The 144,179-nt window shown below is 39.9% G+C and overlaps 1 protein-coding gene across 5 annotated transcripts; it reads left to right on the top strand.

The window, feature by feature from the left end:
• The first annotated feature begins 35,589 nt into the window (after window positions 1-35,589).
• casz1 (castor zinc finger 1) lies at window positions 35,590-133,581 on the top strand. Of its 5 annotated transcripts, none has more exons than XM_047367965.1 (19): window positions 35,590-35,947; window positions 89,127-89,687; window positions 96,434-97,334; window positions 99,706-99,771; window positions 105,377-105,473; window positions 107,871-108,035; window positions 111,096-111,268; window positions 112,656-113,521; window positions 117,741-117,873; window positions 119,071-119,134; window positions 120,123-120,280; window positions 121,273-121,395; window positions 121,486-121,806; window positions 122,202-122,400; window positions 123,611-123,782; window positions 126,408-126,556; window positions 127,044-127,293; window positions 127,940-128,302; window positions 130,113-133,581. In XM_047367965.1, exons 1-19 carry the CDS (start codon window positions 35,899-35,901, stop codon window positions 131,363-131,365), a joined length of 6,063 nt encoding a protein of 2,020 aa, XP_047223921.1. In that variant the 5' UTR covers window positions 35,590-35,898; the 3' UTR covers window positions 131,366-133,581. The 5 variants fall into 5 exon arrangements, with proteins under 5 accessions (XP_047223921.1, XP_047223916.1, XP_047223906.1 ...); XM_047367960.1 differs by lacking the exon at window positions 35,590-35,947 and adding an exon at window positions 70,691-70,818 and having other exon boundaries at window positions 105,377-105,467; XM_047367950.1 differs by lacking the exon at window positions 35,590-35,947 and adding an exon at window positions 70,691-70,818.
• The last annotated feature ends 10,598 nt before the right edge of the window (window positions 133,582-144,179 follow it).

Below are 144,179 nucleotides of genomic sequence, written 5' to 3'. Positions count from 1 at the left end.
AGCTGGGCACGTGTTGGAGGGTGTATGCCACTATAAACGCAGCCAACAAGAATATTTTTTGGTGGTACTAATAAACATTCAGGAGTTTTCGTATAGTAAATGTGGCTGCATATCCCCTTGATACTGCATCAACAGCTTATTGTGGTGAAATTTCAAAATATATGGATGAGTGGAGGTACACGTTCATGTTCATCTATTCGAGGTTCTCTGCAATGTGCTGCCAGCCTGTTTAAAAGGTTAAAGCAGTTGGGATATGTTTCTTGATGGGATTTTATCATGCCAGGCATGCTCTGTTTCCTGATGAATATATTAAAATTATTACTGTGCAAACAGAGTTTCTAATTACTGACCTGCTTGCTATTGTACTGTGCGTTCTGTGTGCACCCCCCCCCCCTTCTTCTCCATGCCTTGTTTATTTATCTGCACCAGTGAATACAGAATAGTCTATGCAATGTCATTTCCATCCACATGAAAATGATTTTGAAAATGCCAATCTTGCCTATTATACAGTGTAATTACTTGTCTGCTTTTTGATTTTATCATATCTTCAGCCAGTGGGAAAATACTTGGTGAGGCTAAACATCTTAGCGGTGCGTTTCAGCAGATGATTTGCCTCAGGGAAAAAAAAGGAAAGAAAAGAGAATCTTCACTTTGTGTACGAGTAAAGTGCTCTCAGACATAAAACACAAGACGGTGTGTCAATTCAGGGGTCGACCTGTTGTACGTTTTTGGGTTTCTACTGAGAGGTGTGTATTTTGTTAGTAAGAAAATTTGTTTCTTGGTTTGGTTAGAACCATCTGACATTTTTATTCCAAAGGTATTTTAGAGAATATATGGGATTTACAATACTCAATCCCATAATAAGAATATTAGATTATAAAGTGCTTTGCAATAGTATGCATACTCACATTTTGTTAAGTCACAACAACAAATTTCATTGTTTTAAACAAAACCAAGTGCACAACTATGAAGTGGTAAGAAAATGACACATTGTTTGCAAAATTGTGTACAAAAAATAATTTGAAAAGTGCGGTGTGCATTTGTATTCAACCACATCTACTTTACATCCCTAAATTAAATGCAGTGCTAGCGGTTGTCTTTAGGAGTGTCCTAATTAGTAAAAAGAGTCCAGCTGTATGTAATTTAAGCTCAGTTTAAATCCAGCTGTTCTGTGGAGGCTTCAGGGAGAACATTAATGAACAAACAGCATCATGAAGACCAATTAACACAGCACACAGTATCACAAGCATTGAAAATCACACAGACAAATGTTCAATCCACCTTCCAAAAACGGAAAGAGTGTGGTACAACTGCAAAGCTACCATATACAGGACATAGGAAACATGTCGAAGAAGGTGGTTTGGTCAGATGGGTCCAAATTCTAACTTTTTGACCCACAAATGCAATGTGTACTGGAAAACTAACACTACACACCTCCTGGACACACCGTCCTCTTAGTAAAACATGTAATATGTTCACCCTGAGCATTGACTGAGGAGCTGAACATATATGCACACTACTCATTTAGACTTTGTATTAAAAACTCGCATTACTTTGTGTTGGTCTATCATGTTAAATCCAAATAGAATAGATCAAAGTTTGTGGTTGTAGTGTTAAAATACAATTTGACAAAGTTGAAAGGTTATGAATACTTTTGCAAAGGCACTGTAAATAAATTTTCGTGGCACATTTAGTCTTCCTCAGCAGGTTTTTCAACTTATGCAGCCCAAATCGTTACTTTTGAAGTTTTAACTGTCATGGCCTCACATCTTTCATGCCACTCAACATTCCTCATGAGTAGTCACCAAGAATTTGCCTCCATATAGGTGGTTCAGTGGGTAGCTGTGTCACACGTTTCCTTAGGATTTGTTGTACATTATGGAAAAAAGGGCAACTCTGTTGTTTACTTGTCTGCCTATAATGTTGCACAGGGGGTTGATCATGAGAGTTGATAGGAGCTGCAATTTAAAAAGAGGACACTGCATCTCTGAACAAAAACAATTAAAGGAAAATGAAAGACGCCCCCCAAGGGTTAAAAATAGAAAATTATCAACATGCATTCTGGATTCCACAAACCCACCCACCCACCTACACACACACACACACACACACACACACACACACACACACACACACACACACTACCCTCAAACTTACTGGGCCTGCATTGTTATGTATGATCAGATCTGCCAGTTCTTCCTCTAAGCTCCTTGTCACATTTTGACTTAATGAAGTGCAACTTAGAAGGGAATTGGGTTCATCATGCTAGTCGCACGATGCTCCCTTGTTGTAGCAAACAGGAGTGGCATGGGACCGGAGAGCTACAGCGCGAGTCGTTATCATTCCGGTCAGTCTGTTTAACACAAAATTAAACAAAGAACTAATTAGTGCCTCATGAATTAATAACTCCACTGTTGCCGAGGAGAAGTTGGGTTGCTGAGGGGAGATATAAAATAAGTAGGAAGATCAGGTTAGAATTATTATTACTTTTTTCTAGGGTGCATGTGCTCTCAAGGTTAGGAAACTTTGGAGAGGATTTAAGACGGAGTGTGTCCTGGTATAATGTTGAAACTTTGTCTGGATTTCTGTGGATGTACAGTATCTGCAAAAAGTATTCAGCCCCCTGACATTTTTCATGTTTTGTTGCCTCACAACCTGGAATTATTTGAAAATTTCATTTACAGAACATGCATACAACTTTGAATATGTATTATTTCTTACTGTGAAGCAAACAACCAGCAGGACAAAATAATAGAAAACTTCTGTGAAAAACTGTTCACATTCCTAGAGTAAGTACTTTGTAGAGCCACCTTTTGCGGTCTGTGAGCTTGCCACATCTTGCCACTGGTAGTTATGCTCATTCCTCAAGGCAAAACTGCTCCAGCTCCTTTATGTTGACTGGTTTTTGCTTGTGAACAGCAATTTTCAAGTCTAACCACAGATTGAGCTCTAAACTTTGACTAGACCATTCCAACACATTTAAATGTCTCCCCGTAAATCACTAGTGAATGACAGTATTTAGAACCATCCATCTTTCCCTCGACTCAGACCAGTTTCCCAGTCCTGGCTGCTGAAAAACATCCCCACAGCCTGATGTTGCCACCACGATATTTTACTGCGTGGTGTTCTTGAGTGTGCGACAGACATAAAATCTGTTTTCTTTGGTGGCCGAAAAGTTTTAATTTTAGTCTCATCTGACCAGAGCACCTTTCACCATGCATTTAAAGATTCTCGAACAGGCCTTTTGGCAAACAAAAAAATTGCCTTCTTATTTTTAACACTAAGTAATGTCTTTTTCTGGTCACATCACCGACCCCCTCCTGGACCCCCTGCAGTTTGCCTACAGAGCCAACAGGTCTGTAGATGATGCAGTCAACCTAGCCCTTCACTTCATCTTCCGGCACCTGGACTCCACAGGAACCTACGCCAGGATCCTGTTTGTGGATTTCAGCTCTGCCTTCAACACCATCATCCCAGCTCTGTGCCCGACTCCACCTGCAGGTGGATCACTGACTTCCTGTCTGACAGGAAGCAGCGCGTGAGGCTGGGGAAGCACGTCTCTGACTCCCTGACCATCAGCACCGGTTCCCCCCAAGGCTGTGTTCTCTCTCCTCTGCTCTTCTCCCTGTACACCAACAGCTGCACCTCCAGTCACCAGTGTGTCAAGCTTCTGAGGTTTGCGGACGACACCACCCTGATCGGATTCAACCTGCCAAAGACTATGATGGTGCACTTCTACACAGCCATCATTGAGTCCATCCTCACCTCCTCCATCACCATCTGGTACGCCGCTGCTACAGCCAAGGATAAGGGCAGGCTGCAGCATGTCATTCGGTCTCCTGAGAAGGTGATTGGCTGCAGTCTACTGTCGCTCCAGTAACTGTACACCTCCAGGACCCTGAAGCGGTCAGGGAAGATTCTGTCTGATCCCTCCCACCCCGGTCACAGACTCTTTGAGACTCTCCCCTCTGGCAGGAGGCTGCGGTCCATCCGGACCAAAACCTCACGCCACAAGGACAGTTTTTTCCCATCTGCCATCAGCCTTGTTAACAAAGCCCGGAAACCACCCTGACATTCTCCCTTTCCCCCACACCCCCCCTTTTTTGCTGACAGGACACCTGTAACCTGCAACTCTATGCGTTACATTAACGCTCAGCTTGGACTTCTGCTTTACTTGCACTGCCATACTTGCACACTGATCATCTGCACTGTTGTATTGCTCTCGCACCCAATACTGCTCTATATTTACTCTCATTCACTTAAAACTGTGCACATATATTTATATTATATTGTAGATATGTTTATACTGTTTAATTTGTATTGTATTGCACCGACTACGCCAAAACAAATTCCTTGTGTGTCCAAAAATGTACTTGGCAATAAAGCTTTTCTGATTCTGATTCTGATTGTGTTTCCATAAAGCCCAGCTCTATGGAGTGTATGGCTTATTGTGGTCCTATGGACAGATACTCCAGTCTCTGCTGTGGAACTCTGTAACTCCTTCAGGGATATCTTTGGTGTCTGATATTTCTCTTTATTTAATGCCCTCCTTGCCCAGTCTGTAAGTTTTGGTGGGCAGCCCTCTCTTGGCAGGTTCGATGTGGCACCATTTGCTTTTCATTTGAAGATTGCTTGTTGCTTCAGGGGAACATCAAAGATTTGAATATTTTTTATTTCTCAACAACTTTGTCCCTGACTTGTTTAGAGAGCTCCTTGGTCCTCATGGTAGGATGCTACTTGCTTTGTGGTGTTGCAGCCTCTGGGGTATTTCAGAAAAGGTGTGTTTATACTGACAGATGATGTGACACTGAGATTGCACACTGGTGGACTTTATTTCATTATATGACTTTTAAAGTGAATTGGTTGCACCAGGACATTTAAGGGGCTTCATAGCAAAAGGGGGTATATGCACATGCCAATTTTTAATTAATTACTTTTTTTAATTTTTGTCTTTATATATATTTTTCTCATTTCACTTCACCAACAACTCTTTTGTGGAGATCCATACAGGATTTAAAAAACATTTAAATTACAGGCGGGAATGTAACAGAATAGGTAAAAAGCCAAGGGAGGTTGAATACTTTTGCAAGGCAATGTACTAAAAATAAAAGAACATAGATGAAGTACTCAACATTTTAGCTGGGTTTATCACTATATATTTCCTCCCCACAGGGTTAACTGTACCCTCTTCAGTAGCCCCCCTGTCAATCTAAGGGCTTTACAAACCGTTCAGCCATTATCCCCTTGTTCCAGCTCAGACAAGGGGCCTGTTTTAATCAAAAGGACAGGACAGGGTTAGACAAAAGCATCATCTTTAGAGTTACATTATTCTATCAACCACGCTCTGCAGCCTGAAGGAACTTTGTAAATGCAGGAGCATATTTGTACACTATGTTCATATACAGGGGTTGGACGATGAAACTGAAACACCTGTCATTTTAGTGTGGGAGGTTTCAAGGCTAAATTGGACCAGCCTGGTAGCCAGTCTTCATTGATTGCACATTGCACCAGTAAGAGCAGAGTGTGAAGGTTCAATTAGCAGGGTAAGATCACAGTTTTGCTCAAAATATTGAAATGGAACAACATTATGGGTGACATACCAGAGTTCAAAAGAGTACAAATTGTTGGTGCACGTCTTGCTGGCGCATCTGTGACCAAGACAGCAAGTCTTTGTGATGTATCAAGAGCCACGGTATCCAGGGTAATGTCAGCATACCACCAAGAAGGATGAACCACATCCAACAGGATTAACTGTGGACGCAAGAGGAAGCTGTCTGAAAGGGATGTTTGGGTGCAAACCTGGATTGTATCCAAAAAACATAAAACCACGGCTGTCCAAATCACGGCAAAATTAAATGTGCACCTCAACTCTCCTGTTTCCACCAGAACTGTCCGTCGGGAGCTCCACAGGATCAATATTCACGGCCGGGCTGCTATAGCCAAACCTTTGGTCACTCATGCCAATGCCAGACGTCGGTTTCAATGGTGCAAGGAGCGCAAATCTTGGGCTGTGGACAATGTGAAACATGTATTGTTCTCTGATGAGTCCACCTTTACTGTTTTTCCCACATCCGGGAGAGTTACGGTGTGGAGAAGCCCCAAAGAAGCGTACCACCCAGACTGTTGCATGCCCAGAGTGAAGCATGGGGGTGGATCAGTGATGGTTTGGGCTGCCATATCATGGCATTCGCTTGGCCCAATACTTGTGCTAGATGGGCACGTCACTGCCAAGGACTACCGAACCATTCTTGAGGACCATGTGCATCCAATGGTTCAAACATTGTATCCTGAAGGCGGTGCCGTGTATCAGGATGACAATGCACCAATACACACAGCAAGACTGGTGAAAGATTGGTTTGATGAACATGAAAGTGAAGTTGAACATCTCCCATGGCCTGCACAGTCACCAGATCTAAATATTATTGAGCCACTTTGGGGTGTTTTGGAGGAGCGAGTTAGGAAACGTTTTCCTCCACCAGTATCACGTAGTGACCTGGCCACTATCCTGCAAGAAGAATGGCTTAAAATCGCTCTGACCACTGTGCAGGACTTGTTTATGTCATTCCCAAGACGAATTGATGCTGTATTGGCCGCAAAAGGAGGCCCTACACCATACTAATAAATTATTGTGGTCTAAAATCAGGTGTTTCAGTTTCATTGTCCAACCCCTGTACAGTGCCTTGAGAAAGTAGTCATGTCACAACCACAATCCTCAGTGTATTTTATTTTGATTTTATGAGATAAACTAACAAAGTAGAGCCAAATTGTGAAGTCAAAGGAAAATAATAAATGGGTTTTAAAATTATTTAAAACATTTTAATCTTAAAGTTTGGCATGGATTTGTACTCATTTGTACAATTTTCAAGTCATGCAACCAAATATCAATGGTATTTATGTCTTGATTTTGACTGGGTCATGCTACTACATGAATATACCTTGATCTAAACCATTCCATTGTAGCCCTGTCGATATGTTGAATAAAGAAATCTTTAGTAGGTATGGCCATGTGTTTAGCTCCATTCATCTTCACATGAACGCTGTTCTTCATGGGCCTCACTGTCTATGCTACCTGTCCCAAAGCATGATACTGCCACTGTCATATTTCACAGAGGGAATGATGTGTTTAGGGCAGTGTTAGTTTTTCCCTTTCTTCCACATTTGCTGTATACTCAATCGCTTGTGAAAAACTGCAAACAGGACTTCTAAAAGCTTCAATGACTTTCATGTGATACTAATTAATAACAGTCACTTCTAAGGAAGTCTGCTGCACTGATTTTTATTTAAGGGTATTAAGAGTTAAAAAGGCTATACTATAAATGCATACTTTTGAGGTTTTTACTTGTGAAAAAACTAGGCATTCCTTTTCCAACCAGTTTTTAATTATGCCCTAAAATACATTGTTTCAAGTTGTTACAAGATGTGGTTTAAAGTTCAAAGTATAAGATCACTTGCAAGGCTCTGCATATTTCAGAAAATGATTAACCCGAAGAATGTTCCTGTCTGGAGCTGAAGATTAGAATTTGGTGTTAATTATTTGTCTTTATTAAAAACCTTTTAAAAATAAGTATCTTTTCCAATTTATTGGATACCATAAGGAACACAAACACTAGCTGGAAAATAAACAAAACAAATCAGGGATGAATCAAAAACTCATATAGTCTACACTTGAACTAGACCTGTTGAAGATATGGGCAAGATCTAAACCAGGCTTTAAGCCGGGTTTGGAAGCTGTCTTTAAATAGAACACAGCGGGTTTTTGTTGTTTGTTCACTAACAAATGTCTGAGGCCTTCACAGAGAAGTTGCATTTATACTGAGATTATTTCACACATAGATGAACTCCACTTACTGAAAAGAGGACAATTGCTTACGCTGGATTTTAGTTAGGGGTGTTAAAAAGCGGCAAAATTTAAATACACATGACATTTAAAACACTGTAATCTTTAGGGTCCACTTTACAATTATGTTGTATATGCTTTACCACATAACATCCAAATAGCATATATTTGGGTTTGTAGTTTTTTCCAAAGCACTGTACACAGTACACAGAGGTATTGTCCAGACTTTGAATGCTTTCCCCCCCCTTTGCTTTCTTCCTCAGATGAGGCGAGCACCCCCCCCCCCCCCCCCCCCCCCCCCCCCACTGCACGGACTGACTCCCCAGGAAGAGAGAAACGAGGTAGGGCAAATCCCTAACATGACTGATTACTGTCCCCACCATCTCCCTGTTCATATCTCCAACAATATCAGGCATCTTCATTAATCCCTGCGGATCAATGTGTCTGGGGGTTGTAAAAATTGACAAATGACTTATTAGAATCCCACCGTTTTATTTTCCAACTGATTAACTCACAGCAATGTTGTACACTATACAGGCTCACTGATGTATCTGTTTTCCAAAGAGGACCCCCTCCCCTCTTCCCCTTCTCCTCCTCTTCTTCTCCATCTCCCTCTCTCTATCTCTCTGTCTTAGTGTGACGGATCTATACTGTATAAAATGTACAACGGAGTGCGTTGGAAGCCCTGCCAGGCTCCAGCGACTCAAAACTACAGGAACAATAAGGCAGTTCTGACACATTAGAACCACCAGTTATGTTTCCTGACATAAACAGCCATGGGGGCAGCTGGTAGGGGTTTTTGCCAAAGTTACAATGCCAAAAACACATGAATAGACACTTAACTGTCTCTTGGAGAACTGGAATTGCTTAAGGTGGGAGTAATAAATTGCATTTTAGCAACATACTGTCTGGGTTTTTACAAGCGTTTTTGCCAACTTCTTATCTAGGTTACGCTGTTCTGTATATTGTGTCTTGTTGTTCTTTGATCCTTGTTTTATGTCTGGATGCTGTTGTAACTCCATCCCACATTCTCATCTTGACAAAATAATGTAATTTTTCCACTGTGTGGCATTTATTACTGTAAGAGACATTAGACACAGACATCTAAGTACAGGTGACATCCACCAAATTAACAGGAGTATTAAAAACCTTTTGTTGCTGATAAAAAAATCTGCCTCTGTACAATTTGACTCTCGAAAGAACACTAATGACTTGTGACTTGAAGAAACTGGGTTGCTTTTTTTTCATCCTCCCTCTCCCTCCGTGAGATGAAACCTTCTGTGCTAATGATGTTAGCCAGTATGAGCACAATGCTGATGTGGGAGTCTGTCATAAGGGTGCACACAACAGCCCTTGCCCCTGGCCTCCTAGTCAAGAGGGATCTAAACATTCAGAAGTGACAGTCTGGGCTGTCTCATGTCAAACCAGAGACCCTCGCTATCACCGGGGGGCTGGCGTGGTTGTGAATTGAGGTGGAATGCTACACCGCGCTCTTTTGTTTCTGCTGGTGTCACTCACGCACGAGAAAGAAGACACACTCCTCGCATCAATCAGAGCCCGGTGTACCTCCCTGCATCCACAGATTCACACATACAGAGTCCTGCACCATTATTGTCATCCCTGGTGATGATGTGTACAAAAACCTTCAAATAAATTGATATTTTATTGCAGGTCCTTGGAATCATTTTGCTTTGGGGATATATGCTGCATACATATATATATATTTTACCTCTCTCCTCTTGTGGCAAGAAATGCTTGTTTCTCATCCAGCCTTATTTATCACAGTTCACTTGTTTTAAACTTTTTAGTTATTGTTTAGAAAATTAACTATTTTCTTATTGCTACTTATCATATACACACTACCAGCTAAACGATTGGTCATTCAATTGCTTTTCTTTATTTTTATTACTTTCCACACCGTCGATACATAGGGAAGAGTTCAAAACTATGAGGCAGAAGCATATAGAATTATGTAGCAAACAAAAAATTGTGAAATCACTCAAAAGATCTTTGATATTCTTCAAAATACAGGTCCTTCTCAAAATATTAGCATATTGTGATAAAGTTCATTATTTTCCATAATGTCATGATGAAAATGTAACATTCATATATTTTAGATTCATTGCACACTAACTGAAATATTTCAGGTCTTTTATTGTCTTAATACAGATGATTGTGGCATACAGCTCATGAAAACCCAAAATTCCTATCTCACAAAATTAGCATATTTCATCCGACCAATAAAAGAAAAGTGTTTTTAATACAAAAAACGTCAACCTTCAAATAATCATGTACAGTTATGCACTCAATACTTGGTCGGGAATCCTTTTGCAGAAATGACTGCTTCAATGCGGCGTGGCATGGAGGCAATCAGCCTGTGGCACTGCTGAGGTCTTATGGAGGCCCAGGATGCTTCGATAGCGGCCTTTAGCTCATCCAGAGTGTTGGGTCTTGAGTCTCTCAACGTTCTCTTCACAATATCCCACAGATTCTCTATGGGGTTCAGGTCAGGAGAGTTGGCAGGCCAATTGAGCACAGTGATACCATGGTCAGTAAACCATTTACCAGTGGTTTTGGCACTGTGAGCAGGTGCCAGGTCGTGCTGAAAAATGAAATCTTCATCTCCATAAAGCTTTTCAGCAGATGGAAGCATGAAGTGCTCCAAAATCTCCTGATAGCTAGCTGCATTGACCCTGCCCTTGATAAAACACAGTGGACCAACACCAGCAGCTGACACGGCACCCCAGACCATCACTGACTGTGGGTACTTGACACTGGACTTCTGGCATTTTGGCATTTCCTTCTCCCCAGTCTTCCTCCAGACTCTGGCACCTTGATTTCCAAATGACATGCAGAATTTGCTTTCATCCGAAAAAAGTACTTTGGACCACTGAGCAACAGTCCAGTGCTGCTTCTCTGTAGCCCAGGTCTGGGGAATGCGGCACCTGTAGCCCATTTCCTGCACACGCCTGTGCACGATGGCTCTGGATGTTTCTACTCCAGACTCAGTCCACTGCTTCCGCAGGTCCCCCAAGGTCTGGAATCGGCCCTTCTCCACAATCTTCCTCAGGGTCCGGTCACCTCTTCTCGTTGTGCAGCGTTTTCTGCCACACTTTTTCCTTCCCACAGACTTCCCACTGAGGTGCCTTGATACAGCACTCTGGGAACAGCCTATTCGTTCAGAAATTTCTTTCTGTGTCTTACCCTCTTGCTTGAGGGTGTCAATAGTGGCCTTCTGGACAGCAGTCAGGTCGGCAGTCTTACCCATGATTGGGGTTTTGAGTGATGAACCAGGCTGGGAGTTTTAAAGGCCTCAGGAATCTTTTGCAGGTGTTTAGAGTTAACTCGTTGATTCAGATGATTAGGTTCATAGCTTGTTTAGAGACCCTTTTAATGATATGCTAATTTTGTGAGATAGGAATTTTGGGTTTTCATGAGCTGTATGCCAAAATCATCTGTATTAAGACAATAAAAGACCTGAAATATTTCAGTTAGTGTGCAATGAATCTAAAATATATGAATGTTAAATTTTCATCATGACATTATGGAAAATAATGAACTTTATCACAATATGCTAATATTTTGAGAAGGACCTGTATCCCCTCTTTGCTTTGAATACTGCTTTACACTCTCTTGGCATTCTCTCTGTGATCTTCATGAGGTTGTCACCTGAAATGGCTATCCAACAGTCTTAAAGGAGTGCCCAGAGGTCATAATCAAAAAGGAAGACAACCCATTTAATGCGAAGGCTTGTCTAAACTTTTGACTGCTAGTGTTTTTATATATATGTATATAAAAGATGTCTTTGAGCGGGTTGCTTGTAGAACCATGAAACAAAGTTAACTGAGATTCAACAGTAGTTCAGAGTAATACTGCTTGTCTAACCACAAAACAACAACATAACTGAGCACAGTTAGCTTAATTGGCTTTTGTTGTATGTTAATGAAACTAATCATAAAGGCCAACTGGCTCTAACATGAGGCCTTGACACCCCCTCTGCTCTCTCTCCACTTCCCGCGGCTCCCACGGACTTTTCGAAAAGATGGAGTTCCTCTCCTAGACAGTCTGAAGAAAATTAAACCACCAAAATTGTTTTCATTGGTTAGCGGGGATAATCTCAGGGGACTCGAGGCTTTTAATTGAACTCACAGAGAAGACATTTGTATGACTGTTTGCCAACAACATTTAGGTGTCTGCTCTCCACTTCTGCCCATTCTCAAAGAAAGATGTGGCAGCTCAGGTACAAGTATTACATAAAGCAAAGGTAATCTCAATAACCATATGTGCATTCTTACGTACTTTGTAAGAGTGTAACGTAAAAATAAAAGGACACCATACTATTTGTCATGGGCTACTTAGTTACTGTTTTTATTGTAAGCTATAACTACTGGCCCTTGATGTAAAGTTGACTGGTTTAAACTAACACTAAGTGTCTATATTTGTAACTCTTATTTTGAAGTAAAAAATGAAGTATTTCTTGAGTTGTTGTGTTTTTGTATGAAAAGTAAGACATCTCGTCGGGCCGACCGACAACACGTAGTTACAAAAATATTGAAGAACCCCCAAGTATTGTACTTTCTGTGACATACGAGATTCAGACTATTTACACCGCAAGAATACTGCTACTGGCTAACCATTAGCAGCTAACAGCACCAACGTTAGCATGTGTTTCAAATTAAATAAAGGGCTATTTTACAGTTTTTAAGGAATCTGGACTGTAGTTTTAGACTTCCAGCCTACACAGAACATGATCTGTTTTTTTAAACTAGTTGAGATTTATGAGACATTTTTTTTTATTTGTGAAAACACAGAATTTGAGTACTTTCAAAGATTTTTGTCTTTTTAGCATTAAAGCCATTTGAGAATTAGCCAAACAAACAAAAACACTAACAAAGAAACTGGCTTTAGAATTACGAAACTCTTACTCTGCTTGTGAAAACTTAAAAAGAGGAGCATTTTTTGTTTTTTTGCATTGGATCTGTCTCCAAATTAAACAAGCAAACAACAAAAAAACACACTGGAAGATTACTGCAACTGGCTAAACATCGGCTGATAACAATCTTAATGGTCGCTGCTAAACTAAAGGAATAATTCAGTTTTTTATAATGAAGCTAGACTGCATTTGATCATCTCGAGTTCAACATCTAAAATACTTTGATTAAAACCTCTGTGGCTGGCTAACCTTTAGCCGCTGACGGCAATGAAGTCAACATATGCTTCAGAGGCTTCCTATTGGCGCAAAACTAAAAGGCCATTTCACAGATTTTCTTGAGTCGAGACTGCATTTGATCATGTCTAGTTCAGAATTTTGACAAATCAAACAGGCACTGGATATTTGCACACTAAACACAGATTCTTTATGACACAGTTTGATATTTATGCGACTTTCTGTTTCTATGGCATGTTCTCCTCCCCTTCCTATTTTGATGAGTGGCTTTTTTGTGTTTGCAAAATGACAAAAAGGGAGTATTTTCTATGCTTGATTGGCAGTTAGACAATAGAAAAGCTTAATGACCTGCAATATATGGACTGGTCAAACCTAGACTGAATTATTCTACACTGATTACAGGTGCTTTGAAGTGTGTGTGTAATCTGTGAAACCTCTACCCTCTTTGTGAAAACAAAAGGAGTGTACTCCTAATTTCCCCACCTATAGTAATAAAATCTTGCATTGTCTTGAACCAATAATGTCTCATGAGCTGGATGTTTCATCACATTGCTATTTTATTTTCCATTCATAGATCTTAATCACAATGGAAAATAAATTAGATTAAGTTGGTAATTCATAGTCAAACTCTACATTTTTAGTATTTTGGTATTCAGTATTTGTTCAACGAGGTCCAGTGATTCTCTGACAATCAGCGGTTTTATTCAGTCATGCATAAAAGTAAATAAAGCTCGCAGTCTGCTGTGGAAAAGATCATTTGTCTCACAGAGAAAAACACCAACATATTAGAATTAATGTATTACTGACTGTTGCGCACGCACAAAAATATGCATTTGGCTGTTTTTCTGCACTTTTTATCCTGCTGCACGTATTTTGGTCCTTTGGATTTTTCCAGCATGTCAAAGCAAAGGCTTTTACATGGAAACGGCAGCCCTGTGTAAATATTTATGATGTAACATCTCCATGTGAATAGACTTTCTTCCCAATCCATCCATCATTACCGGCATATTGTGAAAGCCCACCTCCCGGTGGTGGCTCAGGGCCTTAGGAAGCTCAGACAGGAGCGACGTGTCCCCCTCTAAGTCGAAGGATTTGTTTTTCTTTTGACTGGGGGCAGCCCAGCTGTGAGGGCATTTCATATGTCAGCCGCTCCACTTTCTTTCGAAGTTGACTTCAAAGCCTGATTCGGCCCATTGTTTCTGCGACGTGGCCGCTGGACCTGAAAATGCCCAAACAGAAAAATGTGATGTAGGTCAAATTACAGAGTTGTGCCCCTGAAAAAAAGAAAAAAAACAAATTCTTAGTTTGGAGACATTAAGTCCTGGTTACCGCCTAACCATTGCTTGTGTGCATGTTGTCCACATATTATCTGGTCATAATGGAGCTGACGTGTGGAATGAAAAAGCGCCTGTCTGTATTTTCTCAACTTCATGAAGCACAACTCAGGAACAAAACAACAAGTATATCAGTTGCAATTCTGTATTTCTGAAATATTTGCTCCTGCTGGGGTAAATCAGGCTCACAGACAGGCAGACAGAGTATCTGTTAGGGCTTGTGCCTGGACTGTTTTTTTTTTTTTTTTACTTGTGCAACATGTCTTCATTGGTACAAACAAAGTGAGTTGACGGATTCCACCTCTTATTTATGGTCTTTTAAGAATGCAAAGGTGCAGCAGATTTATGAGGTTGTCTGTGTGCAGAGGTTGGTAAATCTGCTGCCTTACCTAAGTGGATTACGAGGTTTTAGGCTTTTCTCCTTGCACAACGTATCGGCAGAAAATAGGCGTTGCAAGACGTTAGAGAAATATTGCCTCCCTGACTCCTCATAACATCACCATTAGCCATGGAGGATTGCAGAAATGTGATTAATACATCAGCATTTTGACAGAGTGTGGCTGAAAAGGTAATATGGATTATTACAATGCCTGTAGAGCTCAATACCACCAACCAAGTTTATCCATTTATCTGCAATGATGAGACTCCTTTGTGTAGTATGGCATTGTAACATCTATCTAAATAACAAAAGATAGCATTCCTATATACTGTTGTTGTGCTGTTAATATTCAGCCAATGCAACAATGCATGTGGGAATTGAGTACGGAAACAAACTTGACTCAGAACGGAGAGAAAAGTCCATAGAACATTATGAGCTTTATGAATCGATGTTCAAGCCTCTGTTACTGGCCATTTCTTCCTTGGCTCAGGTATCTGATTACCTTCAAACAAAAATATTGCTCCTGTACTGTTCAATTACCACTGGCCAAGTGCTGAATGATGCAATTCACTATCTAAGAGGTATTTTTTTCTTCCTTTTTGTGCTCACTTTGTGTGTGTCCTATTTACTCGGCCTTGGATGATACGTGCTGAATAAATGCCATTTTTCTGTCGTTTCAAGTGCCTCTTTTCTCTCTGCATTCATTCAAGCTTTCAATACCTTTTCTCCCCCTCTCTTCTCCTGTCTCTTTTTTTCCACAAGCAGGAGGGTTTTACTTTACTCCTTTGTCATCCTAATTGATTGCATTAACCTTTTGAGTATTGAATTTCCTGTGCATCATGCCGAGCACAATGTGGAATATTATCATAATCCCTCCAAGTAATGGACACAGGGCAATCAACAATGCTTTAGGAAAAGTACATCTTTGAAAGATGGAGCGCCATGTTATTTTCCGTCCAAAGATCTAGATAGGGGGAGATTGTTGAACTTTGAGAAACTTGGTCAATGAACCCAGAATATTTTTTCTTTTTTTATCATTTCTATCATTTCAAGAGGTTATAATTGTTTTCTTTAATGTTGGCAATGATGGAAGATTACCTAAATGTTTGTGTAATGCTCTAAACCCCAAATAATTTTCTTTTTAACAAAGACTCCCAAGTTAATTCTAGTGACTTCAGTTTTCTTGGGATTTTAAAAATCTGCTAAAAGTCAGTGTTGCACACATATATTACTAGGTGAGTTAAACAAAGATTTGATTGGTTTTGTTTTCTGCCTTGTGGCTAAACTTCTGTTAAAATGAGCTGGCCAAGCACATAGAAACATGTTAGAACATTGAAAAATCTGCCTTTTACTTGTTGTGGTTTTCTTTTGTGCGACTATTTGCTGGGTTCTTGCACATTTTTCATTACTTATATTTAAAAATGTTAACTTTTCCTATCAGTTTAATGCCATTTTTGGACAAAATATGCAACTTGTTGTCATATTTGTTGTTTAATATGTTTATCTTTCTCTACTCATGAAAAACATGATGCTTAGGTTGGCTCATGAATCTGGAGTGAGGTACAGCACATCTGAACTTATATTAGCTCTATTTTAACATCAGTAACACTGGATGATCTTATACTAAATACACATTCTTTAAAGCATGGTTGGTGATCTTTGAGGCCTATGCTTTGTCCAAAAGCTTGAAAAGTATGGCTCCTTCTATGAGCAAGACTTTGAGATGGGAGTCATGACTGAAGGAGGCAGATGAACCGAGTTCCAGGACTAGTAAGTTTGGACAATAAAAATGGTTTTAAGGTGGCATCAATTAAGCCTGTGTGTTGACTAATTTAAATGGTTCTCAGAGAAAAACTCTTAACTTTAACAGACCTTTGTCAAAATGTTGAATGAGGTCGATTGTCTTTCTCTCTGTTCTTTCCACTGGTGGGCTCAGAGTCAGAGGGAAAAGTTTTAGTTCCCTTTCAATAAGTTCTTAAGTAAGAACCACCAAAATATCACATTAAAGGTTGCCGTCTCAAGTAAAATAGTTGCCTTTTCTACATTGAATGAAATGAAATGAAATTTCATTCAAATCTGAATGAAATTATCTGGTAAATGGTACATGTTCTGAGTATTATCGGTTATGGGGTGCAAAGAAAAGTCCTTCTTTACCAGTTTGTCCAGTTTAAAATGATTAGGTTAAATTTAATCAGCTGTTTTATTTTTTTAGGCACGAGAGCAGAAGACAGGGCCCCCTCGGCTTTTCAAGGATATCCGCTTGTCATGTAAGTGTGTTTCAAATGAACGTTTGTGCAAGTGAGAAATTTAAAACAGTAAAAATAATTTAAACCATTCACACCAATTTAACCTTAACCACCGTGAGCGACAATTGTAAACTTGACACATGAACCTATTGTGATATAAAATATTTTTACACAAACGAAATGTGAACAATAGTTAACACAATCTGATTTTGTAGCAGTCCCTTCATGTCGCAGTGAATAACTTATTTATTAGGTGTGTCAAAGACAACATGGAGGAAAACATAAGCATTACGTTAAAGTGGGATATGATTTAAAGCTCATTTTATTTATTTATCACAGATAGTTTTGAGGGGTCAGCATAAATAAGCTTTAGTAAGAAGGTAAGCCTGTGATTTAGCATGACATGGACCTTAATCTCTTTACCCGCTTTACTATACTCTGTTTTGGTTTAAGGGGGTGTATTAGTTTGATTTTCTCTGTGATTTTTCCTTGGAATAATAAGAGCGAGTCTGCTCATATTGGTTTATTATTATGAGTTCTCCTGGCCCAGAATGATATGAATGAGGACGGACTTTGAAATAGATTCCAACAGACATTACTAGTATATTCCACTGTTACACTGCACCTTAGCTGCTTCAATAATATTAAGGCCCCCGAGCTTAAAACCTACAGAAGACACTCCAAGGATAACAATGCAATAATAGCCTGTTAACAAGGTTGGAGGTAGCCTATTGACTTTAATCTGTTGCTGTAGCTGTTATATTTAAACACAATAGTAAAGGAATAAAAAGTAGTTTATGTAGCAAGACCAATGTAATACCCATAACTGTCTTATAAAGGCTTAATGTCAGAAGGCTTTAGGGGCAGTGTCAGTTGAATAACACTGATCAGCCTTGAGCTTGGGAATTAGAGACAGCAAATCTTTTCACATAACCTGGCAACTGGGAGAGTTTAAAGAGATGCAGGTGGGCTGCAACTGTTGCAAAGCAATTTTTTTATGTGTTTTATGTGTCTTATTATAGTAATTTAAGGTGGTGATAGTTTTGCAGAATAAAAACATGGAGGCAACCTGCATTTAGACAACAACAACAACAAGTATTATCTAGCATGCAGCTACACATTAGTGGCGAGGCAAGATGTAATTTATTCGAAATGGAATGAAACGTTGTTGGTCATCTGCAAACAATTTCAGATACACATATGTTTACGCCATAAACTGCCTAGTTGCTTTGTTGGTAGCCTCTGCCGGCTGGTTCTGCGTAAATCCTTTAAATGTATTAAAGTGATCAATTGCTGCTAAACAGACAAAAAACTCTTATGCTGTTTCTGTGGAAACGGCTGGCGTTATCTGGTTTGTGTTCATGAACTGAGGCAAAATACCCTGTAATTCATATCAACTCTATTATAGTTTTTTTTTTGGCACAAATAGGAAAAATCAATGGAAACAAGCTCTCATGCATGGATAGATGCTGGGTTTTGATCAATACTGTTTTCACAGGGATGGTGCCTTTGAGTTTGATTGAGGCCAGGTTGCACAGAACTAGTTTGGGGAGCTGTTCGGAAGCTGTATAGAAATGCAGATGTTTGGGAGGAGATGCACCCACCATTTGGGTAAGATCTTTTGCTACCTGAGTTTTATTGATCAGAGCAGAATCGTGTGATTGACTGAAGGTGAGGGTCATAAAATATGTCAAGGTCAGTCAGCAGCACCAAGCCAAAACCGGTCCATCTTTTGTATTCAATCAAGCGTCACTGGTATTCCACTGGGATCCTCTGTGCCCTCAGCATATAGAAACTAAGGGCCTCTTAGCTCAATTATAGAAGCACATCGAGCTTCAGAATATTGACATATTTCTGTATTCTGAAAATGTCATGGATAACGATCAACTCGTTCACCAGAAAACGCTTTCATAACCCAAGATTTGGAGGCAAAATGGATGATGTATCGAATTTGTGGACTTGCTATAAGGTCACGATACTACCTAATAGTACAAAGTTTTTTGTTTTTTTTTCCCTTTGTTTCACACTTAGTGTTGGAAAAAATGCCTATCACATTTTGAAGCAGGTGTTTTGCACAGTTAGTGATAAGTGGGTTGAGTGGTTGCACAACAAATCTAGTTATGCTCAGTGATCACCATTAATTTCATTTATCATCAGCTGGGTGCACAGAGATAGACTTTACCCACAGATTAAATAAATTGTGACACTTAAGGAATATATTTCAGTTCATTGGCTATACAGGTGCTTAATTATTGACTAATGCTGACGAGGAGAAGGTTACTTCCATTAAGACTTTTCAAACTTAAAGATAAGACTAGAAAAAGCAGGTTTATCTTTGCTGCATCTGTACGTAGGTGTTTTATTGATTATTAACAAACAAATCTAAGATGTGTCTAAAACAGCCTTCGGAAATGACAGTGCATTGCCAAAAGTAATCATACTGCTGGAACGTATCTACATTTTTGTCACATTCCAAACGCAACCTTCCAGGGGCTTTATTTAGAGTTTTAGTGAACGGCTAGCAGAAGATGTCCATAATGCTAAAGTGGAAAGAAAATGAACAATTTTCCAGATTGCTTGCAAATAAAAAGTATGTCATGCATTTGAATTCAGTCCCTTGTTCATCTGATTCCCATACATAAAATCCAGTACAACCATCTACCTTTTGTGTTAGATGTGAAGATGTTTACATTAAGGTTAGGTTATAAAACAACATCTCAAGTTTTATACATCTTACAAAGCTCTGTTCAATCTATCACCTGAAAATGCAAAGAGTATGGCTCAAATACAACTCTACCAAGACATGGATGTCCACTTCAACTTACAGGTTGGGGTAGGAGAGAATAAATCTGGGAAGCAGCAAGGAGGCCAAATAAAAAAGCTATTATAAAAAAAAAAAAAAGCAATTACACATTTAGTCATTTAGGGCACACAAAGCAACATGGAGCAGAATGTGCTCTGGTCAGATGAAACCATAACATACACTGCTTGGTCAAAAAAAAGTCGGCACCTGTATTTAACTAAGCAAATAGGTACGAGCCTCCCGTTGGATAATTATTGCATGGGCGATTATGTTTCAGCTGGCAACAAGTTATTTAATCCCAACTGGTGCAATGAGTTGCTTCTCATTTCTTAAATAACCATGTTGAAAGACACATCCGGGGTCGTGGAAAAGATGTCAGTCTGTTTCAGAAGGGTCAAATCATTGGCATGCATCAAGCAGAAAAAACATCTGAGGAGATTGCAGAAAATACCAAAATTGGGTTAAGAATTGCCCAACGCATTATTAAAAACTGTAAGGATAGTGGGGACCCATCATCTTCGAGGAAGAAATGTGGCCGGAAAAAAATCCTGAATGATCGTGATTGGCAATCACGCTGAAACGGTGAAATCAAATCAAAGAGAAACAACAGTAGAACTGCAGGCTATGTTTAATAGTGAAAGTAAGAGCATTTCCACACGCACAATGCGAACGGAACTCAAAGAATTGGGACTGAACAGCTGTGTAGCCTCAAGAAAACCACTAATCAGTGAGGCTGACTGGTAAAAAAGAAGGCTTCAATTTGCTAGGGAGCATAAAGATTGTACTCTGGAGCAATGGAAGAAGGTCATATGGTCTGATGAGTCCAGATTTACCCTGTTCCAGAGTGATGGGCGCATCAGGGTAAGAAGAGAGGCAGGTGAAGTGATGCACCCATCATGCCTAGTGCCTACTATACGAGCCTGTGGGGGTAGTGCTATAATCAGGGGTTGCTGCAGGTGGTCAGGTCTGGGTTCAGCAACAGTATGTGTTCAAAGAATGAGGTCAGCTGACTACCTGAATATAGTGAATGACCAGGTTATTCCATCAATGGATTTTTTCTTCACTGATGGCACGGGCATATTCCAAGATGACAATGCCAGGATTCATCGGGCTCGAATTGTGAAAGAGTGGTTCAGGGAGCATGAGACATCATTCTCACACATGGATTGACCACCACAGAGTCCAGACCTTAACCCCATTGAGAATCTGTAAATCTAAGAAGGCTTTGCACAACGGTCAGACTCTACCATCATCAATGCAAGATCTTGGTGAAAAATTAATGCAACACTGGGTGGAAATAAATCTTGTGACATTGCAGAAGCTTTTTGAAACAATGCCACAGCGAATGCGTGCCGTAATCAAAGCACATATATATATATACAGGTCCTTCTCAAAAAAGTAGCATATTGTGATAAAGTTCATTATTTTCCATAATGTCATGATGAAAATTTAACATTCATATATTTTAGATTCATTGCACACTAACTGAAATATTTCAGGTCTTTTATTGTCTTAATACGGATGATTTTGGCATACAGCTCATGAAAACCCAAAATTCCTATCTCACAAAATTAGCATATCATTAAAAGGGTCTCTAAACGAGCTATGAACCTAATCATCTGAATCAACGAGTTAACTCTAAACAGCTGCAAAAGATTCCTGAGGCCTTTAAAACTCCCAGCCTGGTTCATCACTCAAAACCCCAATCATGGGTAAGACTGCCGACCTGACTGCTGTCCAGAAGGCCACTATTGACACCGTCAAGCAAGAGGGTAAGACACAGAAAGAAATTTCTGAACAAATAGGCTGTTCCCAGAGTGCTGTATCAAGGTACCTCAGTGGGAAGTCTGTGGGAAGGAAAAAGTGTGGCAGAAAACGCTGCACAATGAGAAGAGGTGACCGGACCCTGAGGAAGATTGTGGACTGAGTCTGGAGTAGAAACATCCAGAGCCACCGTGCACAGGCGTGTGCATGAAATGGGCTACAGGTGCCGCATTCCCCAGACCTGGGCTACAGAGAAGCAGCACTGGACTGTTGCTCAGTGGTCCAAAGTACTTTTTTCGGATGAAAGCAAATTCTGCATGTCATTCGGAAATCAAGGTGCCAGAGTCTGGAGGAAGACTGGGGAGAAGGAAATGCCAAAATGCCAGAAGTCCAGTGTCAAGTACCCACAGTCAGTGATGGTGTGGGGTGCCGTGTCAGCTGCTGGTGTTGGTCCACTGTGTTTTATCAAGGGCAGGGTCAATGCAGCTAGCTATCAGGAGATTTTGGAGCACTTCATGCTTCCATCTACTGAAAAGCTTTATGGAGATGAAGATTTCATTTTTCAGCACGACCTGGCACCTGCTCACAGTGCCAAAAACACTGGTAAATGGTTTACTGACCATGGTATCACTGTGCTCAATTGGCCTGCCAACTCTCCTGACCTGAACCCCATAGAGAATCTGTGGGATATTGTGAAGAGAACGTTGAGAGACTCAAGACCCAACACTCTGGATGAGCTAAAGGCCGCTATCGAAGCATCCTGGGCCTCCATAAGACCTCAGCAGTGCCACAGGCTGATTGCCTCCATGCCACGCCGCATTGAAGCAGTCATTTCTGCAAAAGGATTCCTGACCTAGTATTGAGTGCATAACTGTACCTGATTATTTGAGGGTTGACGATTTTTGTATTAAAAACACGTTTCTTTTATTGGTCGGATGAAATATGCTAATTTTGTGAGATAGGAATTTTGGGTTTTCATGAGCTGTATGCCACAATCATCCGTATTAAGACAATAAAAGACCTGAAATATTTCAGTTATTGTGCAATGAATCTAAAATATATGAATATTAAATTTGCATCATGACATTATAGAAAATAATTAACTTTATCACAATATGCTAATGTTTTGAGAAGGACCTGTATATATGTGTGAATGTTTTTGTAAGGAACTGTACTGAAAGAATTCCCTTCTCTTGAATTTGTTTTTGTACATATGACACATTTATTTCTGTCAGTTGTACATTTCTGTTTTAAAGTTGAAACTTTTCATCTTTCTCCAACCTGCACCATCCGAAGTCAGAATTCTAATTGTTCTAATTGTTCTAATCTAGTTACCGCTTGCTATTTTCAACAGTTCCATTAGAAAACTCCCATCCTCCCAGACTCAGTGCCTCTCCCTCCACCTCCCACTCTCTCTACCCCCCATCTGCCCTGACCTACATGGTAGTCACATGGCCCCAGCTCCCTGGCTTGGCATTTTATGGAAAATCTGCAGGAGATAAAGCCACAGGGTTTAAAGTGTTATCCCTGCCTGTCCTTTGAGAAGGGCTAAACACTGAATGAGGTGTTATTGCATCAATGCTGTTGGACACATACACACACACACTCACAGGAACCAAAGAGGATCTCTTCCTCCCTCCTTCTTCCTCTCCCTCTCTCTCCTCAGTTTGATTGGATTTAGTAGAGTGTCACCACTGTGACTTTGGGGGATTTCTCTTTCCCTGTCACTGTCTTCTGCACGCTCACTTGGGTTATTTACTTTACTTGTCCAGAAAATGGACTCTGATCTGCAGCTTACCAGCAAAGCCAGGGGAGAGACAAGTGCATTGTGGTAGTTAAGATATGCCCAACAGCCACAGCCACCTAGACACTTCGTTTCCCCCTTCCCGCGCTGGGTTGCTCACTCGCTCCCTTGCTGGTGCTGAGGGCTTAGTTTTTTGCATTGTGACCGAGTCCCCTTCACACTGTTGTCTGCCTGTAAATTTTCTGCTGCCCTTGCTATTCAGCCAATTACAGCAAAAGAGCTTTAGCGATTTTTTTCCCTCTCCCCCCTTGTCTTCCTTCTGGTGTATATTTATATATTTATTTTAGAAGCAAATGACAAGCGTCGCTGAAGGTAAAAAAAAAATGCTGAATTTCACAGTGCATATAATGTCATTTTTTTCTACAGCTTGGCTAATCAATAGACGGCAGCTTCATCTTGTGCAAAACAAACACAAGCATACAGCAGGCTGTTACAGCTTTCTTGCCTGTTGCATCAAAATTTTAGAGGGGAAAAATTTCCTATGTTAGGAATTTGTTTTTGTTTGTGTTTGTTTATATTCCTTCTCTTTCCAAAATTGCCCCTAACAATTCTTGGAAAAATAATTCTAACTGAACAACTTTTATATGTATACATTTCTTTTTAAAGCAGAGTGCTTTGATAAGTAATCGTGAAGTGGGGTATAAATTTCACATGGTACACAGACCCAATTCTCCACTATTTACAAATGAGAAAGACAAGAGAATATATAGAAGTAAGGCAATTGTGTGTTGATCTTCATAAATCAGGAAATGGTTAAACCTGACCATGTGCAGAGGCTATAGTCCTCGATGCGGCTGTCCTGGCTTAAGTCCCGGACCCGGCAACTTTTGCCGAATGTCTCCCCCTCTCTTTGCCCTCTTACCTCTCTACATACATTTGGAAAAACAAAAAAAAATAAAGGCCTCTAGTGCTGCAAAAAGAAAATTCAAAACAATCCCTGAACATGAGAAACTGTGATAAACGAGACTAAACCAGAGCCCAAATCAATCTTGAAATTCTCTCTGTATAATAATAAAAATACATTATATACTAATAAATACAGTGTGTGTGTGGTTGTTTGTGTGTTGCCCTGCGATGGACTGGCGACCTGTCCAGGGTGCCCTGCCTCTCGCCCGTAGACTGCTAGAGATAGGCACCAGCTTCCCCGTGACCCTGTACAGAAGAAGCTGTACAGAAAATGACTGACAAATAAATGCTAAACAAAACTGTAGTCTATGATATAATTGCTTTCATTTAAACAAGAAGAGCAACAGTAGTCTAACAAAAAGACATGCACAGGTATACAAATGGTATCTATCACATGTATTTCTTATCCTGATTTTGATACAAAGAGTTAAGCAACACTTTGACATAAACACTTGCTAACCTAAGTCATTTTCCAGTGGCTTCACTGTAAAATGTCTGTCAGCTTTTTATAGAGCAACGCAAGTATAAAAAGCTGTTATCATGCTGTTAGTGAGGCTATCTGCTCAGGTACAGCTTGCAGTGAGCTGTTAAACTGTTAAATTATAAGAGGGAGCGGGGTATCCTTGTGAAGCTTCACAATCCCTTTTGGGGTATCTTAGACTCTACTGTTGGAACAGGAGTCTATGCAACTAGTGTTTGGTGCAAAAGAAGCATAACATAAACAAACAAATGTGTTTTCTGGGTTTTGGGTGCTTAACGTCATGGCAGACAAGTTAGGCAAAAACATGACATCCCTTCTGCTGCTGATTATCTATATAATGAAAACATTCAAAAATGGGACAAAACATTTGTGATTTCAGCCTTTCTTTATTAAATGTCTCTTTCCTTTAAAGCTCTAAAAAACTTTGTCAATTTATCAGTGATTAACAGCTACGTCATATAATTTATTGATTTACCTGAAACTCATAAAACACATCTGTTTGATTATGTGGAGCTTTTACTGCACCAACAACAGAGAATTGACTCCAAGTAAAACTGTAGCTACTACTTTCCCCTGAACTTATCTGTACAGCCAGTGGAAACTGTGGCTGCCCCAAAACCTTCCCTTACATCTCATTCAAAGGACTTTTAAACAGCAAGTCTAAATGTTAAAAATATTGCGACGTATGAGTGCAAAGACTGCAGCTCAATTTATCCAGAGTTTGCAGGTCAGATGGTTTGTACCTCTGCAACGCTGTCAGCGTCTTCACTGTCCTCCTGACATTAATCTACTCTGTCTCATTCTGTCAACCCTGATACTCGTAGTTATATATTCAGTAATAGGTTTAGAAGTACACATCCTTAAGCCCTTCAACCTGATGTTGTATTGCGCGCTGCCTCATTATGTGCATCATATGTTCTTTTCAGGTAAGATTTTGGGGTCATTTAGCTTCTTTTTGAGCTAAATTTAATCTCCATTTATGTTTGACCTTATAGCCAAATAGGGACTATCAATACATTGTCAAATGTAATGCAAAGCCACAAAAGAATGCAGCACAAAGATTTTGCCATGTTGCATTCTGGTGCTTAAATGACCAGAGAACATATCTTTCTTCAAATACTGGATAAGATAAGGCGGTGAGGGCCGCTTTGCATCACTGTGGTGACTGGCTGGAGTAACACTGGAGCTATATTTGACAGGGCAAGTGCAGGCTTACAACAGTCCCTCTGCAACCTCCAAACGGAACATCACATAGATTTTATTGTTCTATCTCTCATAAAAACCAAACCAGAAGTTACACAAGTGATAATTGTGCATAAAAGCAGCGACACCACAAAATGCAGAGTGTTCCAAAACAAGAGAGCAGAAGAATAAAGGGCTCTTTCCGCCAGTGTTGAATTCAGTCACGCCTAGCAGTGGGAACGGAAAGAAAAACTGCTTAATGTGACAAAATAAAGACAGAAACACTGAGGGAAAGTTAGAATTAAGATCCTGAAAGATTTATGCCTGCATTTTATTTATAATTTGTTTTCTTTTCCTTATTGGAATCGAGTTGCAACTGAATATTTGATGAGCACAGCCTTGAAGGATGTTATGTCAGCAAGGAAACAAAAAGTAAAGAGAAACAACCAAGAAATGTATTTAGCAAAGTTTGTGCTTTGGAATAAACTAACATGCCTTTGCTTTCATGAGTGGCTCATTAATTGAATGTGGTGGTGTTGGGGTGGGGAGTTTGCTATCTGCAGGTTGTGCTGAGCCCTGATGAGGCTAACTGTGCCTTTCCATATGCACTGCGCTGAGTGCTGGGTACTCTCCATGCACAGAACACCATCTGCATTTTGCTGTTAACGCGCCTTCATATCCTAGGGAGGATTAGGAGAAAATCCCCAGGTTTTTTTCAACCAGTTGACAAATATCAGATTTGTCTCTAAAAAATTAGCTTCATCTATATCTCCCACCATATGACACACAAAAAAGATTATCTTTAATACCCCACCAGCTTGGGTGGGGAAAAAGCAGATTAAAGTTTCAGTTTGGTCATATTTACATGGCCGCTTCAAGTAGGACACAGTACATGGACCTCTTCACAATGAGCGCTTCCCCTTCACACATATCTACCCCCAAGCTTTCCCCTCTAAAATCGTGATGTCCGCCTTGAAACAATTATATCATGCTTAAATAATTCATCATTTCCCAGTCATTCTCTCTTTCCTACGTGTCCTTTAAATAGATGGATTGAGCTGCCAAAGAGGCTAAAGTGAATAACAGCAGCAGGTGCCTTTTCAGATGAAGCTTTGTAGTCTGCAGAGGGTGCTGAGCTGTATTTTAGTGGCCCACTGGTAAGGAGCAGGGGGTGGCTGGGAAACCAACCTGACAGCTGACCTGAGACCCCGGAGTTGTCCTGTTAGCAGCCTTTTTTTGCTAAACTACTCTACTACTCCACAACAGACTCTCAGTATAGTCAGCAATAGTTCCTAGATCCATTCACATCAAAAAGAGCAAACATCAAGTTCTGGTCCTTGGCAATTTTAATTATTTCAATTCAATGCACCATCACACTATTGCCTACCTGCCTTTTGTGTCAATCACATGGGAAGACTTGGTGCCATAGAAAAATAACAATCCTCTATTGTCTTACTACATATGTAACACTATAGCTTCATCACCAGCTAAGCCAGGCTGCTATGGATTTTTGCAGTGTTCAACGCCATGTAAACTGCATATGTCCACCTCTGCTGCATAATCAACACAGCCTAACTCTAACCTTGCCATGCAGGGTGGTTGAAACTGAAAGTGAAACTGACAGCATGATTTAGTTTCTGATTAAATTGACTAATAAATACCTGATCACTTCGGAGCAATCAAACAGCATGGAAACTTTATTCAGAGATGGTCAGTTGATCAAAGCAGTAATGAAACCCAGTCTGGACGCAGCAGAACACTGTGAATTCCACACCATTGATCCCAGTTCACACCCACTATTCAAACCGGGAGGCTATCAAAAGCGACACACATACTTTAAAGACTTGGAAGGATTCTGATGTTATACAAAATCCTCTTCTACATTGCCTCACATTCAGACTACACATTCAGTGTAGCAGCTATTTGAAAATACTTCAGCACTTATGGAAAGGTAAGCTGATTCAAGCATTAAAAAATCATAAGTATGTTCAAATTTTCATAACACGGCTTAAATTTCATTTACTTTCTTTTTAAATGTCACTGCTCTTCTTCCATCTTTTTTTATAATATGTTGGCAGCATGAAAAAAAATCTGTGTTTTATTGAAGGAATTAGGGTGTTGTGAAAATACTTTAAGACTCATGATGCAGGGCAGCACAGAGTCCATACATTATACCTTTCCCACAAATCCACTAAAAATCTGCTTGTGAAACAGCTTTAGTGTTGTTTTTTTAAGGAATTTCAATCAAAACCTTCTTGTTACCTTGTCCACTACCAGCGCATTCATGATGGTGTGTAGTTAACAATATATGGCTTGAAAAACACAGACCTGTTGCCAGTTGCTATTACATTGACTATTGTGTAAAATATATTAAAGTGAGGTAATTTAAGTATTGATGGAATTGATTAGCCTGCAATAGCCAAATAACACCAACATAAGTTGACGGAGTTATAGTTCACTTACTTAAGTTCCAAGGTAAGTTAAGTACAAGTGATTGAGTAAGGTATTAAGTTAACTTATGTTTCTTGATTCATGCAAGTTGGAAATTGAAATCATAGTTGTCTTAAAGACATTAATCATTTTTATGATTACTTATCTATATTATTTACCGTAATTTCAGAACCACAGAGAAGAAAAAAAGATATGCAATAATTGAAATAAATGGGTACAAATTGCAAGAAATAAAGAGTGCGAATGAAATTGGAGTAGTAAATGGCAAAGGGGAGAATTGACCCAGGGCAAGTTTTTACTTTATCCTCCATTGGAGGATTAAAAAAATTCTCTTCCTAAAAATAAACTTCTGACCCTGAAGGAGGTCATTTATGTCTGCAGTGACAGATTGTCAGGCTGAACATGCATGATTATTGCCTATCAGCATGCATCAGGGGGGATTTAAGCATACGAGTACTGTAAGATGCTTCTTAAGCCTCTGCTAAGTCAGTGTGTTCTTCCTGACCATTTCATTATCAAATACATAATCGTCATCTGCAGACGACAGCCGACAGCCTAAGGCCCTACCTGGTGTCCTGGATGTCGACTTCTCTGCTTCCGCTCAAGACCACTGCCCCACCCAGAGGTTGCTTTATGAACACAGGAGCCCCATAAATGAAATTAAGGTGTCAATTAGTCAATTATGGCATAATAACTCTGAGGGCAGACATTTAGAGACAAAGAGAACCTCAGCTAAGTTCATTTCCTCCAGCCCAGGAGCCTAGTGCTTGGCACACGTCACTCTCCACCCAGACTCGCTGAATAAGGGCCCCAGCGCTCTCCCTAATGTTATTTTCCCCTGGATATCTTTTTTGATCAACAATTTCCTTTCATGGGTTTGTTTTTCAGATGCAGGGATGCACTTTTTCTATCCCCAATTTGGCTAGGGAGAATTCTATAATTTAGTAATTAAAATCTTTGTTAGGCTTTAGAAATTGCAGCTAATTGAATTTAATGGGAAGATGAATTTCAATTTTATTTGATTAGCAGGACCCCTGGCATAGGTATTTATGGAAAAAAAACTCTACAAAAATATGCTGTGTGGGCTAAGATGGCATAATAGAATTACAGATAATCGGATTTTGCCGTCATGAATTTCACTCTAATTTCACTATAATTTTCCATTAGATAGCGGGTTTACAAATATTTGCTCATCTGCGATGGGAAAGGCTATCTGTCTAAAATGATTACTGAGCGAGCCTTCAGAATAACCACCCCCCACCCCCCTCTTTTTTTTTTCCTTCTCCCTTTTAAAACCAGATTGCAAGGGATCAAAATTAGGAAGATTGCATTATGGATGTCTGCATCCGGGAGAGCAATGGGGGAGATATGATGATTACGGCCGGGGGATGAAAGCAGTGTCAAGAAAAATGTATGACTGAAAAACATAGGCCTGTTCTATCTGCCAAAATCTCTGCTCTCAGCAAACTCCTGCAACGTCCTGGATCGTGATTCCTGGAACATCAACACAAAAAAGGAATTAATGTTGACATATAAATATACCTTTTGCTTCATGCAAACTCAATTTTAATTACCCCTGAGCGGGCTTCTGTAGTTTGACTTTGCAAAGGTTTACGCATATGCATACAAACACATCAATGCAGCAGTTAGAAGAATAAAAATGAACTACTAAGGAATCATCATTATATCTATTGCAATTTACAATCCTCGAATCATCAAAATGTGCTGTTTTGTGGTCATTGTTTAGGCTTTGGGTGTGTGTAATTTTAATATTCAGCTCCTAACTCTGCTCCAAAAAAAATAATCAAACCAAAACATAAACAGACGTGACAAGGAATAATATTTCTCATCCCAGACAACCTCGATTGACATTAGGCTGATCTCTTGTTGAGTCGCACTCTAAAAGGCTCTGCTTCAGAATTAAGCTTTTACACGTTCAATTTCCTGCCTGTTTTACACCACATGACTGTGAAGATGACGAATGAACACAAACTCTTTTAATTTGTTGTTTTCGGAGTTAGAGATTCTAGAAGGTTCTGCTTCTCTTGTGTAATTTCCCTTCTCTCACATACACACACAGATACACAACCACCTGTAGATTGTGCTGGTTAAAACGTGACTACCATCCCACACCAGCTCACACCCACTCCCTCCTATTCGTACTCTCAGTTCTTTCCCCAAACTGCCAAAGACAGCAAGAGGGGTTCAAAAACACATTCTGACTTTCTGCAAAGGTCAGATTTCTCACTCGGCATGTCTCTGGGCTTTGGGCACAAAAGCCACTGAATTCACATCTTTCAACTGGGCCACGGCTTTTGTCCCAGGGAATGGAGTACTCGGAGTAGGCCCTGCATATCGACCAGCCCCTCCTGGAGTGCACTGTCAGGGGCATCCGAACGTCTAGCCCAGAGGCCCTTTGACTGATGTACTCCTACCATGTCACGTGCGCGGCAACACATGCACGCACACACGCGCACACACACACTCCACCTTGCCCTCTACATTCTCCCGCATGCACAGCACAATGCCCTCGGACCACATCAAACGAAAATCCCCACGGCTTTCATTTGAAAAGTTATGGTTTCACCCCTGAAGATGGCAGCTCAGGGGCCAGAGGCCTGCATTGCTTGGACAGCAAACTCCCTTTCCTGCAGTGGACATTGTTGTATGAAAACTATTCAAACTGCACACCATGATCTGCAAAATGAAAAAAAGTTGGTAGATAATTAGAAGGACTCCGATGCATCAATCAGAGGCAGTTTTCACTTTAAATAAACCTAAATTTTAAACAACATCCGAGCCCTTGGCTACACCTATCTTGATATTTGTTTCCTCTATATCTACCTAGTCTCTTGGATTCTAATCAGAAATACTGTAATACATTTTTTGACATCAGTAGGTGTTGACAATATTGACCTTAAACATGTCAAAGTCCCAAAGAAGATCCTGACACGGCTAAAGCTGTGTCAGGCTCACGTTGTAGCTGCTGTAGCCCATGTTGTCTTTGATACCTTTTAAGTTTTCCTCTTAGTCATTTATGTCTTCAGCGTAGGTTTGAACTTAAGCAATGTAAGATAGATGAGTAAAATACCACAATTTTTGTAACTTCTAGCTCAGAAAGTGATAGAGAGCATGCAAGAAGCAGGCCTCTTCACATATCCAGTTCACATGAATACACATATGTTTTTAAAAATCTCCACTTTGGAAAGCATTCTTAAAAATTATTTGGGTTTGTCTCCAAAATATCTGTATATGGTCCGGAGTAGCAAAACTAACAGAAAAGCTTTCAGAATACCTGTTAGTGTGAAAAAGATCCTATTACATGTATTTTAGGCTTTACTTTTCATATACTTTCTAAATATGATATTTTTAATTGGGATATGTTAAGGAGGTGTTATGTTTAGAGTGATCAGAGTAATTGCTTATTTATGTCAGTAAGTTGAACTGCAGAGGTTTTTTTTTTTGTTTATTGTAGTTTTCTCTTTTAATTACAAACCGAACTTGCCGCAACTCACAAATAAGTAAATCTGCATGTTCACAGAGCTAAGGCTATAAAATCTATATATAATATATATATATAGCTGCAGTTGCTGGGACAAATGGAGTTCAAACAAAAATTCAGAATGAAAGACTCACCCTCGCTGTCTCCACCGTCCAATGACTTCCCCGTGCGTCTCCCGGCCTTCCAATCAGCATCCTGTCCGCCTGATTCATCATCCAATCACCTTCCGACGCCTTGTTTTTAAAGGACCTTCAGCTGTGTTCCTCCTTGCTTGTCAGTTGAGCTCATCCCTCCTCCACCCCACCTCCACCATCTTCCTTCACATCTACTCCTGGCTTCCTCGCTCCCTGGCCGCCAATCCACCACCAGTGTCGGATCAGGGGGAAGACATCTCTAAATCTAAGCCTTACAAATTATCATCTTAGCTCATTTCATTCACAGCATTCATGTCTTCCTCCCAGGTCTGAACGCCAAAGATATAATAACGTAATTTCACAGCATTAAAACTTTTCTAATTGCCAACCCTCTCATTGTGAGTCTTTTCAGATTGAAATATCGGTGTTCCGTAAATCAGACAACACTGAAAACTGCTCGGTTTAAAGATGACCACACATTTTATGTGGATAGCGACGGACAAAATCCACACATGGTTGACAGGTAAGGTTGGTAGAAAGGACAATTCTATGATATCTGTGCACTAAATAGCTTTCTACCAACCTACTTTTTGCTTTTTATGTCTTTATGAAATGTAAAAAACTGATTGTATTATAAAATATAAAATAAGAGCGGAAATTTAGAAAAATATTTCACTTTGAATCCCAACCTCATTTACATTCCTCCTACAGACCGCAATTAAAAAGAAAACAGAACAAAAATAAATATTTATTCGATGTTTTATGTGTTTGTGCATCCTATAGCTTAACAGCTCATGAAGAAATATTGGTGGTTTTATTGATATATTACTGATGCACAGTGGCATACCTGGTTCCTCGATTGCTTAGAAGGACACTCGGTTTGTACAGATCATCTAGTGGTTCATCCTAGTAAAATCTCTTTTTTCCTTTGACAATGGAGGATTTAATAAGCCACATTGATTTAATAAGCTTGTCTCAAGAGTTTACAAACTGTTTTAGTTCACAAATAATCATTGGGATGCTGTGTCTACAAATAATGGTGACACAGACTGCATGACATCTGCATGTGTTTTCATGTTGCTGCTGCAGACTGGTAGATTTGGGGAGACGGCAGCTTAGACCTGAATAGTGCCATGCCATGCAAGGGTTTCTACTGTTTGATTTACAGTAAGTGAGAGAGATGCATCGCTGTTATAACACCTAAAAAGCTGATTCAGATTCAGATCCATTAGCTTTCCTCTTCATGGGTGTATGCTGTTTGACGGAAGAGATCCTGCTGAGGTGAAGGAACGTTAATTTTCAGATTAGCATGTGGTGCACTGGGTGAGTTACATCAAACCAGCTTAACGGGAAGAAGCATGAGATGAAAGTTTGAAATTTATTTCTAATATTTATTTATAGTTTGTTTGTTAACTGAAACTTGTCTGAGTGCAGGAAGGGATCAGATGTTTTGGGGTCAAAAAGGGGCGGGGAGCAAAAGCTAGGGGTTGTGCCCCCTTGAAACATGAAACTCCTTAATTAGAAGCTTTGTACATTTTAATCTTGATTTTAAGCAATTATTAACATCTGTCAAAATAAACCAAGTTTTTCGGTTAAAGTAAATTCTAGTTCATGGCTATGACTTATTTACTTAAATTTAAACAGGCGTTGAACCCTGTCTTCTGGTCTGCTGTGGGCTTTCGTGGCAAACGTTGGTTCTTGCGTCCTGCTTGCAGAACATGTTTTGCATTTAGGTGATATTGCAGGCTTCAAATCCTGTAACAATAAACAGATTCTGTGAGTCTTTGTGGCTGACAAACAAACAGTCACATTACTGCCCCCTAGAGGACTGGAGTGTGTTCATCAGTGTTGCCAGCGTGCCAGAAATAAGGAAACTGAGAAAGATGTGGTTAAAGGAACAATGTTCTTTACTGCAATTTTTTTTCTGTAATTTAATAATTGCAATTAAGCTGTTAAATCTGAGCCTTAGCAAAAACATAGATTTGCGCCCCGTCTTTTAAAATTGGTGGAGCGGTTGCTGCACTTGCTCCTTTGTTCAGGCACCTCTTTATTCTTGCACACAACTTGTTTCAACTGCTTACAGATACCACTCTGGTTTTCATGCTGTACTTCAATGGAGCAATGGAGCTTTTTTCTGAAAGAGGAGCAGGCTTTTGTGTATTTCTTGCCAGTAGGTCTATCTTAGCATGTTAAATGCTTTGCTCTAGATTTGAAAGCAATCGCAATATTCCAAAAATCTTCAAACAGAAAACTTTTTAGGCAATTTGTGCCAAATGGTTCACAAATGATTTCTTTTAACATTTGCAAGCAAGTGACATAGTTATGCATTAAAGTTTTAATGTGTGTCTGAAAGAGATTTTCAATGTCAGTGGGTGTTTTCTGGTTAAACAGAGGTGAAACAAAAAATATGTTTACCAAATCCTGTCATGTAGAACAAAAACAAAAAACAAAAAAACAAAAGATGAAGTATAGTACAATGTTAGAGCAAGGGTGGAGCTTGACAGAAACTCTTTTAGGGACATTTTTCCTTTATGTGGGTAAAGAAGAAGGTGGAGACAAAAGGTTTTTTTCAGCATTAACCAGCATGAGTCATCATAATTTCAGAATCAGCCAAAACCTGTTTTTATGTACTGTACATACTTTGCACTCCTTTGACAGGAACTGAAGCCATGGCTCTGTATCTCTGTATAATAGTTCACAGCCATAAAGTTGATCATTTCCTCTTTTCTAACCCATAAATGCTACATACACCACACCTTTATTGGGTAAAAAAACAAACCTGCTGAGAAAATATAGAAATTTATAATCACTTTTGGAAGTTTGTTGCTATTTTCTGTCACCCTTAAATGCCACATTCTTGACACAGCACCATGTTTACAGTACATGGAGTTTTATGTACAAATGGTTCAGTCGCTTTGCATGCCACTGCGGAAGAAACTGCCAGGCAAATAAGGGGTTTGTCTTATAAAGTATTCATTGTCACCTGGTAACGGCCATCATTTATCATTTCACCTGAAATTACAATGAAAACTGATAGCTTATCAGAGTTGAGGAAAAGAGAAAGAGCCGCTCTCTCTTTGTAAAGGAGAGGAGCTTTTAAGCACCGAAACAGAGAGGATCCGTGTTTTGGGAGAGAAGCGAAAGAGTTATTTGCTTTGAATGAAGTTATGTTTTTGCAAGAAGTTTGAGAATTAGTTAGAAATATCCTTTCACCTCTTCTTCTCGCAGTTTGTATAATAATAACAACACATTCTTACTTCTGCTTTAACATCATATCGCACCATTTCATTTGCATTGGCACTTTAAAAACTTCAAATTTACAAAAAATAGATGATATGCTTTATTACATTTGTAATTTACCCTCCTCCTCACCCTTTTTTTATTTTACAAAGTGTAGCTCTGCCCTCATTTGAATAGAGGCAGCGGTGGCTCCACCCCAAGAGAGTTAAAAGGCTAGAAGACCACAAAGATGGAAAGGCCAGCCCACTGAGGGAGGGAGAAAAAAACTGCTCTGGTTCCTCTGCCATAATTTCCTATCAGCCTATTCAGGCAACATCACCAACAGCTCGGACTGCGTGTGTGTGATAGGCTCTGTGTGTATGTATGGGAGAGGGGGAGAGAGAGAGCACCAGAGAGAGAGAGTAGGGAAGGGGGAGGCTCCATATTCTTTCACGCCCTCCTCGTCAAACCACGGGAAGGAGGGGCCAGAACCTAAGCTGCCAATCAAATCCGCTCGTGGCACCCGGCATTATCTCAGCAACAAACTATTGACAGATTACATGTCAAGGAGTTTAGTGCTTGATTGAAGGAACCCTTCTTTTTTTTTCATCTAGTTACTTTTCCGCTTTATTTCCCCTCTTCGCCAGCCGCCATCTGAATGACTGTCTAACAAGAGTTTGAGTAATATTATGAAAGTTACATGTCTGAGAGGATTTAACTTCGACTTCCCTGAATATGGTGAGTGCTTTTCTTCGATTCTTTCTTTCTCTATTTTTGTCAGATGTGTTTCATTAGCTGGCTGTTTAAGGTGTGCCTTTTTATTTCTGGTTAAACAGAGTTACAGTGAGAGAGAGAGACAGAGAGAGAGAGGAAGCTGTTCATGATTAAACAATGTGCCAGCACTTTACGTTTACCCAGGTTTCCCAACACCCTTATTTATAGCTCTTTGACAGCACCCAAAGGTGACTGCAATATCAAAAATGGGTGGCCGTTTTTCCAGGACGCAGCTTGTGACGGGGTGAGACATACAGCACACATGTGATGAAAGTTCACAAAGCAAGTTTTATTTTCTCCCGTCAGGGTGCATGTTTATTCTAGGACCCGCATAACTACCTTACAGTGGTGGTTTTTCTTTCTTTCTTTTTATTTTTATTAATAATAATATTAATCTGTTTTTCCCTGCTTATTCTGTCCCTTTAATTTTATTTCAATGATTTAGAAATACAAAATACAAGTATGATTGCTTTGACCCACAGAGACGCTGGCAGTGCCATAAGGGCAGCCTGAATGGCCTGAGGGTTTGTTGCCAAGGGGACGAAAGAAACAAACTGTGGTGCTCCTTATGTTGTCAAACATGTAGAGGAGAGCTCACACCTTTCAGCTACCTCTAATTAGTGTTGTTATATTAACAGTAAATCAAATGCATTACAGTTTAGCTGACATTTTTTTACAGAAACTGTTACTGTTCAAGATTTCTGTGTGGAAAACAGTATGGCAGGTAATTATGATATTAAATGTTGAATTCGCCGGCTGCCAGGTTTCTAAGAGTGCGTACTTTTAGAAAGATGTACTTGTCCCGTTGTAACTGGATTACACTTTGTAAGCGTCATTCCCCTCGCCCCGAGGTACTTGCAGGACCATTTTGGATGAGAGTGTGTGTATGCATGCATGTGTGTGTGTGTTTCAAAATAACAGGCATTTTAAGGCAGCATTAATGTGTGGCGTGTTCTTCACCCTACTTCTCTAAGTTGAACTGAGACATTCTTATATTCACTCTCTTTCTCATCTGTCCTGTTTTTAAAAAGACAAATTTTAAATCATTTTAGTAATTATGATACATATTTTGCTATTATGATAAATGAGAGTGTTTTTGTAAATAGGATTTTAGTGTTTAAAATGGCAAAAAATTTATACATTTGGAATATTTAAAATATTCAACAAAAAAATTGTAATTTATAATTCACAAGCAGCCTTCGCTTCAGGCTTTTATTTATGATTTTTATCATGCTGTTTATATTTTATTTACTTCCCTTCTCTGAATTTTACTTTTACCACATTTTTTTTCATCTTAGACCTCGCTTACACATTGACTTGTACTTGTCAAATTTTGTGTAAAATAAAACCTAAACGTGTGTCGCCTTAAATAAAAGTCAGAGCAGAGACGCTGCACAGCAGATCCCCGTCACCACAGATGGTGCGTTATTTCTGCTATTTAACATGTCCTGCTTGATCTATTGAAATAACAAACAAGTTCAACTGTTATTGAGACACACCTTAATTTCAAACTTTTTGTGGGCTCGGAAAATGTTTTTTCTTCTCTCTTATGAGTCATAATGTTGATTGCTTTTTCCCTCACTGACTTGTCTCATTAACCCCTTTGTGGCACCTCTTCATCGTTTACGGCCCTCCACGAAAAAAAAAAAAAAAAGAATTGGATGAGAAAAAACAAGCCCACGTCTGAAGGGCCTCAATAACCTTTTATCACAATTTAGCAATAACCTGAATCAATTTGATGTCTTAAGCAATAAAATATGCTGTTGCACTCCTCTTTCTGCTGCTCCTTAGATGACAGTAAATTTACATTTTTTAATTAAACTAGCCCGGAATTTTTATTAGGGGGCCGGGCTAGGCTAATGGAAATGTTGTGTACAGCAGATTAACAGAGTTTTGAAATAAATTTAACAGGGAGACGTTTGGAAAAAAGAAGGGGGGAGGTAAAAAATAATGCGAGTCATTGTCTTTAACCTCTTTGGTGCGGATTCCTCCTGGGAGATCCTCGTATTCTAAGGAGCCTTGTCAGGGAAGAGTGCTTCTCAGCAACAAGGTGATTAGTATCGCCTCGTCAACCGAGGAAAAACACTTACGCTTTTACTTATTTAAGACCTAGTTTGAGTAAAACAAATTTTCTTTAAAAATGTTTTTAGGTTATCTACTTAAATATGCCTATTTTAGAAATATATCATCACAAAAAAGTGGCAACTAATATTTTAGTTCTATATTTTAAAATGGAAAAAAGATAGTATTTTAAGAGATTATTTTTAAATTAATAAATACTTTCAACATATTTAAACTAAGCTGCCCTGTTTTGAAAAGTATTAAGATACAGGAGCTAAAGGTAGGGTGCATGTTGATATAGTTTTATGGGCCGCTGTGAGTATTTGATTGATGTTACGCAGGGCTTTGTATGTGTTTGTGTGTGTGTGCCTGGTTTTCCAAGCGATAGGGGTAGACAAGGAGGGGGGCACACACATACTTAGCAGATGAGGACAGGGAGGTGTGTGTATCTTGAATGAACATAAGCTGCATCATCAGACGCAACCCCCCCCCCAACACCATAATTACCATAACCCTCATCTTTTTATACCCAAATCGCTCCAACTGGTCCTTTTTTTTGGGGGGTATGGGTTGTGTGTGTGGGGTGCGGGGAGCAGGAAGAGGAAACATCAGATATCAAATGATCAAATAAACTACAGATGCACGTGGGCTGCCCATGCTTCGTGCCGCCGCAGAAGCCAAAAGTGTTCAGGGGGGTACTTGATATGGGCCAGGAGCGAGGCAAGAGGCATCACCACCCCCTTTCTTCACTCCTGTGCACTCATGCAGTGGCCAGCACCTAATTAAAACCTCAAAGCTCCCCGTCACCAATCTGGAGTAATGGCCTAATTAATACTTGGTGAAGAAATATTCCAAAATGATAAACAGGTTGCACCCGGGGTCTTCGTTGGCTTTATTATCTAAAATACAACCCTCTAAGTTTTTAATATCACAGGTCATGCAAATTTGTTACATTAATCAGTTAAAATATTATGGAATTAAAAAACCCAAAAATAAGTAATTAAAATTTTTTACTACATGGAAAAACATTTTTCTTAATGAACTCTGCTAAGTCACAATGTGTGTAGAGTTAGAAGAAAAGCGTTCTGCAACTTTTTCCCTTTTCCACTCCATATCCCAATCTCACATATGAAATTATAATTTCATGCAAATATCAGGGAGTAGAATAATCTCTAGTAGTTGATATGCTTTATAAGAGAAGGGAGAAAAAAGGGGGAAAATAAAAAGGTAATTAGCAGAGTGGAAGACTTTAAGACATTTGTCTGAAAGCATGGTCTCAACTGGCCATGAATGAATTTGCATGCTTCGCTTATCGAGGCGCACTTATTAGGCCGGCTGAAAGAGACATTAAGCCGGCACAAAATGTGGCGTCTAATCCTTTTAAATGTGGCGGAGGGGTCTTTAAGGTGTGAAAACAGCCCATAAGTGGGCTAAGCGGGAGGTGGGATGAGACTTCCACACGGAAGAAAGCAGGAAGTGATTGGCACTGTTAATAACAGAACTGTTTATCTGCTGACCCGCTTATTTCGGGAATAAATAGGTGGGGTCAGACTGATTGCAGATAACGGCAGAGACACCACTGTGGCCAAAAATCAGCAACTTGTCCTTGTGTTTTGTCTTGTTGGAAAGTTTAGTTAATCATATGCAGGTGACAAAAAACTTAAATGAAAGCATTGAAAGGAGTGGGTGTTGGAGCAAATCTGCCTTCTCACTTCAGTGCCGTAAACATTTCTCAGTTTCACTTCTCTGCCACCTTTTCTTTGACAGGAATTCAAGACTTGCTTGAGAGAAAAACACCATGAGTACATATATATATTTTTTTTACCTTCAACATGTCTGACAAGATATTTGTAACGTTAAGCCACAGAGCTAATACTCCTGTCCTGAACCATAAAAGACTGTGAAGAGTGTTGTGACTATTTGTTTTTAAAATGGGTGATGTGGCTTTTCATCCAGGGCAAAACTACGTCTGGGGGCGACACGAACTGTCAAAAACAAAAGTGGTTTATTGGCATGTATGTTATGCACACTGTAGGCACTGTAAGAAAATACATCCATACGTCACAGTTGGCTGATGATGCTGATGTTCCAGTGCTACTGTAGAGGACTATTTTCACATTTGTTAAAGAATACGGACTGAACTAAATCATCACAGTCCAAAATGTAAAATACTTAAACTGGTAAAACCTAAAGTAGATAATTCTACAGAGAAATAAGAAACAATGTTTAAAATTAATGTATTCTATATTTTTGTGACAATACACAAAAAAAGCACTTTCCATATTTGCTTCTCATTAAGAATACCTTAAAACTGTGCACTTATATTTATATTATATTGTAGATATGTTTGTACTGTTTAACTTGTACTGTATTGCACCAACTACGCCAAAACAAATTCCTTGTATGTCCAAAAACGTACTTGGCAATAAAGCTTTTCTGATTCTGATTCTGATTCTGATTCTGATTGAAACCTTAGAGACAGGCATGAAATAGACTGGTCAAATCTGGACTGATTTATTCTACACTATTGCACAGATTTAATTTTGTAAAACATATGGAAAATGCTAGTTTGATAATAATACAAAAAAAGTTAAATCTCATTGCAGGGTGCAGAAAGAGGGGTTTACCCAGGGTGGCATTTTTGCAAGAACCGCCCCTGGTAATGACGTTTAAAGGCTCCCCGGTCTGCCATTAGTGTCACACATGTTCCCAAGCCGGCACGTCTCAACTTCAGTTCCCCTTTTGCTATATATATATATATATATATATATATATATATATATATATATATATATATATATATATATATATATATATATATATATATATATATGTGTGTGTGTGATTTTTTTCATGTGACATTCTATTCACTTGGGTCGGTAGCAGGCAGCACCAGCAATAATTACTGTCTGTACATGATAAATCTGAAGCCCAGCTGTTCACTTCTGTCACAACAGAAAGAGAACAGAGGAGGAGGTGAGGGGGATAGAGAAAAGAGAAGGGAGGAAGAGTTCAGGAGCGTGCAGTTTGTTGGATTTTTTTCCTTTTTTTCAAACTCTGTAACTTGATAGGATTACATGGCTCTAGAGCCCACACCTGTTAAGAGGCTGTTAGGAGAACAGTTGGCAGTTTCAGAGCTCAGGCTTAACTTTTTTCCTGTCCATTCCGCGCGCCCTTTTGAGGATTTTCACCCCGTGTGTTTGCAGAGCGTTTGTTTCTCCAGGCAAGGAGAGGAAAAAGCTCCTTGCGACACGCGAGCAGTCTGATGTTAGAGTGCATACTCTACGTTTCTCTACATGTGTGTGCGTGTGTTTGGATGAACCCAGTTCGGTTGACAATCTCTTTCTCTGCCTCCCTTTCAACAAGAGTTGTTCTGTGCCAGCAGTTGTCGCTCATCTCTCCATCTTGTCACCATCAACAAATATATGAGAACGTCATCAGCAGAGAATGAAAGAATTCAATTAAATTTGCCTTCCAAAAGGGTGGGGGACAGGTGTTGCCAGGATAAAATGCCCAAATACAGGTTAAACCAGACGATTTGAAAGATTGAGGGTTAGGTTCAGAGGATTTTGTGAATATTTTCAGGAGTGCCAAAGCCTGTGCCGTCAATTGGACATACTTTTGATAGGAGTGGAGTAACGAGTAATGAACAATATTTGCTGCTTGCTTTCTCTTCATCTGTTATTTTTACAAGAAAGTATGAACAGTGTCTTAACTGAAGAGCTTTGTTGCAAAAATCTCTGACACTCATCAGACTCAGAGAATCACATCAGAGTTGGTTGTTTGTGCCTCATCGGTGCAGCGTGCCTCACTGCCTTATTTGGCATTCAGCAGACACCCAGCTCCCCAGCTTCGTCACTTTCTGTGGACCCTCAGCACCTGTTCCACCTATTGTGCCAGAATTTTCTATATTTGGCACGGAGTTAGACTCCCTCAATTTATGTCGAGGTCATGTATAGTCAGAAAGCAACCAACTCTATAATCTTCTAGGTTATTTGTTTCAATTTGTTTTCCTCTGGTGTTCCTCAGTTTTTTTTGTGAGATGACAAAAGCATTAAACATGATTTAACTTTGGAGGACTGTAAAACGTTTCTAACTAGGACTTCTAAATGTCATGTTTTTCCTTGCATTATTGTTGACATGTTGCATTGCAGGAGGTGTAGATTATCTTCCATCTCAAGCACAAGAGGAAAAAAAAAAGAGCAAAGTTGATAGATATCTTGGACCAACTTTTAATTGTTCTGATATGCAATCACAAAATGACAATAAAAACGGAGCAGGGCCACGTTTAAAACTTTATCTCTCCTACTCTGTGCCCAAAGTGTCATGTCCATAACGGCACTACCTGATCTACAGAGTAAAATAACCATTTATTGTTTGGACAATACTGGAGCCCCTTTCCCACCCTACCCCACCCCAACACTCAGCCAGCCCTCCCCACCGCTGCTTCTCCCACCTCTCCCTTGATTCATTTCACCCACTGTCCTCGGCTGCTGGAAAATGGCGTTAATTTTTTTATTACCTGTTTGACTCTCCAGCCTTATTACTGTAGCCCCTTAATGTTCCCAGTAACCGTGGAAACCAGATGAATAAATGTCCGCCAAAGAAAATGAGATGATTAAACAGGTCACCCTTGCAAAACAAATTCGCTTGGTCGAGCGCAATTTGTATACCAAGCGGCTGTCTTAACAGTTTGCTAACAAGGGGATTGTTTGCCAGACTAACTGACAGAGACGGGAGGGAAGGAGGGGGGAGATGAAGATATCTGGGGAAAAAGGATATGATTGAGGAGATAATATTTTACATCACTGTGCTGTTTGCCTCAGCTATTATTTTTCATGATAATGTGATGACTGTAAAGGATTTGAGGTTATCTTTGTTGTATTTTCCTCAAATATTACAGTGAGAAGCAGATATTTAAAGATAGCCTGTTTCAGGGCTTGCAACCAAGTGAGCTTAATGGGATAGTTCAGGATCTTTGAAGTAAGGTTGTGCTAAAAGGTTAGAAACAGTTAATGTTAAGGGTGTGATGATAGATCTGGAATGCAAGATGCCATTGGGTTCACAAGAACAAGATCTGACAAAGGTTTTCTGATTACATAAATAAAAAATTTACGAATCAAACACTGTGTTCTAAAGAATTTGTAATCAGTGTATTCAGTCCAGGTTTGACTGATATATGTTTTTATGCTAGTCTCATTCTGAGATGGAGCCTTTAATGCTCCCATTTTGTGTTTTCACAAGTAGAATAAAGTTTGCATGAATCTCAAGTTGTTTTAAAGAAATACAGTTAAAGTATTTTCAATTTTAAACCCAGAGGAATTAATCAATTACAGCTCATTATCATTACAAACAGTGAAATGGTCCTTTAGTCAAGTGTCAATAAGAAGCTCCGGAGGACCTAAATGTGAGCTAGTGACAGTTTTCTCACACTACTTCCTGTCTTCCGTCACTGCTTCATAATTTCTTTCTGAGTACCCAAAGTGCTTCCAGATAAACAAGTTAAACGAGTTTAAGGCTTCTTTAATGCTTTTGTCATTATTAGCTGACTCTGTCAACACATCAGGGCAACTCAAGAACTACTTCCTTTCTTACTTCACAATAAGAGTGTGAAACAAAGACAGGACTCGGTGCCAGGCTTAAAAAGCCCCCCTACATATTTAGTGTTTAAAGAAATTCTCGTAGACTTCATCTACCAGTCACAGGCTGATAGCAAATGGATATGACTTCCCAAGATAGATTTCACATCATGGTGTTTTAATATTGTGAGATTTTTACCATAAAAAGTTGCGACTTCTCCAGTAGATGCCTCTATTGATATTTTTATTTAGTACAAAACCAGTTTACTTGGTCATGGAGGTTAAGAGAAACATCTAGTTAGCTTTAGCCTCATTACTGTCTTGAAATAACTCCAGTAACAGCATTTTGGAGAAACACTATTTAAAGAAAGTTTAAACAATTTTCATGTTTAAATTTGGAAGTTATTTACATACAAGTTGAAATGAGAGAGAAAAGAACGTTGGAGGTGATCTGCCAGTAATGGTCTTTCTGTGTGAAACGTACTGAAAATGTGAAGAATTTTCCGTTGGAATAGTTATGTAACAGAAAAGTGAGGCAGTGTAAAAAGACGAGAAAATAGTGTTCGCCTAAACTGCTCTAATATTTTCGCCGCATTAGTTTTACAATAAACAGTTCTGGAAATGCTTTACTTGTTTTGTTCTTGGTTTGTGTTTCACAGGGGAAGATAATTGGTGGTGCGCCACCTCCAATCTACTAGTACTGCGCAAATAATTATTCTCTTTGTGTAAATAATAGCCAGATCCAAATGTGACATTGTTTTAAAGATTCATAAATAGAGTTGGTATAATTCACTATGGTGGCTGTGAGATTCAAGTTGCTTCAGGATGCTAGAAGTCTGCCTTGGTCTTTGATTCTCCTAGACAAGTCATTAGTTTCAGCCTCCAAGACCAACTAATCTGGAATTTTACCAAGGGTAGATGCTAAGAGAGTAATCCACTGCATGTAAGATATTAACTGCTTATAACATTTTAACAGAACGTCACTGCAGAAATTTCAAACTATTCCTTTAAAGCAGTCATCCATATTATTATCAGAGACATTTGGTCTGTGATCATCAGCAAGTGCAGCAGCAAATAGAGTTTCTCTCATTTATGTGCCAACCAATCATTACCCCTAATTGTCCTTGAGGCCATCTGTATAGAATGGCTGGTCCTCTATTGGTGCTGGAACGATACTAGTCATGGATTTACTAGTCCAGTAATGATATCTAACTCCTACACACTCAGCGCAACTTCAGTCACAACTGCAGCGATAAATATGGAGGAGGTTTTCTCTCTAAATTAAACAGTAGCCTGAACAGCATCCTGGTTTTGAAGTGTTGCAAAGCTTCTTTCCCATGATGCCCCCGCCCTTTCTCTCCCTGTCTAAGTGTAATGTTCTCATATAACTTGTTTTAGGCAGACCTCTCTAACAGCGATATAAGATGTCTGGTGTTTTCATCTGGAGAAAATAAGAGACTAAGGTTGGGCAGATTTAGCCATGTGAGGGTAGAGCAAACACGCAGACTTGGATTGGAATCAGGCCTGCGTTGCCGATCTGACCACAAATCATAAATGTTGGGGACGCGGCGGTGGTGTTGTTTATGGAAGGATGCTACGCTGTGCTACTCGAGGGTGTTGTCTGTTTGCACTGATGCACCACCGCCACTTACTGCCTGCTGCTTTAAAACAACTTCTGCATCCCACTTGGCCTCAGCCATTTTGTCCCGTCACCAGAGTGGATCCCAAACGGTTGCCACAGCCTGAACAGAGGAGGGGGGAGTGGAGTTGCTGAACAGTTGCTTCGTTAAGTTGTTTGTGGAACAGGAGATGCAAGGGTAGAGTTTTTTTCCACTGGCAGAGGGGGTATTTCATCCCAATCCGAGGACACTATTGCTCAAAACTGAAAAGCACTTATGCATTATTGATGTTTTAATTTGTGCAAATGCCCAAGTCTTTGTTAAGTGATAATAGTGCTGGGGAGATAACAGGGGAGGTACTTCTCTATGAAACAAGAGCTGGCTTTGCAGGTTGTACAGGGAAGCCATTGCACTAAATCCAACAATAGTTAGTTCCTGCACAGTCTTGAAAAGTCTGGAAAAGTATGGAATTTGATTTGATCATTTTTTTAGATCTGGATAGGTTTGAAAAATACAAACCCTCTGGGTTAACTTGGATGCCAAACAAAGCATTAAAATTCCTACATTTTTGAAAATTTTGTGAAATAAAGGAATAACTGATCACAAACTATGATTCAGCTTTGGCAGTGTTTAATTGTGGATAATCCAGTGTTTATCTGATTAAGGCTTGTTCAGATATAAAAAAAAAAAAAACTTCAAATGCTGAATCATCAACCAGTTTTAGTGCTGTATTGTTTTTATGATTTGTGGGAAAAAGCTGAGCAAAACCGATAATAAAACCCAATTTGGCATAAATAGCAACTAGGCATAAAAACCGATGGGAAAAAATGGCAAAGTATTCAATTTAAAAAAATTTAAATTTGTTAAAACCCTGTAACAAGTCAAACTTAGAAGAAATTGGAAAATACAGTATTGCTGGTTGGAGGAAGTAACAAAAGATGACCCAAAAAGTATCAACGTGTTCAAGATAAGAGAAAAAAAAAAAAAATCAGCCGTTGATCTTTTGTCCTTATTTTTGCTGCACCTCTCCTTTTTATGATGTCGGGTTTATAGGTCTTTTACATCCCTTATCAAAAATTATTTGATGTAAATACAATGGAACTGACCTGAAAAAGACCCATGTGTAAGTAGTCTGCATGTGGCCTGACTAGAAATTGACCTTGGGGGAAGAAGAAAGCAAAGTTATAATGCTTGCAAAACAGGACAATAAAATAATGCCCCTCTGAAAGGAGGGAGTTTGGGTGAATATAAAAGAAAAAGAAAGAGAAGCAGTTTTCTTTCGCAGCAATCATTAACCCAGAACAAAGGTTATCAAGTGTGACATTTTTTTAACTCTATAATTTATGTAATCATCTGTTACAGTTACCTTTCTAGACAAACACCGATGGCAGGAAGGGGCTGAAAGCCTCCCTTTGAAGCCAACAGAGGTATATGCAGAGTATGAAGTGAGATGAAAAAAAAAAGATTTTCCTCCATATCCGAGTTGATCCAATCTCCAACTGTGTCTTAGATCATTGTCACCAGTGCATAGAAAGCTATGCTTCACCCTATTGTGCCTTTTTGGTGTGTCTGTGATGCCTGTCCAAACGCAGCCTCCCCACATCTGCAGCTGTTCACACACCGTGCGTTCCTGCAGCACCCACTACGTGTGTAACCTGTAAATTACCCTGTATTCATCCAGTACAAAATGCATGATATGAACTCCATGAATGTCAACTTATGGGATGTGAAGTGTCTTACTTTTTGGCTTTAGTTGCAGCATTAGTCATCCTATTTTGTTTAGTGTCTTTATTCTTTTTGAAAATCTGTTGAGTGTGTGGAAACAGGGCTTTGCCTTCTGCTTTGAGCTCCCTGATGGAGGTAAAACACACGTGCACGCTCGGGCACGCTTTTGCACACCGGCAGGATGGGCTCCCAGGCTTCCCCAAGCATTTACTGCTTTATTAAGCTGTCTCATGAACCCACTAGCAGAACATGAGAATACAGGAAAAAAAATAGAAAAGCCCATATTACTTAGATGATTTGATGCCATTTGTGGACTACAAAATGCTCAGCTTTATTGTGTGAGAAGGGAGAAAGAGCGAGAGCAAGAGCAGGGAGGAAAAAAAAGAAGTTGGCTTAGAAATTCAGAATTTCAATTAGCGTACGTAATCTGAACCTGCTGGCTTTGATAGAGGCTCTTTTTTTTTTTTTTTACCAAGAATACAGCAGCACTTGTAAAACATTAATTAAGCAGACTTGTTTTTTTAAAGGATGGAGATGGAGTAAAGTGTGCTTTATTCAGTCCCTTTTTCACCAAACAAAAGGCAGTTACCTCACACAGAGGGCCGCTTCATCCAAACCATTTGGAGGACCAGAAAAAAATAAAGCAATGAATTCAAGTTGGAGAAGAACACAGCAGACATCGAGAGTGATGTTCTTAAAGTACATGATATCATATGAGAACACTGGACGTCGCAGAAGAAAAGAAATGTATCCGCGGCACAGTGAAACCTAAGCTTGGCACAGGAAAACGAGCCCCTATTTTAATGACTTTCTATCTGACAGATGACTTTAGATCGCCGTTTGGATCACATTGCCCTGACTTTGTTTCTTACATCATCAAATCATTGATTATTAATAGTTTATATGAATTGTTAATTCACTGTAAAATGATGTATTATTACAGGACTCCTCTAATTGTAAGCAATTATGGCAAATTCCTCCTAAAAACTAAAAAGTCTTACATTTATGTGCTGTTTCTTTCATGACTATGGTTTGTAGCAAAGCTTCCAGGATGTCTGTTGAAATTTCTACTCGTTTCTGCAAAGCATGTCCACTGCAAACAGTCGCTTATAGGGGATTACAGCTCATTCACAAGCTTTGGTTTTATTTTCCATTAACATGATAAAAAGAAACTGTCACTAATAGATAATTAGAGATAGGAAGAGTGTTCCCATCGAGCATGTTTTATTGCTTCTTTTCTTTGGAATCTATGTTAAAATAGAAGAGAAAAGGATACAGTCCCTTATATACATGCATTTTTTCCACAGCCTATTGTGAACCTTGTTTTTGCAGTGGGGCGATGAGTACACATACAGATGATACATTAAAACTGCCATAACTCGCACACCCAGCAAAGCTAAAAATCAATTGGAATGGATAGTTAAGCTGGCCCCTAAAAATCAATGAGATATTCATGTCCTTGATCACAAAGTGTCATTCCTCTCAATGTTAGCAGGCTGATGAGGGCTGAACACACACATGCATACTTATACTCAACACAAACATGCAGGATGCACGCTGACTTTGCAGTGATCCATATAGAGTAATATAAATATGAACCTCAAGGACAAATTTGTTTTATTAGACTTGGATCATAAATTTTTATGGTTTTTTTTGTGGATTCATCCTAATTCAGTGCTCATTTCATTATTTTTTAAGAAGCCTAAACCTGGTCCTCTTTTTGGTTTATCAAGCCAGGTTGTGAACACATCTATTACAGGAGATGAGTCACATTTTCAACCTTGTGTTTTAGTTTTTAAACATTGCAAAATACTGCAATCCATCAATGTTACATTAGAGATGACCTTCTATCCATTGCATCATAGTAGGGCACACACACTCGTGCCCACCCCTCCAGCTGTGAAGGCTTTCGTGTTGGAAGAGAATTGGCCAAATGAAGAGGATAAAAATTCAGTTTCAAAATAGCAGTTTTGCCCCTTATTAATGCCATTAGTGTAACAGTCAGAATGAATCAAATCAGTCGGATGACCGAAGCAACTCCCCTGTCTCTGTGTCATGATGGGATCATGTCGGGAACAATTTAGGCATTTTGTGTTGATGAGTGAAGTTTTGAATGCTGCTGTGTCCTGCAGACCACTGATGAATTATAAACGTCTTTATATTTCTTTTTTATTTAGTCCTTTGGAAACATTCTTACATTTTTGAAGTGTAGCTGTTATGTGGAACGGCCTTATATTTAACCCTGATTTAGATATTAGCACAGTGACAACATGGTCTTGCTCCGGCTAGGAATCAAAGTTTTGTCAATTAGCAATATTTAACACAGTAACTAATTTTCAGTTCAAATACATTTTGGTTGACTACTGAATCTATAAATAGATTTTGGTTTGTGCTCCCACCAACAGGTTTTGCACTGAGGTGATACCATAGGTTTGAAGTGCCACCCTACTCAGTTCATCCTGTGCATCTCTTTCACTGCTGGCACATAAACTTAACGGGCATCACTGGCTTCTACCTGGCTGGAGTGTGTACATGAGAAATGAGGAAATGGACAAAGTAAATGAGTTGTTTTTTGTAAACGTTTTATGTTTTTCTGTAATAAAATAATTGAAATTAACCCATTAAAGCCCAAACAAAAATATCAGTTTGGATCTGGGATTTATTTATATTCTTGTGCCCCAGTACTAGTTTATGTCTAGAAATGCCCCTGTGCTCTGGGCGTATTTGCAGCGTAGAGGCCATTATTGTCACTCACTCTTTGTATGACCATCTATGGCCAGACTGACCAGTTCAGTGTGTGTGTGTGTGTGTGTGTGCGTACGTGCGTGCGTGTGTGTGTGTGTGTATGGTGCAGTCTTAATTTACTTTTTCACAAACAAAGTTCTCCTTCTTTTCCCGGTATATTAGATATGAGTTAGCAGTTGCTTGACCTTAACAGGTGGTCCACTTTTATGATTTGTCACTCTGGCAACATTTGAAAGCGTCATTCATCCCTTGAGCTAAATGCCACAGATTTGGGGAGAGGGAGCTTTTGGAAACAGTTGTTGCCTGTCAGGAACAGTGAAGACTCAGAGAGACCAGGGGAACAGTTGCCCGTCTCCTCGTCAAGGTGAGAAACGATCCAGCAGCTGTCACTCGATCTCTTTTCTTTTAGTTTTTTCTAACTCTCATTACCAATAAAGCAGAAACGAGTGTTTGTGGCAACTGTAGGGGGAGGACAAACTCTGGGCGCCCTGTCGTGTCACTCAGAATCTCACTGGTGTGTGTCCCTCTCTACACGTTCCATTATCCACCAATCATGAGATGCATGTGGAACGACCCCAGCTAGGACTCCCCTTTTTCTACGTTTTTTATGTTCTGTATCGAAAAATTCTTTCTGTTCTGTGGTGTTCACAAAGAAACTGTTACATTCATTTGCGTCTGTTGTTTTCTCTATTTTCTTTTCCTGCTTCTGCTGGTCTTCTCCATTCTCCATCTCCCTCGTCTCCCCCTTTCTCCCCCCCACCACCTCAATCCATCTGCATCATGTCGATCTGTCAGACTGCCAGTGTCTGTTCCAATTAGATTCCACTTAATACACGTAACCTCGATTAACACGCAATCAAGCCCAGATAAATCACGTCCTTTAAGTCCCCCCTCTGCCTTCTCCCGTGTTGCTTTGCATCACTCAGTTTTTTTCACTCAACAAGCTCTCTTTGCTACAGTTGTTGGGTTACAATGTATAGAATCAGACTGTTGGAGCTGGTGAACACTTGTGGATGGAGACAAGTGAATTGTACAGGCTCCCTAAGGAGTCTAGAAAAGTCTAGAGTTTGATTCTAGTCTTTTTCAGGTCTGGAAAAATAAAATAAGGAGATGGAAAAATGTTTCCTACCTAGCTTCAGTCCTTCCATCCCTGTGTACTGTCTATCTCCTTTAAGTACTTCCTTTCTTCATTCCTTGTATCCTATCTCCATACATTGTTTCCTTTTTTTCCATCCTTTCTTTTTTGCCTTTGTCCTACTTCTGATCCCTCTGTGTATTCTCCCTTCTTTCTTTCATTGTGTCATTCATTGTTTCCTTCCCTATGTCCTTCCTTCTCTCCTAGCTTAAGTCCATACTTCCTTGTGTATATCCTTCATTCTCAAAAGAACATAAATGACCAAGAAATCTTGAAAAGTCATACATTTTTGTATCACACACATGTAGGAACCCTGATTTCACCTTTAAACAAATGCTTGAATCTGAGTGTAAGTTTCCTATAATGCTCAAGTTTCTCTTTGCATTTCCAGAAGGTGCTACTTGGGTGCCCTTTTCACCCCTGAAGATGAAGGTGTCTTAATTACATCTTTGGTTAAAAAGCTACAAAAAGACACCCTGGGTTTTTTCCCTACATTGTGGGAGGCGGTGTAGTCTATTGTCTCTGTGACCTTTTTAGCTAGCGGACAATTGGTTTGACTAGATTACAAATTAAGACACAGCACCAGGCACTTAGGAGGCAAGTCTGTTAGGGAGCGGCTCTATTACTACCAGCCTGTGAAAAGCCACTGGGCCATACATTTTAAACATTGTTTAAATGGCCGCAGAGCCGAGCATCACATTTGCATCGTTCTCCATCCATAAAATATAAAGTTGCCTTTGCTTTAATGAATCCTATAATACCTCAGCCAGTCTTTGCCAGTGGCAAAAAAGGCAGAAACATGGAGAGCTACTAAGGAGGTTTCACTGAGGATAATAATTCTGCCAACAAAGTTAATAATTAAGAGTGAAAAGAACTGTTAAATTACCAAACAGGAAAAACCAAAAAAAAAAAAGAAAACAACCTGAGGTGGTGAAAAAAAGCAGACGCAGCACTCCAGGGGTCGTCTTTTATTAATCACAACTAAAAGTGCTAACATTGACATGTTGAACAGATTAGCCTCTTTAATAACGGGGCGGGTCAACATCCCCCGCTGCTGATCCATGAGGATATCCTGTCGGGAGGCAGATAACCTGCGTCTTTCATATGCTGACCCTTGCCTCTGAGGGGTTAGCCCCCTGTGCTAAAGATATACTCACTTTACCACATTCAGCCAAGTTAGAAGGGGTTCTTCTGGGCCCTAAAAAGTCCCAAAATGTCTATATTGTCCATAGCAGGTGTTAAATTTAACTGAATTATACTTTCTATTGGTACAACCATTGCCTTTTCCATCAACATTTCTTCATCAACATTTGAGAAATCTTCTGGTAAATAAAAATTCTGGTTTCCTAGATACTTAAGTGTGATTTTGTTTGTTTTATTTTTGCATAACCCTAACCCTTTTAGGATATTTTTCATTTATATTTGTTTTAAGTTAGAGCAATATGTGTTCCTATTGGCATTTTAATGAAACTGACTCCCATCCAAAATGCATTTTTGGATGCATCACCACTTTGATTTGATTTCTGTGATCAAATATGCTCAAAATGTCATGTTTTATTTTTTTTCACTAGGTGTAGATATTTTTTCATGTATGAGATAGAAATCAAAGTTGCTTCAAATATTAAACAAAAATACAACCATCTGCAAAAAACCCTACATAAAATATAATCGTTTATAAATATCTTAATAGAACTCTTATAAAGTGCACTTTTTGTGGCTGAGGTACGCAAGCATAGTGACTTATTTACAAACATCTATATACAAAAATGAAAAACTGATCAGAATAAATGTTGCTGCTAAATTTTTATACAGCCAGGATCGGATAATATCCAACACCAAACATTCCTAAATGCTTATATGGATATGCTTTATTTAAAAAAAACAGACACCTAAGTTGGTGATATGCAATATTTATATGGCAAAAACAGATGGAGCAGAAAATGAACCGACCCACAGAGGGGTCAGGGGTTTTTTTATTTGCTAAAATCAATAATCCTTATGAAGCTTACTGTATACCATGTCAAAGCTGTTAAAAATAATGACTAATGCAAGAGCAGAAAAACACCAACAGATGTTGCCAGTTGTATTTAACTTTCTTGAGTTATTAAGCACGCTGGGTACAACAGGTAAACTATTAAATTAACTCGGGTCTTACACTTAAATCATAGAAAGTCTTATATTAAACTTACTGAAACCCTGGTTTTCAGCTTGAGGTTTCATCCTTTTCTGCCTTCAAAAGTTGAAGCTGAAGCAGTCAGAAGTCTGGCAGCAGCTTGTGTCACTTTGCTGCTGCTGTGCACCAATAATGCTTTGAAGTACCTCGCTACTACTTAAAGCTGACAAGTGTCTCTCAGTGTGCTGTGTTTAAATAAAGCTTGGATTTAAAATAAATGAAGCTATAAGAAAGACTCACATTGATTCATTTCTTATCTCTTCCTCTGCCTTGTCACTGACAAGCTCATTTCACATGTGTAACTATAGTGGACTTGCTTGCCTTTTTGGCTTTGCTGTAAAACCAATAAAAAAGGATGTGCATGTTTTTTTTTAATTAGTATTGGGTGCAAACAAAATGAGTATTGAGTAGATATCTGCTAGCCCCCGTTTGCCTTTCTTTTTCCCCTTCGTCAACTCTTTCTACAGCCACAGCAGTGCCGCTCTGTCGCTTTAAAAAGAGGTGACCGTTTTGACTATAAGTTAAGCTACTTTCCCAGGAAGAGAGAGAGAGAAAAACAAGACAGGAATAACACTGATGAGTTTTAACAGCTTCAGCCAGGCGATGGGCAAATATAATAAGTGTTTTTGTAGACGTCACTGGTGATTATCTCATCTGGGCATTTTGGGCGAACACGGTGGATTTAGAGGGCTCGTCTCCCATTGTGCTGACATCACCCTTTAACAAACTGAATTAAATCATGGCTAAAATCATCCTGATCTCTCCCAGAGTCGGCCACGAATGACAGTCTGGGAACATAAGAAAAAAAAATTGTAAAAGGGGTTCGTGTGTGCATGTGTGGCTTTGAGTGGATTTAGCCCTGAGAGATTTGGATTGGTGTGCCGTAGAAATGGGGGGCAAATTTACCCTCATGCTGAATAATAGGATGAGAGGAGCTAATATTTAACAAATTCTTAGGAGAATTTAAAAGAGACAGAGCACTCATGTTGCGGTAATAATTGTGATAATTTACTTTGACAGCGTCTTTATTAAAAACTTGACTTGAGTTTGATGGTTAGAAAGCAAAGTTAAAACCTAGATTGAAAGAAATTTATGTACAGTTGGACTTCATGGGAAACTGTTTTGAAACTGGCATTACCGTGACAATAACAGAAAATATTACACCTGTATTTAATAAATACATTTATGACATGCTTGCATGTCTGCTGCAGTAAGTAAAACTGGCTCATATAATATTAATTTAAAGCAGTTCTGATGTGATAATTCCTAAAAAACTTAATTTCTAGCTTTTTTTTATATGTATATTCAGTTAAATTTGAAATGTTCTCTGATATTAATGCTGGAACACACAGAGAAACCACCCCACCTCTCCACTCGCAGGCAGTAGCTGGCAGCCTCTGTGACTTTGTGAAATGAACAAAGGTAAGACAGAGAGTGAAAGTGAGTAAGAGGAGTCAGCAAAGGAGTGTGGAGGGGTGGTTGTATCTGTGTATGTGTGTGTGTGTGTGTGAGAGTGTTGCTGCGAAAGACCTCAACTCAGCCAACTTGGCCTGATGTGACAGGATTAGCTAAGCCCCAGTGAACATGGCTGGTACCGCGAGTCTGCGTCTGTGTGTGCGTGTCAGTCAGTGTTTGTGTGCATGGCTGACTGGAAACCCAGAACTGCTGCTTGCCACCAGCCGAGCCAAGACAAGACATGGGAGATCAACAGCCCGTCGGTCCATCACTGCCACCAAGCCTCAACCCAAAACCTCCCTCTACCCCCACTTCTAACCAGACCCGGAAAGATGCCGCCAAAGGAGTCACAGATATAGTGGGAAGGGGAGGTGGAGGGTGGGGGCTGAAAGGGGACACAGTGGGGGACTGGTGGGCGGGCAGCTGGGGCTAAAGTGAACATGAGTTGGAAAATGATCCTATTAAATTGAATTAAAGAGGCAGTCTTCATTTACCCCAAGAATGATGGATTTAGATAATTAACAATCTTAATGGGGACTGGTTAAAGAGGGCAGGGGAAACCGGTGGTTGCAGACATGGAGTAAAGAAACCAGGTCAGATCTGCATTGTAGTCAGTCTACTGGCCTGTAATGATCTCCACTCACGCTCCTCTATTCACTCTTTATTCTTATAAATATTTTTCTCTGGTTGCGGATGTTTTACAGTTCTTTCCATTCTTTTGACAACTCTATAAATAATTATTTTCTAAGAGCGCAACAACTTTAAAATTATTTAAGCGCATAAGATAAAAACATGTGTTTTTTTGTTCTTTCATGGCCTTCTGGGAAACATTTACTAAACAAGGGAAGTATAAAAGTGAAAAGGCCCTAATCAGGACTTTTCTTACTGATACCAATGTTCTTTGAAGTCTGACCTGCTGATTATTTTCCTAAAGACTAAAACATAAAGGATTTTAGAAATGTGCATTAGGGTTGTACCAATCAGGCTTTTCCTGTTTGATAGGATTTCTGATTTTCTATGAGGTCAGATCTTTCAATTGCAATTTGAAGCGATTTATATCCTATCGACTGCAACACAGAAAGGAGAAAACAGTGTCATAGGTTCAGCATATATAGACCAAAAATGTTGTGGTCAGATATTGAGAAATCCGATTTTTTGATACTTGACCTGCCGATCACCGATTAATGCCAATCAAGGGAGAAATTGGGTGATTGGTGTATTTTTGAACCAAAGAATAAAGTGTTGCGAATGCTGCTGATTTAACAGCCTTCCATTTTGTGCCTTTTTAATTTCTGCTTGTACTTGAATTATTTGGCTGTCGGCCTTATGATGTTTTCCACCAACCATGCCTCAATTTACCTTCACAACTGACAAAAGCCGTTTTGTATTTTTCACTATTAGTCTACAGAAGGGAAATGTGGCTTTATTACTCCATTGAAAAAAATCTACCAGCAGGCATTTGCTCAGAGTTGTTTAGGTGTTAGGTTATTCAGGGGTCATAAGTCGTCATAATTAATAAGCCTCAACTTGACAAAAATTTAATCAGACCACAGTAAACAGGAATAGAGTATAATACAAAGTTTTTAGATAATAATATTCACTTGACTCAAATTAAGCCTGAGCTTTGAGCATTTTATGGCCATTTTATTTTTGTAATAAATACTTTACTATGATGTTAAGTAAGTATACGAGTATGAAATGGTTTGTTTAAAGGTGGAAGGTGGAAGTTGGAAGGGACAATGGCGTGTACTGACCAGGATCCATTGTTGTCAAGCATGTACATTTAATGTCGATACATTTTGTAGCAGTGTGCTGCAGCCATGAGTGCATTACATCCGTTTAATGCTCCCATCTCTGGACCTAATTATGCTGCTGGTAGTGTGTGGAAGAATACGTGCACACGCATAGACACGAAGTAGTAGTAGAGTAATTGTGTACTCAGGTTTTCACTTTGGTCAGTGCACAAACCCTATCTGCATGTCCTTAATTCTTGATGATGTGAAGGCCTCAGGCAGTGTGTGCGTGATGGAGACTACGCCTGCGTGCCAAGTAGAAGTGATTGGCCGGCAGTGGACTTGGGCCTTTCGTCACACTGAATAATCCAGTCGTTTTGTCCGGCCAGTTTCCAGCATCTCGTTGGCGTTAGTGACACCTTATTTAAAGACGATCCGGTTTTATGTGAAATAACTGTAAGCATATAAGAAAAGTTAGTTTAATACTTCTGTGTAACCACTATGTGCACCTTGTAATGTGTGGTGCATTGATTGAGGTTGAGGAGTATTCTTCAGACACAGCATTTGTGGATTTGTAATCAGTTTTGAGCATTGCAGCTCACCTGAACTGTGATTAAGCAGAGGATGTCTTAAGTAAGGGGCTCCAATAATTTAATGCTACTTTTTTCCTTTCAAAAAAATGAATCACACAGTCGCATGTATGTGTGTAACTGAGAGAGTGATAGAGTGTGCAGGAAAAAAACAATCTCATCAAGCAGGAGGCCGTTTGCTTAGCAAGAGCTGACAGTCTTTGTGTATGTAAATGAAGAATTTAGACTAATGGAGTTGAACCATTTCTAATTTTGTGATGGCAAGAGGATTTTGATTGAAAGTAATTAAGCAAGCTAGCTGTAAAATTAATTAAAGCAAAAGGAGGGGGGACTTTTATTGGATTGGATAGCGATATAGCTGCTGTCAGGCAGGGGGACAAATGGGGGTGACCTGGATTCTCTGCCCTCCCTCCTCCCACTCGGGACTTTTATGTCACTTTAATCTCCTTAGAGCGGCTGGTGTGCATTTGTTTGAAATAATCAAGGAAATATGGTCAGAAATTGTCAGCTTTCAGATCTAATTTACCTGACACCCTCATGAGTGTGTGTGTATGTGTGTGTGTATGTGTGCACGCGTGAGCTTGCATGTGGCAGTAGTAGCAGGTCCTGTTTTTTCTTTTTTTCTTTTTCTCCTCAGCCCCTCCTCAGCTTGGTGGAAAATGTTTTTGACAGTCTTGAAGCATCTTGGTTGTCGGAGGGCGGGAGGCGGGGAGATGAGGAACTTGGGTGGCTTTAAGATGGACATTTCAATGAGGCGTGTTTGGCCCGGCTAAGCCCCTCTGACACTGCCGTGTGCGTGCACACACACCAACATGCTTAATTGCCTCTGTAACATATTCAGACTCCATTTGGCCACTGTAGCAGCACTTCTCAGCCTCTGTTGACTGGAGGTAGCCTAAACGAGCAGAAGCAGATTACACCCATGGCAAAGGCTGTTACAGCTACTTAACTGCTGACAAATAAGATTGGCCAATCCTGTACAAGTAGAAATGGAACTTATTGATCTCATAGTTTCAAAACAAAATAGGAACAAAGGAACAAAGTTTATCCTTATCTCACCTATTATTAGGTGAAAACTAATGTCTTATGTAATCATCAGTGTCTTTATGTTGTTTTTTTGTGACTGGCCAACACAAAGTAGTGCATAATTACGAAGTGGAAGGGAAATGATACTCGGTGTACTTTTTTACAAATAAAAATATGAAAATTACGTCACACATTTATATCCAGCCCCCCTTCTGTCTGACACATAAATAAAATTGAATGCAACCAATTGCCTTGTGTGTTATTTAACATCAGTATCAATCCAGCGGTTCTGTTAAGGCCTTAGAGGCCTTTGTTGGAGAACTTAAGTGAATTAACAAAATCACAATGGCAAAGGACCACAGTGGACAGGTCAAGAAGAAAGTTGTGGAAAATGTAGCAAAACATTAACTAAACCTTTGAACATCTCAAAATTCCTCAAAAGAAAATAAGGAGTATAGCACAGCGGCAAACCATAACATGGCCATCCACCAAAACTGATAGACCAGACGGGGAGAGCTTTAATAAGAAAGAACCCAACAGGCATATTGCAACTCTGGAGGAGCTGCAGAGATTCCAAGCCCAGGTGGAAGAATATGTTGACAGGACACTGACATGGTTGTGAATTGTGTGAATTTTCTCTTTTTGAAAGAGTAACAGAAACAAAACCATTATTGCAAGAAAGCCATTTGTCAAAAGGCATGTAGGGGTCACGGCAAACACGTGTCCTCAACTAAAACCAAATTTCAACTTTTTGACTGACATACAACACACTGTGTTTGCTAGTAAACTAACAGTGAATATCACCCTAAACACACCACTCCCACTGTGAAACATAGTGGTGGTAGAATAATGCTTTGGGGTTTAATCACAAGTTGGTCACAGTTGATGTTGGAAGTTGCTGCAATAGACCTGAGACTAGGCATCATTAACTACCAAATAGGTGACTTCTGAAATTTATTGATTGTTCTGTTATCCTTTTCCTTCCACTTTACAATTATGCACTACTTTGGGTTGGTCTTTCACGTGAAATTCAATGAAGTTTGTGTTGACAAAATGTGAAAATGGTAAAAGGATATAAACAGTTTTGATGTTTTCCTTGTCATTATTAGCATCACACAAATATCTCCCCAGGCTAATAATAGCTGTAAAGTAAGACAACTAATGTTCTGTGATATGTAAGTGGTTTAGAGTCTTGTGTGGTTTATATAAAGGTTCCTTAGAATTTCAGTGAGATGCCACTTCCTCTTAGAGGTCATGATTGCACGGCAATGTTTATGACATACAGTTATTTGCCACTGTGGCCCTCACTGTTACCTGAAGATACAATTAACCAGACAACACTTGCCGCACCTGCAACACAGTCTTACCCTCAGTCCCAGAGTTGCAGAAGCAAAACAGCGCCTAACAGGATTAGGGCGTCCTGTTGAATAAAAGACCTGAGTTCCAGAATAATCTCAAGCACCTTCATCTGCCCCATAAGATCAAACCTTCAGCTCTTCCCCCTCCTTCCCCTCATAAGAAGGCTCCACCCTGGCTCTGTTTTATCAATTAACATTAAAAAAGGTAGAACAAAGAGCTGTCTTTCTCCCACTCTGTAATTAGAGGGGGAGACCTCCTGAGGACCGGCAATACTAGGACCTGAAAGGCATGATTCTCACCCCTCCCCTCACCTCCCACCCCACAGCCCATCACTCTGCCGCTACCACTCAAGCGGAACGTTGCTCCTCGATGTATAAGGGCGATAATGCAAATGTAGCGTAGTCTGCTCAGCACACCCTGCACAGCCTATTTGGTGGTAGCTTTATCTAAGTGTGAACAAATGAATGCAACATTTGGAAGAGTGATATATTATTAACTCTAATTGACTCCTTTACAACACTATACGTTCGCTGTCACCTTTGGTTTGGCTCTTGAGCACCTGCTCCCCAGAATCACTCTTGTCGCTGTCCCTACTCTAACACGTTATGTGTCACCACACACTGTTAACAAATGTGATAAAACCACCTCAATCGAGAGAATCAGGTAGAACGTTTGCCTATGTGTTTTTTTTGTCTGTTAAGGTGAGACAGTGTAGATTGTGTGTGTGTCTCTTACTCTCCTGTGCTTAACTATGTCTATGCGGGTGTGAAAGTAGAAGAGAGAGAGAAAGAACGCCTTCTTTCACAGGCACTGGAGCTTTCAATTGGAATTAGTTTTACAACATATGCAAATGTCCTCCCCTTCTTTGGAAAAAAAAAGCTAATCTTTCAATGACAGGTTGATATGTGATTAAACGACAATTAGAGTGCTGAAAATAAGCATCGGCAGCGGGTCAAGCACCGGGTTGATCAGCTAAAAGGTAGCAGACTATTGAGCCAAAAAAAAAAAAAAAAGGGCAGAGGCCAGAAACAAGACCCCAAACAAATTAGAGATGTGAAAGGGGGAACAAGGTTTTGCACTGTGTTCCAATAAAGCCACAACATAAACAACTTGTATGTTATGCCTGAATGACAAAAGGCATACTGTGCTCCATTAGAGTATGTTTTCAGGAAGAATCAAGACAAGAAAAGATTTATTAATCTTTGATTAACTGGTTTTTGATTTTTATGCTTGTTTAATTCTAACATGGTCCTAATGCCAAAAAAATGTAAATCCTCCCATTTTATGGTTTTATGAATCTCAGACTATATTTTACGGAACCTCTGTCCAGTATGCAATTATCCAGTTCAAGTTTGATTACTCCAAATATTTTAGAGGTGGTAAAATGCAGTATTAAAAACTGAAAAGCCCTACATGTTAATGTCATTAGGAATCTTTAGCATTGTTAGAACATAAGTGTTACCTAGTTGCTGTTTTCGCACAATATTTTAGATGCGGAGCAACAATATTTTAGATTTTAAAATAGATTTTAAACTAGAAAAAAGTTAAATGACTCTTAAAAATTGTGAATGTGCCCTATAGTCTTACACCAATAGGAAGATGCTTCTTTAGCAGCCAGTCATGGTATTCTCAAAAGAGTTTGACCAATGTTAGCATGTTCGATGTAAACGATCAAATGCAGTCCAGACTCATTAGAAACTGTAAATTGGCCCTGTAGTTTAGTGCATACAGGAAGTGTTGAAGAAGATTCTAACTTTAGTATTGTTAGCAGCTAATGCTTAGCCAGTCAACGTATTCTAACAGTGTTCAATCAACCTAAGGATTTTACCCATTAGACTACAGATGATGAAATGTAGAGCTGGCTCGTTTTAAAAACAGTTAAACAGCCATTTATTTTAGGTCTGACAAGAAGCCTTGAAGTAGATGCTAACTTTATGTTGTGAACAGCCAGTTCCAACATTCAGGTTTCTACCAGGTACCCAAGGGGCTATCTCACAAATGATTTTTAAATGGTGGTTGGTTTCTTAAGTTGTTTTGTAACCAGGTTTTTCTCAGCTAGTCGACTAATTAGTCAACAATGTCAGTGCAACAGGGCGACTCAAGGACAGCTTCCTTTCTAATTTCAGAATAAGAGTCTGAAACATAAACACAAAAGACTGGTAAGCACAAAATGTTTGATCTGTGGTTTATAATACCAGTTTAAACTTCCTTCAGCAAAAAAGTCAGAAGCTTACTGGATAGGTCTTTGTAAGACAGACATTACTTTGACGAGACGTTTTGGGCTGTTTCAAAATTGCGAGGTTCTCGTTACATCCCTAATTGTTGAGGAGATAGCTGAAGAAGTAATAAGTTCAATGCTAGATTCAAAGTGTCACATTTAAATGGTATGATGCTAACCTTTAATGCCCCCCAGCCTGGGTTTAAATATACTGTCGCCCCCGTACTCACTCCACCCCACTCCACCTCTGCTGCCCTTTTAAGTTAAAAGTACACTGTCTCTGTCTCGCTGTCTTTAGTTCGCTAAACACACACACAAACATACGAGCAGAAACATAAAAGGGCTCAGGCTGCAGATGGCAGATGGCCCTGTCCCTATAATCCCCTTTGATGCTGCAGTGGGCAGCATTTCCTCAACATGTATGAAGCCAAAGCCCCAAGAAAACTTGAGCTACTTTTCCTTTAACTGACCCCAATTGCCAAGGATCTGTTAGCTGTCAGACTTAGTTAAGAGTGTCTTCACTATGGGGAGAGTGAAGGACACAGGTTTCAACCCCCTCTCTCTCCTTCTGCTCTTTCAGCTTCCTGTTTTTTTCCTTTTTCCGTCACAGATAGTTTATTCCACCTTCATGGCGTGGCTGTGGAAGCAGGTTGACTCTGTAACGTTGATGCACACACAGCGCAACACTTTTTGCTCCTTGTTCCTTTCAGAAGGAAGAAAAAGGAGAACTTTAAAAATCTCTCATATTGGAGCCACAAATGGCAGAAGGTGGGCTAAGTGGCTTAGATTTCTTCCAAGAGCTCACAAATATCCTTTTGGAAAGGAGCTTCTTATATGTGTGCTATATTTACAAATAAACCAGACATAAATGACTGCAGTACTTTTTCTTTCTAGAAACAGATTTTAAAAGTTGAAAGTCTGGCTCAATTCTTCTCTTCTCTTCTCTTTCTTCTTCTGTCCTCTGAGACATGCGTCAGTTTAAAAAGCTGTGTTGATGAAATGAATCTACCCTATCTAAAGGATCTGTTTCATTCAGTGATAAAGTGTACTTTAGGTAATATCTGCAAGCTCCTTAATAAGGTTTTTGAAGATTTGAATACCATTAATTACTCTGAATCTGTATCACTGTTAATTTTTGCAGATCAATTGTTTTAAGCATTTTTTGTCGCACTTTTAACCTCTGAGTTTTAGATTAAAATCAAGCATCCACTTACCCAAATATTACTCTGCTTTCCTTTTAAATGTTTGCTCTGCAAATACAATAAAATTGCAAATAGCTTAAAACGTTTCTTAAGCAATTCTCCTAATGTAGGTGACTCTCATCTCCAATTGAAGAAAGCCGTGGAGTAAATGTGTCCTCTGGTGCCTCCAGTTTGAGGTGATTCTGACACAAATGGGGGAAACCCAAATTGACGGTGTGATTATGCCGAAAACGTCTGTACCGTTCGATTATGTATTATCATTCGAGAGCTTTGGGGGGATAATCATCACTAAGATTTGCCCACGTTCACAGCAGGTCTGCAGAGATGTAGGAAGCTAATGGGATTGGGGGGTTTTTCCCCCCAGCCCTCTCCTGTGGCGTTATGGAGCAGGCAGCTGAACTTGAACAGAGGCGCGTGGTGCTGAGTCGTGCGCTGAACTATTTCAAGACTGAAATGCGATTGTTTTAATACTTTAATCCACCTGTCCTTGGCATTCAGGATGTTGCAGAAGTCGCCTAATTATTTCACTGCTCTCTATCCTTCCAGGCTGGAATACAACAGAGACGGCAGCACCTTGCGGTAGAAAATCACATTTCTTTTTTGAACTATCCATAATAGAAATTTTTGTTTATACCAAAAATGTAGAAGTTCTGAATCGTAAGAGCTCCGGAGCATAATTGAAATTTTAAAAATGCATGTATGCAAAGAGCATAGGAAATACCCCAAATCACTTTAAAGAGCAAGCCATTTAGGAAGCAGAATTCTCTAAATAGTTCCAGGTTCCATCAGCAATATGGCGCAAACACAAATATTGTCTTTTAATTAAAAAAGGTCTCAACTTGCTGGATCCTCCCCCCACGCCGGCTCCCAGCAACCACCCCCTCTCCCTCCTGCTGTGAACCCATACACGACCACATTCACAGACATGCACATGTAGCACAAATACTGAATCCCTCACCACGTATGATCACATAGACAAATTTGGGAATTTGTTTTATTCTGTCCAAATATAACCCATCATTTAGACTGTTATCAATTGACCAGACGTTGACCCCTCACCCTGCCCGTACTAATTCTGGTTCAACTTGCCAAAGAAAATTTTTGCTCTAAAATGTTTGCAAACTTGCAGATTTCCAAACATTGTGGATTTTGTGTAAAACATTTTCTGAAACTGAAACAGGCAAGATTGAGACTGAGAGTAGTGCTTGTTGATTTCTTCATTGATATTTCATTTTGGAAACAGGGGTCTCATTAACTACAGTGTTCATCAGGCCAGTGAGCAGTGGGCACATTAGGGGTCCACAGGAAGTTAGAGTACAGCAGGAGAGTGCATTAGGGAGGCCTGGGGAGACACACACTCTCTTACCCTCGGTTCCTCTTCCACCTCCTGTGCTTTCTATATCTTAATGTACCTTTCAGAGGAATTCAGATAGAGGTCAATAATTATGCTCTTTAAATAATTCAGTCTAGGTTTTCTGTAATTGGGCTTTTTAGAGATCGGACCCTGACAACGTTTACTGCACCACTTTTGGGGCACTGTCCAGACAGATGGATTACTATAGAATAGGGCTGTAACAGGACATCTCATGGCACTAGATTTTGCAATATACGGTATTTCTCATCAAAGTGAAATGAATCACTCAAGGTGGTAAACACTTTACTCTTATTCTGAAGAAAGACAGGAAGTAGTTCTTGAGTTGGTCTGTTGTTTTGACAGAGTCGGATAATAGAGACTTCTTGGCTGACAGCTTGTTACAGAAGCATTGCAGAAGCCTCCACCAAATTGTTTAACAGCTTGCATGTTTAGTGCTTGGTAGAAAAAACAAATGGTTACCGAGTGACAGAACAGATACAAATGATTTGTAAACACAGAATCGTGCGACTTATTAACCATGAGCTGCTAGTTATGCTAAAACTGACATCTGCTTTGGAGTTTTCCACATGGCGCTAAACTAATGTGACCTTTCATCATTTTGTAATAAGTTTGGAATGTATTTGAACATCTTTAGGTCAAAATGTAAAATGCTAATTCTAAGCTAAGACTGTGAAAATACCACGACTGGCTAATCAATTTACTGGAACGGCACTAAGTTTTTCATGTGCATCTGACTGGCACAGTAAATGCTTAGACTGATTACTCCTGGTAAAGATAATTTTAGTCTGAACAGAGATTGCTTGAAAGTTTGCGATTTGTAAAACTCTTATTTGGATTGTGATGTCACATAAAAGTAAAATTTTTAAAGCTTATTAGGAACTAGGATGACCTCAATCAATCACAAAACCACAAAAAATGGATGAGTCAAACCTGGATTCTTTAAAACACACTTTGTGATTTATGAAACATTTACTTAATTCCAAACAAACAAGTGGTTATTCTCAGTTTTGTAAAGATATTGCTAAAATCTCATCTTTTCTTTTTCTTGGGAACCTAGAATAGTGTATCACATAGTCTTGTTATACTCCTGATTTAGAGTAAGATAACGATGGATATTGGACTTCATTCTTCAATTTTTTTTACCTTAAATTGAAATAAGTTAATAGTTTTTTGACTTAAGTTTTTGAGCTCTAGAGATTTCTTTTAACCGTTTCACCAAGACTCGGCCGTCAGTGTCAGACATGTTGGTGTCAGCTTCCACAGTGAGCGGCTGTGTGGGAATGTTTAGTTTGGGTTGCAAGCTTGTTATTTTTATTTTGTTGGGCAGAGGGACGCCCAAACTGCAAGGGTAGCAAAAAGAAAAATCACCAAATTTTCTGCACAAAGCCCACTACAGCAGTGTTTCACCACACACGATAACACTGACCAACAGGTCCTCTGTTAGCAACAGATGATGAACACATCACAAAAGGCAAAAGAGGACATTTCATTGTTGTTAGGGTCTAATATTTATATTTATCCAGCTGGGAGAGACACTGACAAACACGTTGAACACCTGCAGCGTTACCCACACCATACGCTGGTGTGGTTTGGTGTCAGAATGTGCCTGCAACATGGAGCTTTGTTGGTGTGAGAGGAGGACTGTAATCACTGTCTGGCGATTCATCTAGTCAGTGCATAAAATAGTGTTTATCCAGTCGCCCGTGTTTCTGTCGGGGCTGAGGGAGGGGAGGGTCATGTTTTGCACAGCTTAGACAGCCAGGGCATTCAGTAGAAGAATCGTGACTCCAAAACATTTAGCCTTTTCTTTTTTCTTTTTCTCCACTCAGATTGAGAACTGGTGCCTTAGAAAATTAGATTCCCCCCATCTGACACACCCACGCACAAAAAAACATAAAAAGCTCATTTGTTAGTGCCCTCATTTTAAAGGCCCAAGCAGGACAAGCTTTGTCAAATGCTGACATGTGTTGCAAACATGAAGCCTTGAGCAGGAGCAGTTCAGGCACATGAAGAGGATGCTTTGAAATAAGATTAGCTTCAAAATGCCCACCCCTCAACCCACCCCACCACCACCACACTCCCAACCATTCTTATGCCTTTTACACATGTGTTTGTGTCAGTGCTTTTTCCCATGATAAGCTACAAAAGCTGAATCTCAGCTTGCAGGGCCTTGCTATTCGGCTCTCAGTTTGGCTTCGTTTTGCAGGCCAGAAGGCATGCATCACTGCGACCGAGTCTACCTACACTTAGCTTTGGGTCAGGGTGACACTGGTCAAGGTGAGGGGGAAAAAAAGATCCATCACTTCCCTACCTGGTTGCTCCACCATAAAAAAAAATGAATAAAATTGGAAAACAACAAGCAAGGTCCGCCCTAATACAAGAACACTTGCAATATGCTGATGTTTTCTTTTGCACACTGTGTTTGCTAAATTGCCTTTGACTGCGTGCATCAGTAATGAAACTTTATGTCCTTGTGGAGAGGGCAGCAAGTCCGTTCCAGTTAGGGCCAAGACGGTCTCTCCTGTCTGGCTTTTTGTAAGATTTTCTTTCTCCTTCTGTCTCATTAATACACGTTCTAATGAATAAATGAAGCCCATGAAGTCATTTTTTCCATATTTTTGTAAATTGCTTTAAAAGCATTTTATCATGTCATAAAAAAGTGCAATTGATCTGCTGGGCTTAGCCCATTGGACAGCTGTGTGTTTTGTTAATGGCCACTTTGCTCCGAGCAGCTTATTAAAAAATTTATATAGAAATGCTAAAATTACATAAATTATTTAGATACAGTAAGCAATTTTTGTTTTAGTCAGACAGAGAGGGGCTGTTATCAGTATGGAAATTTACCATAGTATATTATCTACGGAAATATAGTAATATATCTACCCAGACACATATGTGTCCTCCTCACTCCCCCCTCCTCACACACATACACATACACACAGAGAGGCGCAGAGGAGAAAAAAAAGTATATATTTTTTGATGACTTCGTTTCAGCAACCACGGAATGTCACCCATATCCTGGTTGATTGTACTTTCGAGTTTTATGATGTTTTTCCATTGATTTGTTTCCCTGGCGCAGCTGCCGACCTCTATTGAGGGACGAACGTAATCAGCGCTGACGCAAATTAGATGGTTATTCGTTTCGAAAATTGACAGAAAAACAATAAAAAAGATGAAATGCTCCCAAATCAATAGATATAATGAAATTCAAATAATCCGAGAGATGAGGTCTCCATGGCAACTGATAATGTGGAAAAGAAAACAATTTAATAAAGGACAGACACGCTTTGAAAACAGATTGGGGAGGGAGGGAAGAGGGGGCTGTAAAGAGGAGAGCAGAGAAGAGAGGAGGTGGGGAGATGGAGGGATAGAGAGAGGGAAGAAGGGAGGAGGTGGCGCTAAGGGGTGAGGAGGGTGGGTGTTTGTGGCTGTAGTGGTTGCTCTATAGCTTGTTTCCCCCGGCGTGTGAAGGATCTGTGTCTGTCCCAAGGACACCGGAATAATTAGAAAAGCTTTCAGGCCAGAAAGTGCAGATTCAGGTTTTAATACACAAAATTATTTCAGGGGCAGTGAATCGGAAAACCATTTGTTGGTGACCTTCCTGAGAGGCCTCCCCCTCCCCGGTACAGGGCAAGATGGAGGCGATGTGGCAGCGCTGCCTGAGTTATGGCATATTTGTGTTTTTATAGAGGCAGAGAGGGAATGGAGTTGGGGAAGTTAGGGAGGGGGATGTTGGGTTAAATGTGCATGTGTGAGGGGGGGTCATAGAAAGACCTTTATAGTGTGTGTGCGTGTGTCTGACAGGAGAAAGGGAGACAGAATGGGAGAAAGTCAAGTAGCAAAAAAAGCTAAAAGAAAGGAGGAAGTCGCAGATCGGTGTGTATTTACAGATCAGTTGTCATAAGGAGCCATTTAAGGATAAATGCGCCCCCCTTTGCCGTGCAGAGACAGGCGAGGTGTCTGTTTAAAAAAGCAAAAAGGCAACTATGAACCAGAGCGAGGGAGATAGTTAAACACAAGCTTTTTGTTGAAGACAGACAGAGCACAGGGTGGCGATGGAACGAGTGGGTGTTAAGTGACTTCATTTGTAGTCTATTTAAGGTATGTTTTACATGTCCTTGTGATACTTCTCCTTCCCACATTTAATACAGGGGTCCACATTCAAACACAATAAACGAAGTACATCATTTTTATTTCCAGTAAATACACGTGTTTCCTTTATCAGCCTAAAAAAACTGTATTTGATTTCAGTTTTGCTGTCAGGGGAGATTTGCAACTGATGCAACAAAGTGATAAGAGTCAACTAAAAGCACGACTTTGTTACCCTCAATTACTGTTTACTTCATTATGACTTTAAGTAGCTTCTTTATTCAACATCCGTGTCTTGGATTAAAACAAGTCCTATGTTATTTATTGCTCTTTGCTAACATTATGGAGTGAGCCTGATTGGGCGTGGGAGCCAAAACTGTCAGCTACTATTTTTTGTGTTATTAGAGACTTTTGTTTGACTCAAATAAAGGTGATCCACCCTCTGTTCAAATGATACCAACTGCAGGTCCGGGATATTATGCCTTGAGTGCAGATACCCTTATCCTGTTTCAGTCAGCAATAAATGGAAAAACAGGACCTTATGCACGCTCTGCTTGATAATTACTGTTCTGATGCTGTGAGAACATGTAATCTCCCCACATTTTAAAGCACCATAAAAGTTGGGCAATATTTGATAAAAATGTGGGATCAAGTTCCATGCAGTTTTTGTTTTACTGCTTTCACTTGTTTGTTGGACTTCTCAAAGTTCTCAAATATTCTTTTACAGTTTTTAGAGAAATTCAGACAGAACTTTTGATGAGACTAGAGACGCATCGAGAAATCTTCTGGAGGTTGGAAGTGCTAACTCGACTATAAATTACCGGTGAAACATCCTTTTCTGGTCAGTAAATTCACTTAGACATGGTGCAGGGCTGTATTTTTGAGTTTCAAACCAGTTAATTGGGGTCACCAGCCAGCCACAATCTTCAGTGTGGAAGTTGTTACTATGGGATAAACACTCAAAGTTAGCTATTTTCAGTATAATCGAGGTGTTTAAATATAAAGTCAAATGAAATTCAAAAGCTTTAAAGACCTATTTAAAATGAAATAGTATTTTCTACAGACGCATGTTGCTTGCAAATTGAAGTGTTGTGAGAGACGAATTCTTTTGATATCTAAAAAAGTCAAAACATCCCAAACAGCTAAAGTACATGATGATGGAGCAAAATTATCATTAGCAAAACTCTGTTTTGGGGTAAATTTTCTTCGTCTCATACAAATCAGCATAAGGGATGTGCGATATACACTTAAATGTTAGAACAATAGTCTGTTGTATTTATTAGGACGATAATTCAGTTGGTGATAAAAAAAGTATATGAGATGTTATCACACTGTTTGGCAATAAAACTACTTCTACCCAAGATTAGATCCCCACCAAAGCAAACACTGCTTCAAAAAGACTAAGGGTTCTCATTTCCAGAAAGCCTTTGTTTTGTATAACAGTTACTCGACATAAAGCAACTGTACTGCTTAACAGTACAAGAAGATTACATTTAGTCATGTTTTGAAACACATTTGGTGATGCTCTCTTTGATTTGAATATCACAGGATGGCTGTTTTTTACCATTACATTTTTTTATACAAGTTAATGATAAATGTTATAGTGATTGTGTATCCCTAATTTTTAGGTTAATATTTGCCAAAAATTGGAGATTGGTAATTGGCCACAAAGCTCTGATCGGTGCATCTCTAGATCATGTAATTTCTTCTTCTAAGGAAATCTTCACTCATTTCAAAAGCAAGTGGAGATATAACATTCTTAACACAGCTAATATTGTCTAGTATTGATATTGCAATGTGAAAATTGCCCCCTCAAGTAGGATAGAAACTAGAAATTTCCCACTGCACACTGACCGAGAGCCTCCAAATCTAACATGCCGGTGTCAATGAGCACAGTCTTCTTTTTTTAAAGTACAAAAAAACCATGAACAGAATAGAGACCTGAAATACGATAGGCATCTGCTCGAATACATGCATGTTTGTTGCGTGCACATGCACACTCACGCACGCATACACACACTGGGCAGAAAGCACGTTATCACTGTCAACAGCGGCAGCAACAAACAGCAGCAGTTTGCTCTGTATCTGTGTGTGTGTGTAAATGAGTGAAAGTGTGCATGCCCGCAAACAGTCTCTGTCTATGCTCGTCTGCTGCTGGCTCTGAGGGATCCGCTGTAAGTCAATCTGTGTGCTCATATCCCCATGAGTGTTTGTGAACTTGTATGATCCACTACTGTACTACTGCACTTGAGGAGCTTCTCGGGGCTGGAAAGGGCCGAGGGCACCACCCACTTCACACCTGTCTCTCTCTTTCTTTCCCTCTCTCTTGCTGTGCGCTGTGCTAGACTCTCATTGTAGCAGTGACAGGAGGGCACCCGTTAAGTGGCCTCTGCGTGTGTGTGTGTGTGTGTGTGTGTGTGTGTGTGTGTGTTGTTCTCCCATGAGGTTGTGGGGTGGAGAAGGGCGATGAAGGACCCCTACTGGTAATGTGGGTAAACTCGCACAGCCTCGACATCTGTGAGAACAAGGAGAGGGGGAGGGCAAGGAGGGAGGAGAGATAGACAAGAGAAGAGGAGGACAGAGTAGGAAAGAGGTAAGGAGTGAGAAGGAGAGAGGGAGGGAGAAGGGGGAGAGAGGGAGCAGAGCCTTGGCAGAGAGCAGTTGTGGAGAAAATGCCTTGCTTTGTGGAGAGAATTCTTCCAGGGCAGGAGGGAGAGGTGAGACAGAGCACTGAGGGCGCTTTGCTGCCAGGTAAGACTCACACTAACACATACACACCTTACTCTAACCCCCCACCCCTCCCCACAGACAGACAGACACACACACACACACACACACACACACACTTACAAGTTGGGTGTTACGTACTGGTTTGCTACGGGTTTGCTACTATTTGCAGTTGGCACGCATGTGTAGTGATGTGGTGGGTGGTGTCAAAGTCAGTGCACGTGAGAGTCAGAAAACAGCAGGTGTAATGTGTGTTTTCTTGAAAACATTTAGCAGGTTTTTTTTTTTTTTACAGAAACATGCACATTTAGACTTTAAGAGCTCTCATTGATAAAAATGTGCTTTTTGGTTTTTTCTTAAAATTGTCCTGTTAGGCCTTTCTGGAATGTAACAAGGAAAGCCAACTTTTTATTGAAGAGGGTGCAATAAATTAACTTTTGTCAACATTTTTGAATGATATTTTATAGTATTTTGCACAAAATATATAATTTTTTATAGAGATCAATGTTTTAAAACTCAACTTTGACCATATGATTTTATGTGATTTATTTAAACAGAGAAGGCAAAAAATATGTTTTTTTTTTAGGTTTAGTCTCTAAAATATGACTTTAAAATAAACGTAATACAGGTTAGATCTCTTTGGATCTGTCATTGTGTAGTTAGCAGACTTATCAGGTTATTTTGATGCTGATGTTGGGATGAATTGCTTCGTCACTAGAGGGATTTTCCACTTTGCTCATGTAAATAGGATTTGTCAAAATAAAACATCCCAAAAACAAACAATCCCCAAAGAGTCCTTTCCTCCCTCTTGGAGAGAAGAATAATCCTCCTTCTGTACTATTTGATTTTCTTCCTTTTTGCTTAAATACACACTGTCTGTGAACGTAAACAAAGATTTCTGCACACCCTGCTGGCGTCTGTGTCTCAGCCAGGCAAGTGCCTCTCGGCTCAGGCCTGAGATGTCTTGTCCAGGCAGAAGTTGGCCCGACTTTCCAACTCCCTGATTTGCTGTTTATTTGTTTTGAGAACAAATGGGAGCAGCAGAGTGACAATTGAATTTGGCTTGCATCACCGTGGCGATCTGGCAACCGCTTCCTCGTCCCATAGGATTGCTCCAGTTGCCGTGTGCCGTGCGCGTGTTTATTATTTAACTCATGTGTATGTGTGTGTGTGTGTGTGTACTGTCTTTGAGTAGTGGGTGGTGGTAGCAGCATTCACGAGAGAGACATTTTACTAAGCAGACATTTCCCCCTCTGTTTTCACTCTGACCTGGTAGGAGATTGATGACTGAATTGTGGAGTACATGTTAACAGTAACCGCTGATTTATGAAGATACTTAGGGTAAGTGAGGCCGCACAGGCTTGAGGGGAAGAAAAAGATATAGCCTTTTAAGTTAATGTAAAAATATTGCCTTTTTAAGTAATAATTGTTATTACTACTGCAGGGGTTTGGAGAGGGGTCTGTGTGAAACTTGGACGTGCACAATGTGCACCATTAAGCTTTTCCTTTTCCTCTGGCCATGAGCCTCCCTTTGTTTCTGGCCTTCAAAACCTGTGTAACATGCAAGACTTTTTTGTCCCAAGAATTAAAGAACTGGATGAATGGATATAATATTCATTTAGTTAGAATGACAACCTGAAATATTTGGATTGATATCAGTACTACTTCCATGAGTAAAACCAAAATGGAAAACTTCTGGATGAACTCCTCCTCTGCAACAAGTGCAGTGTGTGTTTTGGCAACCTCTCTTTAGAAAAGGATCTCTCAGTGAATCTGCTCGCAATTTTAGAAGAATCAGAGTCTTTTCCTCTGCTTGGGTTGTGAACTCATGTGTTATTATATGCACAGTGAAGACCTTCTTCATACTCAAATATGCAGTTTCTTTCTACTTTGACGTGATTAAGCATTAAGAGTATTAGTGTATACAGAGATTTTTATCATATCGTTCCTATAGTTTATAGCCCTTTTAAAAAGACGACAGTTGGAGCATAACATAACATGGTCCTGCCCTTGCCCCTCCCCCAACGATTGCTGTGCACTGCCTGTCAACTGGCTGAAAGAACACTTTCTCCTTTCTTGCAAGGGAGACAACCTTTCTGTTTGGAAATATGTCCAGTCTAATTAGGACTTAAGGCTCCTCCCAAACAAACACCCTGACTCATATCAGCTAGTTGTGTTACTAAATAAAGACCAGAGCAGCAAAACTGTATAATATGCTGTTAAATGATTGATACTGAACTGCTTTCAGACATTTATTTTTGTAATCTTTGTTTCAAAATCCAAGTAACAAGGAATGGAAATTATAGATAACATTGTTATGAGTATGAAATCCACTTTATTTTAGCTGTAGTATGAATAAATGTTGCTTTTCTGTTTAAAATATAATCCATTAGATCATGCTAAACATTGGTGTTTGTTTTTTATTCCATGAAACTGTGGTATTTGTTACTCAAAGTTATCATAATGTGAGAATCTCATGCCTAGATGTGATCTGCAGCGTTTTTAAAGAAATAAAGCAATTTAGGGGAATATTAAACAGTGCTTCCTCAGGAGGAGCAATGGCTTTCATTTTTGTCCAAGGCACCTCTTAGACCAAGTGAAATGTTTCCACCGTTCGCTCAGGGACGACTTTATTTCTTACCTGGGATTTAACACTCACTCAGTCCCCTCATAAATACAGCGTCCCTCAGCCCTTCACTACCCATAACTCATGCACTAACTCTGGAGCTAACTAAACTCATAAAGCAGAGCCAACACTTGTTTGTCTTTTTTACCTCAGCCTTTTCTCCCTCACTTCTTCCTCTCTGTCTCCTTTTTCTCCTCTCAGCTGATTTATGTACATGACAGAATCCCCTCTGACTGCGGTTCCTAGGCAGGCTCCTGCACCGACCTCCTCTTGGCCCCACTCGAAGAGTGAGGTTTTTGTAGGAGAAATGTGCATTTGAATATGAGCCAGCCTAATCTCCTCCAGGCTATTTAGAGTTAGCCTGACACTCCAAGAATGAGTGAGAACAACAAGGAAGAAAACCCGAACGTCCCTCTCAGCATGTCACAACACAGCCCGGGTCTTCCCATAAGAACGTAGCAGGTCTTTGATTTGCTGATGAAAATCTCTGTGACTCAAAAAATGTACAACTGCTTCTTTCAAGTCACCTGTTGAAATGTTTGTGTGAAGTTTGTTCTTTACTTTTAGCATAATAGCAGCTGGTAAACTTTAAAGCTGTTTAACTTTTAGCAGATGAAAGTGATCAGGTGAGATTTTACAGATTGGCTGAAGCCTTCAGTGATCTGGTGCCGACTGGCATTTTGGGAGGAGACGGTTTTTCTGGCGTGGTTCCCGCACTGGTTGTTAACAGCCTGCTGGTACCTTCTGTTCTCTGTGCTTGGTCCCCCATGGCCCAACTCTGACAACTCCTCAAGCATCTGAAGACTCTCTGAAGTCAAAATCACCCATTTTGATGTCTCAGGGCAGCGCTCCACGTTTTGTTGTCTTTGCTTCTGAAAACACAGGCCCTGCTTGGAGGAATTACCCTCAGCACTCCCGTTGGTATCAGACTCTGGGGAGGGAGGAGGGTATCGTTCCTGTTCTACCCCCACCTTCGCTCCGATCTCCTTGTTCTCCTCGCTGTCCTTCCCTCTCTTTTTGATCTCGCCATCAAATCTTCCCCAGTTTTTCTGAGTGACGTTTGCCCGAGAGCAGCTTGGGAACCGGCAGGCTGAAGAAGACGTTTTAGAAAATGCACCCGAGCAAGCCATCACCTTTGATAAAGCCATATTTCCATTGGGAAAGGAAGAAGAAAGCTAAAGAGTGTATGCATTGTTGATAATGAAAAGTGCCATGAAAGAGGGAACATCCCTCTGATCCAAGCCTGTTACATTGACACTGTGTAGTATATAACAGATATTGCGGTAGTACATCAAGCTTTTCTCTGAGTTATGCGATGACCAGTTACCAGTACCAAATTTTTAAAAAGTTATAGTTTCAAAACTGCTAAGGCTATCCATCATTTCAGTGTCCTGAAGTTAATTTAATAAGATGCCAGAGAAGGTGACTGTCTGGAGCATAGGGCTATAGCCTGTTGCAACTCTCCCACTTGTTACTGTCCACTGACAGACAGACGCATGAAAAAAGGCTAAGAAGCTTTTCCCTCTTTTACAAAAAAGACAGCTTTGGCTTGTTGGAAATATTTTTTCAACACAGACATTCATGGTGAGGACACTGAATGACCACTGCCCATCAATCTTGACTGCAGTATTAAACTCACAGGATTACCTTAGAATTGAACAGAACTGAAAATAAAGAACACAATTGCACATAAAAGGAATGTAAATATTATACCAAAGTTAAGATTTTTGCTTAAGGTTACGTATCAAAATCTAAGTAACAATGACTAAACATCTTGTTATTATAACTGTAACAATAATCCTAACTGTAATAATTCAATAGCAACAGTCAAAATATTTGTTGCTTAGATGTTTAAAGGAAAGCCTGTAGATGTTTACTTTTTTTACATTATTTTTATAAATCTTTACACATAATTTATAGCAAGAGAATCTCATACTTAGAAGTAATTGACTCAGATTAGTAAGCTGAATGTTGGGATCCACACCTTGTCTTTATTTGAGCACCAAACTATTCTCGCAGCACAGGGAGTCACACCAGGGCTTCAATCCACACTTCAATGTTTTCCTTGTGTGTGTATTGGCAAATAGCTGGCAAGACTCTGCATAACACGGAAGAAATACAGGAAAGTGAAGGGGAGCTGAAGACACAGAGAGAAAAGAAATGTTAGCTTTAGTAATTACTACCTCCACAGAGAAGCAGTGAAGAGGACAGTGAAGCAGGCGAGAGCATGGAGGCCCCGTGTGCAGATAATGAAGGGGTATCATTGTAGCTCTGACAGTGTTAATCTCAGAGTGCCCCACAGTGTGTGTCTGTGTGTGCCTCTGGTGAACGTAAGTGCTGCTGAGATGTATGGAGGTTGCTGTACATTGTCGTCGACACATTTTGTACCAAAGAAACCATCCACCTGACAGTTTATCCAACTCTGCCTACTGTCGCTGACTCACACAGTTTCTTGAAAGCAACACTGAAGGCTTTGTCAGGCACCCAAACTTGTTTTATTTGGAGAAACTTAAGCAAGGGTGTTCTTGAACTGCCATCTTAAGTAATACTAAAGTTTCCAGGTACCAGCAAATGTTAAAACAGGATTTGGACAGTGTGCTTTTTGTTTTAAAAAGACAAAAAGAATAGAGAAAATACCATTCTTACCAATTGTTTGGTTGAAGAATGTTGCTTACTTGTGCACAAAATTTCTACTCAGAAGTCAGACTTTCCACGTTTCAAGTTGAAAAAACAGAAAGGAGTTTCCATGAAGTCAAAAATCCAAATGAGAAAGTTGAAGGTTTCTTACTGACCCTGAACTCAAAATCTATTATGGCTGCTGTATGTTTAAAATGTAGTTTTTTGCACATTTAATGGGTGTGATGTATCTTATTAAATCTTTCACAGATAGTACCGTACAATCCATTTGAGTTTTTCGATTTATAACATGCAAGACAATGTAACCTGAGTAAATACAAAAAGCTATCAGATGATGATTTCATGCTTTAGGCAAAAAAAAAACAAAAAAACTTTCCAAACCAGCCAGGCCTTATTTGAAAAAGTAATTGCTCCCTAAACCTATTAACTCGTTGTGACACTATTGGTGAAAACAACTGCCATCAGGTGTTTGTGACAACTCTCAAGCAGTGTGATTCATTGCTGTGGATGAGATTTGGCCACCTCTTCTTTGCAGAATTATTTTAATTCAGCTTCATTGGAGGGTTTTTGAGCATGAACTGAATGTTTAAAGTCATGCCACAGGATCTCAGTCAGATATAAGTCAGGACTTTAAGTAGGACACTCCAAAAGCTTCATTTTGTGTTTGGAAGGGGGCAAATACTTTTTATCAGCATATATTGTGAGAACCCGTAAAGGCCACCAAAGTACCGGCAATGGGACATTTACCACTGTTTAAGAACCTTGGAGGCAAGGGGAAAATAAAGTAGTGAAAGAGCATTCAAACTTTTTTTTTTCCATCCCCTCTCTTTCTTCCTACTTGAAGTCATTTAAGCTACAGACACTACAACACAAGAGAAAGTGTTATGAATATGTATCAACACAGCATATGGCAGCAGTAGCACTGGGACTAGGTGTGTCCAGAAGGTAGAGTGCTACAGATGCATTATTCTCCATTTAAATTACCACAGTGAGAAGTGTGAGGTGTTCGCCTTGTGTCTTCAGATGGGGCAAAAGAGAAACCCAGTTCATGCGAACCAGCGGGAATCGAAAAGCTGTGATGAGCACAGTTGTGGGCTAACTGAGTTTCCTTGATTTGACAGATTTTTTTTTTTGTCGGCAGGCTCAAACTTGGTACGAACGTGATTAAAAGCGATATTTCTGACGCATTAGGATGCGCGCAGGAAGTAACCTCCTCTAAAGCGTTCATTATTAGATGCATGACAGACCTGAATATTTATAAAATAGGTTTTAATAATTAATAGCAGCAATCTGCTCCCGTAATTCATCAGATTTGCACTTCAACAGGGTATCCGTTTTCACTTTAAAATAATAATAAGAGGAATATTAATGTTGCAGAAATGTAAAACGGGCAGCTGGTTTTCAGCCCGGATAGATGAGAGTGCTCCATGAGCTTTACTTTACCCTGATGCTTTTCAGATATAAAGAAAAAAAATCACATTGACACTGCACCTATTTTTTAAAAACCCCTCTCAGTTGTTTGTGCTCGACAATTTAGTGAGAGGCTGTCTCATAAATGTAGCAAGTCACAAAGATAAAGATGCAGGAAACAAAGTGGGCTTGGTGTAGAATGCAAAAGTAGTCGCTGTGGTTTTATCAAAAGCAAATTTATTTGTTTGAGTCAACTTAGCAGCACTTCCTTTTGTATACTGAGACCCAAAATAGACAGCATTTTTCCCCTGCAAAGCAGCTTTGCTTGTTTCATCGTTTCACAGTCTTTTTTTATATTCCCACCCACCTTTTTAATGTGAGTGTTGTTTTATCACACCTTCAAGTTCAGCCATGCCAGTCGTGCATCTTACTGAGCTCCCAGAACCTAAATGTTGCTGTTTTAGCTTGTGACTATCATTTTTAGTTCAGTTCAAACTTTTTTTCTGTAAAAGCACAACATTTTTGTTGTACTTACTGTGGGTTGTTTTTTTCTCCTTCTTCTTTTCTCAACTGTATGCAAAACATCAACGTGTTTCTCAGAAAAACTGACGTGACCTGCAGCCACTAGACAGAGAACTCGGAGCATGATGCCCTGCAGTCTACAACCCTGCAAACATGCACACATACACTTATTATTGGTCAAAGCCACTCAACATACAGTATATCTTTACAGTGGATTGTATAGCTACCCACATTTCCCCAACCACACAGACACATAGAGGACTCTTGAAAATGTCTTGTGTGATCACAAAATGTTGTTGTCACTTCCATCCTGCCTGTCAGAAAAAGCAGCACAGCGCAAACCAAAGTTGTAGCAAAAACGAGCCACAGCCACAGGGTTTACAAAATCTAAATCCCACGAGCAGGAAGACTCACTCTCTTCACTTCCCCTCATAGCCACGTAAACAGCGTATTTTGATCAAACATTTAACAGTGCTGCATAAAACGGAGATGTGGAATATCAGAAATTTACAGCAAAAAGCAATAAAAATGATTTTCTTTGATAATTTTTAGACAGCCAGAGAAGCTGCTCGGGCTGACATTTTTAACAGGCACCTTTGATTCATTCTCCTGCATGTAAAGTCCAAAAGAGGAAAGTCTCTCAGGCAGAGCAAATGTTTTAATGGTAGCCAGGGATCGATGTTGTCAGCGCAGGCATCCTGTCTGGAAATACGTACTTTTTTTTCTTTGGTTGGGGGGGAGGGTTGTTGTTAATGTCACCTCCTTCTTTCTTTTCAAGGAGAAAAGAGGAGGGAAACAGCATGGAGAAAGAGGAGACAGCACAATCTGTAAGCATGACCGACTGGACAGAATTTAATCACATCAGTTGAATAAAAAAAAAACAATAAAAGGAAACATTAAAATGAAAGTTTAGATTTAATTTCTTAGGTGATGTCCTATAAAATGGGTTGTAGATAATCTTGTATCCGATGGTGATAACTCTCTCTACGACTGCATTTTGTTTCAACCGAGATTAGTCTTGTTAACACTTATTTAAGAACTTTGAAACCGCTGGTCAATTTGCATTGGGTGGTTATTTACACAGGAGTCGATGATTATTTTCACAGAAAAATGGAATTAGGAGGCAGTGCGCCACCAATTATCTTCTTGTGTTTGTCCAGAGTAATGCAGAGTAACTATCTCATATAAAATCAAAGTGATTTTAAAAGTAAAAATATAATAGTTTAAGCAAACCCATTTATTTTTCATTTTTCAGCTGCTCTTGTATTTGGTACTTACTCTGACCGAAGATTAGTTGATCCCGGAGGCTGAAGCTAATAATTAGTCCTAGAGGGAAAGCTGACTTATACTGTTATAAAACAACTCTAGTCACCATAATTTATTGGTTCAAAAAATAAGTTAAATGCTTAGAGGCTGAAGTTAACAGCTAGACCCAAGTTGACTTCAACCTTCTTCACACACTTATCTCAAAAACCTCATTGTAGTTTAGGCAAACAGCATTTTATGAACCTTTAAACCCATTGTCAGGTTTGCATTGGAAGGTTATTTTCACAGAATGATTAATCTCTGTGAAGCATGTACTGAGCATGGAACATGTGAAATATATCTAATCATGTGTCTCATATAAAAGAAACTTCAAATGTTCCATTTTCAGAACGTGTTTCACACAAGAAGATCATTGATGGCGCACAGCCTCCAACCTTCATTTGCAGTGTACGTAATCATCAGCATCTGTGTAAATAACTGTTCAAAGCAAACATGACGACTATTTAAAAGTTCATAAAATGGTGTTTGCATAAACCGCTATGACTGTTGAGGGGATGGAGTTGGTAGAAATCTGCTTTAGTTTCAGCTGCTCTCTGACTAGCTGTTAGCTTCAGCTTTCAGCAACAGCATTTAGAGTTAGCTACTGCATTTTCTGAACTATCCCTTTAAGGTGCAGTTTCATTCACATGGCCCTTGTGTCTGAAAATCTAATTTGAAACATAACCTTGGAAATCAATTAAGAAGATGAAGAGTAGATGAGGAAAATGAAACATCCTCTTCGTCCCCTTTTTTCCTTTTCCCTACTTCTCTTTTTCTTCCCTCTACTCAGGAGAGACTTGAATCTGCTCATCAAAACACCTCTAGTAGCAAAGAAGCTTTGTCAGCAGTGTTTTAATTTAATTTATTTTTCTTTTTTTAACAGCACAGTGCCTTATATGCTGTCAAAATGTCTTAAGAGTCTTATTAAAGAAATGCCACAGCTCATTTCCTTGTAATTCAATTCATATGCTGTTGAAAGAGGGCATGTCTAAAGATCTAAACAGCTTTGCTTTTTAGGCTTCACATTAGGGGTTATCTGTGAGAGCTTGTCATTGATTGACATTATCAGGCCTGACAGGGCCTCATATCAAGGTTAACCTCATGGACAAGAGTGCCACCCGAGTGGACACGCAGAGCGCTCGCCCTCGCCCACACTACAGTCTGGCCTAACTTCCTGATGAGAGAGATGCCACGTACACATGCCGGTTTCATTTGTGTGTGTAAGCCAGGTGGAGACTTCCAGTCTTAATTGATAACTAATGGAGCAGCATGTGCTGAGTTTACCTTGGAGGATTGACGTTTCGAGTATGCGTGTGCGAGACAGTAAAGATGGCTCGTTCAGCTGTGGAAGTTCTGGAGTCTGATGAAATAAACACGGTCCCAAAAATAATAATAGTAATAAACACACAATGACACACAGCAGTCTTCCTGACCTTTTGGGTAAACCGGTCCCCTTTCCCTCACTACAGGAAAAAAATCCATCTGACTGAGACTATATGAGCACACATCGCCCTCCTCCTTCCCAACAAGCCACTAAGGCAAAGAGAGATCCCCGTGACCAAAATACAACTGAAGCAGTTAATCTGTACAGATATTAGCTCAAGGGCCCTCGAGAGGTGCACTACCGATCCCCCTCTTCACTGTACTATACACTGCCTCGCTCTCGCGCCAGCCGTGGGGGAGGGACACAGGGGTCGTCTGCTCATTTACCATGCCGGTTGGCTTATCAAATTGCACTCCTGGTGTCGTGAAACGACAGTCTCAAACGCAAGTCTCAAAACAAAGCAGCGAGAATAGATTTCCCCTGTTTCGGCCCTGCGGAGGGCACAGGGATTGCGCGCGCTTGTGTGTTTTTTAAAAGCAAAGTTCTCCCCTTCTGCTGCCACGCTCACAAATTAAGTAATCATCTAGTGCCAGCTGGGAGTCCAGATTTGATGTACAATTTTAACAAGTTCACAGAGCGTTCTGCAATTTACCCTGAGCAGCAAACTGAATAAAAGTTGGCTGTTTTGGTGCGCCACTGTCAGGATGATTCTTGTCACTCATGTCAGTGTTTTTTAACTCCCCTTTAACCATTTTAGATTGCTTGTCCTCTGCTCTGGAAAAACCATAATTACCCTGTTTGTGATTAAGCCAGAGGGCGGATTTGTCCTCAGATCTTAACTTTCCTGCCTGATTGCCCTCAAGTTCAGTGTCTTTCTTCCTCCATCTGCGCTCGAAATACACATTGTTTTCCTCAGCCTATTGTCCCGTGCAGTCGGCCAGCGCATCAATGTGGCCCTTTGTTTCTGCCTTTGTCCTGCAGTGCCGTGTTTGTTGTTTTTGCACTGGCATGACGGCATTGTGGCACAGGGCTGAGGGCCTCCTGAATTTGATAACAGCCTGTGAACTGAGCTGGAGCGAAACGATCCAAACGGGTCCTTCAAGGTCAGGAAAACTGCAGACATCGTGCAAGGTCACATCCTGATCTAAAAGCAATAAGTGTGTTATTGATGGGTGAGAGATAAAAAAAAGAAACAAGCAGGCAGATGTGCAAGCAACTGATTAATAATAAAAGAGATGTGTGGGACATAGAGGGGGTACAGTATGAAGCCTTGCTGGTGTGTGTGTGTGTGTGTGTGTGTGTGTGTGTGTGTTCTTGTACCTGTTGCTGAGTGAGAACCATTTTTTGTATTTTTATCGCAAAGTGAGGACATTTTGACAAAGTGAGGACATTTTCCTGGTCCTCACTTTTTCAAATTCCGTTCTTGGGACAGGGGTTAGGTTTAGGACTAGGGTATTAATTGAGTTATTGTTAGGGTTAGGTATTAACTGGTTAGGGTTAGGGTTAGTGTTAGGGTCAGGGTTAGGCACTAAAAATCAAGGAAAATGAATGGAAGTCAATGGAAGTAACAGAAAAGTCCTCATAAAGATAGTAAAACACGGATGTGTGTGCGTGTGTGTGTGTGTGGGTGTGTGTGTGTCTGTGCAGAAATGTTAAAGCCAAGCATTGATCTTTTGCTAAAACCCAAAATATCCAATAGGGATGAAGGGCGTTGAAAGGAAACAAACAAAATATTCTGGTGGCAGTTTCCCGGGTGCAAGGCCTTGCTCTTTAATGCATGAATCATTTCTTATCATCAGTGCAATTTGTGTACAGTGTGAAAGTACCGTTTTAACAAGTACCATAACCAGCTCACTTCTTCTGTTTTGACAGTAATTCATGTATCATATAATCTCATCAACAGCTTGTTTTATGACACAAACAACAGTCAGCCTAGGTTCCCTTTTCCCCCCTTCTCAGTCTCTTTATGAACAATGTGCCCCTTGTATTTTACCTCCTGTGCTATTATCTTTTTATGAAAATAAGCCGGCTGTGGTCTTCTTTTATGCGCCTTTATCGGTTTTTCTCTTGTTCTCCTTTTCTACTCTCACCTTTGCCTGCTCCTCTCCTATATATCACTGTGAAGAGCATTACTGTGTCACAGATTTTTCTATTTTTGCTTTTCTGTCATACTTAAATGTTTCAGATTATCAAATACAATTGTATATCACACAATGTTAACCTGAGTAAGTGAAAAGCAGTTTTCAAATAATGACCTTATTAATTTGAAAACAAAGTTAGTTAAACCATTGGGACTGTTTGAAAAAGTGATCGCCCCCCTGTTAAACTGTGAATTATTCCCTAAAATTAACACATCATGCCCAGATCTAAAGAAATTCAACAAAAATGAAGACACAGCAAAATACAAAAGCCTGTCTCACATTTGCCAAAGAGTGTCTTCTTGATCCTCAAGCTCTCTTTGGTTTTGCAGCGGGGCAATGATCTAAAGAACACCAGCAAATCTCCATCTTAATGGCTAAAAAAGAGGGCCTAGTTAAGGTCTGGACATTAATCAGATTGAAATGCTCTGACATGACCTTAAACAGGCCCTCCATTGGGGCTAAAATAAAACAATTCTATTAAGAAGAATGGTCGAAATTCTTCCACATTGACATGAAAATATTTATTTCCAGGTATCATAAACAGCAGATGTTGCTGTCAAGGGTGTCAAAAAGCAGTTATTAAGTTTAGGGGGCAATTACTTTTTCACCTAGGGCCAGTTGATTTGGAAAGCTTTTTTCTTTAATTACTTAAATCATCATTTGAAAACATTTTGTGTTTACTCAGGTTATCTCTGATATTAAATTTTGTTTGATAAGCTGAAACGTGTACAAAATTGCAAAAACAGAAGAAATCTAAAAGGGGGCAAATACATTTTCATATCACTGTGTACCTGGTAAATGTGCTAAGTGGGTAGAGCCCCAAAGTGTATCAGTCAGGGGCAGATTTAGATCTAAAGGCGGGAAAGAGCTAATTTCCACTCCCAGCCAAATCTGTTGGTTCAGGAACACTGTGTGGGACATGAGGGCTTAGAATTTCCCATTTGCTCTGCAATTTCAATTCACATACATTAGTCTCCCCGCAATGTAAAAGCCACCATAAAAGTCCCCTTTTCCATTCCCCTCTCTTCATAAACTTTCCCTCAGATGCATACCACCCCCAAACCCCCATCTATCAACTAGTTGGCAATGGCATTGTTTTTAATCATCAGAACCTCAAAATTATTATTATCGCTTCTGATGCGGCAATTAAAACTTCAGGTCAGAGGCACAATGAGCGGTGATCAGCAGCCGAGCCGAGAAGTTTTAATTAGACGATCAGAACCATTAATGCACAAAAAAAGGTGTGCGCTGGGAAATTAACGGGAACGTCTTAATCAGGGTTAGCGACTCCGAAGAGGAGTCAAGTGAACAGAGAGCAAAAAACAAATCATTTCCGCACCACTGGGACAAAACTCAATTAAATATGCATGTAGAAAAATGGAAATTTCTCCGCATCTCCTGCACCGACTGTTAGAGAACTGTGGCAAAATCTCACGGCGGGGTCGGCAACCTGCTTATTGTTATTCTTCTGTAATAAAAAATGAGAGAGGGGCCAGATGCTGGGGTCTAGGTGCAGCCGGGGTGGTTGTCCATCAGTATCTTTGCGCTTGACTTGCTCGCGGCTGCTCACTGTTTCCCGGAAAGCGATAGAAGAGGGAAACACTCTCCTCTTGTGAGCCGTGAATTTACAAAAATAAAAATACTGTAATTTTGCAAGCATGTCTGTGTGTGTTGGCCTGCGATTTTCCTGAAATTCGCAGGCAAGCGCGCATACACATGCATCTCCCCTGAGAGGCAGGGACATGAAAGGTTTACTGAGCTACACACCGGGAGCCTTGTTGATTAATCTGCTGAAGGTTCATAAAGTTATAACTAGACTTTTTATTTTTATTTAAAAAAAAAAAAGCTACTTCAACTCTTGGTTGCATATTGTAAAATAATCCTGAGCTGAACAGACATCTCCCAGACCTTGTTTGTATTAATTAACTTAAGATATTGCAGAGGGGGGCGGTTGGGTTGTCCCTGTGTCAGTCATGTTGAAACTCAGCAGGAATCTACAACGGGGCCTGTATCTGTGTTTGATTAGTTGAAGAGATAAGCTTCACTTTAAACAGACAATATCTACCTCTCATATATACAGATCCCCCCCTGTGTGCTCACTTCATACCAACTGAAACTCTGCAGGGAGTTGGACTGTTTGTGGGGCATCCTCGTTCCCTGAATGAACAAAATCAGGTTATTCCATTTTTCATGTGATGTTCCACAAGTTGATTGCATTCCAAAGTGCTTTGGATGTAAGGTGTGGTTGGTAAAGCTGTAACAACTGCAGTTATTTGCAAACGTTTTCACATTTTGTCGTGTTACAGACACAAAATCCAATGTATTTTATAGAGATGTTATGTTTTTGACCAAAGGTGTAAGTGTGCATTTTTATTCAACCCTGAGTCAAAACTTGATAGAAGCACCTTTTCCTGCAATTACATCTGTAAATCATTTGTGGTATGTGTCTACCAGCTTTCTACACCTAGAGACTAATTTTACCCCCATTTTCTTTGGCACAGTAGAACAAGTTCAGTCAGGTTGGATCATCTATGAAGTCTTGGACTTAGGTTTCGACTTTGACTGGGCCACTTGAACACATAAATGTGCCTTGATCTAAACCATCCTATTGTTAACTGGATTTAGGGATGTTTTCCTACTAAAAGGTGAACCTCTAATAGGTTTTCCTTACAGTATTGCTCTGCATTTAACTCCATTCATCTTTCCAACCAGATTCCCAGCTGAAGAAAAGCATCTCCACAACATCCCTCTGCCACTACAATGTTTTACAATGGGAACGAACTAATTAGTGACTTCTGAATCGAACTGGTTGCACAGGGATTTATTAAGGGTATCGGGATGAGGGGGGCTATCTACAATTTCATGCTACAGTGTTCCAATTTTTTACTTGTAGGAACCTTTTATGTATTGTTTTCTTTCCACTTAATATTCATGGACTACCTTGTGTTAGTTTAAATCATAGAATACATTGAAGTTGTGGCCATAACATGACAAAATGTGAAAAAACGAAGGGGTGTAAATACTTTTGAAAATCACTGTACAGTTTACTTTCAGGTCCTTTTTCCATATTCAGCTTTTTTACTGTGTACACTTGCATGAAATATGCACTTCCAACAGCGCTACTAGGATTGAACAAGTTATTCTGGCACATAAACAGACATTCAGCATCAGGATTCAAAGGCTTCAAAATACCTAAGTTGACTTTTTCTTCATGTTTTGGCCTTTTACAGACACTATGTGGCTGCTCTTCTTTGTGGTCCTGCTCTGTTTCCAGTAAAAATAATGTCACTGTTAACATAAGCAGCTGGAAAAATTAGTTTCAGCTGTTGTGTTCTAACCTGCCTGTGTTTTTTTTTTTTTTCAACTCCCAGTGCTTACTGAGGTGTCTCCTCCTTGACAATTAGCACACCGGGCTAAAACAGAGTGTAAATAATGTCCGACGTGTGTGACAGTGTTGTTTTTCTTTCTGATATTCATTAATAAGGCAGAATGCTTACTGGACTCTAGGAGAGGTGGGAGGATCTAGTCCCAGGGGGAAAAGTTGTTCTTTCATGTAGGTCCCTGCAGATTTTATCTCATTGTACGCTATCATGCACACAAACGACTTGAGGTAAACAGCTTAGAGTTTCCATAGCAATCCTTACTGTAAGCAACGGGGGGAAAAAAACTGCTGTGGACAGAAGCCAAAAGCATAAATAATAGTTCAGTTGGCTTTTATAAAGTGCCAAATCATGTAATGTACCTCCTAGAGGGAACTCCTGCAGTATTAAATTTGACCCAAATTATTTTTCAGGTCTAAAAAGAAAAATAATCCATGATATACACTTTTTAGGCCCATGTCATGCTCAGCAGGTACTTGTAATCCACCCATGCCTCTCTCTGTAAACAGAAAACCATACAGCAAAATGTAAAAATGGAAAGAAGCCCCTATTTAGGGGTCATTTCCTACAAGGAGCCTGATATTGCTGAACAAAGGAAGTCGGTAGTTAAAGCACAATATAAAGAAAAAAATTACATCTAAAGCAACACCCATATGACCTTTACCTTCCTCTAGAGTGTATTTCTGGAAAAGATTATTATCATTTTTAATTTATGTCTTTCACTTCCTAATAGTTTTTGCAGCTGATCTTTTTTGTCATCTTTTAAAAAGCTGACCTCTTTCACCCTCCTCCCCTCCCTCTACTGCAATTGTCTTAACACTAAACAGCTCGGTAATGCGTCTCTGATATACGGGGCCCTGAAAACTGCATAACTCCTGAGAGTCATTGTTTCAGAGAGGAAGCCCGCAGTGTAAATACAGTAACTGAGAAAGCATGTGTGGGTTGCGCGGGGTTCATTGTCTGGCGACGGGGGTGATCAGTAAACTGCTTCAAATTGCATATCCTCTAATGATTCCACAGCTTTGCAAAAAGAAAATGAAAACAGGATTTTATGTTGCTCCAATGTGATTTACATAATGCCGGCGGGAGCTCACACATGATTATGCTTGGCTTTATGGCTGAGGGGGAAAATGAAGAGGCTCGTACTCATTGATAGAGAAAGTGGATCGAGCCTTTAAGGTGGAACTTTGTTACCTCAGATATTGCACATTTTTCTATCCTGAAATGGCAGGAGTTTAAATCAGTGTTGTGATTATCTTAAAAAAACGTGTCTAAGATATAACATCAGCATCAAGGGCAATGTCTCCAGACAGCCTTGCAAAAGTCTTAGTTCCCCTTGAGCTTTTCAGATTATGATGCAACCACAAAACGTCTAGGTATTTTTTATGATTGTATGTGATAGACCGACAAAAAGTGGTGCAGAATTTTGAAGTGAAATATGAAAACTGTGGAGTGTTTTTGTATTAAGTCTTTTATTCTGCTACCCTTAAATGAAATCTTTTAAAACCAATTGCCTTAGAAGTCACATAATTAGTAAATGAGCCTCATAATCTCATAAATCCAGTTGTATTCAGTGAGGGCCTCATGGCTTTGTTAAAGAACATTAATGAACAAACGGGATCAGGAAGACAAAGGAACCCAGCAGACTAGTCTAGGAGGACTTTTATCCTGCATCTAAAAGGCTTGTGTTTGTGGAGGAAAAGCTGTACTGCACTGAAAATACTATCCTTACTTACAGTGAAACATGGTGGTGGCTGCATCATGCAGTAGGGATCCTTTTTGTAGAAGGAACAAGGAAGCTGTATTATCATCACCACAATGAAACATGGTGGTGGCAGCATCATGCTGTAGAAATGTTTTTTTTTGTTGTTGTTGCAGACGCAGGGAAGTGGTTTAGAGTTGATTGAAGATGAATAGAGCTAAATTCAGGGCCGCCTTGGAAGAAAACATGCTTTACCCCCCATTTGAACAATGATCCTCCTGGTTAAAGTGTGACCAAATGTTAAAAAGTTGAAGGTGTATGAATATTTTTTCAAGACGCTGTTCTTTACTTGGTGAACAATAATAATTGTATAATAATTCAACAATACTAATTTCAAAAATGCCTTCGAGAAGGTGAACTTTGGTGGCTCTGCAAATGAAGTGAAAGGTAACAGAGTGCAGTTTCTGCCCTAAAAAGGCAGCTCTGGTTATGGAATGTCACAGGCAGCTGTTCCTCCCTCATCAGAGGACATGTTATAAAGATAGCCCCACTTGGATTGAAATAATGCCACCCATTCCTGCCCCAAAGCACACTCTGTCATGTGCTATTGTTCAGAGAGGCCCCAGTGGGGGAAAAATGTTGTGATTTGTTAGGGTACATAGTGTATGGTTAAGTAAAGATATATAAAATACAAAGACTTCAATTTATCTGACATTTTATAATCTTCCCAGCCTATTCTCTGGATGCAGTGTAGATTTCACCAAATGCCCAAAAGGGCTAAGCGTTTCTACTCTTCGATCTTGACAGTTTAAACGCTGTGCAGCCCCCCCCCCCCCCCCCCCCCCCCCCCCCCCCACTCAGTGTCAGGTCCACAGACTCTTGAGGTGAGAGTAAAGATAACATTTCACAATGTCTATATAGCACTGTCATGTGAAGGATTATGTAGCCATGTACATGCTGCTTGTAGTACTGTAGGGGGTCTGATACATATCTCCCTGTGGCTTAGGCTGCTTGTGCTGTTGCTCTCTATTTTTCCACTGTGTTAAAACTCGACCAAAAATATGTTTTGAGTCCTTCCAGCTTTCTGCTGTTGTTTTCAGCTACTATTGGGAGGAATTAATGTCATCAGCTACTGTTTTCTGTGCCACCATTTTCCCCATTGTGGTGCTAAACATTGGTTTAAACAACCTTAGCCCTGGTAATCATTAAATAACATCAGCCTCTCATGTTCATAACTGTGTTTTGCTTACCTTGCATTTCTATCTGTTTCTCTTTTTTCCATCAGCTGAGAGGAGTTTATGCACTGACACAACCTCAGGAAAACCCAAGATGGCCGCCAAAAGGAAAGGTGGCCTAAAACTCAACGCTATCTGTGCCAAACTCAGCCGCCAAGTGGTCTTCGACAGCAGCTCCCAGAACGCAGAGGGAGATCAGAGCGTAGCAGAGAACAGCGAGAGAGGCAGTTCCTACTACGACGACAACGAGACCAACTTCCCTGAAAGCCTAAACCTCAGCCAGAGCCTCGAAGAGGATCAGAAGAGACGCGAGGCCATAGAAAAATGGGTCAACGGCGAGTATGGGGATGAGCCGCCGGCTCCTGACGAGGAGCAGGACCACGAACTCAGAGTCAGCAATGATGAAGATGGCCCTCCTGAGGGCGTCTACATGGTACAACCTAAAGGCTGCAGTGATGAAGAGGACAATGGTGAGGAGCCTGAGGCCACAGTGGGCTCACAGGATGGCAGTTACCATGATGATAAAGAAACCGAAGAGAGGCCTCCTAAGGACAACAGCTACATGCCACCAAGCGAGGCCCAGAGTCGCCAAGCAAGTTTCTCCTCTCCAGGTATGCTGAAGACATCATCAGTGATTTGTAGGGGTACACACATCGAGTTAATGAGACCTTCTCAAGACAAGTTACAAACAATATTTTTTAAATAATACAGTATATGAATATTCATTGAAATACTTTTATTAAAAATGGTGTTTCCAAAGATCTTTAATCAGTGCAGAAAAATATTGTCCAGGTTTGACAAATCCATGGATTCTGTTGTTTTGTTTTCTTCTCTGTTTATTTAATTGCAAGGTGATTCTAATGCTGAATAAGCGCGAGGAAGCTTCAAAGCAGATGGCAGTTTTATCGTTGTTAGCGGCTAACAATTAGCCATTCATCGTATTCTTATAATATCTGCAAATCATATGTATCCTGTTTGTAGCTCCATCATTAATACTTGTTTTCTACCAAGCATCAAAAACACTGCCAAGTAAGTAATTTTAAAGCGGTGAAGGCTTCTTCAGTGTTTATTTAACCGTGGGTTATCGAGAAATATTGTGAGATCTTGTGCCACGGGATCTCGTTACAACCCCCAGTGATTTTATGGTCAGTATTTTTATAGATCTGCAACTAACTTTATCTTAGCTCCACAATAGTTTGCACTCCATAGCATTAAGGGACAAAAGCTTTGATAGTGGAAAGGAAAGGTGATATTGCCACACATCCACATAGGCTTAAGTGTGCCAATTATATGAAAGAGAGGCTCTAGTGTTACAGTATGAATAGCCAGTGACTTTATTACTCTAAAGGCAGCTTTAGTTGGCAGGTCAAGGGGAAAAATAGGAACCTGTTTGGGGTTTACTGTATGAAAAAAAAACTATAATTCATAAAATGGGGAAGGCTGATAAGGCTGGGCCTTCAAACATACTCCCGGCAGCTAAGGGCCAAAAGCACATGGCAGGGCCCGACTAAGCTTCATATTACATCCAGGATTACATACTGAGTCTTTGATTTTTTTTTTCCCTAAGCTCACTAAACTTAGCCACTGCCTAGAGCTGCTCTCTTACATGGAGGTACATGCTTTTTTTCTGCAGCTGTTAAATCCCAGCGATCAGTTGTCAAATAAAGTCAGTAATGCTGTAGTTATACTGCAGTGGCCTATTTAGTGTTTTTTCCCAACCAATTTTTTATGGATTCCTTAATACAACGAGCCCTTGTTGTAAATGACTCATGATGGTCCATGTTTAATTGTGACATGATGTTCCCTTCGTATTACTCACTGATTATCAGACTGATAAAAACCAGCAGGGAGGGAAAAGTTAACGGCGCTAACAGTCTTTTGGAAAAGTGCTGTTTACAGTTGCACACATTGTGACCCTTGAAACTAGACACTCTTTAAGAGAGAGTGTCCTTGTATCGCAGAAGTTAAAACAGAGCTGTAAAAAGGAGAGGAGAAAGACACACACACACACCGACACACTCAGCTTGGTTATAAGAATAGATAAAGCAGTTTCACACAGAGAAGAGAAAGGAAAAAAACAGCAATTTGAAGGCGAAACCGGTTGTTGTGGTGCAAAAACAAGTTTTGTTTTGCGCTCGCTCGCCTCGGTTGAGCTGTTTTTCGGGCTTCTATCTAGGTTTAAGTGTACACCTCAGAGTCGCGTCACATGTACTCACTTTTTTTGTCATCGTCTCTATTTTCTTCTCTTTTTTTGTGCGATTTTTTACTGAACGTGCAGCAGCCGCTCTGGCCACAGTTAGAATCGGGGGCAGGGGCTTCTGAGAAAACAGTGCATGCTTCATTTCAGAGGCTAAAGAAAAAAAGTGCTTTGTGGTTTTAATTAGTCATTTTGTTTATTTCACGGCCTTAAAAGGACCTTGTCTGTGAATATGTTGAAATATTGTGAGTCAGGCTTACACCTTTCTCCCTTGGCTGGCTCCCTTCTTTAAAGCCCAGAAGAAAGCCAGGCGTTTGAAGACAGCAGTGAGAGAGCACCCCGCATCAGTCGCAAATCTCATCTTAGAGTGTTGTTGTTTTTTTTTCTTTTCTTTCCTGAGTTGCTCTTTGTTGATTGTAACTAGGGCATCTATATTGCCATGTTTCTGCTCAGCTCACAATTAAAACATTTTTTCTCCCCTCTCCCCACTTTCTTTCCCTCTCTCCATCTCTCTCTTTCTCTTTCTCACCGCTGTCTTTCAAAGGCTGATGTGGAGTGCACATAATTATGCATATAAACATAGTGGCTTAATTATCTCTCACAACATCAGTGACAATGTAATTAACAAACATTGCAAGATCAATGAGAGAAACTGCGACCTTCAAAACATTTAACTCCTCACATCGAGGCATCGCACGGATTTCCTATCAGTGCAAAACCCCAGAATACTTTTCCTAGATAATTTAGATGTCGCATTAAAGCCCTCTTAAGCCAGTCATTGGAAAAAGACAACAATGAATTAAAAATTATGAAACAAATGATAGAGATGCTCAGAGCGATGGATCAAACAGGCTTGACCATGACTTCCATTTGTTATTCTGGGTTCACCCTAAAAGGTTATTATTCATTTCAAGCTATTTCAAAGCCCCCTCCCTCTATTTACTGCCTGTTAATTAACTGAGCAAACAGTGTGGAAGTTTTAAGCCCTGCACATTTTTTTTTTTGTGCGACAAATTACATCAAACAAATGTACATAACGTCATTTATTTATTGCAACTCTTTATTAGCTCAGCCTCCGTCTGCGGGCACTTTAAAAAGTGCAAACAAACTAATTCAGTGATATGAGCTAAATAGCTTTTTTAAAACTATATTAAAATTACCTCAGGACCCCCCCCCCCCCAAAAAAGAAAAATCCATTTGATGAAGCAGGTACGGCCTTTTGAAGCCAAGCATTTTAAACAAATATCTGCAGAACACCCTTCAGATTAGTCCATTTATAGCTGCCGGCTTACATTTTTATCATCAGCGACACCTTCTGCTCTTGGTGCAGTGGACGCTAAGGCCACGGCACACTCTGATGACCATTTTTGGAAAGCAAATGGAGATATAATGCTCATCTGTTATCATATCTGTGAGGGAAAATGTGGCCTAATTGCCTCAAATACAGACAAGGCAGGCCTGTAGCTTTCTGCCAGAGAGAGAGCAGATGAAAATGTCAAATAGGTTAAAGCAGATGAAAAAGAAAATTATTTAGTTCTTTATTCATTATTTTTTCTTAAGCCAAAAGGGGCCGAGTTGGGCCACAATCCCCACACACAATGTAAAGTTTTCCACCTGGTGTCACATGACATTAATAGGAGGTAGATAGCAGCTGAGTAGAAGACTCATTTACATGCCGTTTTAGAAAGGTTATCTCCTCTCGGTTCCAGCAATAATCCCTTCAAGTCCAGTCATTTGCCTTTCAGTGATAGCACATCACGCGATCCGGCTTATTTCTCAACAAAAGGGATGAGAAAAAAAAAAAAAAAGAAAAACATTTGTCAAATATGAAAAAGAAGGATGCAGAGGAAGAAGCAAATTCTTTATCACCGCTGAAATATGAAATCCTTTTTAATTTGGCAAAGTAAAAATTTATATATGTACAACCGGCTAAGCTGTTAGCAAATCTGGTTAAAAAACAACTAAAATGCATTCTTTTTTTAACTTTGTCACATTTTGTCATGTAAACATAGACCAATAAGTAGTGCATAATTGTGAAGTAATACACAATTATCTTTGTTTATACCAGAAATCTATAATAGAAATCGGTGTGAACTTGCAGTAACCCCCATTACTCTGATACCCCTCAAAAAGTGTCTGAGAGATGTTGAAATCTTGAGATATGATTCTATAACTTAGTCCAGCTTTAGATTTTCCACACCTTTATTAATGACCTGGTTGCAATGGATTTTATTTAGGGGCACCAGAGAAACCTCTACACCAGTTATAAGTCTTTTCCAGCCTCTAACAGGTTTTCTTCCATGATTGCCCTGTATTTAGCTCCATCTGTCTTCCTATCAACTCTGACCAGCATCCCTGTTCCCAGTGAAGAGAAGCATCCCCACAGCATGATGCTGCCACCACCGTGTTTTGACATGCGAATGGTGTGTTCGAACTTCATTCATGAAACAGCTGTATTAATGCTGAGATTAAGCGGATTCTCTTTATTAATTAAGTTACTTCTAAAAGGGAATTAGTTTTACTGGATTTTATTCAGGGATATTAAAATAAATGCAGATGAATGCAAATGCATTTGACTTTTCAAGTCAAAACTGGTAAGAAAGTGTGAAAACTATGTATTTGTTTCTTTCCATTTTACACTTATGCACTACTTTGTGAAGTTCTGTCACATAAAATGAAAACACATGTTTGTGGTTGTTATTGGGCAGAAAATGAGAAATATATATATTTTTTTAAATATCAATACTTTGCAAGGCACTCAGTTTTTTTAAAGTATTTTTAAGTATATTCAAACTCCTAGATTTGTGGGTGGGACTGCCCTAACTTTGGAGCAATATGATATACTGTATGGATAGTTGGATGGATATGATATGATGTGACTTGAGAACCGCCTTATAAATACAAACCAATAATATCTAGCCAAGATAATTCAAACATTTGTCCTTTTTAAATTGACTATTACAAATTTATTCCCAATTATGTTTAATGCCATCAATATTGGTTAAAGAAAAATGTTAATGTGAGATCCAGTATTAAACTGCAGAGTAAACAGTTGTATTTACACAGTGTCACTGTGGTTTTAGTACATGTGAAAACACGATAGATTTGACTAGCTGATCTGTGGCAAACATGTTGGTATTTCCTCTCAAATATCTGATCTATTTCTCCTAAAAATTTCATGGCGCTTCGATCCACTAGATCCTATTTCATACCGACCTACAGAGTACAGAAACAACCCCAGCCGTGGCAAGTGGAAATTTAGGGATTATTTTACATGCTGCATAGGAGATGTAAAGAGCAGGGCCCAGGGACTGATTTAGCAATAACTGAGAAATATGAGACAAGAACAGAAGTATTTGCGTATTAATTACCTCGGATGGAGGGCGGTATTACCTCCTGCCAGCTCATGTGTGCACTGGTGATGAAAACAGCTGTAAAACAAAATTTTAAAAAAGGATTTTGGATCTTGTCCATGTGACCGTGCCAAGTCAGTGAGTGAGTAAAGGAGGTCGAACATAGCACTGTTGAAATGATCATCTGTTCTCAAATCCTGCCTAATGTGCAGAGTTACTCAAGAGGAGACATTTGGAAATGAGTCAGATCTGTAAAAACAAGGCATCTCCTGAATATTTCCTATTTTCTTTTTGCTTTTTTCTTACTCCCTTTTTTCTCTGCAGCATTTCTTCTTTACACAAGCTTCTGTTCTTCATGCAAAGATTGATACGTACACTGCTTTCAGGTTCAAATCAACCTTTTCTTTCCGCCACTTTCTGGCCACTTATTCTAACCTGGATCACAGTTAATGAGGCAGAATTAATATCCACATAATGCAATTAAACTATACATTGACTGTATTTTTCCTGTGTCCTTCGGGACGTTGTCCAATTTAATGGAGTCCTTAAGTAAAATTATGTTTTAGTTCGGAAATGAATAAAAAGATTGTTCTTTGCACTTTTGAAGGTGACACAATAATTATCTTTGAAGGTGCTTCTTAGTTTCTAAAACAATAAATAGACAAATAAATAAATAAACAATTTATTAACTTCTTTAGTGTTTCATTTGTATATTTCTTGCAAAAGAAAAGAAATTACATACAGCACCCTCCATATGGCTCTGGTAAAGATGTGTAAACATTCTTTTAATAAGTAATCCATGACTGTTTGTTAGCCTGGAGTATAAATTTGATTTGGCACAGACTATGTCTTCTAGCCACTCTTCAAAATGACAAAGACTTGAGACTCCATTCCAGTAAGGCACATTTGTGTTGATTTTCTTAAGTTGGGAAATGGCGAAAAGAAAAACTACTCTGCTAAACCTGCCCATAATTACAGCAAAAGCACTGATTAAAAAGTTTAAAACAACTAATGATTGTAACAGACGAGGTTGGTTGAGGACCTAAGTATATAATGCCACCATTCAAAGTGAAGAGAATAGTAAAAATGGTAAAAAAAAAAAACTAAACCTCAGTGTTAGAGAACTATGTGAGACTGCAATAAAACAATTCGTTTTATTGCAGTGGCACAAACATTTGTGGTGTCACTAAGGGTGGAGCATTTAGAGAGCATTTAGTAAAAGAAAGTCTAAATTTAGATTTTATTTTGACAAGCAATATATTGTAATTGTCAAAAACAGATTTCTGAATGTGGGATGAACAAAAAAAGTGTCTTCATCCAACACACACTTTGGTACAGTTACCTGCAAAATTTGCACGACTGACACAGCAAGCAAAACAGGAAGAGCCTGAGGCTGTTTGATTGTAGACACATAAATTCACAGGCATTTACAGATGTTGTTACGTGCACTGCAGGCAAACTTTTCCTGTTGTTAGATTTGCTAGAGTGTCTTTAGTACAAGAACAGTGCTTTTTTTGACATGTATTAATTAGGTAGAGGAGCATTTCGGAATATGTGTTTTTAGCTAGCCTATTTGGTTAGCAAAACATTCACCATTGTTGGAGCCTAATTTGTTTGTAACTAACCAATTAGGGACAACTATCTGGCAAGTAATGGCATGATCAATGCACATATGGCATTTATAGTATGGTCTAATTATATTAATACAATACATATACAATGACTCTTTCAGTTTTATGTGTTTTAAAGGACCAATTTTTAGGGTATTGAACAATGTATGTGACGTCTCTTTATTTTCTTTGTGCAGGAGAAGCTTCAGCCTTGCGGGATTATGCTGTCAACACCATGAATAAGTTTCTTGGAATGTTTGGTTATGATGACCAGCAGGTAAGGGATGAGGTGACCAAGAAGATCAGCTTTGACAGTCTCAAAGCTGCTACCTCAGACTCCTCGACCCTCAGCAATGCAGAGGACTCACGTAGCCCTCGTTTCTCCAAGTACGAAGAATACATCCGCAAGCTAAAAGCTGGTGAAGCCCTCTCTTGGCCCATGCATGCTTCCCCACCCAAACCGGATGACCTCAACTCTAAACTGGCCCAAGAGAAGAGCACTACGATGCTCCAGAGTGCCAGTTGCCTACCGGGTGCTGAGGGACAGATCTACTCCTCCAGCCTGGATCATAAACAGTCGGTAGCACCTCAGTTGGGTAATTCTCATCCACACAATTCCTCCAACGTGCAGAACATGGCCTCCCGAGCCTCCAAATACGATTTCTTTATTCAGAAGCTAAAGATGGGTGAGAGTTTGCAGCAGCAGAATGGCAATGCTTACAAGCGACCGTCCAAGTACGACCTGGAAAACGTCAAGTTTCTGCACCTGTTCAAACCTGGTGAGGGCAACCCCGACATGGGTGGCGCTATCGCCTTTAAGACTGGCAAAGTGGGTCGCCCTTCCAAGTATGACATCCGAACAATTCAGAAGCTAATACCAGGAAATCCAGAAAGTTCTCTTATCCCTAACGTACTGGCTACGGCACCAGGAAACCATGGGGCTCCTGGGGTCCCCGCTGTTGGCACAGCCGGAGCCAGCATTGTTCCAGGGCTTACAATGGACCAGGCAGGACACTTAAACTTCAACGCAGCTGATTATATAAAGTCCAGCTTTTCGAAGACTGACTCCATAACCACAGGCACTGTGTCATCAGTGAAGTAAGTGTGTTCATTTGCATTATCATGTGATACCAAAAACCATCTCGTCATTGTTTTTTGTTCAAAATCCAACCAGAACAGATATTTCAAAATTTAATTGAATTTGTAATCATACTGATCCCACAGATACACTAGCTTAGCACTAAGCACTAAGCTAGTTCAGTTGTTGAAGTTTCCCTTAAAACAATTAAAATAGCTTTCTTTAAGACCACTTGCCCTTTCCTCTCAGTCTTAAATTTCTTTATTTTACATTTTAAGTTTCATGGAGGCAGAACAATCAAGAGCGATGTGTTGTTTTTCTTTCTAGCTTACAAAATGATAGCAGGCACGAGCAAAGTAGCCCCCTGCATATCCTGCCTATACACTACAAATAGATTTATTTTTAAATCTCTGCTTCTCTCACTAAAAAACATTACCTACACATTCAAATGCAGCAGACAATCTGTTTGTAGAATATCTCTATGAGTGTAGACAGGATCTGAGTTTGCATCCTAGACGTCTGAAACATTTACAATGCTGACAAAGTCATGAAAAAAAACCAGCTAAGATTCTGTGTAGGTCAAGTTTGGACAGGCTGTATCTAAATAGATATGTGGTTTATCAAGAAATTGAGGAACAAGAAAACAAAAAAAAGTTGTAACATTGCTGACTGGAACACAATGACACTATATGCACCATAAACCTCACTCCTTTGCCCTGTTATCTACCTGTCACTGCATGTAGATGTCCATTTAGTTGGTTTTGAAGTATTTGGATAAAAAAAAAAAAAACGCACCAACAAAATTATAAATACAACATTATGTTCCCTTTATCAACGATTTTACAAAGAGTCATAATTTAGGACCTTTTTGATAAAAAAAAAAAGGAGATGAAATAATGCTTGTTGATTCCCTTCGTCTATGTAGGTGCCTCTCTTCAAAAAATACATTTTAACATTCTGTTTTAGTTACTGCATCTAAACTAAACACTAATTACACAACAAATCCTTCTTTTTTAAGTTGACTACCATAATTGAACAATTCCAAACACAAATTTCTGTTTTCTTTGCACCAGTGCTCTCTGAGTGGAGACCCCTCAGAGCTAATGTGAAGCTCACATACACTTGAACTGTTTCTGTGAGTCAGTTAGCCAAACGCAAAGGTAATTGCTACCTCCGTAGTGTGAAACAGTGCATAACGCCCAATATATCCACAACATTATGAGCTGCAAAGGTGCATGAAGTGTTTACTCGCCGTAGCACTCCATGGAGACTGATTTAGCACAGTCATCGCAAAGTGACTGACTTCTTTCGTTTGGCTAGGGTGTAACAACTCTCTCTTTAATTACTTCGGAGCCATGGCTAACCTCCCGGTGAGTCGCAGGGGCCGGCTCATCGCTGCCTGATGAGGGCACTTTAAAGGAAGCAAACGAGGGGTTTGGGGAGCTCACCTACAGTTGTGTGCATTAGCAGTAGGAAGGAACTTCCAGAGTCCGTTTGATTGGTTGTGACCCCGTCTCTACTCAGCCAGGACCTATCAAAGACACTGTTTAAGAGCCCTCAGGCACCTCTCCCTTAAGCTTTGGCCTTTGCCAGGTTGGGGGCTCTGTGAAGCGGCAGTGCTGGCTAACTGACCCAGTCTGCTGCTTGTAGTACACGAGAAGGAGAAGGAGCGCTGGGTAAAATGTTTGGCAATGTATCCTCCCCTCTGGGCCAGATTAACCTCAGGTCATCCCCTGTGTGGAGCCGCTCACATTGAGCTAAATGCCACTTGCTGAGCTGGAGCAAACACAACCAAATCTCTATTAGGGTTTTGTATTCTGCTGCCAGCTTTATGAAAGAAATCACAACACAGGTGACAAAGGGAAAACACCATTCCCCTGCGTGCCTCTGTAATGTGATGAATTCCTCTTTATTTCCTGCCTTGAAATGAATTTGTTTGAGTTGAAACTTAACACTATATATATCCGCTTCTAGAGTTGTCTTACATCTTTGTTTAAAGTGATTCCAGGCTGATTGCAGCAAACTTGACATCCACATTAGAGCCAAGGTCTCTGGAGATTATCAGGAAAGACTTTTTTTTAGATCTTTTTTTAATGTCCCTGTTATCCAATTTTGCATTGCGTCCCCACAATAAAAGATTAATGTCCTTTTGCTCCTGTAATTTGGACTTTGATTGGTTGGGAGTCAGTGCATTGCGTCAAAGTGTGCACAATCTATCCTTGATTCATTCCATGCCTGAAAATGCGGTTATGCCACAAGAAAATACATATTGATAGTGCAGTGTTTGGGAGTGGCTTGTAAGTAAATATTGTGTCAGTTCCTTCTTATTAACAACCGACAGGCCTACCTCACTATTAATCCTGTCTGTTTTTGTGTTTGCTCTTGCATTAGAAATGGTCTGCCGCCTGATAAACCCGCCACTGACGACGTCAACCTCTACCAGAAATATATTGCCAGGTATGCAAATCCCTCTTTGTGCAAAAATTGATAGAAATTTGCTCAAAACATAAAGAGATCTTTTTGAAATCAACTGATGCAGCACTTTGATCTTCCAAGTAATTACACTAGTAGGAAAATGATCTATAGGAAGCCTTATAAAAGTGCAGTTAAATGCTGAGAGGAAATGGAAAGAAAACCAGCAAAAGAGAGAATTAGACTGTGATGTACAAACATTTGCATAACATACATGTATTATTTATTATTTGTAGTGAAGATAAAAATTTGAAAACTATGCAGGGTTTCTTTTAAGATCTTAACATATTTTCTTAATCAAAAATGTGAGTCATTTATAGCAATTATTATTGCCGAAATGGCTTACCACACAGGACATTGTTTGATAAGGGCAGCATGATCTTTTTCAGGATTAGGACCACCTTAGTGTGAAAATGACCAGTCAAACCTTAGCTGAATTAGTCTACATTGACTGTAGGTTCTTTAAAACAAAATTTGCTTGGTTTGTAACACTAATCATGATATGATAAAAGAAAATATTGGGTGCAGAAGGAGGGGCTTCCCCAGGGTGTTATTCATATAAAAACTGTCACTTGGCTCCAGGCCTATTCATATCCACATTTTGTACCCATGAACATAGATCATTGTTTCTTTTTCTTTGTTTTAATGGATCTCAGTGCCATGTTTGACACAGTTGATCATGACATACTAATTCATAGATCAAAGATCATGTGTGGGGTTCCTCAGGGCTCCCTTCTTGGGCCACTGTTATTTAGTATCTATTTGCTCCCACTATCTTAGATTATGGGGTACATAATATCTCTTACCATACATATGACTAATGACTTTATACTTTTCTGTCACCACATGACCTGTACAATTACTGAATCACTGTGTAAGTAATATCAATGTCTGGATAGGTCAAACAAAAGTCAATGTTTTGGTTCCAGTCCCAGTTAGAGGTAAACAGCTAAACAATTATCTGTTCAGTTCATTTTTATCATGTCTAAGTTATTTATTTTAATTAAGTTGGGAACATTTCTTTGTTTTTATGTAAGATTATGTTCGATTTTTACTATCAGTCATTTAGAGATTTATTTATTTTTAATTGTCTTTTTTTTACCATTGTTCCATATTTTTCTTGTAAAGCCGCTTTACAAGTAAACGCCCTGTTTACTTGTTTAATGCCTGTTCGTGATCAGGCATTTTTATTAGTTATAGAGATAGATATACAAAATGCATAATATAATATGTATAATTTGTTTAACTGTATAATATTTACTGAAATCTTTATGGTACACTCTATTTCGGTTGATCGTGCTTTAGACCTGTGATCCGGCTTGTTGAGAATTATACAATATTTTGATCTAAATAATTATGATTGACCTCCTTCTCTTAGATATTATGTGCTAAAGTAAGATAGCTACATTTTCTTATAGTACACTATGAGCCAATTATAGAAAATTACTTTAAAACATCATTGGTTGAAGGAGCTAGAGGGAAATATCTCTCTAGCTGGTATAATTTGATGGATAGTCGGTACAACACACCCCAAAAGAGTTGGCATTGAAACAACAAAAACTGCATAAATAAAAAATGACCAACACTACAATAATTCAAACAAAAGACCCTAAACATCAGAGGAGGCAATATATCTTATATTTCAGTGGACACAGAACAATGAAATCCATTTGACTTTATCACGACTAAAAAAGTGATCATCACTGTCTGTTCATTCTATTTAAAAAGGGAAAAAAAGGCATTTGAAAAGCTAAAGTGGCTTTGGCGTTAATGATTACTTCTCCAAGCCATAACATGAAGGGCACAAATCAAAGCCTTGGCACTGACAGAAACACACGTGCACATCCTCTTCTGCACACTCATTCGCACGCACACACACGAAACCCCTTCCTTGGACTGATTACATTTTGCAAGAAGATTTAATTAAGGAATTTTTAATGAGGCTTCTGCTGGCACTGCCAAGAACTGTTTTGATATTTGCGCTGCATAATGCATAAAATTTGTCTAAACATCTCGGCAGTTGATGCACGGGGAGGTTTCAGATAAGCCCAGATACAGTTTCAATTTCCGTATTGGGCTTGAGAAAAAAAAAGAGAAAGGAAAAAAGAGGAGGGAGGGGAAAAATGGAAAAGGAGGGCTCATAAAAAGGGCAAATGTAGCAGCAAGATGGGAGGTAGAGGCAGGGGAGGAGGGTCTTTTTAGAGCCACACATAATGAGTGCAGAATATGACAAAAAAACTGGCTTTGTAAATATATTTTTATCCAATCCCTTCAAAACATGGGAAAAAGCTTCTCAACGCACTTGAGTTCAGCTCGTAAAGATGTTCCTTGATAGCGTTCAGGCGCAGCTTCTGCTCTTTAAATGCTTTCATGCATCCACCGTTGCCTCACCACTTTGATCTGTGTAACTCTATTGTAACTGGAGATGCTCTGCAATCTCTGTATCGTGGCGATATTAATATTTAATCTGCTGCTGAATAGGAGAGGCCCATTAGGCCCCCTGACGCGACAAGTGGGAATTGTCCAGAGGCAAAGTGATACAGCTGGGCAATGAGCAGAGGGGTGGACTGTAGTCTCAGAGGGGAAAGGTGGGGGGCTTCATGTGTTAATCATTGTGGATGTGCATGTATATCTATGTGATAGAAAGGTACAGACTTCCTTTATAGATGGGACATATGTTGGCTCCTTTCTGCGGTCTGGTCAGACCTTGTTAAAAGAGCCGTCAGACCTTGTGCTGTCATATTTTCCACACTTATAAACAAGGCTGGCCTAAGGTATAGGCAGATTTTCAGAATCCAGCAGGCCTGGAGACCCTAAGACAGCCAAACATTCTCACAAAAAAGTTTGATAAATGCAGCTGTTTTACACATATAGAGTGCATATTCATAAATCAGAATATCATGGAAAATGTGATTTATTTTTGATTAATAATTTTTGAAACACATATAGATCCATAACACAGTGATATTTTTCAAGCATTTTGGTATTTTGACAGTTAAAGTTTACAGCTAATGAAAACACAAAATTAAATTTTCAAAATAAGAATATGGCATAAGACCAATAAAAATAAGGTTTTCTTCTCCATACGTTTTCCTTGCATTCTAACTTTTCATTATTATGTTTGGATACAACACTATGTGAACAGCCAGCTTCTATAGCAATGACCTTTTGTAGGTTCCTACCATCTGTAGGACTACTGTCACATCAGCAATGTTGTATAGGCCATAACATAACATTTCAGCACAAAAATCTTTTGAAATTTGAATTTTATGAAAAGCTGAAATTTTGTTTTTTATTAGCTCGATGCCATTACTTTAAAAAAGCAGGAGTAAATGCTTTATTAAAGATAGGAACAAATATAGTGACTTCCAAATGTAATTCTGCTGTGGGCCTCCTAGCATCTGCTTTGTTTAAAAAGGCACAAACATCCACACTGTCAACTTAAAAACAGTGCTGAATATGCTGTTCAATTAACTTAATGAACTCAGCAAAGTGATCTGTAAATGCAGCTCTGGGATAATCCTAACAAGGAAAAAGAAACAGGAAGAGAGATGGAAAAAATATTACTCAGCCCCCTTTTTCCCCCTCTCTCTGAGGCACTACGGCAGATGGAGTCCTTGGCAGCAGCAGAGCAAATGTTTATTTGTGTGTTTTCTCTGGTAATTGGAGGATTTTAACAGTCATCATTGTCAGGCTTATAATCACCAGCATAAAAGTGTCTGCCCAACAGATAAAGGCTGTGGTTTTTTTTACTATAATACATTTTTTTTTTTGCCTCATTTCAAGAGAGGAAACATAGAGAACCTGAACCTTTACCTTACAGGGCCAAACCGTTGTTTACCTGAAAGGAATTACTTTGACAAGGACTTTTCACAGCAATATGAAAAATCAGAGTTCCTAATGTGTGAGTGGCTGCAAAGAGAAAAAAAGGTTTTAGAGTAATAAGTGTCTCTTGCGGCACCATTGGAAATAAATGAAGATAATTTGGTTGAAATTGGTGTGACAGACGGGTAATTTGTGGCAGGGTGCGGAAAGCAGCAGCCGGTTTGAAGGTGTGAGCTGAGTTACTTTGAAGGTGACATGTGAAGATGAGCATATTACCTCTGAGAACTCAATCACCTATGTTGTTTTCTCCAGTTTTTGGTATTTTTAATGATTTATCAACAAATTGTTCTTGATTTGCTGTTGATCATTTGTGACTCGCATCTCCCTGTGTTGCCACATTTGATACATTTTTCTCCCCAAAGTAGGCATGTTTAACATGATGCAATTACTTTTATTTCAAGTTTTATTAAAACACTTATTGATCCTGCTGCAAACATAGTATTACAGAATAAATATGGGTTGTAATATTGTCATCTGTAACTATTTTGTTAAAGTTATTTTGATAAACTAAGCAAACAATAAACACCCACTAAGTTTAGCAGCAATTTAGTAGTGCTTAGAATATTTTCTTTATGTAGTTACACAAACAACAGACAAAGGATACCCTCGCATGTTTCACATGCAAAAGACTGATAGTTGAGTACTCAGCAACTTCCACCTTTTTCAGGCTCTGTTCTATCTTCGTCTTTGTAAATTCGCCAAAATTTGAGAAACATCTTAATCCATAATTTATAATGCATAATAATTATGCCAGTTGGTAGTGATGGAACATAAAGGTGATGAAACACAGTCAAACCAAAAACAAAGAAGAAGGTGTTGAGCATGCCCTTTAAGCTTGTTGTTGTCATATCTGTTGTGCTTGAGGTCGAGGTGAGATAGGTTAGGTTAGAGGCAGAGACATCATTGTTTCCAAATATTTGCTGGATTAAAACACATCGCAGTGATATTAAATTATAAGTATTACGCGGAAACGTATTATTTACAGTGTTTGAAAAGCATCCATTTATTAAAACCTATTTGGGGCCCTCAAAAACCTTGGGTCTCCAGGCCACTGCCCTTTTAAGTCTGTGCTAAAGTCCGGCCCAGCAGCCAGTAAGAGTGATGGGTGGCTCTTACAACAGGATTGGAAATATTTCCAAACAATAGAATCCATCTTTCTCGTATGTGTACGAAAAGCGTAGCCAGCAACAGGCAAGAGATGGGCAGTGTTGTGTTACTCTTACTGTTTTCTCTGGCGGGATGTAAAGCAATGCAGCAATTCCCCTCCCCCACACGCTGCTGGTCACTATTGGTTACCTGGCTAAAAGAAGGCTGCTAAGTTTCTGTCAAATCTACTGAAATTCAGCTGTTTGAAATATGTCCAGATACACAAATCATGGACATTAGTGTTGTGGAAATTGAAAGATACCCCCCATCCATCCATCTTATTTTCGAAACTACAGTTGGCAGACTACAAGCTGGTTGGCATGCTGCTTTAAATAAATGGCAATTAGAAGATCATATTGTAGAATTTGGTTTTAAATCTTCATGTGTAATACAGTCATACAGTGGTATTAGGTTAACATACAATGACAATCTTGTACTGATGCCTAGGTTCAGATTTACCTGGACCAGGCAGCAATTTGGACAACCGAGACCAATTAAAACAAGACAAAGATGGCAGCATTTCATTATTAATGCAGTTTGATATGTCCTGTGTTTTCAGGTTCTCTGGAAGTCAGCACTGTGGACATGTGCATTGTGCCTACCAGTACAGAGAGCATTACCACTGCATGGACCCTGAGTGTAACTACCAGGTGAGCGTGAGTACTTTATCACTTTTTATGAGCATGACCTATGTGCAAATTTGAAAAGGCCACCCTTATTGGTTTAAAACCTGGCACGGAGCAATAAATGGCATGGTTTATTTTAAGACAGCACAGATGATTTAAAGCTAAAGGTCTAAAGGACCCAAAATGGGATGTGGCGCTTCAAGGATAGACAAATAGGATGATGTGTCTTTTTTTTTTTCAGTCACACCCAGCCAAAGTTTACACAGATGAAAGACTTGTTGGTCTAAGGCCTGCTGAACAAGCTGTGGTTATTTACATCTGTCCACTTTTCAGTCATTCACGGGCAGAGCTGTTCTAATAAGGCTAAAATATCATTTTTTTATCTGCTTACTGTGTTGTTTTAATACCCTTCCTCTACTTGTAATCCAATCTTATATTTCTAATCTTTTCCTGGTTCCACAGCATGTCATGTATAGGATGGGGGGGAAACACAAAGCAGATCATAAAACACACCTTGTTTATGCTGTAACATATGTCCAGAGAGAGAAAAACACGGGCAGATTTGTCAAAGGTGAAAAACAAAAATCTGAACAGCTAGAGCTGGGTATTGAGTTCTCTTTTTTTCCTAATTTTGTTTCTAAATGGAGCCATCTTTAGCTGTAATCTTCTGTCTGCTCCCGATCTAAGGAGATTACCCCTGGATAAATATTGTTTATGTCGCGAGAAGCATCACAGAGCTAAGCTTTCATTTTCTGCATGAATTTCCCCTCAGCAGTCTGACAAGACACATTCTTGGAGAACACAAAGGAAAATCATCTTGTCGTTATTTAGAGAGTTAGTTCAGGTTATCACAGCGATTTCCACGGTCAGCTCCGCATTTCTCTGTTATTTTAGTGCTTCATGGAAACACAGATATGCTCTGGAAGCCAGCTCTCTGGATGTCAATACACAGAAAAGAAAGGGACAGACACGGTGTGATGAGCAGCCCCTTTTTCAGAGCGATAACTCATGAAATGTTACATGACACACACTCCTGGAATATTATCCCACTGCCAGCCTGCGGGCGATTGGCTGAGTCCTAGCATTCTCCTTTCATGGGCTTGTACATGAGCAAGTGTGTGCATCTTGCCACACTAGTGGGAATCCTAAAATAAATGTTGCAAGTAGCTCCCAACCTTCATCACCACTCTACTGAAAATGAGATCTTTTTCCCAGTCAGCTCTCTCTATGGCCTATTTTGGATGGCTTGACAGATCGAATGTACCCCAACAGCTCGTCTTCTGGTCATCATCCATCACTGCAAAGCAGAAAAAAGCACATATGCAGAGCTAAAATCTGGATTTTTGAGCTAAAAAACTGAAATTAAACAAATGATGGAGCATTTATTGGTTAGTTTAAAACTCTTACTGAAGCTTGCGCTGTGACAGTCAGACATCTCAGAAAGATACAGTGGGAAAGAGTCCATGAGTGATAAATGAACAGCTGTGTGAGATCTTAGGTTTTTAAGAGGAACACATGACACAAAGCAATTACCCTACTTTGTGCAGCAATTAGTTTCGTTTTAGTATAGTTCTGTTGTTTTCCCCCCTCAACTGCAGATAGATATGGATAAAAGACAGAACTGTCTCATTGATTTAAGCTTCTCATGTTACAGTTTCTTTAGCATCAGCTTATACCCAATTATAGCAGATTTGGTTCCTCCAAGTCTCTGTGGAGTGATTCTTTTTTTCCATTCTGTTTCCCCTTTCCTGACTACTGGATGTGAGAAGGATTTTTATTTATATATTTGTAATTTTAGAGGGCAAGTCCCTTAGCATATTCATCCATCATTACAGTTGAAACCTGCACCAAAAGAAAAAAGAAAAAGGCAAGCATTGGTGCTTTAATTAAAAATGGAATCATATCTGAGTGAACTGAAAGGGAAAATGTTTTTTTTTCTTTGGTTCACTTGTTTGTTTGTTTCTGTTGTCTGCTGTTTTTCCCCTGTGCACGTCTGGAAAACTGTCTGCATAGAACATCATTTTTTGTAGTGCAAAAAAATAAAAAAAACAACACAAAAACTGTGATCTTGCATGTCAATTGATTCATCTTAATTTAAAAATAAAAATGCAGTTTGTTTGAAGGCGAAAAGGAAAAACATAGAGAGAAATGCTAGTTAGAGGATATTTTGTGCTTTCCAAGAGCCTTCAGGGCTCATTTTGCAGAGTAAATCAATAACCACAGAGGCTGTCATCTTTAAAGAAATCCTGATCCTCTTCCCTTGCAGCGAGCACATCCCTCCCCGACTACCAACTGCCTCCTGCATGTTGCAGCTGCTGCCTTCACAGAGCTAAAGTGACTTGTTGCTGATTCTGTGGCTGGTTTAAATAAATGCCAACCTGTTGCTGTACATCCTCCCCCTCTTCCTTTCCCCTTACCCTTTTGCAGAGGTTTACCAGTAAGCAAGATGTAATCAGGCACTACAACATGCACAAGAAGAGGGACAACTCCCTGCAGCATGGCTTCATGCGCTTCAGCCCTCTGGATGACTGCAGCGTCTACTACCATGGCTGCCACCTCAACGGAAAAAGCACCCATTACCACTGCATGCAGGTACACTGCAGCTCTTCCTTGCCCACCTACGCACAGGCCTACAGTAAAGCCACAAACATTTACAGGGCTATGACTTAAGACATATATACTGTATGTATATATATATATATATATATATATATATATATATATATATATATATATATATATATATATATATATATGTATATATATACATACATACGTACATACATCTATATATAAATCTGTATATACACACACAAACGGAAAGAAGATCTGCAGTCTTGGTTCAAGGTGCTTTAGCATGTAGGGTTTCTGCAGTGTCTTAAAAAGTTCTAAATCTAAATTTATCAATCTTAATTTTATGCTTTGAAAAGTCTTAAATAGCCCCAGGTTTTTCATACTAGGTCTTACAGTGCCTCACAGAACTATTGCCCCTTGAGTGTTTTCTGAATTTATCACATAAAAAACACAAAGTGCAAACATTTTGTAGAGGAGATTTTATGATAGACCAACACAAAATATTGCATAAATGCAAATATGTATTTTTTACACATTTTGTCTCCTGATTACAGCTTCACTTCTTTCGGATTATGACTCAACTTTGCACATCTAGAAATTGAGTATCTGTGTACGACAGTTTTCAAGTTTTGCCATAGATTCCCAATTGGATTCAGATCTATGCGATCCTGACACATAAATCTGTTTTGATCTACACCACTCCATTGTAGCTCTGGCTGTATGTTTAGGTTTATAAACCTCTGCCTCAGTCTCAGGCCTCTAACACGTTTTCTTTGAGGATGGTCCTATATTTAGCCCCATCAGTCATCCCTTTACCTATGACCAGCTGCTGCTGAAGGAAAACATCCCCATAGCATGATGCTGCCACCACCATTTTTCAGAAAGCACAGTGTGTTTTTTTAAACTGCAGAAGGGAATTTGTTTTGCTTTATTTCAGCAATTGCTTTCTTCTTGCAACTCTTTCTTTAAGACAAGTGCATTAGTAATAGTTTTCCAGTTGGCAATTTCTCCCACGTGAGTTGATGATCTCTGCATCTCCTCCAGAGTTACCATGCATCTCTTAGCTGCTTGATTAATGCTCTCCATGACCATAAATTTAGGTGGATTGCCATATTTATACTGAGATTGAATTACCCACAGTTGGACTCTGTTTACTAACTAGTTGATTTCTTAAAGTAATTGGTTGGACAGGGTTGTATTTAGGGGTATTGGTGGCTTTATACTTGTAGATTTTTATTTTGAAAAAAATTGAAAACCATGTAACATTTTCCTTCTGCTTCACAACCATGCGCTACTTTGTGTTGCTCTATCACAAAAAATCTCAATAAACTTTTAAGTTTGTGACTGTAGCATTACAACATGTAAAAAAAAGGTCAAAAAGTATCATTACTTTGCAAGGCACTGTAGTTAGGTCGTTCATTTTTTCCATCAACATTTTCTCAGACATTCACCCTTCAGACCTTCAAACCTTCTTATAGTGGTTTCTTCAGGGAATTAAGATCGAAGCGCTCTAGTGGGGTATCCACCACCAGCTTTTCTGTCATAGAAGAGTGTAAATTAACAGGGTTTGGTTTGAAAACAGTCAATAACCTATATGACGTTTACTGTATACTGTAGGTGTTCTATTCCATAAAAGCATGCAAAGCCAAAAAAACACCATCTTAAGTTAACATAGTTATATTTAACTTGTTTATGTTAATAAGTAGGTTAAATGTACATTATTACATGAGTTAAATGTTTTTTTTTTGGAAATCACATCTCTTTAGGTCTTAAGCCTAAATCGTAAAACAATTAGCATAATTACCTGAAACCTGCTAATTATGCATTATTTACAGTGAAAGAAAGATGCTACAGTTTAATAGGAAAAAAAGCCTGCAGAGGTAAAATACTGCTAAATGTATAGATATAAAATAAAAGAGAGTCGCATTATTTTGTTCATAAAATAGATTTACAGTTCTGCCTTTAATAAGTAGTTTGGAAAACAAAAGATTCAGAATCCAAATAAAAGAAAAGTAAAACAAAAAGGTTAATAGATGAGAAGCTTCTTTGTGCCTCTGTCCTCCTCACTCTCTCACTCCTTAATTGGCATGGATAAAATTTCCCTAAGGTGTTTATATAAACTACACATTTTTCATCTTTTAGTACCAAGCAGCCTGTTTACGATTATTTCCCTCCTTCTGGATTTGTTTAATTTTTGTTTCATCTGCTTATTTTCAAAGTGTCACTGCGGCAGGGCAGCCGAGGATGGCTCCACATATATACTTTTTTTTATACCTCTCTAACAGCGTAATTGTTATTAGGATATTTCAGCCGATGTTTTAACAGTCGCTGAGAACCTGCAGATGTTGGCATCGGCTGCTCTGATTTAGGAGGCGGGGGGAGAAGAAAGAAACAGAGTGGCGTTTTTTTTCATTGTTTGACTCGATATGGAGAAGTTGCCACTGATGATATACAATCGCTGCTTTTAATTCAAACATTACCTCTTTTTTCCTTCTTTGTTGCCTGTAAGGAGTCGTTTGTTCCAGAAAGTCTTTAAACTAAAAATCAAGACAGTCATCTTAGTCCTGTGGTTTCTTCTGTCCCCCCACCACCTTTCTAAACCTTTCTTTCTCAGAGTTACAGTAAGTATCTAGCATCTCCACCATTATGCTCCAAATCTGAATTTCATTTTCTAAAAGGCAGCTCTGCCAGGAAGGTACTGTAGTTTCACAAGCCTTCTGTGACCACCACCTCTTTCAGTTACTACTTTTTTCTTTCCAATTGTCAAAGATGACAAAGATTATTTCCCATTCAAATGGTTAATCTGAAACTTGTGACGCTCACATGTGCATTACCACAAATTTAAAGTTCAATGTCAGAAAACAACCCTCTTCCATATATTTCTAGGCCACTAGCATTTTCTTAACCACAATGAGATCCCCCTTCTGGGCCCTGTACAGTATATCAGAAATCTCTAAAGCACCGCATTTTAAGAAGCTGCCTTTTTTTCAGACCTTTCTTCGCAAACCGAAACTCTGATGCACGCTGTCGGCCCAGATCTCGTTTTCCATCACCGTGCTCTGTCTCTCTGCTCCGTAGGTGGGGTGCAGCAAGGTGTACACCAGCACATCAGATGTCATGACCCATGAAAACTTCCACAAGAAGAACGCCCAACTGATCAACGACGGCTTCCAGAGATTCCGCGCCACTGAGGACTGTGGCACGGTCGGGTGTCAGTTCTACGGCCAGAAGACCACGCACTTCCACTGCAGGTGATGACCTCTCATCTGCACAACGATATTCCACACTAAATATTAAGCATTAAAACATTTAATGAAATGCTCAAAAGTATTCATACCTGTTGCAGATGTAGGTTTAAAGGAAGGTTTCAGTTTTAGCAACGTGCTTCTAACCGAAGGTAATATTAATATTTTCGAGCAGCCCAGCTAGAGTCCTAACTCGAATCTGATATCAAATCTGTGGAGGGAGCTAAAGATGAGGTTGATAGCAAGAAGGCCTTCTAACCTTAAAGACTTGGAGATCATCACCAAAGATAAATCTTCAGAATACAAGTAGTGACATGCAAAAGCTGGTCTTCATTTATGCAAAGGGTTTGATTTCTGTAATTCCAAAAACAGGAATGTCAAGAGATTATTAATAAGAGTATAAATGAATTTCAAAAAGCCATTTTAAATAAAATGTTAATACAAACAATTGGTTAGTCTAGGCTCCTTTTACGTTGTTTCATTATCTTTCGAGGGATGCCTGTCTCATTTCCTATCAGAAACAAACCTCTTGGTTGGATGAAAACAATTTTAAATCTAAATCTGCCAGGTGTATGAATAACTTGACTTAAATGTTTATCATTTGATTATGACAATACAATTGTGACTTCCACAGATTTTACATAAATAAAGAATAGTTATAAAAGTCAAGAAGCACAGCATGCATAATGGCATGAATTGTTTAGAGAGCAGTTTAGATATCCTTAAGCATCAAGCTTTTGTTTTGAAGAGTATGTAAAAATATTAGCATATCTACCAACACCATGTTTAATGCTGGGGATGGTGTGTTGAGGGTGATGTGCAGTTTTAGTTTTCCTTCAAACATCACATTTTGCATTTAGCCTGAAAAATAACATCAAGCTTTTTATTTGAAGAATCTTCATGACAGAAATATTAGCAGTCCGTGTAAGGTGTCATATGGTGATTAATTCATCTCAGTTAAAAAATGTATTTCTTGGCCAGAGGTTTCAGATTATTTATTTACATTTTCTAGACATAGCTCAGATATAATAACATACACGGCCTTCTAAACATATTCATGCCAGTGGAGCTTCTTCCCATTTTGTGACCTTACAACCCAAACACTGTATTCTATTGAGATTTCACATGATAGATTGATAGATGGATAAACAGTACCCTACATGTAGCTCCATCCTTTGTTTTCATCAGTTATAACCAGCTTCCTTGTCCCTGTTGAAAATTAGCATTCTCACAGCATGCTGCCACCACCAGGCTTCCTGGTGGGGATGGAGTGTTCATGGTGATTTGCACATAGTATTTTGTATTTTGTTAGTTCCTTCACATTGAAGTTAATTTCTTTAACAGGATAAAGTTGTAACATATTCTCATTACTTTTTTTAAATTATTTATACAGGCGTCCGGGCTGCACGTTCACTTTCAAGAACAAGTGTGACATCGAGAAGCACAAGAGCTACCACATCAAGGATGACGCATATGCCAAGGACGGCTTCAAGAAGTTCTACAAGTACGAGGAATGCAAGTACGAGGGCTGCGTGTACAGCAAAGCAACCAACCACTTCCACTGCATCCGCTCCGGCTGTGGCTTTACCTTCACCTCCACAAGCCAGATGACCTCCCACAAACGCAAGCACGAAAGGCGGCACATCCGCTCCTCTAGCGTCATGGGCCTCTCCTCTACTTTCCTGGCCCCGAAGGATGAGCCGGAGGAGTCCAGCAACGATGACCTGATGGATTTCTCGGCCATCAGCAGCAAGAACTCCAGCCTGAGTGCCTCGCCCACCACCCAGCAGTCCGCCACTGCACCACACTTGTTGAGCACGCCCACCACCGCGGCATCCTCCTCGATGTCGGGCCACACTCTCAAGCCCACCCCATCGCTGGCCAGCGCGGGCCAGCGCATGTCAAGCCTGCTTACTCAGAATCTGCCCAGCAACATGCCAGTAGCGCTTGCTCTTTCAAACAGCACCCTGGCCTCCTCCAACCCATTCTTCCCGCTTATGTCGAGGCTGCCTCTCCAACCGCCCCCACCAGCTGCCAGCCTAATAACAGCCGTGTCCTCTGGAGCCCACTCCATGCCCACTGACTCCCTGACCCAGGGTAGCTCCTCCGTGGGGGGAGATGCAGCCATGGTGCCTACTCCAACTTCCTTCGCCAGCTCTTCAATAATGGAGAAGATCTCAGCGAGCAAGGGTCTGATATCACCCATGATGGCGAGATTAGCGGCTGCTGCCTTGAAACCTATAAACAACACAGACACCGGTATGTCCTCTCACAAGCACAGGTCCTTACAGTAAGTTAGAATATCATCAAAAAGTTTATTTATTTCAGCACTTCATTTAAACGATTCTGATTTATTATTACAGAGTGACGTACAGCAGTTCAAGCATTTATATCTTTTAATTTATATCTAATATGTAACTAACCCCCCAAAAAACTCAATAAGTTAGAATATTAAAACAAAACTATTAAAAATGGTTATTATGACCATGTAATAGCCTACACAATTATGTAGTAGACAGCTACAATATACAGCAGACAGTCAATGACACAACTGGTTATTGCTAAAGAAGCTTGCCTTTTATATTGCTGTATTCAGCTTAGTAATGGAAAGTTGAGTGGAAGAAAAATGTGTGGTTAAAAATATGCACAAGCTACTGGGATAGTTACAGCCCAGAGAGACCATTGCTCAGTGGTTTAGTGTACATCTTTTCAGATGTGATAAGAAGCAAAGTTACAATTTTGTTTAGAAATCAAGGTTCCAAAGTCTAAGAGAAGTGGAGAGGCACACAGTCTAGGTTGATTGAGGTTGCTTGAGGTCATGGAATGAATTATTCTAAAATTTTCAAAAGCCAGACAGCTGTGCTGGCTTTTACACTTGATAAAACACAGTGGAGGAACACCAGCACATGACATGGCTCCACAAATCATCTCTGAGTGAGGAATTTTCACACTACTTGGATTCTGTGTTTCTTAAACCACTGACTCCAGCCACAGGCTATGGCCAGTGAATTTTCCCAGAACACTTAAATGGGCTTTGCTTCACAGTCCTGTCAAGGCTGCAGTTGTTCCTGTGGTGTGTGCACCTTTTCTTTAACCACACGTTTTCCTTTCACCAAACTTTCCCTTGAAATGGTTGGATTTAGTACTCTGTGAACAGCCTTTTTTTTTTTTTGTGACCAGTGTGGCCTACCTTAGTTGTAAAAGGTGTCAATGGCTGTCTACTGGACAACTGTCAAGCCAGTTGATTACGTGGGCCATAAAATCCATACCCTTCTATGTTGGTCTTGTGGGGTATTTAAAGTGAAAGTGAATGTTCTCAGAAAATCATAGAATACAATGCTTTAAAAATAAATTAAATTTTCAGCAATATTCTAGTTCCACGTTCTAGATAAGTGATTAGTGATCATAAGTTGAGAAAGGACATTTTACATTTTTGCTTTAAGAAATCTCAAAGGTCAAAGGTCTGATACTACCTGTTTTACTACCAGTTTATATATTGATGTTATGAGTTTACCTTTGTGCATTTTCTGCTTTTGTGTGGACCAAGTAGGCAGAGTGCACTCAGAGGTCATCTCTTTAACCATCCCTTAAGTAGAGAGAAAAGCCAGGAGAAGCTGCGCTTTCGTGCTTAAAGGGACAAACCAGAGGCACGGCGCTCTTGCTCTGGCTCTGTTATTGTGTTGATCGCTTGTTAGATACCCACAATCCATTTGGAGATAAATGCGCTGACAGGGGGAGAGTAGAGCCTGTAAAAGTCTCTTATGATGTTCAGAGCAGGGGGCTCATGGGGCTTGTGTTGAACATGTTTCCTCATCATTGGCCTCTTATCTCTGTCTGCGCTCGTTCCAAGCAAATGGAGGTGGAATGAAATTAAGTTGAAAAACTGCCAGAAAAAAAATCTTTTTCATGTGCAAACTGATAAAAAAAAAGAAGTGAAATCACTGAGGTAGAAATGACTCAATGCAGCAGAGCGGAGAAACAGACTATGATACAAGGAATACACTCATCAACAAAGACAATTTCTAGAAACCTCCAGTTTTGACAAAAACATGTCAACGTCTGTTTAGCATAATTCAAATAAGTTCTGAAGGTAATTGGCTTGTCTGTGTTTATCATATTGCTCCAAACAAAACCCTTTGAAAATGAAAATAAAGTATTAAATTCTGATAATGTGCTGCGTTGCGTGGCTGCGCATTCAATTATAGGTTCTCGGTCTGAGCAGGTGGGGGGCGGATTTTAAACGGGGGTCTCTCCGGATGTTGGGGAAGTGGGGAAGGATTACAATTCCTGCTGGTGTTTCCAGAGCAGGACAGGCCCAGAGAGAAAGAGAGACAGAGAGCCAGGGGCAGCTGCTCAGAGCTGAGCCCAGGCTGTCAGGCTGAGCTCCACCTTTATGCTTCCAGCAGGTAGCAGCAAACTCTGTTGGGGGTGGGAGGCACCTGCTGAGGGTGGAGCCTCCACAGATGGTCCCTCTCATTTCAGACACATCTCTACAGCTCAGATCTGTTCTGCTCGGAAATAAATGGTTTCAAATAAACCCCTCCACCACCACATTCTCAATCATAAAGATTTTTTTTTTTGCAAAAAGTTGACACAGACACAGAATGGAGGGGTAGCTGTGGTTTTGTTTCTCATATTTGCTTCAGAAAATGTGTGAACAGGACATTTGGGGCTAAAATGAGAAGGAAGTGGTTTGTGCTTCTCTGTCAAAAAGGTGTGAGAAAGGTTATTGTGTTTGAGTCTATTTTTCACATAGTTTATCTTCTCATTTGGCTGTGAAACATTGCCTTCTTTTTTGCAATGAATTTAGCTTCTTTTCCTATTTCTGCACTCAGTATTTCTCTTTTTTAATTAATGTCCCACTCTAATTTATCCCTAAGTGTTTTTTCCCAGAGATTCAAGCATCTGAAGGGTTTACTAATTAGACACACAGTACAAATGATCTTTCACAAGCTCTGTATCTTATCCGGAATAATTACATGGTGTACATTATTCCTGGATATTTTCCAGAAAGAAGCTGCTTTGAGTCAAACTCATTTGTTCTCCGTCCTTGGGAAGTGAATAGAAGAAAAATAATAATAATGATTTCATGAAGTGCATCCCAGTCTTATTTTCAATTTAAAAGTCAACTTATCATCAGATATGTTGAAGTATTATTTTACAGAGCCTGCAGATCGTATGCAGATCATCCAGTTAGTGGCGCTTCTTGATGTAATATGCTCCCGTTTTGTCTCTGAGTTGATTTAATTGTCAATGACAAGGCAGTATTCGTCTGGCTAGTTAATTTTGGGTATACTCTCATCAAGTTGAGGGTGGGGGGAGGGATTGAAGGGCTAGATGTGGACTCTGGTAAGCATTCAATGACCTCAAACCAGAAGCATTATTGTTTGACTGCTGTTTTCCCTCTAAGCCCCACCCCCCACAGTCCCTCCAACCTCAACCATTGTCAAACTGAACTGACACTGACACTGACACTTCCCCATCTCCTAGCTTTCAGCTGACAAGGCCCAAGACTGGCTTTTCCACTCCTATTGGGACTGATATGTCTCTGGGTCATCTTTTAGCAGGAGGGAACTCTCCTTGCTTTTTTCCCCCTCATCAGAGGCTGGGCTGGTCCCATTTTTTTTTTTTTTTCAAAAAGGAGCAGATCCTGACCAGGGCACACACTTGGATGCCCATGACCTTGCTTGTCACTATCCCTGAATCCTCAACACCAGTAATAACTGCTGGGGCACTCCAGTTTTAGTGTCCTAGAGGTTAACCCAGAGGTGCCTCACCTCCCACATATATTTTTTAAGACAAACCTCCGCTTCTTGTCAGCCAGAGGCTCAGCTTTCTGTGTGTAGCCTGAGGACAAATTAATATTTCAGTCCAGTGGGATTCGGGAGGGGGACCAGAATTCACCTTCCTGTCAGCATTTCTACCTCAGGTCGTCCCCGGCTGTTTATTTATTACAATTTCATTGCGCTGTCCGCTGAATACCTATTTGCCAGAGACGGTGATAGAGAGGTCACAATATTTGAACCAATCTGATTGGCTGTCAGCTCCAATCTGACCGACATGGCGCCCCTGTTCCTCGTGGGTATGCTCCGTGGCGTTGGCCACCATCCGTTGTCAGGCCAACGAGAAAGCCGGAGAAAGTGGGAACGGAGGAGGAGGGGCGCGTGGCCAATCTGAGACTGCCACTTTCCTTCAGCATTAGCATCTCACTTAATGACCAGTTAAGAGGCAGCTTGGCAAATGAGTTGTGACAAGTGCTGCAGAAAAAGGAGTCTTTTTCCCTCATATCTCCCGCCTCTCAATCACCATTTAAAAGGCTTGACGGCCTGACATAATTTCGCAATAATTATCACTCGCAGTATTCTTCTTGGGCCAGGACAGAAGTCAGATTGGATCTTGTCAAAGGGTAATAATGCTGACCAACAATAACTTTGTTGTCTCTTCTCTCCTCTGCTTTGTCTCCGGCGTGATTCCTCAGGGAATGGGCAGCCGGGCTTGGCCAGCCAGTTTAATCTGGTTCAAGTGAAGCAGGAGCCTGCAGACGCCAACTCCGGCACTTCCCAAGATACCCAGCAGGAGCAGAGCCTGGACCTGAGCAAGAAAGACCACAGGTATACAGATGCTACAAATACATTTAGAGATGCACCTGTAAGAATTTTGTGGACAATTTTCGATGTGCATTTTTTGTAAATTCAAGCAATGTTAGCTGGTTAAGATTTCTCTTTAGGAAGTATTAGAAAATATAACTACAGAACTGAAAATATTCACTTGGTATTATAAACAGTTGTTAGCATCTTATTTTAGGAATTAACATGTTGCACAATGTCTGCCATCAAGATAGAGGTTAAAAGCCTACTATAGGAAGACATAAGAAAAAACATTTCTTGCCTACCTGCCTTGAGCAGTCAATTACTGACATAAGAAACAAAGGCGATGTCACACTATGTAAGACAGTCACTGTTAAACTGGGTTTTATTTTATTAAAAACAACAATAAAATGATTACAGAGTTGACATTTTAAAACTGTCTTTCACATATAATCAATGATTATCCTAGTTAGCTTTGCTAGCATTACTTAAACGTACGCTATATAAATAAACTTGACTTGACTTGACTTGACTTAAATGTGAATTACCTGAAGAGTATCACCTTGGAGTAAGGATTAAAACTTTTAAAAGGATGCCAGCATTTTAAAATCCAGCATGTTTCTTGACAGACATGGGCTAAAAGCTGAAAAGGATGAAACAGCACCTTCACTGTACTTTGTTCAGGATTCCTGTTATCTACTGATAGTCCTGCTCTCTCTTTCAGCCCAAGTGAACAGCAGGCACGTCTTGAAAAGTTGGCAAAAATACAGTTTCTTTTTAAATAGCCTTCTTTGAGTGAATTTCAAACACTTAATTCATACTGAAATTATTTAAATTTGAAACATTGTTTCTAAGGTGTGCTCTCAGCTATGATGCATTTGCTGAGCCAATAAAGATCAAACTTTTTCCCATTTCTGATGCCGGTCACCATTCAGCAGTGATCAAGCTGAGAGTCAGATGCGTTTCTGTGGATCTCTAGTATTAATTTGGATTATTTGTCTAATTCCAGCACTTTTTTATAAGCCAATTGATTTTGAACAGATTGATTGATCAGTGATACACCAGCTCCTATTTAGCAATAACCCTCCACCCTACACCATGTTTCTCTAAAAGACAACATTTTTCTTCTTCATTATACTTGCATAGCCCTTGTGATAAATAGTAATATTTACTGTTCTCATGCAAATCTTGACTAAACATTGTTCATTTTCCTTGTTTCAGTAATGAATCAAATGGACACCCTGTACCAGGGAATACATCTCTTTTATCCTCGCTTATGAATAAGGTAAGATCCATCCATCAAACGCCTTTCATCCAAAGACAAATTAGCGGGACACGGAGGGGCCTGTTTGTTTTTTAATGTTTCACCACTAATAAGATGAGTTTGTATCATTTAAATTTTCCAGCCATTTTTCATACGTTGTAATTTTTGCTGCACCTCTCACAAATTAATATAATGAAGCAGTAGCTCGGTGCCATGCTAGATATATAGAGATGTTTGTTTTTTGATGAGCTGTTCTGAACTTGCCTTCCATTTTTTTTCTCCTCTCCCTTTATACTTTAACTTCCCCGCCTCACTCTACATTTATTTATAGAGTTTATAAATTATTTGATTAAAAAGTCAAGGGAGTAAAAAACAGGAAGGCGATGCCCTCATTTTTTAACAAGTCTAAATGTGAGCGTATGGAAATTTAAATGTTTGTGTGAAGATTAAAATGGACACGGTTTTAGCCATAAATCTTATCTGACTGATACAAATATGCTGTGTGGTTTCCATCACATTGATGATGTAATGGCAAATTAGTCTCACATTTTTTCTTCTTCTCTCAACAACTGATCAAGACCTCCTCCCTCCTACTGTATGCTTCCATTCCTCAAACACACGTTATCTTTTAAATCTTCTTCTCAGACAGCTTCACTTCAGGCTCACAGTCAGTAAACACAAACAGCGGAGTTGGAGTTGTCTAATAGCTCCACCGTTGTTGTGTCAGACTTCTGGGGTTTTGATTCAAACCACCACATCACATGAAAAGGTTAACAGACGCCCCTGGGGGACGCTTAGCAAATATGCCTCGCCCGAACTCAAGCAAGAAAGAAAAAAAAAAGAAAGCCTGAATATGTATAATCCTGGCTGCTCTTTTTTGCTTTGCCAAATTTCGGGTGTATTTGTCTTCTCGTTTTCACACTGTCGCTAACATATGTGAGCTCCGTGCATGTGGATGCTCAGTCAAAACTAGGCGGCTGGTGGTTCATGCGCTGTGTGTGTTTTGTAGATGTCCCAGGTGAACCCCGCCCTCTTCAATGCCATGAACCTGAAAACAGAGCTGGAAGGAGGCCGGGTGCACGACACCTCTGAGGCAGCTCAGTACATGCACAGAGTGCTGAAGAGGCCAGAAAACACCACTGAGATCTGGAAGACGTACCTTCGCAGGTAGAGTAATAACAAAAAGCACTTCTTACAGCACTGTGAAAAAGTATTTGCTCCCTCACAGATTTCTTCTGTCTTTGTTTTTTTTTTTGTCACATCTCAGTATTCTATAAATTTTAGTATATGACAGAATAAACTTGAGTAAATAAAAGTAGTTTTATTTTTAGTTATTAGATGAGAAAAGCTATTCAAACCAAGCTTGCCTGCTACACCTAAAAACTGGTTGTGCAACATTTGGCAGCAATAACTGCCATTAAGTGTTTTTGATAACTGACAATATGTCTTTTACAGCACTGTGGAGGAACTATGACCTCTCATCTTCACAGACGTATTTTAATTCAGGCACATTCACAGATGAATAGGCATTCATAGATGAACCTGCTGGTTGACTTTCTATCATTGTCCTGCCAAGTTGAGCTTAAGGTCATGAACTTAAGGCTGGACATGCATCTTCAGGATTGTCTGATAACAAGTAGAATGCATGGTTCCATCAATTATGGCAAGTTGTCCAGGGCCTGAAGCAACTCCACACCATCACACTACCACCACCATGTTTACCTGTGGGTATGATGTTTTTCTTTGATGCGCCTTTGGGCTCTTTCAGCTGGGTTTCTTTATGACCTCCAAGATGAGTCCAGACACTTCTGAAAGGGTGATCAGTGTTTTGTCCATCTGTAGATAATGGCTCTTAGTCTGCTTTGCTGTATTCTAAGTTTTTTTAGTTCTTGCAGTCTACTTCGTGTTATCAGAAAGGTGCTATATAAGTGATTTCTTGTTTCTCCAGATAAGGTATTATTCAGGCATCATTGTTGCTAGGGAAATTGAAATCAGCTATCAAAAAATGTCAGTCAACAAACTTTGTTTGTGATCAAACAAGGGGGTGTGATTTTTTTGTACTGTTTTACAATGGGCCAGGTTGATTTAAAAAAGGTGTTTTCTCATTATAAATAAATTTACGTGTCACTATGTTTTTTTTTTGATCTGCCAATGCAAAGGTTCGACACCGATGACTTCTGTGAGGCTCAGTGTGACTTTCTCCATAAGGTGCACTTTCACTGCCTGGTAGAGGACTGTGGCGCACTCTTCAGCACTGTGGACGGGGCCATAAAGCATGCTAAGTGAGTGTCACAGACCTTGTTTGAAAAATATGATGCTTTGCTTTGTTGATCAGTATGAGAAGTCGGGACTGCTTCCATCTTGTCTTTCAGCTTCCACCTTCGAGCCACCTTGAAAGTGAAGCCAGAGTCTCCGTTCAGCGACAGTAAAGAGCCCAGTGAGTCGGCTCCACCGCAACCTGTCGCCCCTGTATCTGTAGCCAGCAATACCTCCATGGACGCGGCAAACCTCATATCCTCCGGTGGCTACAGCTCTCCTCCTCCCTCCCTGCTGGCCTGGAAACAGCTGACCGGAAGCATCCCTCAGATGCCGGCCTCGATGCCCAACCTGCCTGCAAACTCTCCTCTGGCCACCACCTCCCTGGAGAATGCCAAGCCGCAAGTCAAACCCGGTTTTCTGCAGTTTCAGGAAAAGTATGTGAAGTATTTGTACAGTACCTTGCAAAAGTATTGATATGACTTGAACTTTGTAACGTGACATTTTTTCAGGATAGCACAATTTCAAATCTACTTAGACTTGACCATCCACACAAACTGACAGGCTGGACAAGGAGAGAGTTAATCAGAGAAGCAGCCAAAAAGCCCCATGGTATCTCTGGAGAGTCTGCAGAGATCTGAAGGCTCAGGATTAGAATATCTTCACTGGACCACTATTATTATTATTACTAAAAATTTATGTTTTTAACGTGACAAAATGTGAAAAAACCTTAAGGGGTGTGAAAAATTTTGCAATGCATTCTTTGAATTTGCATTTAATTAGATTTCAAGCCAGCAGCCGTTTTAACTATAATTCCCTTTTATTTATGCAGTGATCCCTGTTTGGCTACTGACTGCAAATACTCAAACAAGTTCCACTTCCACTGCTTGTTTGGGAACTGCAAGTATGTGTGCAAGACCTCTGGAAAAGCAGAGTCCCACTGTTTGGACCACATCAACCCGAACAACAACCTGGTCAACGTTCGCGACCAATTCTCCTACTACTCCCTGCAGTGTCTCTGTCCCAACCAGGTGAGTGCAGCTGGAAGCTAGGAGTGCGATCGCCGACTGTCATCCCCTGGAGGTTTCAAAGCATGAAGTATGCTATCTATTAGACTAGTATTTGAGGTTATTTGACTCAAGGCTTTCACAACCACTGCTCCCTGTCTTCCATCTCTGCTGAGAAAGACAGTCGACTCACCCCAGTAATGTCTGTTTATATGTCAATGATGTCATTTTGACTGCCGCATTCTCCTCTCAGAAAAGGCCAATTTAGCTGATATTACCCAATAAATCATTGTCACTTGCACAATAAACAAGGCTGTCTGGAATAGGGCAAAAATCAGGGGAATGCTTGGCAAATCAAACCTAAATGGCATCCCCACTGCCTGCTCTCATGAGCCAGTATTTCGAAAACCGTTTAAATGAATTCATTAATGTGTTGAAAATCACCCATCTCACAAAAAGTCCATCCCCCCTCCCCTTCCTCCTCCTCCTTCTGCTCCCCATCCGCCTCCTTTTAGCCTCCCGTCTCCTCAACTGAGCAGATCTTATTTGGCCCGGTCCTCTGGGATGTGGGCCTGAGAAACAGATGGTGGTGCAGACGCAAACGGGGGAAGCTTTTAACAAGCCTAAAATCGCTAAATGATTGTACTTCAAAATAGCCAGAAAATAGAAGGTGCTGCACAGTTGATTGATAGAACCCAATCAGTTAAGTTCTTGGTTAAGTATGAGAAAGCTTGAAATTTGATTTCAGTATTTTCCAAGTCTGGATAAGTAGGGCAAATGAAAATCAGAAAATAAGAGAAAATATTTGTATTTTAGTTTTTAAAACCAATACATTTGTTCAAATGTTGTGTCATTACTTGCATTTTTCTCAATGCCCTTCTTTCCTTCCCTCCTAGTGTCCTTCCTTCTCTTTCTTTCCTAATGCCCTTCTGTCCTTCATTGTGCCCTTCTTTTCTACTATCCTTGTACTCTTCCTGGTTTCTTACTTTTCTCATGCCTTCTTCCTTATGTCCTTTGCTCTGCACCTCCTTCCTTCCTTCCTTCCTTCCTTCCTTCCTTCCATCCATCCATTCACCCATCCAGTCTGCTTTTTGCAGTTTCTCTTGTAAACGTTTGTGTGTTTTGAAATGGCTATAAAGGACAGAGATCTCTTTAAGTTTGAGTCTGGAAAGTATTGACATTTTACATGAGAAATGTGTAGAAATCCTTCATTTTTTATCTGTCTCGGCTGCAGCACTGCGAGTTCAGGATGAGGGGCCACTATCACTGTCTAAGGCCAGGCTGCTTCTTCGTCACCAACATCACCACCAAGCTGCCGTGGCATGTCAAGAAGCACGAGAAGGCAGAGCGCCGCGCCGCCAATGGCTTCAAATACTTCACCAAAAGGGAGGAATGTGGGAGACTGGGTAAGAGCGAACAACCCTCTTATCCTCCATATGTACAGAAACTTTTGAGGAGCTTTTGATTTGAGGATTAAAAGGAGTTACACTGAGAGAGATGTACATTGATTTCTACTGGCTGTTGCAAGAGGATATTCTGTGTTTACAAAGGGAGAGAGCCCGATGTTGGCAAACACAGTGTCGTGCTTTGTGAAAGCGGTTTAAAAGGGCACGAAACAAGGGCCTGCCTCGGAGATTTTGTCGCCACGTTTTTGCATATTCACAATGCCAACCTCGAGTCCCAGAGGAAGTCTTGCCTGCGCTACTATATGAGCAATAATGTCAAAGAGGGCAATCACATCCAGGTTGTTTTCCTCTTTTCTTCTGCCACCGTCAGAAATGAGCAATTAGGTTTGTGTTTGTTAATTATCTGGCTTGTCTGGTTGAGCCTGTTTGTGTTGCCTCACAGCCGCTGCTGCCATCGCACAGAAAATGAATTAAAAGTGATCCGTTCTTCTTTTTTTTTTTTCTTTTTGTCAGGCGGTTACACAAGCTTTTCAGAAACAAAGCAAACAAAATCGGGCTCTAAACAGCTGTTTTTTGTCCCCAGTCTGATCTGCCAACTGTATTGTTCAGGCGGGTGGGGGGAGAGAAAAAAAGGCAGAAAGGATTACCATCGCCGACGCTCCAGTCATAAAGAATTGATGGACTGCCAGTATCCATGGCAGCAACATTAAACTGAACACCGCTGATGATGTTAACTGGTTTCTGTCTCACAAAAGGGCCTCTGTGTCACAGGGGTTACTGTTATTTGCTCAACTTTGCGTGTCTGAAACCGGTGCGTGTGTGCAGGAGCTATTTGATGACACAGGCATGTTTTTCTCTTAAACCCGGTGCCATGGTTACTGACATGCTAGCACCTGCCCAGCATGTTTCTCTTTCAATTATTTCTGCCTGCTTTTATATAATGGTATTTGATTAACAGGAACAAAAATGGAACAATCATTTAATTTGAAATCATAAAGAAATTAGAGCTAGACCAGTTTTAAAACAAGAGAAAAGAGCAGAAGTCTGTGAAGCAGACAGCCGAAACAATTCAGAACAAAAGGAGAAACGACAACGGAGATACTTTGAGAAATGAATTTAATATGGTAATAATCGTATATTTACTTTGGTTTGGAGGGATGTGTGTGCATTATTGGCCCACAGAAAATGAGAATTTATTTATGTAAATTCCTAATTGAATAAAGCATGTCAGTGTAATAAAAGAGCTCCACAGGTTTAGTGCACAGAAGCCTTGACTTGCTCAGTGTGACACCGGTGATCTAATATTCCTCCTACATGTACACTCTGAAACACTTTGAAACCCAATCCCTCTTTTGTCTGAACCATATCATGAAATTAAAAAAAGAAAAAAAAGACAAAAAAATTTTCTCTTTGTGTTTAATCGAATTAGAACGCCCTCATGTTGGTAATGTGGCCTTTTGTGCTTCAGTTACTTTCAGATGCCTCGCTGTTAGTCGAAGACAAATTAATCAGCACATCACAAGTTTAAAGGGATGGTTCTAATTTTTAAAGTTTACTACCAGTTAATAAGTTACCTCGCTTGCCATCCTTATTTGGAAAAAGTCCAGATTTCTTGGCCCCAAAGGCTAAAGCTTATGGCTAGCTCAGAAGCAGCCATGACCAACGTTGACTTCTACTGTCTTAAGATTACTCCAGTCTCAAAAGCTACATAGAATTTTGTGCTAACAGTATTTTATGATCCTTTTAACCATCGTTATATTTGTGTTGAAAGGCTACTTACACAGAAGTCAAAGATTATTTACATGGGAAAAATAAATAAGAAGTGATGCGCCACCAGTGGTCTTCCTGAGTGCAACATAAACTTGTCATAATCAAAATAAATAGCGGTAACAAAAAAGTCATAGAAATTATACAGGCTTTAGCGCTTAAGCTGCTTTTAGGTGTCTCAGAATAAGTTGAACACTAATTATTCCACAAGAGAGTTTGTGTTAAAAGGTCATGTTATGAGCAGTCATACTGTTCTGGTTGGCTAATGCTAACGGCTAATCCAAGATGGGCCAAGACCAAATCGGCTTCTACTATCCTAAAAAAACTTCAAATGTGCACACTCTATTTCATAAACCTTTAAATCATCATCAGGTTTTGATTGGGCAGTTAGTTACACAGAAGCCGAGGATTATTTATACGGGAAATAGACGTAGGAGATGTGCCACCATTGTTCTTCCTGTATGTAACACGAGAACGGAACATGAGTAGCGTTTCCCATCAAAGTAACTTTCAAATATAAAAGTAAAGTAGTGTTAAAACCGAAAATATTTTAAAACTTATATATAGTTTTTTGTCTTTTCTTTGCTTTTTTCATTTTCTGTTAGACAGTTACTCAGACCAGAAATTATTTTTGTTTTTGGTTGAGGATGGACTTGTTTGGATACAGTAGAAATCTGCTTTGATCTTGATCCATCTCATACTACCTGTTAGGTACATCCTCCAGGGCTGAGTAAAAAGCAACCCTAACAGGCTCTAGAATAACTTGAGGGGTCAAGGGAGTTATCCACTGCAGCTTAGTACCTACTTACAACATTTTAACAGAACCCTTTAACAGTAAAGCTATTTTCTCATCTGCAGGTTGCAAATACAACCAGGTCAACAGCCACTTCCACTGCATCCGAGAGGGTTGCCAGTTCTCCTTCCTGCTCAAGCACCAGATGACCTCCCACGCACGCAAACATATGAGAAGGATGTTAGGAAAGAACTTCGACAGAGTCCCATCCCAGGTAAAAAACACTACCAAGAAGAAGAAATGCAAAGTGAATCTTCATCATAGTGTTTTCTGTTTGTGCGTGCATGACTTGCATTTCCTGTTCCATGAGTCAGATTCAGGGAAAGATGTGGTGTTCTGTGAGAAAACTAGATTGTTTTATCATTTCCCGTCGTACCAGTTAATGACAAACCTTTTGACTATATTTTACTGAAATTTCCACACTGCAATGTACAGGGTTGTCACACCACTCCATCAGAGCACATGATGTACTTTGAACAGATTTAAGCATGTGGATTTTCTTGTTCTGTTTGTTCATTTTTTATTTGTTCTGCTGCTTGTAAGAGTATGACATGAGTATGAGGCTCATTCTTTCAAAAATACTTTCAAAAATTCTTCTTGAGAAATTCGGGGGTTTTCTCACCACCTGCGTTGTGCCTCATAATGCCTGTCTCAAATATTTCAGTACACCTATAATAACATTTTATGCTGTTTTTCTTTAGGTGATGCCTCTCGGCCATAGGGCGGACGAGATGCAACATGCTACCGGTTTGTTGTCCGGGGCTGTGGCGTCCCAACCTGGCATCACCTCTGGCTTCTCCTCCGCCGTCATGGATGACACAGATGACTACTTAGAGTACATGGGAGGAGGAGGGGGAGGACTAGGCAGCCCCTTGGGCCTCTCGTCCGAGTCCTCCAACCAGGACCGGAGCTGCACCAGCACACCTTTGGGCAACGACAGCTCTCCGGCAGGTGAGGGAACTTGAAATCAAACAAGTCGGCTCAGATATTCAGCCTCTTTCACACTCATTTAATGCATCTGTCAATCACACGTGTCATATTTCAGTAGTTTGGCTTACAATTTATAGACACTTAAGTCACAATTATTTCTGAGTTTGATGACAGCGCAGCTTTCTTTTGTTCTGATTCGTTGACGAGACGTTCCACACTTTGCTTTGTCATCGTCATAAAACATCCATTCTGTACATCAGTGGTTATTGATCTGAATGTACTTTATCACATTTTTTTTTGGCCAGAGATCATCCTGTCGGCTTTAGCACTTGTAGGTTTGCTGAAATATGTGAAGTACCTCTTTTTACTCTTCTCTTTGCTAAATCTAAAGCCTGGCTGTAATTTTCACATTTCTACACATGTTCTTGATATGAGCCACGACTCGCATTATTGTTGTTCGGCTGGTGTTTGGGTTACTTGTCTTTGAATGGGCCTCATTTTGTATCATTCTCTTGTCTTTTATCTTTCTCCTTTTTTACCTCCAATCCCTCTGTGTGTGTGTGTATGTGTGTGTGTGTGTGTGTGTGTGATTTTCCCTTGTTTTGGTGTACTTGTTTTTCCCTTCTCGCCTGTCCTTCACCCCCTTCTGGTCAACCTGTCTCTCCAGGACAAGGCTACCCCGCCACCTCTTCTGCTCCCACCACCCCTGCTGACACTAGTGCCACCCAAAATGCACATCCTTCCTCCCCTCCTCCTCCGCCTCTTCCTCCTCCACCACCTCTTCCTCCTTCCACTCCTCAGCCTGGCCTCCAGTCCCAGGCCCCGTCTCTCCCTCCCGCTCTCCTCCGACCTCCTCTGCCCTCACTCCCATACCTCCTCTCTCCATCCTGTCTGTCATACTCTCTGCTCAGCGCCTCTCTGGGAGCCACTCGGAGTGTTGTCATGCCAACCAACACACCAGCTTTCAGCCCCATCATTGCCACTCCGTCTCCGGTTAAAAATGACGTCCCTATAGTGCAGGATGCTGCAGGTACTTATCCAAACCAACACTGCAGCTGTCACTCTCATTTACTGAGCCCTGTGTAGAGTTTAACTGTGTGATCAAGCATTTATTTTAACAGCATCAGTGAAAGGTTCACGTTCACTCACCATCGGCATGAATGGCATATTAATTTTGGGCCTTTAAGGATGTGTTGCAGAGAACCTACACATGTTTTGAAGCCATCAACAAGCCCCTGGCATATTTCTGTCTCAGTATTTGACTACTTTTTTTTAATTAGGAGTTAATATATATTGGTTGGTTTCTGGGAAAGAACCTGGCAATTTACAATAACATAAATATTTTTTCAAAAGGTAAAGGACAGAGTCACTCAAGCTTAATGTTAGCCTACATTATCCATTCCAAAGTCAGTCAATGTTTGTTTAGGATCCTTTTGCTATTAGGACACCCAACTGTATCTAAATTCAACTGTCTTTCTTGAGGTAAAGTTGAACATTTCTGATGTGTTCCTTTATTATTTCACTCACTTTGTTCAATGCACTATTACGTCTAGTTGCAAAACAGTCCCATAGCATGATCCTGCCACCACCATGCTTGACAGTAGGTATGGTGTTCTTAGGTTCATTTTTACTGCTCCAAAGAAAGTTTTTGTCACCGTGTCCTAAAAGCTCAATCTTTGTTTTCTCGGATCAAAAAGCCTTTTCCCAGAAGACATATGCTGAAAATCTCAGATGAGTTTAGAGGTGTTTATTTTGGAGCAGAGCCTAATTCCTTGTTCTGCATCACCTCAGTTTATGGTAAGACAATACGCGCTTCATTAAAGAGAGGAACACTGGTATTCCAGCTGTTTCCTGTTCATGGTGGGTTGAACCCTGTTGGTTCCTTGGTTTTTCTTCAACATCCTAAACTGTTTAGGTCACATTGTTCAAACTTGGATAGAATCGGGTGTTCTAGCAAAACAATTACCCAAAAACTGGTTTTTGAAAGACAAATCTTCTGGGAAGGCCCCTGACCTCAAGCCATTGAAATATTAGTGTACTATCCTTCAATGCCTGATCCATGGCAGGACACCAGCCGGTTTATTCAACCAATTCTGCCAAACATAGTAGTGTTTGTGCTATCATAACTCCACTCTGATTAAAATAATTGTTCAAATACATCCTTAAAGGCCCAGAATGATTAATGCATTAATGCCCATAAATGAGTATATGTTAACTTTTCACCAGCATTATATGTGGAAAAAATGCAGCAGAATTGCAGCAACAAGATAAACATGCATACTTGCTCTAATGACACATTTGTGTGTGCTTTTACATTTGCACCAAGAGACAGAGCAGTAAATTTGGCACCTGTTCCACGAAGCCTGGGCCTTGTTTAGTCTCCATTAACAAGGCTGCATCAGCAGCTTCTTATTTTAATCACGCCTCAAGTTTTATCGAGGCCCACTGCTTCCTGTCGCGCAGAACAGGGATCGCATCATTAGCAGTGACCCCAGGGTGCTGCAAAAGGTGGGTGCCCCTCATAAAACAACACAGAGATAAGAGGGTTAGTTAGGACTCGCAGCTCCCTCTTTGTTTGGGGACTGGAGACACTCTGTAAAAGTGTCATGTTCCACAGTCAATCTATCATCCTTTCCCCACTCCTTTAATCATTCTGGGAATTAGGAATGAAAAAAAAATAAATAAAAGCTTTGTGTGCTTACTCAGCTGTGAGCCACTTCTGGCTGGGGAGAGTTCAGCATCAGAGTTTTAACCCAGGCAGTAATTTGCTTGTAGTTTGTGGGTTTTACTTTGCAAGCCAAACTGATCACGCTTTAATGCACTCCCTTCTTTCTCTCCAGGCAACACCATCTCCATTCCCACGGCAACTGGTGCCAAGAAGCGCTTCTGGATCATTGAGGACATGTCTCCATTCGGCAAACGACGCAAGACCCCTTCATCCCGGAAGATGCTTGATGAGGGGATGATGCTGGAGGGCTTCCGGCGCTACGACCTGTACGAGAACTGCAAGGACTCGAGCTGCCAGTTTTCCCTAAAGGTGACCCACTACCACTGCACACGTGAGAACTGCGGCTACAAGTTCTGTGGTCGCACCCACATGTACAAGCATGCACAGCACCACGACCGTGTGGACAACCTGGTGCTGGACGACTTCAAGCGTTTCAAGTCCTCACTCAGCTGCAACTTTCCCGACTGCCAGTTCTCAGGCAACAGCACCCACTTCCACTGCCTGCGCTGCGGCTTCCGCTGCACTGACAGTACCAAGGTGACGGCACATCGCAAACACCATGGCAAGCAAGATGTGATCAGCGCCGCCGGCTTCTGCCAGTTCAGCTCCAGCGCCGACTGTGAAGTTCCCGACTGCAAATATAAGCTCAAGTGCTCGCACTTTCACTGCACCTTTCCCGAGTGCAAGCACACAGTGGTGGGCATGTCTCAGATGGACTCACACAAGAGGAAGCACGAGAAGCAGGAACGGGGAGAGCTGCCATCTGTGTCGCCCAAACAGGAGGGGATGCACCACCTCGTCGGAAGCATGGCAGCTGTCGCCCCCTCCTCCTTGGGCATCTCCACCTCCTCAACCGGCACCCTCCACGGCTTGTCCCACAGCATCAACAGCAGCATCCCCTCCATGATCTTCCAGCCAGGAGGCCTCGCCTCCGACTACAACCACTCATACCCGCCATCCTCGATCAGCCTAGACAGCTCCCTCAACCTAAGCACCAACACCAGCAGCTCCCTGTTCTTCCTGAAGAACGCCGTCGGCCTGGGCCTCAGTGACTCGCTGGACCTCAGCAAGAAGATGCACCTTGATACGGCGCGACCGGCACACACCCCCAAATCCCAGCTGGATGACACGGGAACGTCTGGAGAAGCTGAGGACGACCTGTCTCCGGAAGAGGAGGCGCATGCTGAGGAGGAGGAGGAGGATGATGAGGAGGAGGAGGAAGAAGAAGAGGACGATCTCAACACTGACTCGAACGACGATTCAGCACAGGAGGCCGACGGCAACAAGGACAACGGCATGAGTTTTGATACTTCCGTAAACCACACTGATACTTCCCAGTTAGAAAAGCAAGATGCTGACCCATAAAAACAAACAATCAAACCCACAGGGGACTGTAGGAACTGCAGAAACATTCTGTGTACCACGAATAAACAGAAAGTGGCCTAATTCATCACGCTCAAAAACAACAATAGCAGCGGCGCCGGCGTGAGGGTAACGACGGGCCCACCAAAACGATTCATCGAGATGTTTACAAAACGACCAACATTATAAATTCAATTATGCATTAAAGAAAAAGAGACAGAGATACACAGAGTTCGGGCAGCCGTGTAAAGCATTTTACTACACATCAGTCTTTTTTGTGTGCGTGCATGTTTGACTTTAATTTATTTTTATTTCTTTCACATTTTTTGTGTGTGGAAAAAAACACTTTAGAAAAACAAAAACAAATCTCTCTATATAACTATATATGTAGGTGTGTGTGTGCGCGTGTGTGTGAATGATAATGTTTTGAGGAAAAAGGAAAATTTCTGGTGACATGAACTGCAAAGAAAAAGGGACGTGAATCACTAAGAGGAGCAGGATGTGTTTCGAACATTTGATCTTTATTTCTGTATTATTATTATTATTGTTATTAGTAATATTAATTATTATATTAGATGCTGAGAGAAAGGGGCTACTTGTTCCCTCCTCCTTGGTATACTTTGTTCTCACATGGAATTGACCAACAGTCTGGTCTCTCTCAGCCTCGACAGTTTTCTCTCCTTGAAACCCGCTAAAAACCCAGTGCAAGCGTACTTTTTAACCCCTCACCCTGCCGCCCTGGGGAGGAATCAAGTTTGTGCGTGAATAATTGCACTTTTATATTAGCTGACCACGATGAAAACGGTGATGACAAATAACTCATGAGTATATTTTAAGCTGTTTTTGTTAACATTTTGCATCAAAAATGTGTTTTTTGTTAAGATCTGAAGTGCAAGCGAGGCGGGACGGGGGTTGGGCGGGGGGGTCGTGATATTCAGTTTTGGGGGTTGGATGCACTCACAGAGGAAGCATCAGGGAAGTGTGTTATATGTTGAAAATGTACAGACCACAAAAAATGTCCAGAAGGCATTTTTTCGTTGTTTTTTTTTTTTTTTTTTTTTCATTCACTATGGCTGTGGTTGAGCTCCTGTTGTAATGCTTTTTATTTATTATTTATGTGTTCTTCCAAATGAGAAAAAATTTTAGGGTGTTCTTGCACTTTTTAGGTTCATTTTTACCGTCTGAAAAAGGAAGAAAAGAAATTAAAGAATGATATATATCATTTAACAGGGAATTTGCTTTAAAGATGTTTTAGTTCACTTTTTTTTTTTTTGCTTTTATGCACAAATAGATGTTAGTGTGACAACAAACTGTTGTTCTGTGGTTTATTTAAAGACTTGTTTTTATTTTTTGCTTTTTCTGTGATTGGACGGTTTGAAATTTAAAAAAAGGTAAAAAAAAAAAGGAACTGTGTTGCGCCGAAAAGAGAATAAAAAATACAGCGCCTCCCAATATGAAACACTAAGATGAACTGTGATTTTTAAATAATTCGTAATTTGCTTCGCTTATTGTAGCGCTAAATTATAAATCTGTCAGAACCTGGCTTTGTTTTTTTTTTATCAAGCGAATATGTACGACTGAGGAGTGGACACACTGAGTTATCTCCAGACCTTGGCATTGGAAATAAATGATCATAATATAGGGAATAATAATAATGTGTGTAAGTGATATTCCTCCGGATATTGTTTTGAGAAGGAAAAAAAAAGGTTGTACAGTATTTTCCTCTGTAAAAAATACCTATATATGAACAAAATGCTCTTTGATGAACAGGTTCCTTTAAAAAAGAAAATCCTAAAAAAGGAAAAATGAATAATAAAAAAAGTTAAAGATTCAAATAGCCTCATTACAGTTTGCTTGTGTGAGTCAGCTTTTTATTTATTTATTTTTTTTCTTTCTATTTTCCAAACTCTGACAGGAGCTAAAACTCAAACACACTGATCTGAATTCATTCCCTGGTGTTTCTTGTTTATTTTATTGACTTCTCTTCTTATTAGCTGAAATTCTCGGTTTGTCTCCACTTTGCCGGGCTTCGCTCACAGACTTCAACTGTCTCCTGGGAAGCTGTTGCAAAGCAGGAGCTGTTTGTTTGCTCATTATTTACTGACGTAACTGTAGGGGCCGGGAGACGTTGTGGTCTTAAATCCTGTGTGTGCGCGTGGTTGTACGTTTGCGCATGGAGGAGTAAAATGTTGAATAAAATAAAGAAACTGTGATTATTATGACAGCGAACATGTAGTGCTTGACAGTGATCCAGTCTGAGTACATTATGGAGGGGGAAAGTGCTGCTGGAGGAGATTTCTTTGAAAGGAATTGGAATTACAGACCTGTGGTTTTGTGTTCCACTTCAGACCAGCAGCCTGAAAACCAATATTTTATGTTTTATGCTTCATTCAAATCCAACTGGAAGGCTTTTTCTCACATAATTTAAGGACATCAATTGAGGAGTGCCAAAAAAACAGCGGGAATAGAACACTATCAGGGGTCATTAGGTAATTAGTCACTGTGCTTTACAACAAGTATGACCACAAACTGTTTTAATTTGATTTTATGTGATAGGCCAATACAAAGTAGTGCATAAATGTGAAGCAGAAGGAATATTAGATATGCTTTTTAATTAGTTTACAAATCAGAATCTGAAAAGTGTGGTGTATATTTGAAGTTCACCCCTTTGCTCTAATACCACAAAATAAAATACCTCCTAAAGGCCCTTAATTAGTAAACATAGTCAACCTGTGTTTAATTTAATCTCAATTTAAAATCAGCTGATCTGTGAAAGCCTCAAAGGTTTGTTAGAGAATAGTAGTGAACAAACAGCATCGTGAAGACCAAGGAACACAGCAGACATGTCAGGGTGGAAGATCTTAACATCTCACAGAGCACTGTTTAATCAGTCGTCTGAAAATGGGAAGGGCATGGCACAACTGCAAACCTACCAAGACATGGCCTCAACTGGCTGCGCTAAGGTAGAATTTATTAGAGAAGCAGCAAACAAGTCCATGGGAACTCTGGATGAGCTGCAGAGATGTACAGCTCAGATTGGGGAATCAGCAGATAATCCAGGTAATCTATAACTTTGAGTTGTTAATTTCAACAAATCTGGCGTTGAGTGAAGAGTGGAAGAAAACTAACTTTGCACATCACTGCAAACACTCCATTCCCACAGTAGAACAACAGTGAAACAAGGTTTTCCGCAACAGGGACTGGGAAGTTGGTCAGGGTTGATAAGAAGGTTCATAAATGCAGGGCAAACCTGGGAGAAAACCAGTGAGAGGCTGCAAACGACTTGAGACTGGGAAGGAGGTTCACCTTCTAGCAGAACAACAACCCAAAACATACAGCTACAATGGAATGCTTTAGAGCATGTTCATGTGTTAGAATGACCTAGTCAAAGTACAGACCTGGATATCAATTGGGAATCAGTAGCATTTATTTTATTGAGTAAATGTGTTGATCTGTCACACAAGACCCATATAAAGCACATTTGTTTGTAGTTAAAAGACAAAATGGGTTTTATGGGGTATAAATACTTTAAAGACACTGGCTCTTTTGCCTTTTGTGTAGTGTTATCAGGGTGCATTTTATATTATTTTATATTTTATTTAATACATTCTTTTCTTTTTTTTGCCTTGAGGCGTGTCCTGAGTTCCCCTCCTACTCCCTCGTGTCATCCAGAGGCCAGTGTGCTGACTCTGTTTGTCCCCTCATCTAAAGCCCTTCCTGTTCTTCCTTCTCCTTCTGAAGTGTTTTTTATATAAAAAAAGAGAGAAATAGCTGCAAAAAATGCAGGTAAAGGAATTACCATCTGTCAGCCAGCTGGTATCCTTTATATATATATATATATATATATGAAGGAATAAAATCAAAACCAGACAGAAATTACCTCCAAAACCTACAGTGTAGGCTGCTGCTGAAATGATAATTTTACTGCTTTAATTAACGGATTAAAGGTCAGTATTATATGGTGATGAACAGACTTGTTTCGAGTGCTGCAGAAATTTCATATAAAAGCTGCAGTTAAGGTAAAGCAACATCTTACATTTTGTAAAACGTATTGCACATTTGGACTCAAAGCCATCTGGTGTTAGCATTGAGTTTGGCTCGATTTATTAAACCTTTTATATATATAAAAAAAACTACAATGGAGGTTGGTGATTTTTAAATACAGACTGAATTTTCCTCTTCTGTTCTACCTTCAATTCCCTTTGCTTATTTCCACTTGAGTGCAGTGCTGTTAATCTCCATTGTACTATATTTATGTTTCTATTTCATTTCTGCATGTCTGAACTGAACATAAGCTTCCATTCCCTGAAATAAAAACAAGCTGAATACCATTAGGCCTGTTTTTTAACCGTCAGTATGTTTTATTGGAAACTTCTGCTTTTTAACTAAAAACTAATTGGAAACTGGTAGAAGTTGTGCATGTGAGTGCCAACTGTGCATGGGGGCTGCTGCCAACATGCAGTTGGTTGATGTGCCAGGAACAGGTTGAGCGAGTGTGTGAGCAGCGTGGAGAGGCAACAGTTGAGGCTGGGAACATCCACGACAGGTGTGTGCTGCATATGTGGTCACATGATGCCTATAAGGCAGATTAGGCCCCAAACAGATGAAGCGCTGCTTAATGGCAGCTTTTATTAAGTTCACAAAGCAGGGAGGGAGGCACGGAGGGGGGAGAGGAACAGAGGAAAAGCAGGTGGCCGGCCCTGTGCTCTCCTTGATGAAGACAGATATTGTTAAGCACAGCCTGAAGAGGGAAGCCGCTGTGGAAGGATTTATGGAGATTTGCCTGCCCTGGACCCACCGCCTGCCTATTCCTGAGTCCTGAGTCTTGCAGTAATAGACCCGAGAGCGGAAAGAGCTCAGAGAGAAAAATGAACAGCAGCTTGTGAGCAGAAACGATGAGGAGGAAGCTCTAATAGTTGCCGAGCTGGTCACTTTCTGAATAAAATAAAAATAAAACTGGAGTATATGTTCAGAAATAATGACTAATTAAATGGTAACCCAGCTGTGGCCTTTTTCTTTGATGAAAGACCTACAATAAGATGAACAGCTTTTAAACTGTGCCTAAATATCTTAGAAATGCCAAACAAAGGAGAATAAAAAATATATAAAACATTGTAAATAAATAAATGTTCATAGATGTTAGATCATTTCTTCACAGCATGAAAAAACAGCATAAAGCATTTGCAATCTTGTCTGCATTTCCAGATCATTTATAATGATGAAATATAAAAATACATTTACTACATTCACAGGAATCTGATCTGATTTATTTTGTTTTAGCTTTAATAATTAATATAAAGTTTACTGACACAGCTTCTTCTGACACATCCAGTCAGTCACTCAATCTTTCCTTTATTTGGTTGTCATGAAGAAAAGAGAACAAGTGCAGGTAAAAACAACGCCAGTGACAATAAAGCAAAAATTAAGCTTTATTTATAGAACAGGTTTAACACAAAGTCCGTAAGTTAAAAAGAACAGACTTAAAATTAAACAAAAGAAATAATAGGACTAAATAAAATTTAAACATATTAGTGATAATAATAACCTTTAAATTAAATAAATAATTCAAAATGATTAAATATGAATGAAATAAAACTGTTTCTTTAATGATGAATAGGGAAAACACAATTGTACAGTGTGATGAGGAAAACATGATGATTTATAAAAAACAAAATTTCTATAAAACCTCAACTATAAATAGAAACACAGAAATACAGCAAAATGTTCAATATTTGTGTTGAAATCTGACATAATAACAAATCTAGTTCATGGTGAAACTGTTAATGTCTAAAATAGAAATAAGTAACAAAATATAAGCAGATTATAAATAATAATAACTTCAACCAGGAGCCAGATGCATTAACTCACTAAATAAATCATTTTTCACCAGTACTGATTTCATGAACAGAAAAATGCTTCATTTAAACAACTAAAGCAGTCAGTTCTGCCACAGCAACCTGTTTCACAATTAAGGTTCTGATCAAATTTAACTCTTTAAATTGATAATGGAGACCAGAAACAGAACTAAATCAAAACAAATATTAGTTCATTTAGTCAAAAAGCTCTTCACTGTTAGATCACATCTGGTTTTAACTCTTTCATGACAGCATGATTTATAGTATTTGCCTGTTGATGTGATCACAACCCCGCCTCTCATAATACATAATATACTCTATTTCCTGATGTGTTTTTTATATCTTTTATCTTTTTATTAGGCAGTAATGTGTTTGTCCTTTCTTAAACAGAATCAAAGTAGACAATTTTTCTCTGTCTTCATGGTTTAGTTTTTTTTGACAATTTCTAAGGCTACTCTGCATCTGGTTGCAAAATCAGCCCAATGAAGAGCAATCTGGCCATTTTCAGAGCTGGAGCCCTACAGAGAAGGAAGACCCTGAGCAGTTACACCTTTCTGTCTCTTATGAGCTGAGCATCAACAACCATACGAAAGGAGACCAGCACCAATGGGAGACAGTGTCACGTTGGAGGAGGATAGATTGTGAATTTGTAAAACCTATTTTTCACTGTAAATTAGTCTAAGTTTACAGTATGTTTTGTAAAATAAATGGTAATAACCACACTATGTTACAGTTAAAATCATTAACCAAATGAGTTTTGCCATTTAGAATTTGTTTTTTATTTTCTTTCTGTGTCTCCAGTTTAGAATAGATCAGCACATGAGCAGCTTGTCAGTCCACAGCTATGCCTCAAAGAAACAGTTTTTATTTATTTCTTTGAAGTATGTAGCTCTGCAGTTGATATCACCAGTACGAACCTTACCTGAAGCAGCTGATTCTGTTTGGAGAAACAGAGATAAGCTAACTGCAAGTCACATTGGAGCTGGTTCTGAAGAGGATTTCTGCTAAAGAAGTTCCAATTGGAAAAAGAAAAGAAACGAAAAAAAAAGTTAATGTGAACCAAATTTATGAACCTTTAAACTTCTGGTTCTTAAAAATACACTTCTGTATGTTAAAGTCAATATTGCTCGTACTCGTCGTCTTCCACTTCATCTGGAACCGGGTCACGGGGGTAGTAGGCTCAGTAGAGACGCCCAGAAGACTCCTCCAGCTCCTCCAGGGGGAGCCCAAGGCGTTCCCAGGCCAGCCGAGAGACACGTTCCCTCCGGCGTGTCCTGGGCCGTCCCCTGGGCCTCCAGGCATGTCCCAGTGGGACACCTGGAACCTCCCAAGGGAGGCGTCCAGGAGGAATCCGATACAGATGCCTGAGCCACCTCAACTGACTCCTCTTGATGAGGAGGAGCAGCAGCTCTATCCTGAGCTCCTCCCTGATGGACGAGCTCCTCACCCTATCTCTAAGGGAGTGCCCGGCCACCCTGCGGTGGAAGCTCATTTCATCGCAGTATCCTCTCGTTCTTTTGGTCATGACCCAAAGTTCATGCCCATAGGTGAAAGTAGGAATGTAGACTGACTGATAAATCGAGAGCTTCGCTTTTTGGCTCAGCTCTCTCTTCACCACAACGGACCGGCACAGTGCCCCCATTACTGTGGCGGCCGCACCAATCCGTCTATCTCCATTCTCCCCTCACTGAAATCAATGATAATTTATACTAAAGACCTCGTTTTTCTATGTTTAAGTACCTATAACGTCACATGTATGAACATGTTAGGTAATACAGCTATCTGAACTAAAACAAGATGACATCAACGGCAGATTCACCATTCCCATGACCAAACACAACCTCTGACACATATCAAGCAGTTGAAGGGGGAAATCATGCAATGACGCAATGCTCTTCATCCCCCTCTCTCTGTATCTAGAGTCCAGCTCTAATTATAAGACAGTAACCACCCCTTACCTTGCTGACCATAGGACTGATATCTCTGGCAGATCCTTTTGATGCGATTCTACTATAATGAAGGAGAAGGCTTTGTGCCAGTAAAGTTGATAGACAAAAGGATTAGAAAGAAACATACTTTAGTCACTATATTATTTTTTGGACATGTTTCCATGACATTTGCTTCAAATGTTTGAACCTTCTCCATATATTTTAGTGCTTTTTACATTTTTCTTATTTCAATGAACTGTCTTTATCCATAAACTAAAAATGCACAAACACTTCTAAGAAAATTTCAATATTAAAGCATTTTCTTTATGCTGCAAGGTTATATTATGGTCCAAACAATCAGGGGAAGACTGCCTACTAAACAGTTGTCGAAAAACTGAAACCTTTGACCTTGAGCTGTAAGCACCAAAGCCTCACTGATAAAGACACTGGCTGTTTAAAGAATGCTGTATCCAAGCATATCAATGGAAAGTTGAATAGAAGGAAGAAGTATAGCAGAAAAGCTTTTCTTTATTAGTGTGAAGTCATATTCCTTCATCTGAGAAACTGCAATTTGTATTTTCATTAGCTTTAAAATTTAACAAACAAATTCCCAAAATGCTTGAAATGTCCAGTTAAGCCTAGAATTATTCATAGCCCTGAAAGATTTACGTTTAAAGTAATCTTTTAATTTTACCAACATTTTGGAGAGCCCTCCCCCCCACAGAGTCCAAACTTTAATTATTTTTTTTACAATGACACTCCTTTTACACGGCTTCATTAACCTTTGGGAGGTGCCGGTCTCTTTTTCTATTAGAAATAAACTTCTTGGTTGAAGGATTTTTGGGATAAACTGTATAAAGTTATGAAATCGTGAGCTCCTTCTCAGAGAGGATGGCACGTATCTCCTTAGAGTTTAACAGCTGTCTGATTTAGACAGAGTGATGGCTGCAGCTGCTTGTTGAATCACCCGTTGTGATTGTGCTCACCTCATGCGCAATAATTTTTTTCAGGCCTAAAACATAATGCCATCCAGGTCAATGTTGAGACATAGCAGTCTCTTAGTATCTTTGCTGTTGATACGCCCCACAGGTGAGAAGCATCCAGAGTATTGCTTATATATAACACATCTGCCCTGCTCATTTTACTGCTTCATTGGACAATTTATAGTTCAAGTTTTTGGATGAAATGTGTCTCTCATCTCTCTCTGCTCTCTGCCCCTGGCAGAACTCTGTTTAGATCCCCTGCCCTTTGCAATAGATGTTCATTTATTTATTTTTGCATCTGAATGAGTTTATTTTGTAAAGACCTCAGCCACACTGCAAAAAAGAAGGGGGAGCTGTGAGAAAAAAGGAGCTTTGCCATTGGTAGCAGCTGTTGCTGCTGAGACACCTCGGAGGAAATGGAGAATTGGACGCACACTCATCCAATTTACCATTAACAAGACCTTATTGGATGCAGGCCCCTCCGAAACATGTGGCTTTGCCTTATGTGGCTCTGCTCCTACATATGCGCTGCTGTTCCTCTTGAATATGTGTGATAGAGGTCTGTGATATTACTGGCATCTGAGCTCTGGGATCAAAGTGGGACAGATAAAAAAAACAGTCACTTAAAACAATGCTGTTTTCTGCAACGGTCTGAAAAATGCTGCATTTAAGTTTAAGACTTCAAGATCACCAGTCACAATTACAAGAATTTCCATGTATACGGAAAAATGGCTGCGAAAGGAAAGTCTGACAAGCAACATGAAATGGTTTCAAACATCAAACTGGCCCACAAAAAATTACGATTTCCGGACATTTTATAGTTTCCACATTTACACATAACGACATCAAGGGAGCAAGGTTTTGGTTTAGCTTTTTTACACAGCTGCCACCAGTCAGAGCAGAACTGACTTCATGTTCTTCCGTGACTTCATTATTTATTTTAATGTTTTTTTTACAAATCTGTCATCTCTTAAAGATATGATGTGTGCAGATTTGAGTGAAACCCGCATGTTTCCTTTCTGGTCTGGCAACATTTTTCCCCACCTTGTCCCATAAACACATCACATATTTGACAAATTGGTGTATCTAATGACTCTTCCCCTTTTGACACATTTTTAGAAACACAGTACAAACAGATGTCAAACCTAATTTTCTCACAGTTTCGGCCGAAACGTTCAGTTGATGAAAACAAACAGGACTTGTGTTTTTTTATCTTCACAAACCAGAGAAACTGGATTAAACCCCAGGCCCAGTACACACACCCACACACGAACACACACACTGAGCTGTACAAAGAAGCCAGAAACTGCTGATCTGATCATCCTGGTGATGACTCACAACATTTTTATTATTTTTCTTTGAAAAGCTTCATTCCTTTTTGTTTTTATGTCCACGGTGATGCCAGAGTTTATTACAGGGCAGCATTTATTGTTTATTGTTATTAAATATTGTTCAGCTATTTAAATTCCACCATTCGGGATGGTGTTTAAGGTTGTTGTCTTTGATACATTTCCTGTAATTTGCTTAATTCACTTTCCCATTTACATTGACCAACTTTCATTTCTTGCCAGAAGAAAAGCATACCCAAAGCATGACGATGCCACCACCATGTTTCTTTGTAGTGATGGTTGCTCATGGTGTTGTGAAGTGTTAGTTTTCCTCCACACATAGGGTTTTGGATATAGGCCAAAAAGTTAGATTTTAATCTCATCTGACCAGACCCCATTCTTCCACGTTTGCTGTATTCTCTGCATGGTTAGAGGCTAACTTGCCTAACCAGGACTATCATTTGCTTCTCTTTCAACAATGGCCTTCTTTTTGCCACTGAGAGGCCTGATTTGTGGAATACACAGCTAATAGTTTTCCTCTCAATGGATTCCCCTATCTGAGCTGAGGATATCTGCAGTTCCTCCAGAGTTACCATGAACCTTGAAACCCAGAAACACCTTTTCTGTGTTAAACTGTCGTGGTTAGACATTCATTATCCTAAACTACAGCCCTAAACGGCTAGTGTTGTGCAACTTTTAGATAGAGCAGGACTCTATAAAACTTGACTGCACGCTATGGAGGTAATTTAGAAATTTGGTTCAGGTGTGTTGGAGCAGGCACAGATCTAAAAGCTGCAGGACATGTTTAAGCCCTCAAGGACTGGAGTTTGGCATCCCTGTCTTTATGGTAATGTTGCAGTCATGTCTTTGACCTAAATTTGGAAAAGGTGCTGCTCTGAACACAAAACACACTTCCCATATTTTTGTCCAGTTTATTCAAGATCAACGCATTTTTATGAAAAGGGAGGGTGTCAATGCTGCAGCGCGATACTTGGGATGTTATTGGTAAACACACAGTTGTCATGCTCCCAAAAACAAACAGAATCCAATGGAAAGATTAGCACTGAGTCTCCTTTTAAACAGCGTGTGAAAAATGAGCCTCCTGTCAACCCGGTTACATAAATGTTTACTCAGAAATACCAAACATTGTGTTCTATTTGTTTTACTTTGCTTGTGGTTTGACTATTACTGTAGATTAGTCATCACCAGAGTTAAACACAGCCCTGCAGGGAGAACAAACATCTAGCAGCAGGCAGCAACCCAGGAAGACATGCATGAAACGGTTGATCCGTGCTGGGCCATAGCCACGTGGTTCATTACATTTCAAGTAGTTTACTGCAGAATTGGACCAGAGGTCTTCAGAGTTGAGTGGGGACCATTTAATCGCTTCATAAGTCTGATCCAAAATGAGAGAGCTTAAAGCAAAAAGTAGGATGAGCCATCTCTGTGTGTGTATGTGTGTCTCAAAAGCCAAAGTGACGTTCATTACACTTCAGCTGCCACAGCGCAAAAACCAAGGCCTGCTACGGCCACCGCCACAGCTGCTGCTTCTCCTGCCTTCTTGGCAAACAGAGAACTTCTTAAGCACTGAGCCGTAAATTTGCTTAATTTGACACGAGTCCGAGGGGAACAGGATCATTTTCTTTCAGGGAAAAAAGCCTGGCATATTGGCAGACAAAATGCTGAAATGGTCCAACATGGTGTTTCTGCCGCTCAACGACAGCCATACAATGACACAACGACACAGAACAAGACGGCGTTCAAGAGAGCCGTAAAACCGTTTGATTCTGGCACCAGCGCCCGTGTGACTCATTTTTATGTTAATGATGAGAAAGCCTTTCAGCTGTAATTTTCTGGGGAAGAAAACGAAGACAAAGCACCTCGGACTGGTTCATCTGCTTGCAGATATGAGGACATTAGGAATTTAGAAACTGCATGTATGCACCTGTGTTAAACTCCTTCAATTACATTCTCTATTTCTTGTCAAAAGCATCTGTCACTTCAAAAATTGTAAAATTTATGGCTGCATGATGCAGAAAGTGTAATTTATTTCCTAGTTTACAAATCAAATGAACGAAAAAAAAAAAACATGAAGTTTTGGTTACAGAAGTGAAGGCAACATAGAAAGTATTTATTATATACAGGAGACATTAAATATGTTGTAGGAAAACCTGAATCAAAAGCAGCAAATTAAAGGAATTTATTTGCTTTGAAAAGACATTGTAGTAGTTTTAGTACAACCAAAGGTTAAAAAAATCACTCGTTCATATTATCTGCAGTATGTGACCTTAATCAGTACTTACAGTTGAAACCAGATATTTACATACACTGTATAAGAGGCAAATAACCTTTTTTCCTCAGTCTGACACAATCAAACTAAACCTTTCCTGTATTAGAACAGTGAGAATTACCAAAATTATTTGAATTTATTTGCTAATTGAAAGAATAAGTTACTCATATTTCACAGATTTTTGCTACTTTCTTCACATTTATAAGTTTATATACAGTAAACTTAGTATTTTGTAGAACTGCCTTTTATAAATATCTCTCATTATTCTGGCATTTAGACATCCATTGTTGGCCCTCTTCTTTTGCATTATACATGCTGTTGTTCGGCACAATTTTGTTTTTCATACAACTGCTGGGTTTTTGTCTTACGCTGAAGCGCATTAGTGTGTGCTCTGTCCAGCTTCCACTGGATTGATTTGTTTACATCAGGAGAT

This window comes from Girardinichthys multiradiatus, chromosome 1 (genome assembly GCF_021462225.1).
Source record: "Girardinichthys multiradiatus isolate DD_20200921_A chromosome 1, DD_fGirMul_XY1, whole genome shotgun sequence".
Lineage (NCBI taxonomy): Eukaryota > Metazoa > Chordata > Actinopteri > Cyprinodontiformes > Goodeidae > Girardinichthys > Girardinichthys multiradiatus.
This window is presented reverse-complemented; position numbering and strand designations above follow the sequence as displayed.

Excerpts from the sequence above, each read along its gene's own strand:
- casz1 (XM_047367950.1), top strand. The coding sequence starts at position 70,740 with ATGCCTTGCTTTGTGGAGAGAATTCTTCCAGGGCAGGAGGGAGAGGTG. Across the intron at positions 70,819-89,126 it reads TGAGGGCGCTTTGCTGCCAG|CTGAGAGGAGTTTATGCACT; the intron begins GTAAGACTCACA and ends TTTTTCCATCAG. Across the intron at positions 121,807-122,201 it reads TTTCTGCAGTTTCAGGAAAA|TGATCCCTGTTTGGCTACTG; the intron begins GTATGTGAAGTA and ends TTATTTATGCAG.